The 122656-nt window shown below is 41.6% G+C and overlaps 2 protein-coding genes, 1 long non-coding RNA gene and 1 other non-coding gene across 4 annotated transcripts; 3 read left to right on the top strand and 1 right to left on the bottom strand.

Annotated features, from left to right (window-relative positions):
- Nucleotides 1-916: 916 nt before the first annotated feature.
- Nucleotides 917-53832, bottom strand: LOC108879766 (5-hydroxytryptamine receptor 2A). The gene is made up of 3 exons (XM_051069253.1): nt 52048-53832; nt 22841-23041; nt 917-5173 (listed from the first exon to the last, which is right to left on the bottom strand). Exons 1-3 carry the CDS (start codon nt 52490-52492, stop codon nt 4311-4313), a joined length of 1509 nt encoding a protein of 502 aa, XP_050925210.1. The 5' UTR covers nt 52493-53832; the 3' UTR covers nt 917-4310.
- Nucleotides 53833-59770: 5938 nt separating this feature from the next.
- On the top strand, nt 59771-93467 carry LOC108879764 (uncharacterized). Its single transcript, XR_001960390.2, has 3 exons — nt 59771-60125; nt 91639-91820; nt 92716-93467. It is a non-coding gene; the product is annotated as an uncharacterized LOC108879764 (long non-coding RNA).
- On the top strand, nt 65931-66072 carry LOC127142153 (U4 spliceosomal RNA). The gene has a single exon (XR_007812644.1). It is a non-coding gene; the product is annotated as a U4 spliceosomal RNA (small nuclear RNA).
- Nucleotides 93468-106947: 13480 nt separating the features above from the next.
- esd (esterase D/formylglutathione hydrolase) lies at nt 106948-112158 on the top strand. Its single transcript, XM_018671151.2, has 9 exons — nt 106948-107092; nt 108369-108443; nt 108566-108654; nt 109015-109113; nt 109656-109780; nt 109858-109977; nt 110789-110887; nt 110974-111141; nt 111939-112158. The coding sequence occupies exons 2-9, from the start codon at nt 108376-108378 to the stop codon at nt 112017-112019; spliced, it is 849 nt and encodes a 282-aa protein (XP_018526667.1). The 5' UTR covers nt 106948-107092; nt 108369-108375; the 3' UTR covers nt 112020-112158.
- Nucleotides 112159-122656: the final 10498 nt, after the last annotated feature.

The following is a 122656-nucleotide window of genomic DNA, read 5'->3' on the forward strand; positions in this document are numbered from 1 at the left end:
GTGAGGATAAAATGTAAATGACAGTAAGAATAAACCTGATGATCCACAGTGTTTGCCAGTAGCTTCTGACTGTGCACCAGTTTAGTCGACACCTGCTACACTGCCACGAAACCTAAGCAACAAATGTTGACCCATAAGGTTGTGTCTCTCACCTTATAATTATACCACCTATATCTGCCACATGAAAACTGTGTGTCTGCTGATCTGAGGTCTGCCTGTGGTGACGTGTTCTGCCCTCTATAAATACCAGTTTATGTGTGGGAGTGTGAAGTACTGTACGCATCCATGTAGTTTTTATACATACATATCCTTTATACAGTACCAGTCAAAAGTTTGGACACACCTTCTCATTCAGGTGACTACTTGATGAATCTGACTGAAAGAATGCCAAGAGTGCAAAGCTGTCATCAAAGCAGAAGGTGGCTACTGTGAAGAATCTATAATATAAAACATATTCTGGTTTTTTTTTTGTTTACCATATAATTCCATATGCGTTCCTTCATAGTTTGATGTCTTCAATATTAATCTACATTGTAGAAAATAAGCAAAAACAATAAAGAAAAACCATTGAATGAGAAGGTGTGTCCAGACATTACTGCAGAAATTAAGCTTTGTTCTATATCTACACACATTTATTCATCTACTGAAGAGGTGAATAAATAAAACTCTTTACTCACTTTATCTCCAGTTTTTTTTTTTTTTTTTACTTTCAAAACAAGGAAGCGAAAACTGTTTCATACAGTTGACATACAAAAGAAATGTGACTGTCACCATCAAACATCAAATTCCAAAACAGACACTACTGTAGTTTAAAAAAAACAGCTCCAGAGTTACGCTGTGGATCCAGAGTACTTCAGCAGGAAGGTGTTGATGGTCCTCACATCACTGCAACAGCAAACAGAACTACACACAGACAGCAGCTACGTCGTCTCAATTAATCCATTAAAAAACCCAAACTGGGCCTGGTAGCTACCAGAATGAGCAACACAACAAAGGCTAACAAGATGGTCGAACCACAGTCCTTCACCCACCACAGCTGCACTTACACAGATACAAAGATGGCCGATTCAGAAGCCTTCAAAATTCAGGGTTTCTTTTACACCATGGGTTTTAGTTTGGTGGGTTTCAGGCAGTATCATCATGACACGGTTTAAACAGAACAAACTATCAGATGACAGCATGGCCATTTGGCTTTGCGGATTTAGTTTCTATCTCATGAGCAGAGACAAAACTGTTTTAGAAAACCAAACTCAGTTTTCCGATGTTTCAGAAGTTAGATATTCAGATTTATTCCACTCTCACGTCTGTACAGTAATTGTCAAGCTACAGCTACAGCTGGTTGGCTTAGCTTAGCATAAAGCCTTGAAATGTTGTGTCATTGATCAAAACAGGATGTCCAAAGACAGAATATTTACCCCTGTAAGAAAATATCAAAATCAGGATCTAATATGACATCCATTCAGGTCCTGTTTACACAACAACAGTTTCTGTAAACCTTTGTGGTGGTTTGGCCTTTCATTCACACAACAGTGTTTTGGGACCTGAAAACACAAACTTCTGAAACCAGAGAAACCAAGTTTCCAGAGTGTAATCTTTATAAACGCCACCCTTACTGTCACTGTGAAAACAGCCATGTGGAAATAGAACAGCAACAACACTGGTGGACTATGTGTTTGTGCTGCAGACTCAATCAAATTACATATTAGTATACTACTGCATTTTCAATCATTTACATAGATCAGTGTGCATGAAGTGTGTAGCATTACGTGAATGCTGAACGTTTTAAAATGCAAAGGAAAAGCTTTTGAGTTTTTAACAAAACTGTTGTTGTGTAAACAGGGCATGAGTTGGCGGTTGATGACCTTGTTTGTGTTCCATGTGTAAGATTTGAGCAGCTTCCCAATTATTCGGAGCTGAAGAATCAGACTTTTCTGTTTCTATGTAAATGCAGGTTGTGACTCAGCAGGTAGAAGAAATTGCATCGCTGCTAAATGTTTCTGTAAAGCTAAAAGCAGACGCCTGCTGATTTTATATTTCTCTTGTATCATTACAGTTGCAGCATCGCTGTTCTGTGAGCCACATTTATCCGATAGTTCCTCACCTGCTGTTAACAGCAGCTGTAATGATAAATAACCTGGCTGCTGCCTGCTTTGACCGAAAAAACCTTTTACCAGTCACTCACACTTAGTGCAACATGCATCAAGTCCTTCTTTAACTTTTAATATACCCTGAGCTAGCTTTAGCCTTCTCATTACATGTGAAGAATTCTGGTCCAAGATGAAATAGCCACTACTTCAAAAAGTGACAGTGATATGATTTGTTGTAGAAAATTTTAACCAACTTCATTACATTTTAAAAAGGTTTTTGGCTAATAACATTATAAACCCTCCTGTGAATGGATATTTAGCATCTTGGAAATGAACTCTTCATTACATTCCACTTCCACCAAAGGAAAACTTATGTGCAAATTTGTTTTTTTGTCAATTTTTTTTCTTTACATTTAACTTTTACTCCACATTAATTTTCTTGTTGTTGTTGCCTTTTGGTTTTCAAGGCTTTTCTGAACATGGTAGTCATTGTGCAAGCCATGGATGTACTAACAGAGTGTTGGAGAGTTGCACATTTTTCACAGTGGCCAAATACGGTACTGCAACAAAAATAAATCCCAGGTCCCAAATTGCATTTCCCTGAAGATATAAAATATGTCTGTAAAACTGTTGTCATGACACCTCAAGGTCAATTATTACTATTTTGTATCATGAATGAGCTAAATATTCTGAACGTTAGTTTAGTGGCGAGATTCTGCGAGATATTGTCCTGTCTGAACTGTATTTTGGACCAAGTCTATATCTAATCTGAGGTCCATGGCTCAGGTCTGAACACACCTTGATAATACATCCATGGTACAAACCCACCATCATGAATTAATCTAGCTTCTGTCCTATGTCCAGATGATTCTCTCTTTAGTCTAATACAGCAGGTCTAAATTATTAAAATGATATTTAAACATGTGGCAACCAGATCATGTGTCACTATGTGTAAAGACTGCAGAAAACCCTTGATATTTTGTGCCAATGTGCACTGGTAGTTTATCAAGAACACAATAAAAAAGTGCGGCAATGGATACATTTGCATTTAAATCCTCATTTTACAATCTTCATACTGCATCGTAATCAGGAACGATAATTCTCCTTTCACTTGTGAAAAAATCTTTTTAACCTCAACAATCATGTACATTTATTCACATATATCTGCACAAAATACAAATATAGATTTATTTACGTTGTCTGTCTGTAACATCGTCACCCCCATCACCATCTGCTCTCAGACATACTATTTGTTCTTAGTGTTGTTATTTTCAACAGAAAACACAGAAGCAGCAGGAGCCTTTCCTGTCTGGAGTCCCGGTGCGTCAGGCTCATCCTGGATCTCCCTCTCCGACGCTAACATCTGATAAGGTGGCAGGAAATCCAGTCTAATCCCTGCTGATCCACCCAAAGGTATGATGGGAGGTAGAGGCCACCTGACTGAAGTCATGGAGCCAGTGAAATGAAGGGGGAGCTGAGGTCACTGCAGCTGAGCATCCATGGAAAATGAAATTATGGGAGGAATCTATGATTTTTTTTACCCCTTTGTCTGAAGGGTCATTTGCAAAATGGGCAAATTATGTCTTCTTTTGTAGTGGATATACCCGAGAGTGTCTCATATCATTTACATGGACTGTGCCTATTCCTGTCATCTGGCTCTCAGACTGGATGATACTGATAAATTCAATATCTAGTTGTTGTTGTTGTTGTTTTTTAAAGATTCTCAAGTGAAAAAAAAAAAACATTTTCTGGCAGTGAGAAAGCTCTGAAACAGCACTAAGACCAAAACCTTGTAAAGACTTTGAGGGATTTAAATACATGAAACAAAGCACTGACATTATTTTGGGGTAAATTGTTATCAAAAGGTGTTTTTGTTGTAATAAGGAAACTTTATGCAACTGATCCAGACCCTGATGATGAGGATCAGAGGCTGAATGAATCTGAGGACAAACCCTCTAAGGTTGCTTTGAAAGGAAAAAGTTTATATCATTTATAGCTCAATTTGCTTGAGGGATTGGGACGCACATAACCTCTGAAATCCTGACTGGGAGGCACTTTGTCTTTGGCACTTTGACATTAAACCTTGAATCCTTTGCTCCCAAGAAAGATGTGACCGCAGAGGTTAAATGTGACAGTTTAATCTCATCCACGACTTGCATGGGATCAAACCTTGAAGCAGGTTTTTACTTCTGTTTCTGTGTCAGTCTGTTCTGTCAGCCACTCTCACACACAGCTTTCATCTTTATCTCCATGGCTTTTGTCCGGCCTACACATCTCTGTTTCCTGCCTGGGTAAAGAGCAATCCCTCACCTCACCACAAGAATGCGCTGTTCCATTTCGTAACTTCCCGATGTCGCCCAGGGGCAGCTGGGTGGAGTTGTAAGCCAGCGGCGGGATGGTGTTCACCAGTATGAGCTGCAGAGGTTTCTTCTGCGGCTGGTACTGGCAGCGGATGTAGCGCAGGAAAGCTGCACGGTATGTTTTATTAAACAGTGTGTAGACCAGCGGATTGACTGCTGAGGACAAGTACCCGACCCAGACGAAAATGTTCAGCAGACCTCCCATGAGTCCTGCATCGCACACCGCCGGGTCACACACCACCACCAGCACATTGGTGATGAAAAATGGACACCACATGACCACGAATAGAAAAAACACCACCCCGAGGACCTTGGATGCCTTCTGCTCGTTGCTGATCGACTGCATGGTGCGGCGTCCAAACAGCGAGCCGGTGACGCTCCCGCGGGCGCCTCCCAGGCCGCCGCTGCTTCCTCTGCCACCTGCCTCACGGCTTATCGAGCGTCTGAACAGTTTTTCAGAGGACAGAGAGGTTTGCGGTAAGAAGCTCAGGGTGAATGTTGTGCTCCATTTGGGCCTCGGGACCAGCTGGTCCAAGCAGAGGGTGGCTTCATTCTGCAGGGCGTTGATGGTCAGAAAATAGGTGACGACCATGATGGTGAGGGGCACAAAGAAGGCCACGAAGGAGCCGACCAGCACAAAGTTGTTATCTGTCAGCAGGCAGCTGCCATCTTTGAACACCTTGGAGTGGTCTCTGAGTCCCAGCACAGGAATCGGCATGGAGATCCCTGCAGACAGGAAGGAAACAGCAGAGAGATGAGAGCAGAATTACAAACTGAAAACAGTTTCTGTGATTCATGTAAATATTTGTGGCTGTTTGTGTGTGAGAGCAGATTAGAGCAGACTGGTGAGAGGAAAGCTGCATAATTTTCCTCAGTGGTGGAGGAAGCATTCAGATCCCTCTAGCAACCCAACAAAGTAAAAATACTCAATTACAAATGTTCAAAACTTTATTTGAACACTATTTCATTATAACTTTATTTCACTGTATTATGAGCCATAGTTTCTTTTTATTGTTAGATGACCGCTAACTCTTGTAACCATGACGATGAAGGTCCCTGACACATGCCACCATAGGGACAAACAACCTATATGGCTGTGAAGGTTGGAGCACATGTTTTTTCCAGCAGACAGTCCAGGTACAGTCCTGTCTACTACAGCACAGTATTTTGACACCACCCATTCACTTATTAAATGTGTCAGATTAAGTCTGAGTCTAGAACTCTTTATTTTGTCTGTCTGTCAGCATGTGGGAGGAAAGTGCCTCTACCTCTTCTTGCCGGCAGCCTCTCCTCTGTGGGTTGAGTGTGACTGTTTCTCCTCTCTCTACAGCTGTTCCACTTGTATTTTTGTCCTCTGTATATCAACTCCTTATCTAAATTTCTCTGTTGTTTTCTCAGTGATGAAGGGAGGAAAGACGTCGCTTTGAGCTGCGATCTCTCTGCTGGTGATTAAATAAGGTTTCCTCTGCTTAAATTCTCATTTTTGTTGTTGATGTTCTGCTTTGTCTCATCCATATTTTTGTAACCTGCCTACAGCAGCATTTACAGTCTGACTTTAAAATAAATCTGGCCCCAAAAAAAGTTGTGGATGTTGGTAATACGCTGCATATCAACAGGACCGAGGTGGAAGGAGATAAACTGAGCAATCTCCCTCACGCCGTGTTCTCATTACCGGCTCATAACAAACAGGAGGAGGTGAGAGAAAGAGAGAGAGCGGGGGAGAGGAGGAGGGCACCAAGGTTGGAGACTGACAGACACAGCGAGGGCGGACAGAAATGGTTGCTGTGACGTCAAGAAGAAAAGTCAAAGATGGATAATTCTCATTAAGACTCGTGGTCTGACAGAAAACCAGATGGAGTGGGTTCAGTCTGAGGCGCTGTAGGCTTCACTGCTTCTGGACTCATAAACAGATATTTGTTTTCCATCCCACTCTGCCTCAGACCTGTTTCTCAGGTAATCATTTAGGTGTTAACAATGACTTAATCAAGTAAGCCATTCATAATGAAAAAGTGTCAAACATTGTCTGATTACGGTTTCTATGACGTGAATATTTATGTTTTTATATCATTGTGAACTGAACATGTTGTTTAGATTGAATGATTAATCAGTGGCAGCCTGAGGAAGCACACAACATCACAACGTAGGGCTTCTTCATCGAGTCGTACTGTCATGTCTCATCCATCGTTGAGTCCGTCCTCACCTTCTTGTATGTGCAAACTTGGCAATAAAGTCTGATTCTGATTCTCATTGTTTTCCAATACTAAAGTAGCAGAAAGGGTAGATAGCTGATAATAAACATGGACCCAGAAGACCAATAAATGAATTAGATCTGGTGGATCATTTGTGGACTCATGTATGACTGCCATGCAAATATATATATAATTTGTGACTGATTTGCAGGTGGTCTATTCAAAACTATAGCAGTCAGAGAGCCACTGGTGAACACAGTGCAGCATTTAGCAGCTGAAAGCCAGAGATTTCCCTCAGGAGGAGGAGGAGACCAAACACAGAGCTGAAACAGAGGAACACTGGACTGAGACTCATCATTAGTCTTGTTTGTTTGGGTTGAGAGCCTTTTGTCATGGGGCTGGATAGCAAACAGTGATCCAGCCTGTATCCAGTCATAATGATTTTTCATTTTCTGTTTTAAACAAAACAAGTTTGACATTTCAGGTTTGTTTGGAATTAACCTAAGAAGACTGAAGGTAGTTAAATTAGTATCTTTGACATTTGCAGAAACTAACATATTCACTCTCTTGTCAAGAGTTGTGATATCACTGTCATGTCTACATATGAAGCTACAACCAAAACCCAGTTAGCTTAGCTTAGTTTAGCATAGCATGAAGACTGGTAACAGAGGGAAACAGGCTCTGTCTAAAGGTAATGAAAGCCACTCTCTGTAAAGGTATTTTCAGTGTGACGCAGATAAAGAGCGGCTGGTTCTGGACATATTTTCAGGATGTTGGTGGAGGACAGTTTGAGGTCCTGTCCTGTAGCTTCATTTTTTATAGACAGACATGATATCAGTTTAACTCTCGGCAAGAAAATGTCAAATCTATTTTCCAAAATGTCAAAGTGTTTTCTTAAATAATCAGCCAAACGGACACCAAATCCTGCCACCTGCAGAAAATTCAGACCTCACATTCCCGCCCCCACACTGTATGATTGACAGGTGATGTCCGGGCAGAGCAGAGACACCATGGTGACAAGAGCCATCAGACCCTGAAACTCAAGGTCAAGCACTGTTTTGGCATCTGCTGTGCTGTTATTAAAACTCCTGGGTGATAATGTTCTAAATGTCGAGGTGCTATCAGGCTCCTCGTTACCAAATTAAATTAGGAGGGTGAACGCAGGCTGTCTGCTGTGGATGTGTGTGTTTGTGAGTGACTAGTTACCGTGGCCATTATATTCACCATTACAGTCTAACGGTACTGATGGACAGAGAGAGACAGAGAGAGAGAGAGAGGAAGAAGACAGGAAATATCATTATTAGCCTTAAACTGCTGTCTCCTTCACATCCAGCTGATCAAATGTTATTTGTCGAGGTGACATTGTTGATTTGTGCGCCTGGATTCGCTGTGTTCTTCAGATAAAGACCCCCGAGCATCCATCACACAGAAACCACAGAAATCAAAAGCTAGTTTTTGTCAGTTTTTGAGGTCTCCCCTGTCTCCCTGATGGCACCTCTCTGCTCTAAATACATGAAATAAGAGACGGAAAAAGAAAAAAAAGGACTTGACACAAGTGGGAGAGAAGATAAAAGAGGATCAACAGAGGGGAGGGAGACACTTTAGACAGAAAGGGGATGAAGGGGAAGAGAGAGGAGATGGAGAGTCTCTGGATCTGATGTCAGATTGCAGCAGAAGGATTTAAGAGAAACGCTGCAGCCTGAACACTGATCCCACACTGTTTCAATCAGTGACACTGACAACTCTTCAGTTTGAACCAGCCAACAATGACTCCTGTAAGTGCTCCTTATTACACTGCAGTCTGTACCCGGTGTAACTCTGAGGTGTTAATTCTTTATACATATTAGAAACTACACACTGGACAAGTCCTCCAAACTAAACGGCCATACAGGGCGCTTGTTCCTGTCCCGCAGATACGACCCACAAGAGCGTGTCAACGACAAGCGTTCCGGAGTCACGGTAACCGTGACGAATACGCGGTTAATGTGTCATCATGGTAACAATCATAAACACATGGTTGGTGTTGTGGAAAGGTTTCTGTTTGATTAGATTCAAGGCCTTTTTTGCCATGATACTTTAAGACAGGACGTGAATATTACGTAGCGAAAAAGCGATGTCATTTTTTTTTCCCGGAAGTTGATTTTTCTGAGCTCTCGCACTGTGAACAAAGGCATCGCAATCACACTGTCAGAGGCTGATCTGGGTTAAACGTTTTTCATCTTTATGACAGCTACTTCATAGATGTAATAATTACTACGGCCACTAGATGTCGCTTGACAAGAGGAGGTAACTGTGGGCTGCTGCACAGACGATGTATGTGGTCGTTTTTTCCAGGATATATTTATGTATATGTAGAAATGAAATAAATAAGTGAACTCACGCCTCAAATACGTCAGCAGTGATAAACAGGTGTGCTCCAGGACCAGTGACATCACTGCTGGGTGTGGTCAGAGGTGAAACAGTAAAACACAGCTTTAATATCCTCATGACAGGATCCTCTTTAAACTCACCGCCAATGAACTGAGGAAGGTTTCTGACCTTTACCTTTCATTAACGAGATCTTTATTAAATAAAGAGAAGAATAATCCAACCGATCACAACACCAGGACGCTACAAAGACATAATTAGTGCCAATTCTGATGTCTATAAAAAGGCTGTTTTGTTATTTACATTTAAATACATGAATAATGGACTGAAGATAAGGCCTCCTTCTTACTGCTGCCTTGTTTCGTCTCTAACTTGTGATTTCACAACTCACCACAGAGGTGTGTGAGTGTGTCATCCTCTTTCAAGCTCGTTGTGTCTGTCTGGTTTTGGGCTGCTGAGGCCTGAAGAGCTGCAGTGAGGTGATTCAGACGGAGGAAATCCAACTATTCAGCTCTGCCAAAGATGAAGTGATGGATGGTGGACGCGATGATTCAGCTGGAAGATCCAGACCCGAGGCGAAAACCAGTTTAACCCAAAACCACAGTTCAGCTCGTACCTGCTGTCGTGTCGGCAGTGATTCACTCTCTGTTTGCATCACTGGGATTGTGAGGACGACTACATTCATCACCTGTCTAACCTGAGAGGGAAACACATGAGGCAAAGCTACGAGCTGAGGTGAATGATACAGGTGCATGCTGCTGCTCTGAGACTCAGCTGCTGTTTGTAGTTGGAGCTGCAGCAGTAAGTGACTGAGGTACTTTAACACCTTTAGTGACCGGCTGCTGCAAAGTGTGAAAGAGCAATATGATTAATTAGAAATGTTAATGCCACATCTAACCCATTGTTCATGCTTAAAAAACAAACTGATGGTTTCTGATGATGCTTACAAACGTTTCTTTTATCTCTGTTAATATCCCCAACCTGATGTATTTACAGTGAAACAGATAGAGATGAAATGATTAGAAAATGGCTGAAATGGAAACAGAATCCAAACCAAAGTGGGAATGTGAACGGTGTTGTTTTCACTGCTGATGAAAAAAATGGAGTAATGTTCAAATCAAATGCACATAACAGGCTAAAACTACCAGACTCTGAATAATAGGTTGTGATTCTGACCAGTTATTCAGAGCTCTCAGTCCAGAACATGTCTCACGAGGTGTTTGTTAGATTTTACTCTGAGGTTTGGAGTCTAAAACTTCACCCCTAGCCGTCTGATAAACACCATCTCTCTGCCCTGATAACAAAGATTTATAAAAAGCATTTAAAACCTACACAAACAGCCAGGCGACAAATTTACAACACACACACACACACACACAACAGCCTTTTTCTCTCCTGGTGTAGTCCACGCCAACCTGCAGCTCCTGTGTTGTATCCTGCCAGGCTGTGGATATTAGACTGAGATCACGACAGCAGCTCTGGATGGATTAAAGCTTTAATTCGCTCTCAGTGCTGAAGGACACTTTGATCACAAGTGTCTACAGAGCGGGCAGATGTGGTGGTGACGGAGAGCCAGCCCTGCTCTTTGCTGTTATTGTTCCCGGTAGAAGAAGAAGAGCCAGCAGCCGACATTACATCTATTATTGACTGTGAAATCCACGTTAACGCAGACCTGTATGCAGATATGTTCCAACTCATCAGTCCAGATGTGAACAGCAGGTGTCATTATATCAACAACTACTTTGTTTTTCTTTCGTATGTGACCAAATATTGAAGCTGCAGCCAGCAGCCGGTTAGCTTAGCTTAGCAATAAAGACTGGAAACAGACGCAGTCTAACTGTGAACAAATTGTTCTCTGATTAACATGATATATATCATTTGTTTAATCTGCTCTAAAACTGAAGCGTACAAAGAAAAATTCACTGTTTCATGAGTTATGTTTATGTATCTATATCTCTGGACTGTTCTCTCTAAATAGGCCAATGTATAACCAACCTAAAACTACAGCCTAAAACCAGGAAGTAAGTTAGCATGTTAGCATGTTAGCTCTTCCTGTTGTCAGTGTGTTTCTGGTTAAATGTCTGAAATAAGGTCTGTGGTTTTAACACAAGCTCAAGACATTTTCAGGTTTGATTCTCCGACATAAAATGGGTCAGTAAATCCCCCACTCCTGATGTTTGAAGCTTTTACGTGTCTTAAAAAAGGCGGTTGCTAACGAGTGTCTAAATGAGATTACAGAGGTTGTCGGGGACGTTAACATGAAAACCCATCTACTCACCAGTCCACCTTTACAGCCTCGTTGTGTTTCTACTCACGCTTTCTACTCACTCCACCCAGCTTCAACCTGAACTCTTTCCAGCTCCACCCAGCTTCAACCTGAGCTTATATCTTATACCTGAGCTCCACCCAGCTCAAACCTAAATTAAACCTAGAACTCCACCCAGCTTCCAACCTGAACTCTACCCAGAGCTCCAGAACTCTGCCCACCTTCAACCTGAGTGTCCCTAAACTGCAACCTGAACTCCACCCATCTTCAATCTGAGCTCCACCACAGTCCAACCAGAATTTCACCCCAAAGCTCCACCCTGCTTCCAACCTGAGCTCCACTGTGCTCCAACCTGAATTTCACCTAGAGCTCCACCCACCTTCAACCTGAACTCTTTCCAGCTCCACCCAACTTTCAACCTAAGCTTCCCCAAACTGCAGCTCACTGAACTCCACCCACTTCAACCTGAGCTCATCTCCAGAGCTCACCACTTCACCTGAGCTTCACCCACCTCCAACCTGAGCTCCACCCAACTTTCACCTGACTCACCTCACCGAACTCCACCCACCTTCAACCTGAACTTTCCAGCTCCACCCAACTCACTGACTCTATCCAGAGCTCCACCCACCTTCAACCTGAGCTTTCCCCAAACTGCAACCTGAAGTCCACCCACCTTCAAACCTGAACTCCACCCAGCTTCAACCTGAAGTCCACCCAAGTTCAACCTGAGCTCCAACCAGAGCTCCACCCAGCTGACACCAGAGTTCACCCCAGAATCTGATGTGTTTCTAATCATTTTAATGAGAACAAAATATGAACCATCTGTGTGAGTCACAACAGACTGAGCTTGTGTGTGTGTTTTTGTCAAAGCAGGATTATACATGAGTGTGTGTGCGTGATTTATAAACACAAGCGAGTACAGTATATATCTCTGTGTGTGTGTGTGTGTGTGTGTGTGTGCAGGCAGACAGACGGCTCAGTGTTTCCCAGTGGGAGTGTTACTGTGGCACAACTGACACACCAGCCAAACACACACACACACACACACACACACACAGAGTCTGTTTTCCTGCCTCTACATTTAGCAGCACACACACACTGCAGCATGTGTATGTTTATTGAGCTGCTACGTGAACAGTTGGACTCAGTCAGAACCGGAGCTCTTCCCTCTGATCCAGGACCAGCAAACCCTGCATCACAGCTCTCAGTTAATACATTTATAAACTCTATCACTGGAAGGATGTTAGAAATACAGACTACAGTTTCCAACGAGTCCTCCAACATGATCCATCGTTTGTCCCTGTCCACTAATACGACCCATAGTGGTGCACCTGCACACCTGTACAGGTGTTGCCAGTTACTCTGATTAGGTTTCTGCTCAGGGTGGAGAAACACACCCTGTAAAACACTTAGCTTATATCAAGGTGTTAACCCGTGATAACCATGTTTTCGTGAGGACGTCATGACTTAACAAGTGGATAAGCTGCTGCACAGACGACCTATGGGCTCGTCTTTTTACTGGACAGTGTTGTTCATTTGGTCTACAGCAACTGGATTTCATACTTGGTGAGTAATTACAGTCAGTTTAGTGTGGCTTAAAACAGGATGCCTGACAGTGAGGTTTGGACTCCTTTAGTCCTGCACTGTGCCTGCAGTCTGGGAGTGATAAAAGTGAAAAGCTTTATTAATGTTTACAGTTGAATAAATGTGAGCATTAAGAAAAGGAAAAGCAGGTTGGTATTACATCTTTAGTCTTTAGTGTTTATCCCACAGTTTGTATTTTTCTTCCGTCTTCTCTCTTGTGATCATTTGTTCAAATAAACTCTGGTTAAATCTTCAGCAGGAGGTAAAATAAAATAAGACCTTAGCACTGAGTGATGCATGTGTCTTCACTGAGACTCACTGAGCGGAAAAGTGAAAACAAGCCTCGCAGGAAATGGTTTGTAATGAATGTGGTTTGTGTCAAAAGACGTTTCCACTTCAGTGAATCAATATTTGTCCTGTTCCGTGTTCGACGAGCGGCGCTGGAAATTCATAAATGTGTGTTCATCCTCAGCAGACGGCAGCTTCACACTCACACAGTTTCACACATCTTGACTCACAGTTTGTCAGTGGTCACTGGGAGCTTCCTGTTTTCTACACCTGACCCTCTCTAAACCATCGCTCTCCTCCTCTTCTTCCTCTGTCTTCATCCCTCTTTCAGCCCTTTCCTGTTCCATGACTTTCTCTCTCCTGAGACTGATTCTTTAACTCAGAGTCAACAGAGCAGTAGAAACACATCAGTGAAGAAACGTGCCAACATTTGGGTCTGGATTATGTAATTCTGGAGATGCAGTGTGTGCACAAACACCCCCTCTCCTCCTCTGTGCAACAATGTGTAAGCCCTGATGTTACGTCCAATCGGATCAGAGCGTGACCACGACTCACCGCGGGAACATTAGCAGGCTTGACTTCACGCCAGGCACCACACTCCCACGAGGAAACCACAGCGCTCCTTCCTCTTGACAAACCCGAGGTGAAAACCGAGGCGGTGCGCGTGAATAAAAATTAAAAATTAACCCTAATAAGTAAACCCCCTGCCATAATCTCATTTGGCTCGTGGGCGGCAGCGTGGCAGTGAGGCGTGTTCAGGCCCGCTGTGATGGCGCCCGAGGGCGGGACCTGCTGCTCGCCACACTGACATCACATTGTTGAACTCATCCTCCTGTCGACTCTGTGCAGCTTCAGCTCGGCTGCAACACAGCAGAAGATTTTTTTTAAAGCTTTGGCCTGAAGTTATTTACAGATACATGTTAAAAACTGCAAAACAGGAGAGAAAGAATCCTGGGTTTACTCTCCTGGACCAGAGAGGACTAAAGAACGTCAGAACTCCTCTAATCACAGACTGAAGCAGGAACCAGAGAGAGAACAAAGAATACCTTCAGCTTTCAGACACATGTCCTACAGTCCAGGCTTCACTGAGCTTCACAGAACCCTTTATTTTTCTTCAGGTATTTTATTGTAGCTTTACAGCTGGAGGAAGAATATCTGCACTGATTTTACACTTTAATGTGTGATGATGTCAAGGCACTGGTCAATTACTCCTGTTTGGGAGGGACGGTTTCACAGCTGTAAATATGGTGCATAGGAAATGAGGAAAACTAAGTGTGTTTTTAGGCTCCTGACTTCACATGCTCCCACTAAACCTAATCCCAATTATAGTTTTCTGCTGATTCTCTTTATAAGCTGCTCATAAATATCCCTACACGCATGAATTAACTGAGGAGGAAAAGTTCTCAGCTGAATGTTAAACAGTCTGATGTTGCGTCAATAAAACAGACTGGCCTCTCTCAGGACTGAAGAACAGAAAACCTGTTTCCTGTCAGAGCAAGCTGGTTCTTGAACTGGTTCTGTTCAGGATTCTCAGAACAGAGCCTCTGCTGTGGCTACAGTGTTGATTCTACTCAGAGGTATAAATTAAGCATGACTCTACGTTGTAAGGTTCCTCGAACCCTGCGACTCCATTACTGTCTGACTGAACCGTGCATCTTCACCCTCGCATTTATTCATTCATTCAAAATGTGACTATCGTGATTATTATTCCCGGTCCCGCCCACTCCTGTTGACTTTTATTCCCGTCCCAGTCACGTGATGAGCAGTGAAATTGATTCCCATCATGTGACTCCTCGCCTCTAGTTTCCACCAGTTTTGAGCAGAACCACTGTAATCAAGGATGCACCGTTAATGGATGTCATTGATCACCATTCCTCTCATCACTTCTCCATCCTCTCTGTCCAGCCTGTAGAGCAGGACATACCCACTGATGTTGTCACAGTTTGCACCTGAAAACCTGATATTTTTTGGTTGAATGGTTCAAATTTAGGTGGGTGAACTGGAACAGAACCCACCTCCACCCTCCTCTCCAGAGTCCCATCCTCTAGTCAAGACCTCTACGAATACCCAGCTCTGCCCCTGTCACCCTGTCACACTGTTCTACCTGTTCAGTCTGCGTTAAAACTGTTCAAAGATTTGTTTTACTCTTTGTCTGTGCACCCTGACTAATTGTGCTCCCTACACTATAAGACTATACTCATTAAATTGGGTTTAATTACTCTTTGATTGCTTTCTCCAGGCACGTCAATATCATTAGGTGTACAGCGGGATATATTGAAGCTTCCAAAAGAATCACATGCACAGTTTCCCAGTTGTAATTATAATTTGATTTATTCATGTTTCCTAAATCATGTTCATATACCAGAAATCTGCCACAGCAAATGTGTTTGAAAGAAAGTTAAAAGAGCAAATTACATTCTCTGTCTACATAAGTGAATGTGTTTTTAATGGACGTATCTGAAAAATACTCTCTGACATTGTCCTTTAGTTTCCCCACAATGTTTACTTGTACATGGCAACTGGAGCAGGAGTAATCTTTTTACAGCAACTCAAAACATTTTGGTTTTAGGTTATTAAATATTAATATCACAAGACAAGACGTGTTTACTTTTTCTCAACCATGACCTTTCTAATTTTAATCCAAGCAAAACATCCTGGTGCATTTCAGACCCAGCAACACCCTCAAACAGAAACTGGTTCATCCCAAGGACAGGACACTGAGGCACAAGCTGAACAACCTTGTATATGCTGTGCAATGCAGTGAGGAGCCCTTGGACCAAACAACCACTCCACAGGCACATGGCACAACACAGGAGAGCCAGCTCATCAGGACTCAGCTGGACATCTGCATCTGAAGGAGAAGGGTCACTCTCTGATGATACTAATGCCCACATCTTGGACAAAGAAGACAGATGGAGGAGTGAAGGAGGCCATCGATGTCCATCTGGAACGATCATTGTTAACCAGAGGTTGTGGCCTATGACAACAACTATCAGCCACCTGTAGAGCTCCAGGTGTCATGTGGTTTGCCTACATTGCCACCGTCAATCCATTGGCTGTGGGTTCCCATCACTCCATGTTGTTCTGCTCACTTGTAGCATGTTTTATGGCAGTAATCCATTTCTCTCGTCTTTCAGGATCTTTGGGAATCCAATAAAATGCTCTGCCTTTTGCTTGCTTTTCATAAATCCAGCAGGCGCAGGTAGCTGCTAGCAGTGATATGTCTGGCAGTAATTTGAACAGTGCACTTTCCTGATAATACGTCTGTGTTTTGATTCCGACTATCACATGTCAGGATTGAGTGACATAAACTACTGGAGCTCTATTCACACCTTGACCCATGTGATCCTAACTACTCACATGATGGCAGGGTGGGTCAGCGACTCTAAGGATCACCTCCAAGGTGATCACCCCACCAAGGGTTAAATATCTGGGACTCCACAACCAGCCTTTAGAACTAATGAAGCCTTTCAGATGAGGGTGAAATGTCCTCAAGGGACAAAAGAAGTTCCCTTGACTTTAACACTGAAGACGCGACCTCCATTGTTTCTTCTGTAAAATGAATGGCAGGACAGAGAGGCCATTTGGCTACTGATGAACTTTGCTGCTGCTTAATTTTACATTTGGACTCAGGCCCTTAAACACACAGGAGCCTCTTCAGAGAAAGCTCTTGTTCAGCTTTTATTTGTGATCTTCAAAATAAATCTGAACTACACAAACCTACTGAGTACAACCTGTTCTACTGAGCTCTGTGATGAGATTAGAGCAGGTGAACAGACATAGTGACTGTGTGTTGTTAGCAGCATCAGGTGTAGCCTCCAGGTGAGTTGTGACCTGCTGCCACCCAGACAAAACTCAGAACACCATTGTCCCTGGCGTCACCAGTCACCTTTAGTGTTGTTTAGTATTCTTTCTGCACGCTGCCTCAAATATCAGAGCTGAACACATGAGCTGTGGTGTCACTTATCTCTCTCTTTAGCTGGGATAAATATTATCCATCCATCTCAGTTTAATGCCACATTTGTTGAACTTTATTGTACCAGTGATGTTTTTTTCTGTCTGCTTCTGCTTTGCATGTTTCAATTAGTGCCTGTTATTTCAGCTCTGTGTTAACATTAATATTTCCTATTTCATTGTTTTGCATAGCTTCTGTTTTGTATATTTTAATTACTTCCTGAAGTATTATAATTACATCCTATATGGTCTTAATTTTCTAACATAAATAGCATCTTTTTTTTCTTTTATCGTTGCTCTGCAGCTTTACATAACTTCAGTAACTTTGCTGATTTTAAATAATCTGTCCCAGGATCAGAGACAAATTAATGTATTAATGTGCACTATCCCCGTTAAATCAATGAATAAATGTTTTTACCATTATAGTTGTTTTTCAGTTCCCAGTAGATAATTATATCTGCACTGCTTCCTCATCAGTTAAATGGCTGCAGAGGAGCTGGACGACACAGTTAAACAGTCTCTCCAGAAGTAACCAGATCTCAGAGAAATGACATAACTGCTCTTCCTTACTGGGAAGAGAAGATGACATGTAAATGATGAGCGAATCGCAGCTATCGTTGCTCTGGATCTGGAGTAGGAAGGAAGGCTAAATTATCTACGTGCTGCTCCAGCATGACTTGGTGATCAGTGGCCACGGTGCAGAATGACAGATAATGAAGTGGAGGCAACAGGAAGCAAACACAGAGCTCAGGGCCAAGGAGGATCTCAGAGGACAAACTCACTCCAAACAAATTAGTGCCTTTTGTTTTCGGTCAATACAGTTTGGAGAAAACATACTGAGTGCACAAAGGGTTACTCAGTTTAATGAAGGAAGGAGTTGTACGGAAGATGTTTACTGTTTGTCACTCCGAGCTGCTCCACCCCACCTCTGACTTTGAACATGTTAATTAGACTCATTATAATGGTCCTGTTCTATTGAAAGACTTCAGTGGATTCATTTTTAATTCCGCTACTCGACTGTGTATTACAATACTACCGGAGTGTGTTACGGTATTCATATGTTACTACCACTCTCAGCTCAAACTACCTACAGGCGAAGTTTCTTTCTTTCTAGTTTTGTTAGAAAGCTCAGGTCAGGTCAGGAACCATTTCTGTTGTGGGTCCATTTGACAAACAGAGAGGGAAGGGACCACCGATGTATTTTCAAAATGGCGGCTGAGAAAGGAGGGCACATTGTCGGCACCAATGACAACATAATTTCCACGTTGCATGAAACGGGCCACACACAAGAAAGTTTGTTTTTAAGTCAACCGAGCAAAACAACTGGTGGATATTTTGGTGGGAAACAGTCGTCTGTTGTCATCAAACAGAGACGCTGTGAAAGACTGGGGATAAGGGGAGGGAAAGAACAGTGCATGGCTGATTGGGAATGAGGAACAGGTGTGTGTTGATGAGAGGAAAATGTGGGGACATCTGGTGGCTGGATGAGAAAATTACAGGGCTAGAGCAGGAGTCTCAGTGCGCTCCTTTTACGTAGGTTGGAACTGGAAGTGGCGTCACCTCCAAGTTGTTCCAGTTGAGAAGAAGAAAAACATGGAAAAGAAAGCTTTTCTTGCTGTTGCTCTCTGGAGAATCAAAACAAATCCACACTCCTGAAGAACACCTCAGAGGAGGAGGAAGGGCACGAAGATATCTCTGTTTTTAAGAATATTTCATTGTGTAGAAAAACGTTTTGTCATTCTGTTACCAAAACACAAAACTGACTTAATATGAAACAAACAGGTATAAACAGTAAAATTAGAGTGTTCACTACTGTTGACGTGAGTAGCAGCCATCTTGAATTCTTATTTCAGGGTTGGTGGGGTTGCTCTGACTTTGAGTTGGAATTCCAGCTTCAGTTGAAACTTCCAATTAGGAACTGAGAAACTGCGACTTCTTAGTGCAACTGGAACGCACCATTAGGTCGCACTTGACCAATTACAGCGGCAGTTGGATCATAGAGATACATTAATGGAAAATATTACAAGATGAGGTCATTTTTTATTTCCATTTACGTGTTATTCTTTAAGTGGAAGACACCGTGACGAGCACCCGAAAGGCCGACATGTATAAACAGACCAGATTACAGAAGCAGGACAACACCCAACACCATTAATGTTCTTGGTGCAGAAAGGTTTTGTCCCGCGTCTTTTTCTTCCACCATTAGACTTATTCAGCTGTTAAACACAGTGAATTTCATGCTGATGCTTTTTCTCTGCTTGTTTCTGGTTGGGATGTTTTATTTAAAACTCATCAAGACAGTGTCCTCTCATGACCTCCCTGTTGGCAGAGGAGCGAGTGAGGTATATCTAGGTTTCTTTTTATTGTTGATGTTCACAGATGCTTTGTTGTTCACAAAAAAAGTTATGTGACACTTTATTCTCTGACAGCAGAATTATTGAGAAACCAATCAATCCTTCAGTCACTTGCATTGTCACATTTGTTGGTTGACTTGCAGCAGCTCTGGCCTGAAGGTCTGAATATTCTCTTAAGTTGTAGACAGTAAAAACAGTCTCTCATACAACAAACTCACACTTTTGTTGTTTCTGACAGTTTCTCTGGTTCATGATGAAGTATTGATCTCATCTAAACCTCTCTTTATCTAATCATTGCAGTTTTTGTAAGTCGTAATGTGTTAATCTGTTCGACTCAGTCACACCTGACTCACTTCTTCTGGCAAATGAGACGACAATATCACCCCTTCATTTTTATTTTAACTAATAACCAAAAAAAGCACTGGACGGACATTTTCTTCCTGTTCTTCCCTGTCTCTGACTTGTTGTGGATTCATTTTCATCACTGTGAATTCTGACCCACTCTGATACTCATTGAATTTAATGATTCAGTCAGTTCAGTCACTTTTGTGTGAGAGGAGGATTTGATTTTGAATGTGTCTTGACAGGACCCAGCAGTCTCATCTCTTTGTGGTTGTTTTGAGCCCAGCAGTGCTTCTTTTGTCTCTCTTTTGTGTTTTTGTGGTTTGTTTTGTGTCTCTTTGTAGTTTTGTGTCTGTCAGTGGTTCTTTTGTGTCTCTTTGAGGTCGTTCTGTGTCTCTTTCGGTCACCTGCTGAATGCCACTAAAAGAGACCCAGAAAGTTTGTAGGTGCTGCTGCTGGTTCAGCAACATTAGGCCCATTCAGTAATCTAATCATGCAAAGTGACGTGAAATTAATTCAAAGTGACATTTCTTAATAACTTTCCTCTGTAATTTATCCTGTAGGTTTGACATTTGCGTCACTCTGCTGAACAAACTGCTGCTTGTGTTGTCTCTTATCTTTTAAAATCAGAATAACTCAGTTACATCTGCTGTAAATCATTAAGGAAACCAAACAGCGCTGACGTCGAGCTATAATGTTCCTGCCATCCATTAATTTGATAAAATCTCAGGGCTGGGCGCACTGCCACCTGGAGAAAAGTCAGCTTTTCTTGCATTTCTCATCTTAATTAGCTTAGTGTGAAAGCATACCAACTAACAACGAGGAAAACAAATCAATTAGATGGGAAAGTGGAAAAGTTTTTGGATACAACAACATCAATCAAACAATAACAGATGGTTTGTTCTTGCAGATTGCTTACTGAAATGTTATCAGCTGAAAGTGTATGTATGATTTTCATGCTGTTCTTCATTTTCCTCCTTGTTTTCGACCAGTGAGTGTAAATAATGGCCTTGCAGAACTAATCTGCTCTGTACTCGTCTCCCCCACCACCTCCATCACTGTGCGGCTGCAGGCCTTCGTCTGCAGCCCCATCATTACATTTCCTGCTCATCTAGGTCCATTGACCTGAGCAGCTGGATTTCAGCCAGGCAGGCAAAAGCCAATTATCAGGAGCTGATTGTTCCCTCGCCTCCATAAAAATGATATGGAGTCATAAACGTCACTTGTGTCTTGAACACAGGAAAATTGCATCTCATGAGGACCTGACTGCCTCCTGCTCGCCTGGTTAGTGGGTCTGCTCTCTCCTCTACACTCATTCATTCAAATCACACAATGAAAACCTTGTTTCCAAGCTGAAACTCAAACTAACTTTCTTTTTTTAGGCATAGAAACACCTGACTTCTGTGGCTGTTTTTTCCCTTTGTTGGATCACTGTGATTTGCTCTCTATGAATACACCTGACCAGTGTTTGACAAAGTTGGACACCACTGTGCTTTACTGGCTGTGAAAATCTTATATACCAGTGCACTGTTTATGCTGCTGACTGAAGCTGGGTTCACACTAAAAGATGATCGGCCAATTTTTGCCCCCTCCCAATCAAAGTCAGCAAAAGCCTGATTATCCGATGGTTGTAAAGATGATCTTGTCAGATTCTCCTGTGGTGTGAGGTGTGTTCAGACTGATTTTACCCTCCCTGATCGGAGCAGCTCTGATAGATATTAAACATGATCAATATTTCTGATCAGAAATCCTGTTGTGTGGGGGAACACCGAGGAGAGCCGAGCATGCTCTCTGTGGATTGTCACGTGGAATGCAACGATAGCCAATCAGGAAGCAGCTGACTGAAGACGGAAACACAACAAACTCGAGACGTCGGCGTCCGCCATGTTTGTTTCCTCTGACGTGGTCAGATGTGGAGTCGTGAGAGTCCAGGCTCTGGTTGTTGGCGGTGAATCTGTTAGTGTGTGGTGTGGCTGTGTTGGTCTTCTCTCTGCACATCACACACTATAAGAACAGTGAAATCTGACATTATCTGTCGTCACGTGTGCGCTCTCTCACATCGTCATCGCCCCTGTATGTCTGCAGACTTTCACATTGGTTGGTGTTTATATATAAATCTCTCTTTGGGTTGGTTCTTTCTTCTCTGTTACATAAATGTGTGAAAACCAAACTTCTCGTCTATGGTGCCTTCCATGCAAAGTTACAATACAAAAGCGATGCAAAAGGAAATGATAATAATGAAAAATAAGGGACCTGGTAGAATAGAGAGACCAGTGAAGCATAGAGGAAGAGGGAGTAGAATAAAATAATATAACACAGAGACTAAGCTAAAATCTTTCGTTAGACCCATGGGAGGCAATCAGCAGGGTCGTGAACACAGTGGCAGTTCCCTGTGTGAGCCAATCTGTTTCCTCTGAGTCTTTAGCGGCGACCAACAATATCCGAGGTTTAATCTGAGCACAGCCTTCAGAGAGTATCAGCAGAGAGGCATGAATAGCTCATATCTACTGGCCTGCACTTGTGTATTGGAGTCTTTTCTTTTTAAATCTAAAAAAGCTAAGTTTATTAATTTATAAAACAGAAAAACAGCTTCATTTAAAGAGCAGGTATTCCTACAAACACGTGACTTCAGTCTTCACCATGAGGCCAGGCTTTAAAGAGCCGTTTTATTTGCCTGTTTGTATTGTTTGTTTTTGCTGCTCATGCTCACATCATACCTTCCTCCAATCTGAGGAATCTTAAACACAGTACGCAAACCTTAGCAGTAGCACATTAATCATGCTTTGGATGCAACAAGTGGACACTGTATTGTGAGAGCAGGTGTGTAGAAACACCTGATTTCTTTTCAGCACAGTCACAGAAGAAGCAGCTGCTGGACTATGAGGGGATACTTCCTGAAACTGAATAAAACTGCACTAAACTGTCAGGGCTAAGCCTGCCTGTAACAAGCTGTAAAACATGAACATGATACCTCAAATATCAGCTTAAACACAACATAACCCAACAACACCAGCGGAAACAAATGTTATCTGTGAGTGTGTGTCCTTACCCACTGAGATCGTCCACACTGCCATGATCTTGATGCGAGCCTTGGTGTGAGAGTTGAAGCGGCTGTGGTGGATCGGGTTTCGTATGGCAATGTATCGATCCAGAGAGATGGCGCAGAGGTGCATGATGGACGCCGTGGAGAACAGGACGTCCAGGTAGATCCAGATGGGACAGAGGTTAAGCGGCAGGGGCCACCCGTAATCTGCAGGAGATGGGGGTTGGGTGGAAAGATGAAGGGAAGTACATAAGTAAAATAGCTTTAAACAGAGAAGAACACTGCAGCCTGAGCCCTGGATCCTGATTGGAGAAGGCCCTGATCCAACCCTCCAAACAAATGGATGCAATTTGGGGACCAAGATTATAAAAGCTTGGCCAGTTTGTCATTTGGTGGGGTTGGTAACCACAGCTAGCATTGATTGATTATTTAACTCTGTAAACTCTGTGCATTAACACAGAATGGGCCACGTGGTGTGGCTTTAAAGAGGAACTGATAGTTCACAGTTTTAGAAACACTCGGAACAGGAGGACTGTTGTTGTTGTTTCCTTGTTTTAAGCAGCATCCATTTGCCTTGTTTTACATTTGTTTTATTGGTTACACTAATTTTCAAAACTCTTATCATAACACCTGTTTCAAAAAGCAGAAGATTTAAGACTTTAAGACTAAAACCTGGTCACATGAGTGAAATTTATCTTCATCGACTAGCACCAAGCTGCCAGAACTGAAGGATTCATGAAAATGTGAATTACAGTAGCTGGAGAACCAACCAGGGAACATGCTAATCAAATCAAAGTGGAATCACTGATGTATTATGACCTGAGCTTTTTCAAGCCCCGTTAATAATGTGATGCAACTATATATGAACATTATTAGTATAAGGTGTTCTTAGATTCTTTTTGTACTGTTCATCTGTATTCACCCCTCTCGCCCCTCTCCAAATCACCAGGCTCGACACAGATACAGAGACAGAGGTTAGACGATGACTGTGTATCACCTGTTTGCTCACTGAGTTGTGTTTGTTTTGATGAGGGTCTGACAGACACAAATAAAGTGAGAACACTGCATGGATCTAAGTGTGTGGAGAAATGTTTCTGTCACTGCTTCCAGCACATTAAGAAAGAAAAATTAGCAAAAATCATGAGCATGAATGGACACTAATGACATGCTGGAACAACATTTGTTCTCGTCTTTGACTGTGTTGGTTTCCATGTAACTGGAGTCTGTAATAAAAAGCATTAGCTGGGCACAGTGATGGTTTTCATGGACTCGCTGCCTGTTTCGTAGCCTCTAAAAAGCTAATTACACAGTGACCACACGGTGATAAATGGAATGAGTCATACAGATGGAACACGGCCAGCGGCTTTAAAACAGGCTTCCAACTGAGAGCACGCTCCAGATACATCCACACCACCTGAACTGCAGGTGAACAGGCTGGAACTACGCATCCACACACATGTTCACCTTACATATCACACACACACACACACACACACACACACACGGCCGTCATGCTGCTCCTACAGGAGCCATCTCTAAATATAGTTGGTCTTGAAACCACTCAGCTGCCGATGGAAATGGCATTACACAGCATCATGAGTATTAGCAAAACAGAGGCAGATAGGCTTTTTATGTTCAATATATCAAAGAGAGGCAGATTTATTTATAGAGGCCATTTCTTACACCAGGCAGTTCAAAAGGATTCACACAGGTGCAGGGTATTAAAAATCACAGATAGAATCAGAGGGGATGAAAGAAACATAAGGAAAAACTACATTTCTCTACAGAGAAAACCATGAAAACAGAAACAGCTGGAGGAATGAAAAATGGAGAGAGAACCTTTATACGGTCCAAAAATAGTAAAGTTTGTCCTGAGTGTGGCGCCAAACGGGTTCTTCTTCTGTGACCTTTAGACTCAGATCGTCCAGCTCATCTCTACGCCTGGTTCAATCTTCATCTGTCATCGCACACAAAAGACTAAAAACTTTAAAATGTCTAAAGAGGTTGCTGTTGAGGTTGAGTCTTGAGTAGAGGTTTTCATGGGTCCAATCAGCTCTGCAGACCTGAGACAGCATCCTGCTTTTTCATTTTACTGCTGTAGGTCTTGGGTCTTTGTGTCGATACGTCTGATACCTGAGAGGATCTGAATGAACCAAAGTGTTTTCAACCGTCTCCACGTCTTTTGAGCCTCGGGCTGTGTCCGTTGGGGCGTCTTCTTTGGTAACGCTGTCGCTCGGGTTCTCGCTTTCATTTTCGGTGGTTATTTTTTTCATTCTTTTATCTCGCTCTGACTCCTGACGTGCTGCTGTGCATGGCTGCAGGAGCCCAAACTTCAGCTCGTGTGCTGCTGCTCCTACTCTCTGTGCTGTGTGGGTCAACCTAACCACATGATTGGTTTGGCGCCACGTTCTTCTCTTTATCATTGGCTTCTTGTATTGTCTGTCAAAACATGGAAGGAATGAGTTCTGACATTGTACCAACCATGTCTTATATTTCTATCAAAGAAGAAGAAGTTATTTTGCAGCAGTTATCGTTATGGTTTTATCGTCCAGCTCTAGATGCAGTCTAATGATCCTCAGGTCTGTTCAGGTGGGATCTGGCTGAGCTCAGGTCCCCCTCAAATCAGATCTCTCTTTTTTGAAAATTGATTTAGAAACCTTGGGATCCAGTTGGTTTTTCCATGGGTCTGTTTTGGATTGGGTCCAGATTTTGGGATCTGTGACGACTTCCGAATGAAGCTGAATCAATGAGGGACAGTAAACCATGCTTATAGTCTCAGCACACGGCTCAGCTGTGGATCAGAGAGCTAACACAAGCTGATGTAAACATACAGGAATAATAGTGAATCGTCTGGTAATAGTGAATTCAGACTCTGTGTCGCTGGGAGATTTTTCAGGGCTGAGGTGTCGCCAAAAAATAGCAATGGAGCTGAGTGGATGAGAGACAGATCATCACGTCATATTCAGGGTCAGGATGAAGTATTTAAACCCCCCTCCTCCTTCCTCCTCCTCCTCCTCCATTCGACAGGTGAGGGACGACCTGATCCAGACTTTTATTATTTGGGAGGAGATGACTCATCCGTGTTGCTCGGTGTCACCATGGACACCAGACTCTGGGCCATCACCTCGTCCTCCTCCTCTGCTTTCCCCTTTTCCTTATTATTTCTCTTCTCATTGCTTTTCATTCCATCGTCCTCCTCTGATGGTCATCAGATTGGTTTTGTTCTTCCTCTCTCTCTCTGTCCTGCTCCATCTCTTTCACCATTTTTCATTCGCTGGTCTCTTATAGTCTCTCTCTCCCTTTCAGCCTCATTCAGCTCAGCCTCTCTTTCTGCTATTTTTGTGCCCTCTACTGTCGCCTGCATTTGAGTGTCCATTCAGTCCATGTTTAGTCTTTTGGAACCTGAAAGACTTCCTCCCTGATTCTCCTCAGATGTCTCTCCATCCAGTGGGCTGAAGAGAATCCGTTAGCTTCCTGAGCAGAGACAAATCAACTTTATGACTATTCTTAGAAATCATTAGTGTTCTCGCATTCTCAGTATATTGTATGTTGTAGGCCCCTGCAACAGTGAATTTGCTGGTACACAGTAAATTTCCTCAAGTGTGACTCAAAAGATGATGGGAAACTACATGAGGAAGGTTCCAGCCTCCTCATCGCTCCACACAGATCTAAAGCTGCGATGATAACACTTTTTGCAATGTACACGGTTTTGACTCATGTCGTTTCATCTGAAACCTACAAACACAGGAGGGGTGGTTAGATTCCTGTCTTGTTCTCACCACCATCAGTGAGGTTTTCTTCTGGATTCATTTTACTGTTTTTATTTGTCCCAACACGACTTCTGGCCTCATCTGTCATTAGCCGGTCTCACTCACTGTCACTGGGTTTATTTCTGAATCACCTGGTTTGTTTTGATGCAGCTGGAGTCCCTGATGAAAACGCTTGTCCCTACTCTCTGATATGACCCATAAGAGTGTTGGAGCCATTGGAACGTGGCTACCAGAGCATGCTAACAATAATAAACACAAGGTTAATGTTATGGAACAGTGTCTGTTTGGTTTGGTTTAGAGGAAAATTGTGGTTCTGGCTAAAATTGCTCGTGAAAGAAACAACAATAATCATCAGGTTCAAACAGGAACTGAACTCAGGTCTGTTGTGTGACAGTCCTGTGTTTGATTGACCCAGACAATTCACCACAACCTCCACCTAGCTCTGACTTGATCTATTCTATAGACCTCATAATTAGTACAGCCACTAGATGTCACTTAACAACAAGACGTAACTTTCTGCCGTTTTTCATTCAGGGTTTTTTTTTGTGAGCAAATTGAAACTGCACGTAGAAACAGGTGGATGGAAACACACGGTCTCTACATACATGGTTTCAAGCTTTTCTCGGCTGCAGCATCACTCACACAGAAAGTGAGAAGAGTTCACCTTTCTATCCATAAAAAAGCTTATAGTTAGGGCCTGAACTCTCCGGTAATTATGTTGCTGTAGGCCTACACTGCTTGGGGATTTCCCATGATGCACCTCTCCCCTGCTCCAGCTTTACATATTCATATTCCATTAACACATGTCACTAACTTGATATTTTCCAGCTCATGTAGTTTTGTGCTCTTTTCTCTCTTCTGTCGTGTTCTGCAGGTAGGAGCTGGTTATTGTTGTTATTGTTGTTGTTGTTGTTGTTGTTGTTGTCTCTCTCAGATAGCCATCCATCCTGAGTCTCCACTGTTGCCTTGTGCTGCTCATGCTGGGAACTGTTGGGTAAATCACATTATAAAGAGTGTGAGGAAGCACTTCCTCCATCCTTAAGTCTTTACTGATTCTTTTATTATCAGTTTGTGTTGATATTCTTTTGGAATTCAGTTTACTTCTTGATGTGTTGGTGCTGAAGGAGGACACATGCCTCAGCAGTGGGCTTTGTATGGGGAGTATGAGTGGGTTGGTTCTGAGCTGTGATTGGACGACTGCTGGGTGAAGGTCAGCTTTGTCCTGGAGCTCCGACCCTCCAGTTTGAACTGGAAAGGCAAACTCTCAGGTTTTATATTTATCTGAGTGGAGTGTGTTTTTGAAGAGCAGAACCAGAGCGGCTTTCAGTTAATTTTTCTCCTCATGTCAAAGGTGTGAACACCTCCCTGCCTGCACCAGAGTCCAGACCAGAGTCCAGAGTCCAGACCTGCTCTGTAAGAAAAGTACTCTGAGATGACTTGGCACTGTATAAGTAAAATCACATTTGACAAAGCCTCTACATGTAAACTTTCATGAGTTTAACTTAAATAATCGGCTGCACGGACATGAGGAAATCCATTTAAAGTTAGAGGTGATAACGTGCATTAACTGTGTTTGTGTGTTCTGCCCACAGACCGGCACAAAGAGAAAAGACATTTCCCCCTGAGGGACTGTGAAAGTATCACATTATTAACAACTGCACAACCTCTGATGGCAATGACCTGGAACCACAGCGAATTCCTCCTCACAGAGAAATTCTTTCCTCCACACACAGAAAAAGAGGAAACATGTGAGACCCTCCCACAGGAGCTGCTGAGCTGTGACACAGCCGTCTGTATTAAACTGCTGCTGCAGTTTCACTCTCAACACGTTCAGGCGTCGTCACCTCGGCCTTGTTCCTCTCAGAGAGCCGGGAGACCATGTTTCTGCCTCCTCACCTTCTAAAAACCTCAACAGCAGGAAACAGGCTGTGACATTATTTCTCGGTACCTGACACCAATTAGACCCAGTCATCTCGGCAGCAGGGTTCAGCTCAGAGGGAGGACTCACTCAATATCTGTCTCCTTCACAGCAGCTTCAACAAGTCGCTGTCTTACAGTAAACACTCTGATTCTAAAGAGCTTTGAATGCTGGTGATAATCACATGATAATCATCTTTGACTTTATCAACATTTATTTGGAAACTCTCAGCTGCAGGATTTATTATTAGGAATAAAATGAACAATTATTTTCATCATCTATTAATCTGACGATTCATTTCTCAGTTAATCCATAAAATGTTTAAAAAACATCAATTACTTTTTTAACAAACTTAAACATTAAGCCAATTGATTAATGGACAGAAAATCTACAGTTCTGAGAATCATTTCAATCATTTTCAAGCAAAAATCCCTAAAATCTTCCCTTCTCTCAAATGTGGAGATTGTCTTCTCATATTTGATGTTAAACTGAATCACACTGAATTTACACTGTTCTCTGATGTTTTACAGACTGAATGAATTCATTCACTGAGAAAAGAATCAGCAGAACAGTTAGAAATCCATCAATTAATTCATCAATAGTTCCCATCACAGGATTAGAGAGTCCGAGTCGACTCAAAGGTCTTGTTTGTTCCAACCAACAGTCCAGAACAAACCCAGAGATTCAACCGACCGATGGACAGAAGCAGTGAAGTCTCACGTTAGGAGCTGGAAGCAGAGAATATTTAACTGAGGATTTGTCAGCTGATTGAATCTGTATAAATCACCTCATGGCTGGAGTGTCTTCCTTCCTCTCCAGTTGTGATTTGGCTCTGGTTTGTAATCAAACTCTGGAGCGGTGGAGCCAGAGATGATTGTGGTGTGTTCTCTGTGTAAGTGTTGGGTTGAACAGTGGGTCAAAGCTTTTAAGTCTTCGCTGGTGTTTGATGTGGAGAGCTGCAGAGTATCGACTGACAGATGGAGGAGATTCGATCACTGCACTCGTCCCTCGGGGACGTTAGACGTGGGTGACTGCACCCGCTGAATGCTGCAGACTCTTAACCACAATGGAGGCTGTCATGTGACTTCACCTTCACTTTGGCTGCCGTGTCTGAGGTCTTCAGCTGTGACCGACAGCAACAAACAAAGCTGCAGGAGCTTTACACCTTCAGCTCCAGGCTGTGTGTGTTTTCTCTGATGTTCATGGTCTGAACTCATTGTCTGACTCAGTGGAAATGTGATGCAGGGAGGAGGCTGTAGTTCAACATCTGCCTCTTTTCTAGAAACTAAAACTGCTCTCATGCATTTTTAAACTCAACGTTCACACGTCTGTAACGAGACAGAGACGAGCTGCTCAGAGTAATCTGTGTGCGAGCGAATTCATCAAGAAGGAAATGCAAACACAGAAGATGAATTATTGAACGTTTTATAAAGGGAACCATGGTGAGGATCCAGGTTGATTTTAGTCTGAGCAATAAACAACCACATGAAGTGTGATTTTATTGAACGCTCTGCTGTCAACACGACACACACAGTGACCACGTCGTTACTGCAGCGACACAAACAGAAACTCTGTAAACTTCAGTCTGAGTAGAATTTCCTCTGGGTTCTTGCTCAGACTCAGTGTCCACAGCAACAAAAATGTGTTGTTACTTTAATGAGCTGGGTTAACAACACGTGAGTCCAGGTCCTGCAGGTCCTGCATCGCCTGTTACACTGTCAGCAAACTAAACTAATTACTTCCTCTTTGGATTGTCCCTGATGAGGTTTGGTCTGGATTGAAGAGGGGATGGACTGAGACGACACCAGTGAGGACGTCAAACTATCTGGAGCCAAGATGAACCAGAACCAGTTTTCTGTCTTTAAGAGAAGTAAAGCCAGAGGAGGAGGGGGGGGGGTTCTGTTTTTTTGATGAGTAAAGGATCATGAGTACAGATTAAGAAGAGAAAAAAAACTGCTACTCAACGGTGAGAGGAAGCTTCATGTTCATGGCCGAGTGCTCTGCATGCTTTCAAAAGCAAAGAAAATATGAAAATAATTGATAGAAGAAGAGTGAGTGGAAATAGAGAGCGGGAAAATGAGCTCCCGAGAGGACGAGATCAACACACAGGGAGGCTGGTCTGATGAAAGAGAAGCAGAGAGAAGACTGAAATCTGGAGAGAGAGAGAGAGGAGGAGAAAAGATGAAGACGAACACACACACTCTCTGCATGTAGTCCACATATTCTACAGTGACTCGCAGTAACACACACCTGAATCACTACAACACACTAGATCCACATCTCTACAGGCAGACCTGGCTCAGCTTGAAGCTCCCATCGTCCCCAAATCTGACGTGTTTACCTCGTCAGAAACTCTGCCAGATGTCAGGAGATGAAGCCAGCAACACACACACACACACACACACACACACTCCTCTGAATGTGTTTGTAGACAGCCAACATCAAAGCATTCCTCACACTCATTTATAATCCTGAAGAAAAGTCTGTTTAAGATGAAATGAGGCAGCTGATGCATTAATTTCATTATTTATAGTGAGGAAATGATACGATGCACTGATCTGACACGTGTTAAGTGGACTGAGGTTTGGCCAAATGTCAGCAATTAAATACACTTTCTTGTTCTGCTTCATTTATTTGCAGCCTTAAGAAAACGTTCTCAAAGCTCCAGCTGAGACTGACCTCCTGGTTAAAGGATAACTAACAAATATCTTTGGAATCAGTGCAGTGTTAGGCAAAAAACATCTCTATATATCTCTACCAGACTCCACTGACAAAGACAGGATTTAACACAGGAGCTGCTGGAATACCACTGCCTCCATCTGTTAGTGTGTCTGTGTACTGTGTGACTCTCAGTGGTGGAAGAATAATCAGATACTTACTGAAGTAAAGTACACACAGTAACACAGACACACTAACAGATGAGCAGTGGATCCAGCAGCTCCTGGTTAATCCATGTTTTGTCAGTGGAGTCTGTAGAGATATATAGAGATGTTCTGGTTAAACTAAGGATCTCCTCTTATAAAAGCTCTGTCTCTGTAGGAATCCTATCATCATGTTGTCAGACACTGAGAAGAACAATCTGAGTCTGTCAGAGACAAAACAAGAACTTTAGTGGACGTCCATTAAGTGGACAGTTGTCCGTTGGATTCACTGCAGCAGCTGTTCACTGTTGTTGAGCTGATTCCACAGATTGTCGTCTCTATCACTCGTCATCATAATCAGAGGAAACCAGCGCTGACTGTTGGTAGTAAACAGGAAGTGAGCAGTGCTCTCTCTTCTTATACTTGGATGTTTTATTGAGCCCTCCCTCCTGACAGAGCCATGACTACCACAGCTCCTAAACATCTTTGTCATTTTTGTGCACCTGATTTTCAGACAGCTGACTGTGACTTTCAGGATCAGACATCATATATTTCTTGTCTTGAAAAGTTGCATGAACAACACATTTCATTACGTCTGAAAACTTTACATCTTATTAACTACAAACTGTCAGCAGCTGGAGGTGGTGATCTTCCTTTACGGTGTTCTGGTTTTGGCCTTGGACACTTGCTGTTCCAGTCTGCTGACTCAGCCAAACAGCTTCACATGCAGGTGCCTCTCTCTCCAGAAATCATGGAGGAGGACGCTCAGCTGCAAACACATTTTCTAATTGTTCCGTCCCAGAGAGCCGCGGCACCCAGCGGAGCTGAAAGACAGTCTCGGCTGGGTGGGAAGTGCCTGTAATTACCGCCACGCTTCCATCCAAAGCATGTTTGTGGTGGTAAAATAAGTTGATTGTGTTAGTTTTTGAGAGCGCTCGGCCTCCTGAGGCGGCGGTGTGACAGCACTGGAGATGAGACGGGAGGAGGGGGAAGCCTGAACAATAGAGCCGGGCGTGAACAGAGAGGAGGCAGCCAGATTGCCAAAGTGCTATCTTCTCTGTGAGTCCTCATCCAGGCGTCAGGCTGAAGTCAAAATCAAAATAACAAAATGATGATGGCAGCCGCAGACTGAGGAAAACAATGCAGGTGATTGAAAAATAAAAGAGGAGTGAGGGATAAAGATATCGACAGAGAAAGAAAACAGCAGACAGATTAAGTGGAAAAAAACATTTCTTCTTTCCTGGGAACATCAGAGTAGACAGATGATGACTGATGAAATGGCCTCTTGTTAAAGAATTTGTTTTTCTATTTTCTCTTCTCTGCTTTAAAAACAGACTGATTAAAAGACTGATTCTGAAGAAAACTGTGCATTTCTTAGGGACTACTTTCAGCGGCGGATCCACACTCTGTCCTCGCTGACTCCGTTATCCCCACATGTGCAAACAAAACACTAAGATGTGAAACCCCCTCGAAATGAAAGTGCTGATGTGGGATTGCACCGTTCAGGAAATTGCTGATTCAAACGCTCTTCGAGGCGCTTTGGTGTGAAAGGCCGAGGCTCGACACAGTCATTTCACATCAAAGGCTGAGGAACAGGACGACTCCTCATCACCTGCGTCTGATAACACACGACGACCTGCAGCAGGTGGAGCTTTGAGGCCTGAAGCTGCCTGTGGATGAACCGACAGAGTAAAAACAGTTTGCCACAGTTTTTAAGTGTCTGTCAGTGGAAGTGAAGCAAAGAGCAGAAAGATGTTTGTGTTTAACGTGATTTTACATAATGAAATCAACACGTTCTTATTGTGATTAGGGTTCAAAAAAATCCAGGAAAACCTTCCATGGGAATTAACAGGAAATAACTGGAAATTTACAAAGTTGCAGGTATAACAGGGAACTTCAATGTAAAGACATCTTACAGCATAATGTTGATTAAAACAACCAGATTTAATGTAAATCTGAGCCCACACACTACATCCAGTCAACTAAGGTTTGATGATATTACAGAGGTAAATATATCTGATCTTTTTAAAGTTTCTATTAAAGTTTAACCAGCAAAAATGAATAAAAACATGTATATACAGTAGCTAGCTAGATGCTAAATCAGAGATGCTAAATGTAAGCTAGCTAACATCATGTTTATGTTTATTCAACATTCATGTTTTTGTTGTTGTTCAGTGAAAGAATGGATTGAAGTTCATCTCACAAATAAATCAAAGTCGAAAATGTCATTTTTAAATGTGTATTCGTTTGCAGCTTCTGACAAAACAACGTTTATGTTTGGATGTGATGTAGTTTGTATACATTTTTTATTTAATTCTCATTTCTAATTCAATGCTTCCAAAATTCCCTAACTGCGATACTGTGTGTTATTCATACAGTCGTAACATGACAGCAGAGGAAACAGGAAACGACCTGGAGATGATTGAACAGGTGTTTAAAGTAGTGTAACTGCAGCAGTGAGTCCAACAGGAAGCAGGAGCCAGGACTAATATCCACAGGCTAACAGGCTAACAGGCTAACAATAGTCATTATAGTCATTAGTTATTATATATATATTAGTCATTCTATTGTCTTTCAGGACAATAACGGGTTCATCAGGGAGTTACTCCTGAAGTTACTCTGATAACAAGTAACCTGGCTTCGTAGTACAGGCCTCAGGTGTGTCCTACTGAATGGTCTCACCTGTTGGGGACTGACTATCAGATTTTCAGACTGCAACTTGCCAGTTTCCATGGCGACGGTAAGGGTGGTGTTTTAAGAAGATCACACTCTGGGACCTGGTTCCAAAAGTTTCAAACGTTCAAACGACAACAAACTTTCGTGTTTTAAGCAGAAACCGTCGTCATGTAACCCGGCCCTGATCCACATCCAGATGAGTCTGTCAGGTTTCTGTCACTTGCTGGTTGTCCAACGTTTTCCTCCTGAAGCTGTTTGATAACTGACAAACACCAGGAGGACAGACCTGCTGACTGGTTTTTCCTCTTTCATCAATCCACTCTCTGCTCACCTGGCCGAGTGTAAATGAGACACAATCTGACTAAGACTGCTTTGTGTTTTACTGACAAAACCCCGAAATCTTCAACGAGTCTCAGCCCAACATCAAAACTAAACTGCATGAAATACAATCAGCCGCTGAGGAGAGCAGAGGGTGAAGCAGAGCAGGGACGGTGTGGTGAGGACAGATAAACGCTGAGCTGAAACTCACTATAACGCCGCGTAAAGCCGAGGGCAGCTGCAGATGTTCGGTGATAAAACAGGAGCTGACGTTATCGTGTCGGACCGGCGGCCTGTGTTTCAGAGTGAAGACAGGAGGCCAATGACAACAGAAAGTCAGAGAGAGGCGGAGGAGGTCGGTGGTCCGGTTCATTACAGCCACTGATCCAACCAGGTCCTGAATACTAAACACTGGTCTGACAGTCACAGAGATGAAGGACAGACTGAGCGCGATCATCACAGCTTTAATTAACCAAATTACACAGGGAGGTAATGAAGTGACTGACTGACGAGTCCAAAGGAACTGAGTGAAGAGTAAAGTACCTCCTTCAGGGATTTGATTCCATTACTGCCTCCCTCACTTATTGTTTTGAAGTATTTCTGGGACGACAGGTCATGAGGAGAGAGACTGAGACTAGAGTCCCAGACTTGACCCCAGCCCAGGCCACGAGGACGCCTTAGGTTCATAAAATCAATCTGATGGGAAACTTTTAAAAAAGCATCAAACACTGTTTCTATCAGCAGCGTACACACATCGTCCCTCCCTGTTTCTCTGAACTAAACCACAGCGTGGAGAAAGTTTGCTGCCCACTTTCTAAGTGTAAAGTGTAATGTCATTGCACAAATAACAGCTCTGATGACTGTAATCAGTACACAGTGAGCTGTGGCTGCAGCCACAACAAAGACCTGCTAACAACACCATGATGACAGCCGTGAGCTCCTCTGATTAATGTTTTCCACCCACACTGACCACTTAATGTACACATTCAGCAGGAAAACAAAAACCCTTCAGCGTCCTCCTCGGTTATTTCAACAGCATCTGCTTTATTAATCACTGAGAAATGTTTCGCTGATCAGGTCTGAGCTGAAATCAATCAACTTTTTGATCAAAACTAAAACGTGATGTCCTGTGAGTGGAGCATCATCAGACACAGATATTTAATGTGGCTGTGCTCGTTGTCTCAGTCTCTTTTCTCTTTTTATATATATTATCTACAGCCGTCCTAACAGCTCTGTGAGGCTGGATGTGTCACTATGGTGTGTTCCAGTTCTACTCAGAAGCTGGAATTTCTGAGTTCCCAGTCTGAAGTTTGAACCTGAACGCCTCCTGAAGTCGGAGTAACCCCACCAACCCCGACATCAGAATCCAAGATGGCTGCTCCTCATCAGCAGCAGTGAACTCTCTGCTAATGTTCCTGTTTATAGCAGCTCAGTCTCATTAGTTTCACATGAAGTCAGTCAGACACAGAGAACTGTTCAGGTTTTATCTGTGGACATGTTGCTACGCTGTTTGTAGAGCGCTGTTAGCAACTGTTGCTAACAACAGCTAGCCTGAGAAACGACTGAATCAGTTCACCTTCATGGTTTAATGTTCCAGGTTAGAAATGTGAACGTCTTTTTAACAACGATCTGAAGAGTTAGTGTTAAACTCTGACGTGAACAGCTCAGCTGTTCTTCAGATTTGTTCTGATACTCTGAAAGAGCGTCCATGTTTTTCAACGACTCCCAAATGAAACTATTATTTTTGTAGGTATTTGGACAAATTAAAATGTTGACCCAGTGGTGGTGCCAGAGGAAAAGTTAGAGGATGGAGTAATCCATCCAGAGTCAATGAGACTCTCAGTCTGGACTGCTAGCATGGATAAAAAAAAACCTACGACAGTTTGAGGACATTCGTATTCTGTCAGGTGTTCATTGTGCACAACTACAAGGTGCATCTGCTGATGCTCTGTAATGTTACAATAAATGATGCATGTGCACTTTCTCCTGACAGGACTGACTCTTTAAAGCAGCTATAATCAGTGTTTTTATGATGATGACTGTGTAATGTCAAAGGTGTTGCAGTGTTTTATAGCATGTTTCAGCTCAGCAGACAGACTCAGTCAGAGAGCAGATTGGTGAACACAGTGCAGCATTTAGCAGCTGAAGAGCCAGAGATTTCCCTCAGGAGGAGGAGGAGACCAAACACAGAGCTGAAAGAGAGGAACACTGGACTGATCCCAACTGCCCCCTTTGTTGCTACTCCTGATTTTGACCCTTCAGAACGGAGCTGCGATGGGCAGGGGGCAGTGTTCCCTCTAAGCTGCGCGCCTGCGCAATCGTGCACTGCTCCCGCTTTCTCCGCCCACAGCAAAGCTATGCAGCACATAAAATTACAGTGTGCGACAGTGTGCACGTCTGATGTTGGTCAGTTTGTGTGTATGCTCAGACACATGAAAAATTAGGGGGAACATTGGTAGGGGATTGAAATCTTTACCTAGGATGTAGAAAAGATGTAGCGCAAACATTCACACTGATCCTCACCTGAACCGTGAGGTTTTGTTTTCCCACCTTTTGTTTGTGTCTTTGGCGAAGACGAGACGATTTCAGAGGTCATTATTTCTGTAGTTTTAACATGACTTTCCTCTGCTGTTTCATAGACAGGTCTGATTCAGGAAATCAGGGTGAACACGTCCCTTTCCTTCATTCTCTCCTGGTTCTCTCTGATCTTGTCATTTTCAAGCCTGTAACATGGCGAGTCTCAGCGTGGCCCATGGTAACGTCATTCACTTCTGACATGCTCTCAGAAACCTTCATCCTCCGCCTCCGCTGAGTGACAGACACCAGCCCATGAGTCACAGTGACCATGTGACTTCTGCTCTCTGCTTCTCTAATAATGGATTCACTTGCTTTTATAATAACCTCACATATAATTCCTGCAGTGTCCCAACATGTGGGAGGTGAAAAGATGCAGTGATGTAATCTGAAGGAATATTTTGGGCAATGCTGCAGTTTCACCTCATTATTTGACCAGGATTCCTCTATGATGAGTGAAATCCAACAGTAGAGCTGGTCCAACACAGCTGCTGTCACAGACGTCCACAATGAACAGTTTGATAAGACTGAAACGTTTCCGAGGTGTTGTCAGTCAGTCAGTCCACCACCACAGTTCAGACTGAGTCATCTAAATAACTAGTAGATGGACTGTGATGAAATGTGGTTCAGACGTTCATGTTCCCCTCAGGATGAACTGTAAACACCTTGGTGATGCCAACTGGGGCTGAACGTGATGAAAAAACGATGGCGTTAGCAGCACTGAGGCCTCACAGAGAAAGGTTCTGGGTTTGAACCTTGGCTTTTCTGTGGTGAGTTTACATGTTCTCCCTGTGGTTTCCTCCCACAGTCCAAAGACCTGCAGGTTAACTGGTGACTCTGAATTTCCTGTAGGTGTGAATGGTTGTTTGTCTCTCGCCCAGTGTCAGCTGCGATTGTCTCTACCCTGCTCACAACCCCCAGAGGATAAGTAGTGTAGATAATGGATGGATAGATATTGCAATTACTTTGACAGAAGTTTCAATATGACTCAGGAACAATGACACCACGTTCACCTCCACAGCCTCGACTAAAGGTGGTGAACACAACATGATTAACAAATTACAGGTGTTGCTGAACTTGGTGTCTTTGTTAGCAGCAATCTACTTCCTGTTTACACTGCACATGACGTTAAACTGCAGCTGCTGTGATCTGGATTTCGATACTGCCTACATGATGGCCTCAGTCGTCCAGTAGAGAGTGGAACCGTCCTCATCATGATGTTTGTAGCTTCACTACTTTGAGAGTTAATTCTCTGTTAACTGTGTGTGTCTGCCTGTATCAGTGTTAATCATTCGTGTGTGTTTGAGTGTGTGCAGAGCTGCAGGGAAGTTTGTCATGGTGGAGGTCTTAATTGTCTTTGCTGTAGAACAGTTCAGAGAGAAACATAAAAGAATTAGAATTAAACAGACATTTAATTAGACAGGAGAGAATCTGTTTTGCACATGAAAAGCTTTGCTTTGTTCATGTGTCTGAGATCAGACAGAGCCCACACAGACGCACATAAACATGTAAACAAAGGTAAATAACAGAGACTGTCACGCCATAGGGATAATTCACCTTCAAACCAAACGCACTGATTAGATGTAATGAAACAGACACAGACTTTACTCTGATGTTTTCCAGTGAAACCTGAGGATCAGCTGTCCTGGTCTGCTTCCTCTTTTCCTCCTCACACAGATTGAGGTTTAAAGTCCATCCATCAGTTTTCCATAGTTTAACCAGGTCTGGTTCACAGCAGGATTAGCTGCTCCCTCTGTGGGATCCTGAGGCCAGATTGTGGGGCATATAATCCCTGCAGCGTGTTCTGGTTCTGCCCTGATGTCTCTGTCCAGATCAACATGCCCAGAACACGTCAACAGTTCATCGTCCAAGAGGCTGAACTGAACCTTAATTAGTTTTGCGCATATTTTCGTTTAAAAACCCATCACTGTTGCTATGGTTACGCCTGGTGGAAACACTGCTGACTCAGTTTTAGTTTGAAAACCGAGTTGTGTTTTAGTCTGGACGGACAGAAACAATGACGCAGACGCCAACGTCTACTTTCTGATTGGTTCTTATCAGTGATCATGCTCTGATCATGTGACCCATTTCAGCCTCGTATACCAGTGGTGAACACAACATGGATAATGAATTACAGGTGTCTTTGTTAGCAGCTGCTTAATCCTCACATTTCATGTTTCTGTTTCTTGTAGAATTTTCTGCAACTAATCAACCCGCTGCAGAGTTGACAGTCTACTTCCTGTTTACACCAGCAGGCACATGCTCAGTGTATGTGGATGGTCATGTGATATGCGTTCTCAGGCGTGTTAGCATGGATGGAGATTTCTGATACGGAGCTAAAAAACTCATCTGGACAGAGATCATTTCTGTTTGATAGCGTTGTTGTAAACATTTTAGTTTGGATGTAGCTGAGCACAACCACTCGTCACATTTGGCACCACCTTGTGTTGGGTGTAAGACAGCACTCTGTAATTTCGCTGTGCAATCTCACGTTGCGTAATGATAACGAAACTGATGGGACAGAGATGGTGTGGGTGTAGCTTTAGTCATCTGATAAATGTTGCATCGTGTTACCTCAGGCAGCAGTGAAGTTGCACACATACATAAACACAGCTCACCTGAATTAAAGAGCTTATTGTAAACCTGAAAACATTAAGTCTATGTCTGCTGTGGGTTTAAACAAACTCTACATAAAAGCAGCTCAGTGTTTCAACATCAGCTCTAATTAACCTGGATTAATGGCTCCTCACAGTCTGTAACGAGCTTAAAGATTCAGAAAGAGGAATCACAGGAAATACATCTACAGCATTTATGTTTTGCTCCTCTGAGTAGGTATGCTTCATTTAAATACACACTGGTTAATTAGGGTTAGCTTAGCAACAACAAGAGAAGCATCTTAATACAGAGGTCAGATTCAATGTTTTAGATAAAATGAGTGCCAGAAAAAGAAAGATGTTTCTTCAATGCATTTTCACACACAACAATAATTCTGATAATCATCACTGCAGGACTGTCCTGCAGGGATGATGTGTTTCTGTAGTCCAGTCCTGAAGTTAGCATCAGTCTGGTTCCTCCACAAAAAGCCAGTGGGATTTTTTCATTGGTTGTTGGATTATTCCAGAAAATAAACAGTGAGCAGCTAAAGTTTCTGATCCTTCAGGTTTAGTTGATCAGATCATCTTCACAGATGAACACCACTGTTCTGATGTTTGAAGTAAGAAGCTAATGTTAGGCTATAAACCAACTACACCACGGTCACATGACGTCAACGTCTCCACCACTAAGCTTCCAACTGGTCATTTCATTTAGCTCTGAGCTCTTCTACAAAAGCCTTTCTTCTTAGAAAGTTAGTGAGAGTTTGAAAGAGCGTGAGTAGAAACACAACGAGGCTGTAAAGGTGGACTGGTGAGTAGATGGGTTTTCATGTTAACGTCCCCGACAACCTCTGTAGTCTCATTTAGACACTCGTTAGCAACCGCCTTTTTTAAGACACGTAAAAGCTTCAAACATCAGGAGTGGGGGATTTACTGACCCATTTTATGTCGGAGAATAAAACCTGAAAATGTCTTGAGCTTGTGTTAAAACCACAGACCTTATTTCAGACATTTAACCAGAAACACACTGACTCTGGGACGAGGGAACAGGAAGAGCTAACATGCTAACATGCTAACTGGACTTCCTGGTTTTCAGATTCATTCAAGCAGCTCTCTATTCCGTCCTTTTTGATTTGATTTGTTTGTTTCTGGAAATGTGTGTTTCCTTATTGGAAGTAAAATGTTTCAGCTGTAATGAGTCAGTATTTGTAGCTCAGTCTGTCTCAGCTCTTTGTCTTCTCCCCGTCACTGTAAACAATGTGAATGAGATTCATTTCTATCAAGTTAAAGAACATGAGCTGCAGCATATCTAATGCAGCGTTATGAAACCCTGTAATAAAACAGTCTGCACAGTATATGAGCAGGATTTACATACGCATCCAACACAAATACTTTAAACACATTACATGAGTTCAGGTTCTTCACACAACGCGCTCTGCACTAATTAACTTGTTAATGAAGACCAATTAAAAAGGAAACAAACAGTATGACCTCAGTGTTCAGGCAAACAAGCAAAGTAAACACAACTGCTGAGTTAATCACCAATAATAAAGAACAAGTTGTTCAACGAAGGAGGAGATGGTGTAGAAGGAGAAGTACAAAAAGTCACTGTAATCGCTTTAGCAGGAGCTGCCTCACAATCACAATTAGAGGAGTAACAGCAGCAGAGGTAATTATAATGATTAAGTCGATATTTATTTATTGGAAAGAGAAGTGAAGCCAAAGAGGAGCTGAGGGGTGGCCAGCACACTGAAACTAAAATATAAACGATAAGCAAAGTCCAGTTATGTAAAATAGAAACAAAGGAAAATGGCAGCGCGAGGGCGGTCGCATTAAACGCTGAGATAAACACAAAACAAGGCTCAGCGAGCTGCTGCAGGCTGCAGACGTCTGCACGCATGTTCTATAACCCTGACACGTCTAAACACATGTGAGGAAGGTATCTGATGAGTTTGGTCTTCAGTGGACTTGGATAGAAAAGTGAGTTTCCTCCCCTGAGACTGAGCCAAAATGTGCTCGATCCAAATTACAGCGTGCCAGAACAGTGTGTCATCATAAGCCCTAATTATTCCACATTAATTATACACTGCGCTGAAGAAGAAAAGTTTTCATGAGTGAACGTCCACACATATCAACAGCCAGATATGACTCTGCTAAAGATCTCTCAGACTAAAGGGACAGTTCAGCACCTTCAAACATTTTCAAGTTTACTCTTTGTTTTAGAAGACAGATATCTGAAAACCAAACAAATAAAACCAAACCTATCTGCATGGTTAGAAGCCTCTACAGCAGTGGTTCCCAATGTCTGTGTCACAAGATACCGTATCATACTGTATAAAACACATGCATTTTTCTACACAATCACAATCTGCTCTGTCTGCATGAGGACGATGGATATCCATCACTGTGTGATAGTGTAGTCACTGTGGAACTGCAGGTTCCCAACAGCATGTATGTGATGAGGAACACATGGATGATCACTGTGATGGTTCAGTGTGAGAGGGAGAGTGGAGCCTCTGTCGTTCCCTCTCTGCTCCCTGAACACCTGCTGTTGCTCTGTGTACCTGAGCAGGTTCCATCTCCCTCTGACTGAGTGAGAGTCAGCAGCTCAAACTGCTGGAATCAGACCCAGAGAGTTCAGACTGATGCTGAACTGTAGATCAGTTAAAGAGACTTAGAGTCATTAAAACCAGAGTTCATCTCTGAGATCCAGGAAACTGACGCAGAGACCAAGAGTCAGAGACAGAGTTTGGAGTTTGTTACAGCCACAACACTTCCTGCTCCAGAAGGAGAAGGGCATCATGGGTAATATACCACTGTTGGACCGTGTTTCCAGTCAACAGATTGATAGGTTTTGTTGTTTTCTGTTCATGGAAACCACTGAACCGCTCAGACTCAGAGCTACAACAGAGTTAATGAGCACCTCTGGCAGCAGGGGGCGCTGCTGAAGTTACACTGTGTCACTTTAACTGTAAAGTTCATTTCTTAACTGCTGCTGTTTTTGTTGACTGAATGAGTTGTGGAGAAGGTGGAAGATATCTACGGTATGCCATGATGGTGATGCAGTCATGCAAGAGTTTTAAAGACAACTGATTCCCTCTGAATTATTATTAAGCTTTTAGTTCACTTAAATTTTCAGGTTAGGATATTCAGAGATTGAACAACCTGAAGAGTTCACGTTGCCCAGTTAGACTAAATTATACATGGTGGGTTTTTGAAGGCTGATTCAGGGTTTTACTTTTCCAGCCAAAAATGAGATAAAATGTCAGTTAAGTACGATAGGTTTATGATGCCTCTACCAGACTTAAGGTCTTTTCACATACAGCATGATGCAAATATAGAATGTGAGAGTGCAACATATTCGCCGTGAATAAACAGGAGCTGAAGATCCACCGTGACCGACATATTTTAGGGTTTCTGCGGGACAGTTTGAGGTCCTGCTAGCGCCACATCATGGGAGGCAGAGGACCAACTACCAGGAACCTGTGGCCCAGAGCAGCCTCTGACCAGTCTGTGTGATTGTGATGCCTTTATTCACCGCGGGAAAGCTCAGAAAAATCAACCTCCTTCTGCAAACCTCCTTTTTCGCTGCATAATATTTGTGTTTTTGTGTACACAAAACAAAAACAACAGTTACTTTCATGAAACAATGCCAGCGTTTCATGAAAGTAATTTCCAGTGTGAAAAGACCCTAACTGACGTTAACTCCCAGGGTGCATTTCAGCAGGAATCATCCAATCACTGAGCTTTGGGTTCTGTTACTGCTAACAGCTGAAGATTACGCTGTTGAGAAAAACAAACAAGAGTTTCGAGTTGACCACCGCTTCCATTTCACTCCTTCTTCATGGCAACAGCAGCTGAGGCTCATGGGTATTGTAGTTAAAAAGACTCCAGAATAACATTCACATCAGCCTAGCCTAGACAGTGACCAAGAGGAAAACGATCTGTATCATCCTGCGCACGTTGGCCTTGCACCATTGTCCATGTGTGAAAGTTCTCATAACAAAAACAGTTTGAAAAAATAAATTAATCGCACTAAGAAGAGAAAACCCTCCTCAGTGTGTAAAGACCTTTAGAGTGTATCAGAAGTGTGGAGAAGGCTCAGTATTGATTATGGCCCATTTCCATCCTGATAAAGGGTCAATTTCTTCTTAATGTCAGAGACTTCTCTTGTGTTCATTTCAATATGTGTCGTATGTGACTGGTCTTTGTTCATCAGGCTTGTTGAAATAAGATCTAACTGTGCTTTTATCAGCCTGCGTAAACACATGCACTCATCTCATCTCTCGTGTCTCTCTCCTCCTCTTCTTCCTTCTTGTATTTATCTGCTAATCTGCCCCCCCCACCACTCTTATTTTGGCATTTTCCTTTCACATCTTGACCTTCTGCCCTGCTGTCTCACATCTGGCCAGCAGAGCCTGATAATGGCTCTGCCCTTTTGTTTGCATCTGTTTCATTTTGTTCCGTCTGGTCATGCAAGAGAGGAGGATGAGGAAGAGGAGGAGGAGAAGGAAGGCTGATGATTTGAACGCCTGCTTGCCTGCTGCTGCTGCTCCTCGGTTTTTGTTCGTCCTGCTTTGTGCAGCTCAAAGACACACAAAAAGAAAAAAGAAAAATCTCCTCCATCTCATGCAGTTGAGCACAAATGGATGAGAGCACACAACACTGGCTATTTTCCACTTGGGAATCACTATCTCACTGCTCTTTCACTCACTTTTCTGCCCACATCCTTTCTTCTATCAAGAGAGGAATTAGAGGTTTATTTTTGCTCGCGGCGGTCAACTGGCTCATCAAGGCGACCAAGAAGCCGCCGTCTGAGCAGTTTTTCACTGTTGTATAAGACTGGTTCCACCCGCCCTACTTCTAAAATGCGAGTTCAGATTATTAAAGCCCTAAACTGTGTCCAGAGCCTGTCAGTGGTGTCTTTATCTCTGATGGAAAAAGACTCCGGAGCGACACACAACAGGCCATGTTTGATCTATTTAACCTTTTTCTGCCTTTGTTGTTTGTTTGATGTCATTTCTTGTCTGTTATTGATTCATCTGTTCCTTAATCATTTCATCATCTAATCACTTTATATAAAACCGCCCGGCCTCCAGTGGGGGGGCTTCAGAGAGAGTTATCAGTCTGGTCGAGCCGTCTGTTGGTCCGACACCATCCACACTCAGGTCAAGTCAGTTTTACTTATGCAACACATAATCACAAATTAGCCTCAGGTCAGTAATCAGTACGACATAGAAAACATACAACCCCCCCTTTACACATCATATAGACAGAAGTGTCTCACTAATTCAAATCTCAATTGTTGTATTGGCCCAAATACACAAGGCTTGAATAAGTGGGTAGTAGTCTTACATTTGAGGACAACTGTGTTCAAGACATCACATTCTTTTTGAATGGAGAGTACCAAGTCTTCTACATAGGGTGTTGGATTCTGGGTTGTTTGTAACCTTAAAGGATAAGTCAGATATTTTTGATCCTGGGCCTTATTTTCACACACTTCTGGGTGTTTGATAGATGAAAATCTTTGGAATCGGTTCAAAGTTCGTCCACTAAAGTTCTTGTTTTTGTCTCTGACAGACTCAGATTGTTGTTGACTCAGATACTTTACTGAAGTAAAAGTACGACATGATAATGCTGTTGATACAATAACAGTCTGAGCCTAAACTGAGCATGTGATTTGTATGTAAACCGTGATCTTCAAAGCAACTAGTAACTACAGCGACAAATAAACGTAGTGGAGAAAAACAACATAATTTTCCTCTGAACAAAACCTCAAAATTAAACTTAAGTTCAGCACTTAAGTGAATATACTTTATTTCACTGGATCTATGAGTCCAAGATCAGAACAGAAACCAAAAGGTGCAAATGGGAGTCAGTTTTTTTTGTCTCTCCCAAAGGTACAAAAATAGAAGTTGAACTAGGACCTCTTTAAAAAAAGTCTGAACATGAAGGAGGATTTACTGCAGGACTGTTGGTTTAGATGGCATTAGTTAAGTGTACCTATTGAACTGGTCGCCTCACAACAAGAAGGTCTTGGATTCAAAACCCTGGTTCAGGGTTTTTCTATGTGGAGTTTGCATCCAACTTCCTCCCACAGTCCAAACACATGCAGGTTAATTGGTGACTCTGTTGTTGTTGTTGTGTGTGTGTGTGTGTGTGTGTGTGTGTGTGTGTGTGTTTTTTTTTTTTTTTTGTTTTTTTTTGCAGTCAGCCAAGCGATGATGAGATGAGAAAGAAAAACAAATGTATTACGGAAGATTTTCTTCAGGGAACAAACGGTGTGACTTACATGTGAAGATTTTTCTCTTTTGAGAAACTAAAATGTAGATTTTTCAATTGTCATGTGTTTTTGTTGGTTTAGAGACGTGTCTAATTAGAGGGTTTACCGCCTCCTTAGCAACCTTTTTCCCAAAGAGGTGAGCCACTCTGGTCTGAGATCAATACATTGATATATAGATCAGAATCAGTATATTGTCATGCAGGACCAGTGATGGCCACAAAAGCTAAAAAAAGAAGCCGCCTGTCAATACAAAGTCCAAAGATGATGACGCCACAGTCACTTAAAAGCAGATCTACAGAGTAAATAACAGATTTCCTGTTTTTATATGAGATTGTTTCTGAATAACCTAAAAAAACAGGATTTAAAGAGAGTACTTGAAGAGATGTGGATTTAGTCTGAGAATGAATCAGAGAAGAATCCACAGAAGAAACAGAACCTAATCTTTTAAGTAAATCTCATCCTGCACAGCTGCCCGTCCACAGAAAGAGGAGAAAACCCTAGGGCTTTGAAACAGAAGTGTTTGTTTTCTGTCTGTCATACACCCTCTGAGAAGAAGGCTAACAGCGAGGCAGACAAAGGAGTGTTGGACGGATGGTGGGGTTAACGTCTTCAAAGGAAGAGAGAGGAAAGACATTAACCAGCTGACAGATATGAAACGCTCAGGGAGAGGAAGAGGAAGGAGAAAATGAGCATCTGAACCCAAAATTCACAAAAATCAATATGACATTAAGTCATCTCTGTGCCTCTGAGGTGGGACTGAAACAGGAACAGAGATCAGAGCTGGCAAAGCAGGGGCGACTCGGCAAGCTTCCACCGAACTCAGACCATAATAATCTGTTCCCATTGGTCCTCTGTTTTTCACTGTTGCCTCTAGTGATCAGAGGACCAAAGGCTGAGAGAGGCAACTGAATTACAAAAGCCCTTGTCCTGAGTGGAACTAGTGGGGGGGTGAGGGGGTGGACTGCTTCCATCTATGAGGCTGTTTCAGTGTGTAAAGAGGTTTACAAGTGCACATCAAACATACACTTATGTCCAGGTCACTTAAACCACTTAAAGGTACTGTATGGAAGAACTGGAAGCAATTTACATGTAATAATAGATTTTTTATTGCCAATCGCAGAAAGAGTTTTCAGGATGTTCATATCTGCAATAAATTAACCTCTTCACTTGACAGACTCGTTGATGTGGTAGTTGGTGCCATTTTGTCACCTGATGGCCACCGTAGACTCTCCAACACAGTTGGAAAGGGAGGTATGAGGGGACGGGTATTCAGTTGGCTGCAGTCTGAATTCTCACCACTAGAAGCCACTAAATCCTAACGCTGGTCCTTTAAATCTAACCCAAGTTATCCTTGTGACCAAACCTTCGTCATGGAAACAGACTTATTTTTTATGAGTGGTTCTTGACAGTTTTGGAAGGCAAAGACAAACAATGATGATGCCGTTTGTTCTGGAGGGCAGCTACAAGTGAGCTATTTTGTTGTGTAAGCTGATTCAGTGTTTTTTTGGTACAGAACTTTAAATACTGCTTAAAGCTTAAACACCTTCCCTGATTAATTGACTCTTCCTCTGTGGTGGGCTTCCATAAATCTCTTAATTTGTACTGTACCTGTGACATCGTATGGTCCTGTTGACAACAGCATTGACACCTTCTGGTTGTGTTCATGACAACAGCACAGACCGAAAGGGAAAAAGTCTGATTTCTAACTAACACACATGAGGTGTTGCTGACCTTCCAATACAATGAATAAAGAACATCACCACAGTTTCTATTTGTGAGTTCCCTCTTTACTATTCTAGTTTGCCAATTAACTAAGTCTCTCTGAGGGATTCTGCCAGTTCTCTGGTTCCTAAACTTCTCACATTGCAGTAAATTTAACTCCACTCGCTGAGATTATTTCTGCCTCCAAAGCAGTTCTGCCACTGACAATGTTGACATTTGCCAATAAAACATGTGATAAACCACCAGAATCAGCTTAACATTTGCATCTACATCTGCTGACCTGTGTCAGAGTCTAACAAAGTGCTGTCAATGTCTTTTGGGAAAATGAACAGTCTCTGAATCTCTTCAAAGAGAACTCAGAACCATCTGTTAAAGGAGGCAATGACATTCATTTTCTATGCTTTATGATGGTAGATAATTCAACTAGAGGCCCTTAACTGTTACATCCTCAACTATCAGGGGTGCAAATTCTAGTCAAGTGAAACCCCGAGTTATTCAAGCTCTTTAAAGCGGTGAGCCGAGTGTCAGGAGGATTGTGTAAGGTGAGAAAGCACATCAGTCTGTCAAGTTTATTTTGACAGCTCATCCCTGGGGAGCACGAGACGAAAACAAGGCAGGGACAAGGAGACAAAGCAGCAGAAGAGGAGGTATTTGCATCCTGTATTTTCATGCATAATAGACAGGAAACAAGCTTTTTGTCTACTGTGTCCACTCAGCTACAATGCTGGGTTAATCCCAAATTTCCCAAGACACTTTAAATGTTTGTTTTAGCCAAATAGATTTTGTGGAATAGAACAGGATCTCTAAATCATCGCTGGGCTGGCTGCCAAAGTGACCAGACAAGACAAATACATCAGCCAAAGTCTATCAGCATTTGGCTGGTGAGCTGATATGTATCCGCTCTGCTGACTGTTCCCCCGTCACTTCAGATGTACTGTATGACTTCATCACTGGGTAAAATAACAGGGAGTCAGAAGCGAGTAACCCTGAAAGCTTCAACACTGCTCATACTGAGAACATGATTATACCCCTCTTCAAGTTGCTTTAAAGAGATTTAAAAATTATAGAGGGTGTGTGGGGTCTTTGTTTTACAAGATACATCTTTTCTGTCTTTTTTTAAAATATTAATCTCAGGCAGAGAGAGTTTACAGCCAAGCTAGCAACTCTGTGAGCAACAGTAGTGCAAGGTCACTGTGCTCAGGATGATGCAGATGTTTTTTCCCATGGACACCATCTTAGTTTAGTGTGTTAGCATGCCAACATTTGTTAAATAGCTGAGGCTGATGTAAATGTTATTCAGGTGTCTTTCTAACTACAATACCCATGGGCCTCAACTGCTGTTGCTATGAAGGAGGAGATGTACATCATGTAAATTATGAGTGTAGTTAACAGCATAACCTTTAGCCGTTAGCATTGCACAGAACGTCTTTTCTAAACCAGTGTAACTTCAAGTCCCTATAAAACCATCAGCAACTAAAATTCTAAATTTAAAAAATCAAAATTCTCAAATATGTATCAGCTCTTTACTGAGTAAACAGAAACTGGTTTAAACAACAGTAAGAGCAAGAACTTCTCCTAATACATAATACATGATTACCAGTTATAGTAAATAAAGCACTGACCAACTCAACATGTGGGTGTGGTTTTCCAAGAACTGGCAGAAAATCAGAGCTAGGATGAGCAATAATCAAGTGTTGAAATTGGTGAAATTTGCAGTTGCTTGTCTTCCTGCTAAAATAACCTCATCTACTGATCATTAGGATTATCACTGGGGTCGTTAATGAGGTCAATAACGCTCATACATGGAATCACAGGTGATCATTTTAATAACATGGTCATATATTAGACTGGGTGAGATAATAATCCTCACAAACCAATCTATGACCTCATTAATAACCATCCACAACCTCAGCTCTCCATATCACCCATAATCTTCTTTTTGACATCAATAATAACCTCCTACGACCTCGCTCTCTCACTGTATAAGATCTCTCCACCGCTGTGATATTATCATTATAACCCCCTCACCCTGAAACAATGCTGTGTTTGCTCTCTGAGTCAGTAAATGAATCTGAAAACACCACGGCCGTGTAACAACATGAGAAAATAATTGCAGCGTGTGTGTGTGTTTATGTTTGGCGTCGGCGTGGCTAATGAGTTCTTTTGTCTTCTCATTAAAGACGGGGAAGGCGAGTAATAAGCACTGGAGGTCGTTCTTTTTTGGAAGCACTCTTCCCTTCTGACTAATTTACTGCACTTGTTCTCATGCAAATGAATTTGCTACTTAGGGCTTAAAGCTTCTTATGTGAGCAGCGGCTCGTGACATTTACAGAGGCGCAGAGGGAAGCTCAGGGAGGCAAAAGAGCAAGGATCAGCTGGAAATGGCCAGTGGTGAAGGACAGTGTTTGAAAGAGGTTATCAGAGGCCGTGATGGGACAGTGGCAGATAAACAGAGAAAAATAAGGGAGAGCAGAGGAAGCAGGAAACAGCTTCCTGAAGCTGACAAAGCACTAATCAGCAGCCACCTGAACCTCTGGGAGACTGACAGCAGTGTTCAGATACAGGAGGTGTATTCCTCCTCACTGTATTCATACTTTAAAGATTTATTACCACTGTTCCTGGCGTGGCTCTAGGGATGGCAGCTGGTAGGTCCACCTCTCTCTGGTCCAGACTCAGATATCTCAACTGCTGTTAGATGGATTACCACACAACTACATACACATATTCATGCTCCCCAGAGGACGAATACTACTGACTGTGGTTGGATTTCCTGACTTTTTATTTAGCACTTGACACATGTGGTGGAGTGCCACAGATGCTCTCTACAGCTGTTGAAAGGATGTTCTGGAATTTGTGACATTCATGTTCCCATCAGGATGAATTTAACTCTGGTGATCTCCTGTCTTTATAGCGCCATCATCAACTCAGAACTGTAATTAGTCTTTAGTTTCACAGGTATTTGGTCTGAAACCAGGATTAGTGATTATTGCTAATAAACACGTTAATGAATGAGGTTAAATACCTGGGTCTCCTCACCAGTCAATCAGACCTGGAGAAGCCTCTTGGACTTGGACAACAGCTGAAACATTTTGATTGGACCATGGTTGATGGCACCTACTTTAAACTGCTTCCTGGGGATGTTGGATTCCCTTCACCTTTTTCCTGACTCCCAAGGGGTGAGAGGCCTTTTTTGTTGCAAACCAATCTCTCCTGTTTATGTTAGGGAGTTATGTAAAATCCCTGTAATTTATTGAGTTTTGTTTCATTCTGCATGTAAGTTAGAGGACCCTTTAATAGATTGTTTTGTTTGCTATCTTGGCTGTGCTCACCCTGACGCTAATTTTACCTGAGTCAACAAATAAATCAGTTGTGTTTTTGGACTGCAGTCGGCTGTGGTATTGATCGTCCTTGGGAGTGGGGAAAGGGGAAGTCACCTTAATGCAACACTCAGTCTTCCCCCAGGCCAGGTGCAACACCTGACTTTTAGCTTGATATTAGCAAAGGACAGTCTTCAAGACCTGTTAGCGTTCCTATAGACTCTTGAAAGTACTGTTTCTGTTTTATCCTCAATCTTCCTCAACATCAAGACGTACACGACTCCTGGACACTCCGTCGGTGGTTTGAATCCAGGGACCGGCTGAGTCTGTAGGTACATTTCTCTTTGGGTCTTTGTTTCTTCCCACAGTTTACACACATGCTGGTTTAGGAATCTGGTTAATTTAACCCTGCGCATTGTTCAGAAAATAATTTCATTTTTAAACATTATAATATCTGACGTGTCTGATGATCATGAAATCTGCTGGCACACCAAATACCAAACTGCTCCTGATCAATGTTCCCTCTAAGCTGCGCCCCTGCGCAATCGCGCACTACTCCCGCTTTCTCTGCCCACAGCAAAACTACGTAGCACATAAAATTACAGTGTGTGACAGTGTGCACGTCTGATGTTGGTCACAGTGGTCCAAGGATTTCTCAGGGAGTTTGTGTGTATGCTCAGACACATGAAAAATTAGGGGGAACATTGCTCCTGATGATGTTTTACAGTCAAATCAAAAGGTTGAGACTTCAGTCCTGTATGTTTTAAACATCAGTGGGTTGTTGCACATTGAGGTTTATTTTATGGAGGGGGGCAGCTTTAAGGCTGTTGATTTTGCCCTGACAGCAGTCACATTGTTCTGTGAGCTCCTTTCATTCATCTCAGTACAAGCCACTTTCTTTTTTTCTTTTTGCACTGAAGCAGCACTCCAAATAAACACATCACTGTCAACAACACAGGACACCTCCATCACTGCTGCTCTCCATCTGTCCTCAACCACCAGTCATGCACGGATTCTGACGCGACTGACAAACCCCAGACATGAGAGGAGTTATCCCAAACCAGAAAGAGAGAGACTATCAGGTTTAATGAGATGAGAAGAAACAATTCCACTGCATTGACTCGAGTCAACAACACACCAAATGTCAACTTAATGAAGCCCTAGTATCATTGTCACTCACCGTACAGAATGGTCACCATGGAAACCGGCATGACCAAGATGCCAAGGAGCATGTCAGCGACCGCCAGCGACATCAAGAAGTAGTTTGTGGCGTTCTGCAGCTTCTTCTCCAGGGACACCGCCAGGATCACCAGGATGTTGCCCATGACTGTGACGGCGATGACAACCAGAATCAGCAGCGCCGCCCAGTTCTTCTCCGCCACCATCTCTCGGGGAGGACACTGGGACCCATAAATCCTGCCGCCCTCCTCGCCAGCATCACGGTAAGACCAGTTCCCCAGCTGTGCATCAATCCCATTGCCTTGACACCCTGAATTTGACACGTTATTGATTCGTAGGGTGCTCTCCTCTAGTCCACGTGGAGGCCCCGGGTTGGACTCCAGAGCAGTAATGGCTCTGACGGTGTTAGAGATCAACTCTGACATGTTGCCGCCGCGCAGGTTCATGGTGTCAGCTCGGTAGCGCCGTCACAGCCGGAGACAGAAACGTCTCAGGACTGCTGCCTGGAAAATGGGTCAGAGTAAAGAAATAAAGAAGAAAGTCTTGTCATCATTTACTGGCTTTCCCTTTCTTCTCTCCAGGTGAACACTGTACTGTAACACCAGTATGTCACTTATTCACTCCATCATCTCAGAGGAAACTCCTCAGCTTCGACTCGTCTGTCAAAGGATCAACAGATGATGATCCTCTCCAGACGGGGGAAAAACAAAAATAGACTGCTGAATTCAGCGCAACAAAAAGAGCAGCTGTTCAATCTCAAAGGACAATGCTGAATGGATAAAAATTAAATCGCTCTGTTAATACCGTCACTGTGTGAGTGCAGCCCTGGAAAAACAACACAACAAAATGCTCCAGTTCTGCTTGAAAAATACTCCAAACCAAATGTTAGACTGACTTACACTCACATGTTTTTTAAAACTTAAATCTTCTCATCTTCTGATCATAGAATCCATTTGAAGCTGCAGAAACGGCAGCTGAAGGTCCCTCATCCTTGATGTCCGGGCTCGTCAAAGCTGCGCTCATGTTAAAAATATTAGCTTCATCTGAAGTCTGGGATGTTACAAAGCAGAGTGGTCGTCCGTCATCTCCCACCGAGTCCTTCTTCAAACAGATGAATTATGACCTTTACTCTTTGATTTTCATGATGCAAACCACAAAACTTTTATCAGTTTGACGCAGATTTTCAGCATGGACGTTAGCAGAGTTACTTGAACTACATACCTGCACACATGTAATTAGAGTGTGTGTGTGCATCTTTGTGAATGAATGTGTGTGAAAATCCTCGAGTGTCCTTGCCGCCTCGTCTCATCCCTGCACCTGTGAGAGTGCAGCCGACAGAGATGGATGATGTACATGATGCTATTTGACGTGTGTGTTACCCTAACTTTCCCTTCCTTCACACACAGACACACACTCACATCAGTTTGAAGATAAGAAAGTCCTGAATCTTAACACAAACATTCCTCTGTGCTTCCCCGTGTCCAAAACCAATAAGATCTTTTACATTCCTTTAAATGTTTCCTCCTCCTCCTCCTTCCAATAAGCCCTCAGTGGAAAATGTCAGTCACCAAATTCTCCACGAATCAGCACAGATCTGGTTCAGTATTCCCTCAGTTCCATAAGTCTTCATCCTTTTCTCTTGCTTCCTATAAGAAGAGGAAGAAAAGCCATCATCAGGAGGTTTCATGTGGTTTTCAGGTTTCCAGAGAGTGTCAGTAAGTTGTTGAGTCGTCCTCAGTGATGATCAGGAACTGAATGATTTTCTGCTCCCTTCACATGCAGTCGCTCCTTCTCTCCTCTCTCTCTCTCTTTCTTTCTGCAGCTCTCTCCCCTGTGCTCTCTCTCTCTACTCCCCCTTGTAGCGTATTGGTGCTTTCTCTCTCGCTCTCCCTCTCTCCTATTCTCTGTGCCTTTTTTCTCTTTTCTTGCTGAATCTGTGAGTCTCGTTCTCTCTGGTTTTTCTCACTCTTTCCTAAACCTCCCTGTGTCTTTGCTGCCTCTCTCTCTCTCTCTCTCCATTCAGTCAAGTTTCCATCCAACAAATCTTAACAGAATATCCAGAAAATCAGCAACAGAAACTTGTGATTTAATGCATGTTTCCATCCAGCATATTAGCAGTTGGAGATAAGCAGGTGGTGGAGCTAATTCTCCAGTCTGTGCAGTCATTAAAGGAGCTCCAGTCGAAGCTCAGATGATTGAAAACCATGTGGAAAACATGATCTAGATCTGACATTTGTGTTTATTTCATGCATTAATGTGAGAGAGGATCCAGCTCCCTCATCGCTCTACACAGATCGGATGATTTCCTCTCCTGAGTCTGTTTCCATTGCATTTTGTAATATTTTGTTTTTTATCAATACATCAACTTTTCTACCTCAGCCAGGCATAAAAACATGATCTATGATTTCTGGCATGTTTCTGCTTCTCCTAATATAACTTACTCTCCTTTTGTTTTTGTCAGTCTGAATCAGCTGTTCCCGCCCTCTCCTCTGTTAAATCCTCTTATGACTCTTAAAGGATAGGTTCAAAATTTTCTGTGTATTCTAATGTGGCTAAGGTCAATTTTTTATTTGACAATGTGAAAGGATTCTCTGGTAAAAGGTCAGCTGAAGACAAAAAGGCTGTAAAAATCCACTGTCCTCCACCTGCTGAACAGCAAACAGCAGACAGACTCAGTCAGAGAGCAGCTGGTGATTCATTCAGCAGCTGGAGAGCCAGAGATTTCCCTCAGGAGGAGGAGGAGACCAAACACAGAGCTGAAAGAGAGGAACACTGGACTTACAGCTTACCTCTGCTGCCTCTAGTGCTAAAAAAATCTGCTAATGCATCTTAAATAGAGTACTCACATTTCGATTAACGTCTCACTCTGGTGGACCAAGTCAGAATGGGCTCATTACTGCTCCTGTGGCCAATGAGAGGAAAACACCCACTGCAATTACAAGTGGCAAGAACTGCAGTGTAGTGGGCAGTTTTTCCACCTTTGGCCACAGGGGGGAGCTGTAGGGCCATTATGACCACATTTAAAACAACAAACAAGCCATTTATGATGCTTTATCCTGTTTATGTCCGAGGTTGGAAGTCAGAACTGCGATTGATGTCACCTCTGAGTTAACAGCATACTAGTTGAGTTTTATAGGCAACTTCAAAACAAATTTGCACTCCACCTGAAAAACACCTCAGCTGTTAACATGAGATTTAATGCAAATACTTTGTTCTTAAAACGCTGTTCAGATCTAACTGTTTGAGAAAAAAATGTCCAACTTTGAAGAGACGTCACCTCTAAGTTGACTCTGCTCTAGTTGAGAAGTCAGATTAACAATGGATGCTCTTCTGTTGCTCTTTTGGAGAATCAAAACAAATCTGCTCCACCTGAAGAACCCCTCAGAGTATTTCATTTAATAAAAAAAACATTGTGATTACGTTTAAGTTGTCATTCTGTCACCAAAACACAAACCTGACTGAATGTGAGACAAAATGCCATAAACAGTAACATTAGCAGAGTGTTCACTACTATTGATGTGAGTAACAGCCATCTTGAATTCTTATGTCAGGGTTGACTTTCCGTGTTGGAAGTCTGACTTTAGGGAGCGTTGCGGTTGAAACTTTTGACTTGGAACTCGGACATTCCGACTTCTGAGTACAACTGGAACACATTGTGTTAGCCCAGTCATGATGATGTCTTTGTCGTGGTAATCATGTAGGTTTATTGTCTCTACATGTGAGTAACAGAATGTACAAATTCAATAATAACTTTATTTGTCTAGAAATTTTAACACAATCACAAAGAAGAGGAGGATGATTTGTAATTAATTTCTGACAGTCTGCTTTCACAGATAAATGAACCCAGCGGCTGCAGTAAAAACCTGATGAGGAGTTTGCAGGCTGACTCTACAGACACTCCACTGGGAGCTGGCATTCTCCATCATGTCATTAACTCGCTTAATTTGGGACCCACGTGGTCAAGCTGCTCTCACTGTTGTAACAATCACAGACGTGAATAACCAGATAAGTGCTATTGTTGGTTGGACACCTTGGTATTTTGTTCATATATACACAACAGATCTGACATCCTGGATTTACAGCAACTACCATGAGACAGAAGGAAAATGACAGCACAGATGATAAAACTCTCCTCATCCTGCTCATTTTCTTTCCTCTCTCACTCTGACTCACACTCTTAATGGATGTTATTTGTGTTTTCTGATGGAACAGAATCACTTTGGTTAATTTGACCTTTTTTATTTTTATCATGATGTATTTTTTTGTGTTAGTTTGGGAAAAGAACATTAGAGATAATTACAAACTAGACTTTGTGTTCATCATCATTCATTCCACTTTTTATCCTACAGAATTACAATAACTGAAATATTAATGGTGATGTTTTTATTCTCTCCCTCCTGCCACACTTACAAAGCTCATCATCATGCCAGGCCAAGAGTCATTACTGCTGCCCTTTGTGTGAGAGGACAGGGCCATTATAAAAAATCATTTACTGTTACGATGAGGGTCTTCAGTGATCCTCTGCACCTCCTCCATCAGTCTGAGAACGTTCACCTCCACAGAGGATATGTAGCAACAGCAGGTGACTGTTATCAGACAAAGGTCATTGATAAAATACAGTGTAACAATAACACAAGTAGAGAAGACTCAAAATCAGAAAACCAGATCAGTAATATTAGTTACAAAGCAATGAGATACCATAAGTAACTGGTCATATCAGACCAGGTAAAACTCAAAGGTTTCTTAGTAGAAACTTGTGTTTTGTGAAATGTTGACGCTGATATATTGAGTTTTCTAAAATATTGCCTTTTCTTAAAATGTTGTTTTCTGAAATGTTGTGTTATTTGGAATGTTGTGTTTTCTGAAATGTTGTTTTGTTTTCTGAAATGTTTAGTGAATGTGGACTTCTCTGCATAGGGTCAGCAAGCAGACGACAAGGGGTATGAAAAGAATAAGTCTGTGTATGCATCTGCAAGAGAGTATAATTAAGGCTTAGCATGTCAGTCTGTAGAAGAGACAACATCTTTGTGTTCTGGTTGCCAGTCCTTTTCTGTGCTGCTCAGAAACAACAAAAACAGCTAGCTATGGTCGTCTGTTTTCATCTTAGCTGGGTGGAGATAGCTAGCTAACACTAGTTTTATTCACCTCAGCTGAGCAGCACAGAAAAGGACTGACAACTGAAACATGAAGATGTCGACTCATAGCAAGAAACACTCTAAAACCAGAAGGGTACCTGCTTTTACTAGTGGGTGATAGTGGTGACTAGCATCAAAATTAGTTTTTCAGTTTATCTGTTCAAACAACACGGACACAGCACTGCAACATCTTGAAAACAGGAGCGACTCAGAGAAGCTGGACCAGGACACAGTACTTTCGTTGTTTGTGACGTCAGAAATTAACAAGCAGATATAAATCCACTATATGATCCCAATATTACCAGCTCCTGGAGGTTCATTTACACACAGAAATCACACGCAACAGCTTTTTTTTGTCACCATGGTAATCTGAACATTAAGGGGTTTTGCTCATCATGGATATAAATCTTGAAATGTCTGCTGCATATTCCACAGAGGAATCTGAATTTTCACTTTAAAGCTCCATCAGGGAGACTGAGTGTGCTCTGTGACTCAGACTGAATGAAATGGTCTGACCGAGCCTCTTCCTCACACCCCGTCTCTCTCTTTAACTCGGCCTCTCCTCCTTCTGCTCCCTCTCAGTCAGAAGGGTAATTACTGTCTCCCTCGTCCACTCACTGTGTCTCAGAGTGTCTCTTACGCTCTCCATCATTTACTCAGCCTCCTTCCCTCTCTAGCTGACGGTCTGTCCGCCTCTCTCCAGCTCCATTCTCTTATTTTCTTGTTTTGCAGCAACATCAGGAATTACACCATTAAAGAGTCTCTTAAAGCAGACTGTACTGATGAATCAATCAGCCAGGGTCTTGGCCAAGTCACGGCGTATACCAGCTGACTCCATGTTAGTGTATGTGTGTAACTGAACACAAAGTTTCACACACTCTTTATTGAAGAGGTACAACACACATAAATATGTTTTGAGCTGTAAACTAAATGATATGACTCTGTACTCTGATGAAGCACATCAGTGTAAATTTATAAAAATCAGCATTATGGGTTGAAAATGGCTCAACACGCCATCCGCTGTTCATCCTGCATTAGATTTTAATGCAGACACATTAGAACGTTCCTAAAAAGCCGTTCAAATTTAACTGTGTAACGTTAAACCATGAATGTCAAAACGTATCTTGGACCAGCTGTTGCCATTGCTAGCCATTGTTAGCAACACCAGTTGATAGCAACACTCTATGCGGTATTTATACAAATATCATAGCAACCTGTCCACAGATAAAAACTGAACAATACTATGTGTATGACTGACTTAACGTGAACCTAATAAGACAGAACTGTTATAAACAGTAACATTAGCAGAGTGTTCACTACTATTGATGCGAGTAGCAGCCATCTTGAATTCTTATGTCAGGGTTTGTGGGGTCGCTCTGACTTTGTGAGTTGGAAGTCTGACCTCTCAGGATGTTCAGGTGAAACTTCCAACAAAGAACTCAGAAATTCTGACTTCCAAGTACAACTGGAATGCACCATTAGCACGCTCTCAGTGGGGCTGCACGGCGGCTAGCTGCTAGTTAACGTGGCTAGCACTGTTAGCATAGCCACGCCCCCATCCTCTGTGGAACTCGGCTCTGACAGCTCCGGCTTCGGGCATCGCTGGGTTTTAAGGCGGCAGCATGAACTGGTACTGTGACCCTCCATCATGCTAATGTTTCAGCACCTTTTAGCAGTTTTCCAATTTCTGAAGCCTCCAAATTGGCTCAGAGCTAGGGGTAAAGTTACACTTTAAACAGGATATATATTTTCTATCAGTTACATACACATAATAAAATCACATATTAATATAGTCACATATGATAATAATTCATCACACCGAGTTTTTGATTATTAAAAAACCTACAAACTCTTAACCACAAGAGTAACCAACCAATTTGCTATTATTTTTACATTATTCAAATCAAATTAATGAATTGAGTGTGTGTTGAAATATACGAACAAAACTACTTTATTCACAAATGAAAATTACTATGATATTAGTTTGTCAGCTCATGATGATGACATATCAGATCAGGTCGTGTCTATCCAGTTTAGATGAATCCACACCCACTTCCCTATGAAGAAAGCTAAGATGGCTGCGTTCCTATGGAAACTGTACTCACAGATATCCAGAGAATTATGACAGCTACAGTAACTTGGATAACAGCGCTTTTCAAAGATGGCTGACGATCACAGTTACGCAGGCCTGAAGTAACTGATCTGTTTACATTCATTTGCCATGGTTTTAAATTAGACGACTACAGCATCACAAACACTGTAGCCTATAATAAGTTAATCTAATATTAATATTTGCTTATGTGTGTCTAACAATCACCTTTGATAAGCCGTTTTGACTCAGTCTTTAACAAATATTAGGTCACGATAAGCATAACACACTGATATGGAATGGGGCACTTAAATATGCATTATTAATATAACAGTTAGGAGGTACCACAGTCTAGCTAGCTAATTATTGTCCCGTTTGTAGTCTGCTAAACAGACTCGCTGAGCTACGGTAGCTGTCATACTCTGCGGAACCGCATGAGTGCGGTATCCATGGGAACGCGCAGCCGTTGAGGCTTGCGTATTACGGAAGTGGGCGTGGTGTAATCTAAACTAGTTTGGATAGACGCAGTCAGGTCATGGATATGTTATGAGTGCTCTTACAGTCTAATAACACGTCCATGGGTCCGGTGCTTGCAGTGGGAGCGGTGGAGCAGCAAAGGAAAAGACGAATGAAGGAAATGATCAGAGGGGAACTGGATTTTTTTTTCAAAAGTCGGCTCGCTAGCATTAGCTAAGAGCTAAGAGGACGATGCTAACGTCGAAGAGGAGGAGGAAAGTAACGCGGCAGCAGTAACGTTACCTTCACCTGAGCATCAACATGACCCTGCAACACGCACCTGTACAACTGCCCCACCCTCACCTCCACCTGTGCCCGACGCCGGGTGGCAGATGGCGGGTAAGTACCACGATTTATGTTATCACTTCTTACCTGTGTCAGCCATACGTTACTTTTAGCTTTTAACTGTTTATTATTCAGACAGAATCAGAATCAAAGTCTTTATTGTCCTTGAATAAGTACAGTGACATTTTAGAGAGCAGCTTCCACCACGCTGCAATATGGAAAAGATAAAGAGAAGTTAAAAAAACATAAAGACTATAAGTTTATCATTTAAATATTCAACTATACACTGTAACCCATTTACAACATAAATAAATGAAATATTTATTGCACATTTAGTGTGATAATGGTCCTGGGGTAGAAGCTGTTTTTCAACCTGTTGGTTTTTGACCTGATGGTCCTGAAACGCCTCCCAGAGGCTGGTGTCCCGGGTGGGACGAGTCCCTGAGGATGCTGTGGGCTCACCTGGGGCAGTAGATGTCCTCAAGGGAGAGAGGAGGGCATCCAGCCATGTTTTTGGCAGTGTTGATGACCCTCTGGGGGGCGGGACAACTCTGTGCTGCTGCGTTTGAGCGCGCCGCCATCTTGACACACCTGACAGCTCATAACCTGCATCCTGTTTAACCTTTCATAGACACAGCCGGCTATGTTTTATTATCAACGTTTTCTTCAGTTCTGTTTTATCAACATGATTATTATTATGTTGGATCTATATTTGCTGTGTGTCGTTGCTCCACGTTTATGCATGTATCTAAAGCTGGTTGTGGTCAGCTGCTGGCTGTGTTTTGTTGTTGTAGTTGACATTCAGCTGTTGTATTGTGTCTCCTGTATGATACAGGTTACATACACTCATCAGCCACAACATTAAAACCACCTGCTTAAAACTGTTTCCTCGAGAAGGACCGATGTTCCTCACTGAAAGTTTTAGGAGCTTAAATCAACATTCATTCATTGTATTTGTAAGGAAAAAGGTCTTACCCTTATTTAGCATACACACCGTAGGCTAATGCATTGATATTGTTGCTGCTGGCCCAGGAAAGTATTGTAAATCATGTGGTGTAAATCCTGTATGACAGAGCACATTGCAGGTGTGATCGTAGGTTGCAGGCTGTCAGTGTAAATCCTTTATAAGCTACAGGTGTTTCTAACATACTGGTTCTAAATCACTGGTTTTGTCCGGCTTCACAATTAAAGCCCCAGTGTGTTCTAGTCTTCTAATATGAAGCAGCAGCAGGAAAAGCTCAAACGATGGAAAATGTTGTGGCAATCTGACATTTGTGTTTGTTTCATGTGTTTATGTCTCTTCACCGGAGGCGATGAATCCAGGTTCAAGTCACATGATTCATGTACGTCAGAGTTTATTCACCAAGTCTAAATCTGAAAGCGTTTTTTGTGATATTTGTAGTTTTTTATGTGGACTGTGAAAATGTGATATAACAGATTTAACACAGGAGCTGCTGGAATACCACTGCCTCCATCTGTTAGTGTGTCTGTGTTACTGTGTGACTCTCAGTGGTGGAAGAAGTAACCAGATACTTTACTGAAGTAAAAGTACCACACAGTAACACAGACACACTAAACAGATGGAGGCAGTGGTATTCCAGCAGCTGCTCAGTAAGATCCCTGCTTTTGTTAATGGAGTCTGGTACTGATATATAGAGATATTTCTAGTTGAACTAAAAGGATCTCCCTCTTGTCCACAGGACAAATTTAAAAATCTTTTAAAGTCATGTTTTGAAAGCATGCCTCTGGGTTATTAAAATGTACATGTACATGTCATACAACATTTTTAACAAAAGGAAAGACTGAATACACCTGAAAATGTCAAATGGTGTAACCGTAACAAAATGAATATTGAATATTTTATACATCTAAAGTGTTTGTATGTGTACTTCTAAAAGTAATTATGTGATTTTAGAATACCACGTCAATGGATTTTATTGGGTTAATCAGTAAATTTAAATTTCAGGCGTTTTCACAGTATTGAGGTCAACACAATGACCTCGGTTTTCTCAATAATTTTTGACAAATTATTTAAAAATTGTGGAAAAACACATTATTACATTGCAATAGAGGGTAATATTCTTTCCACAATAACTGAGCTGCATATTTTTATATTTTTAAGAGAAATTCTGGTTACACCACTTGACAATACCACCCCTACAGCCAAAGGCCATTGTTTCTTGAAGAAATTGACCAAGAAAACCAAGAGTGACTTCTGAACTGTTTTAGTTCATTTATTGCAAAAAAAAAAAACAACTGAAATTGACAGTGTGCATTAATTTCATGTGAATTGGGATTTTAGTTATGAAAGACAATAACCCAGTAAAAACGTGTCATCAAAAAATGTGGAGTGTGTGTGTGTGTGTGTGTGTGTAAGTGAGAGAGCGGGTGTGGGGGACGTGGGAGAAACCTGACTGTCCAGAAAACTATTTCAATGCGAACAGCTCAGAATTTTCAAGCTGTGTTTGCGTGGAAATGTTTCCAATCCTCCTTCCTGAGTTTTGAATGACGTGAATTCAAAGGCTCTGGCTCTGAGATTATGTGCAGCACATCGGACTCAGAATATGAGGTCAGGTGGATGAGGCCAGGTGAAGACATTCTTCCCACCCAGCTGTTGCAAGCAGCTCACTTCCACTTCTTCTCCAATCACCTGCAGAACATGTCCCACGAAAGGCTTATTTTCATCTCTGACCAGAACAAACTTGCCTTTCAGATCCTGCTGACCGTCAGTAGACGTTGAGGGAAGGTTTTCTGTTGGGGTGCAGAAATCTACCACAGCTGGATCATAGCACTTGCAGATACCAGGTCTCGCACAGAAACAAGAAAGTTCCCTCCACTGAATCACAGATGGCTTTTCAGAGGTCACTTGGTGAACTTTCAGTGTACCCCTCACAGCAGGGACATCCGTTGGCACAGATTCATCACACTTTGCAAATGGCTTCCTCAGATATCCAGTAGCATTTTATGTTAGACGACTGAACTTTCAGGAAGTTGTAAAGTTCTTCTGCCGTTTGTAAATCAGTGCCTCTTCAGACAGCCCCACCCACTCCATCAGGAGCTCCTTGACCATGCGCTTTCTCACTGAAGTTCCAGGTGACCTTCTTGAAACCACAGATGAAACTTCCCTGGACCACTGCTGCCATGTTAAAACAGTCTCCTCCAGATGACCTACAAACTCAGTTTCATTATAACAGCACTTCACACAGCTGCAATACATGCATTGCATGCTGTTGGTATTGCATGCAATAACTGCTGCTTTCTGATGCAGTTTGTCCACAAGGAGTTTGACATTTTCATGGTCTCAGCAAGCACATGTATTTCTGTCAGTCTTCTGCTGGTGTTACATGAAAAGGACAGTATCTCACAAATCGTCCATATGACAATTTGAGGTGTTTCATGTCTGTTCCATTGTACTGTGCATATAGGTCTTTCAGAGAGTGAAGCAGTACCCTTCTTTGCTGCTTGATTTTATTTTTAGTCACAGTGTCTTTTTTGCCCAATAACATGCGACTATTCTCATTCCTACAAAGAAAGCTGGCTACTTCCTGTCTTCTCAGTTTTGAGGTTTTCTTTTTGTTTTTCACTTTGCTCTTTTTGCTAACCATTTTCTGTTGTTTCTCTTGCTTCCTCAGTTTCCTCTGTAACATTTGTGTCTTATTTTTTGCTGCTTGGAGTTCCCTTTTAAGTCCTCAGGCTTTCCCTTGCTTTCAATGATGAAACATAGTATTTGTTCATTCTTTCCTTTCCATTCCTTGGAGGGGTTGAGGATGCTTGAGGCTTCTCTACAATTGGCTGCTCATAACTATGATCATCAAGGCGATTGGGCTCAAGATTATTTGGATGTTGCATTTGCTCATCCACTGAAGTGTCCACAGATTGTGGAGTTAAGTCGAGAACATCAGCAAGCTCCTTTTTCTTTTTTCTATAGTTTCTCTGGTACTCTCTCCACTTTTCCCACATCTTCTCCTGCTTTTCTTTGGAAAGCTCAGCTACTGGAGTGCTTTTAGTCTTTCCCTCTTATTCCAAACCTTTCAAAACACCTAAATCTGACTTCAACCTGACCTTCACAAGAATGTGTTTCTGTGTCTGTTTGATTATTTGTGTGTATGAAAACTACCTTTCTCATCTTTTTGCAAGGTAATTGGCCCTCGCATCGGGATCTGAATTCACTCGTGCCAAATGTAAATTTTTTTTATCTTTATAACATTTCTCTTATAATTTATTGGAGTTTTAGGCCTTTTACAGTTATTTTCATGTTCAGCAATTGTGCATAAGTAACTTATTCATGTTATTCATGTTAATTAGCATAATAAACAGCTGATATTTAAAAGAACAGGCCTCAAGTCATGTCAAGTGGTGTAACCAGTTACACCACTTGACATTTCAACTTAAAATCAAATTTCTCAGGCATTATCATAGACACCTATGGAGGCACATGTCTTTAGTCTGAACAATTCAAAAATAGTTTTTAGTTTTTTACAAATATCATGAATTTTAAATATTTTTCTGAGGTCATACCATTTAACATGTACACCTGAGCGTATGTGACCACGCCCTACAAATGTCAAATGATCTCATCTTTAAAAGAGAGCAGTTAACCTTGTCCTGCAGCAGCTAGGCTTGTCAGGAGTCCTTCTGTGTAATAACACTTCCTGTCACATGATATGATGAACAATATTAACAAAATGGCTCATTGAATTTTGGTAATACCATGCTGACATTTCAGTAAATTGAGTTAGCGACATGATTTCCCCAAATTAATTTTAATACTCAATTTTGTAAACAATTTTGTTAGCTTACTTTTATTTACTATAAAACAGTGATAGTGTAAAATTATCTCAAACTACTTGATGGGATGTTCTATTTAAATTTAAACCTTTTTTAAGCACATTAAATTACTTGGTACAAGTTTTTGTGGTTACACCATGTAGACATTTTTGCTAAAAATCCCTCTAAAATCCTCTTATTGTTCATTAAAACCAGGAATGTAAGCAAGTGATTTATACATTTATTTTTAAAATTTTAGCTTTTTTTTTTTTTGAACTTTTAAACCTAAACCTTATGGACACACAAACACTGAGCGTCACGTCATTGACCTAAGAATGTGTCTCATCCAGGAGATTGTAAAAGATAAACATCCAGGACACGTGCTGACCTGCCTTTGTGACGTTAAGAGAAACAGGACAACAAAGATAAGACAGGTGGAGGTGAAGATAATTTGAGACTTAACGATCGATGGACAGCAGAGATATATATTTAGAGTCGGCAGGAGGGAGAGGAGATAAAGAGGGATGAAGAAGAGACAGCAGTGGTTTGTCTGTTATCCCTCAGACATAAACAACAAAATCCTCCAGACGAGCGTTTGTGCAGAGAAAAGGTAGGATGAAGAGAGGGAAAAGGAGATGGTGCAACACTGAAAAACTCATTGTTGAAGAAACTCTGCAGCCTTCGGGCACATGCGTTTCTCTTAAAGCCTCGGTGGATGAAGTGAAAAGTGCAATCTCCACCCTGTGTTTTCTTGGTTTTTGAAAACCTGATATTAGTTTCTTTTTTCACCTGATATATGATTGGTAGTAGAATAAAAAAATCACTGACAGCTGAGACGTCAAATTAAAGCTCCTCTGTGGTTTATTTATCAGCACAGATACATTTCTCTCATAAGCTGTTGTATTGTTACACTGTCAGGAAATAAATTGATATTTATTGCATCTGCAGGATGCAGCTGAATTCAGCACCAGTCCTCAAAATGACAAGTAAACATACAAAACTTTGTACTGTCTTTAGAAAAGATGATGTTAATTAATGATAAATCTTTTGGTAATAAATAGGTAACAGAAATAACAATGTGCTGTTTGTTTTGTCTTTGTGCAGTCGCAGTATTGTAGCCTGTGAAGTTTATCCGAGGCGTCATTATTGCTAGTTGAAAACTTTACCCAGTACCCCACTTTAACGACTTGAAATAGAGTCATCAATGGCAATTTTTGACGATCTCAAATTTTGACCATTTTTTCTTATTGTCTTTTGTTGTTTTTCAAACAATGACAATACATTTCTATTCTATATGTTAAAGTATTATCAAAATCTACATAAATATTTAAGTTGTCTGATGTGGGCCATAAAAAAAGTTTGTCTTAGCCCAAAGCCAAGTTTACAGGAATTTGCCAAATTTAAAGATTTATAGCAAACTAAGATAATGTATGGTGGCCCTCAGGTTCAAAGCACAGCAACAATTCACAAAACAAAACAATTCACAAAACAAAACAACATTTCACAAAACATACCAGAGACATTTCATGTTGTCGTCGTGTTTTCACCTTCAGGACCACCGTAATGATCAGTTAAACTTTAGCGGTGGGCAAGCTGACAGTAGTCTTACCATCATGAGGTAAATGTTGTTTTCACAGTGTAATGGCTGTAGAATAATGACCCCTTTGTACTTTAGACAGCTTCCCTATAGGGTGGCCTCCAAAAACTCTTTTTTATTCAGTTGCGATTTGACTCAAAATGTCAGTTAATGAGTCGTTACACCTTTTTTTGTTCAGCTGCCTCATAGTTGACACACAGAGCACCTGCAGGAGCATCAGTGTGACAGGCTGTAAACTTTACAACCAGATCTTGTCTTAAAAGCCGAACTGTGATGGTGGTAGACACTTGATGAAAACAGAGGGCAGAGTGACTCGTTTCTGTTGACTGCTCCAGTCCTTTCAGGTGTCAGGTGAGTTCTACCTGCTGAGAGCTGCATGCTCGTTGCAGGAATGCACACAGCTAACAGCTGAAATGGAAACTGTTGATGCTACGACGAGTTAAAAGGGGCTGACAGTGTCAGCAGCCCGGCAGGAGAGACACTCTATGGCCCATCAGGATTTGTCCCGGTAGTCCCTATGTCCAGTCCAACTATGGTCAGAGCTCTAGGACTTGAGAGGGTTCAGACCAACAGTCAGTTGGAACAGTCAGAAACTAAACTACTGAATACTTATTAAAACACCCAGGTGTTTCACTCTGCCTTCACTGCTCTGAGATCAGGGTTTCTAGTTCAAACTGGGATTTTTATGGTACGTTAAATGCCTAAACAAATGTAAACGAAACCTATAAGCTACAACACTCAACTCTTAAAAGTAACATTATAAGCAACAGTATGCAAAAACCTTTATATCCACATTGGAAAAAAAGAAAATCCATTTGAAGGAGTACTTATATCCACTCCTGTGATGTGAATATCAGGAGTTGGACACGTTGAGATAAACAGCTGTTGGAGACGAGACGAAGCCCTTGAAGGAGCTGCAGTCAAACCTCAAACGTACTAAAACATTTTCACTGAGGTACATCACTGAAGCACAATATGGTCTGATAAAAGACACTTCGTAGTGAAGTATGGTGGGACCAGAAGAATAATTACATTAAACAGGAAATATTTTATTATCACTCCTTCACTCCTGTCAACATCTGAAAGTTTAGCTCTGTTTCATGATGATTTATTTCTCTTAAAAAGGCAGAAATCACCAGTCAACACCATATTCTGTGTTGTTGATCAGCCCCTCACTTCATGAAAATACATGGCAGTCACTGAAACACCAGGTAGAAGATGATTAGCTGTTGATTTCCTCAACATCGTGCCCACGACCTACAGTGGAAAATTGCTTTTTGCAACATAAATGCGTCTGGATTTTATGACACAATCTGAATCTAAATGATGTTTGCAGCATAAATGCATCACCAATCAATGCTGTGTGAAGAGGCTGTTGTGCTGGTGACTTCCCCACAGATATGAAGTGACTGGAAAAAGATAATCTGTGTGACAATGATGAGAGGCAGGAGGAAATACATTTCTTATGTGACTGTAGCATGTTATCAGGTAAAGGTTATCGTGTGGAGACTGTGTTAGAAAAATGAAGGGAAATAAAGAAAACACAAGACATGCTGAATATGGCAGGACTGCAGGGTTATGACCAAAATGATAGTCAGGATTAATTTGATCAGGATTATTTTTCAGGATTATTCATTGATTTCAGAGACAAAATATTTTTCTTTTCTTCTTCTTTCACATTAAACAGACAGTTCTGCTTTTCACCTCCTGCTAACAGGACTCAGATGAAATGTGACTGCATTGATTATTTCAGTCTGTCTCAGGGCTTTTTGTTCTGACTACTTTCTCGCTGGATGAGGACATTTGTCCTTGGACATCTGCAGCTTAACAAATTAGAGAAACAAGTTGTCAGTCATTTTCTGTGCTGCCCAGCGAAGGCGCATAAAGCTGAAACATGAAGATGTCGACTCATAGAAAGAAACACCCTGTAAACCCGTAGCTTGTATCAGGGTAACAGGTGCTAGGTTAGCTAGCTAATGTTAGCACCCGCTGGCATTAACTCTTCAACTGCAGCCATTCCCTCTTCTCTCTCTCGTCACAGTGAAAGCAGTAGAATGACACTCAATAGTTTTTTGGACACTTTCATCGGTCGTGAAGTCACAACTTAACGAGCTGATAGGTCAAGCTGAGAGAGCGCCCCCTGCTGAATCACAAGGCAAACTACTTCAAATTCTCAGTTTTTGACACTGGCCATCACCTGTCGAAGGTTAAAGTGACAAACGTTGCTGTCACAACAGGGTTAAGTCATTCATGTCAGTTGTGTGGTGACAGGTTTAAGTGCTGTGTGCAGCCTCACTCATCCAGGACTGTCTGAGCAGGAGGAAGCTCCACTCAGAAACACCACTGTGCAGTCATGTTGGACTCATGTTGTGTCTGTTTGTGGACTCCCTCACTCACACCTAATATGTTGAGTGTATAAGTGCATTCACACTGTCAGGTATGGACATGTTGAGTGCAGGTGAGCTCCAGTACGGTGACTGAAAACAGTCAAAAAGTTGAGTGGCGAACGACAGAAACAACGGTCACCACCTTGGCTGCACAGCAAAACACAATGTGAAAATGGTGGCAGAGGGAGGAGGACACGTTGGTTACGGCACAATTAACATGTCACATTAAACAGGGAACACACACGAGAGCAAAACCCTCCTTCCTGTGTAAGTCAATTAAGCAAAGCAGGCGGAGGATAGGTGGCAACAACTGTGGCCACATGCTGTGAGCGTCATTTCTGGTGAGTGCATAACGGTCAAGTTTAATCTGAGACATTTAAGTGCTAAATGAAGTATCTGATTTGAGACATTAATATTAGTGTTTTGGTTTCAGTTTTTAAAAAAAGTCGAAGACTTCCTCTTGCTGCTTATCAAATGTGGGAGTCACATTCTCCCTTCTACTCTTTTATTCATATGATATAAATAATTTAAGTTTATAAACTTTAATAGTTTTGAACTAGGACTTTCAGTATTTGGATCAAGAAGCTTCAGCTGTTATTTCAGTGTCAGGTTCATATTTAATCAACATTAAGGTAAATGTAAGTATCAGATCAGACAATGTGAAAGGACTTCATTCAGGAGCCATGTTGAATATACATGACTGGCACGTCCCCAGTAAGAATATCGATCAGTGGAGTCTTAAAGATTCAATAACTGATGATTTACAGGGATTTGGGGAATAAGAGTCTGTCAGTCTTACCTTGACCTCAACATGAGTCCTCCAGTATAACTCCCCTTCTCATCTTTGGCTTCTCCACTGCATTTTCTTTTTTTCCATATACATACACTGTATGTGCAGAGTGTGTATTTACATTATTTTCTTCCTTCCTTCCGCTGCCTGAAGTTTCAGCCAATTAAAGCTGTCAGTCAGCTGAAATGCTGACGGCACATTTACCTCAGTGACGGGAACACGTTCATTTGAACTGTGCTGAACACACACAGACACACACATTTATATTTGGTCATTGTGTACATTATGTGTGCATTGGCAGATGTTTTTGACCAGTTAGCCTCATACTTCTCGATCTGATGCAGGTTTGAGAACAGTTTGGGAATACTGAGCCAACATTTTATTTTACGTACACTCCTTTTTCTCTGGGTTTCCTCTGCTGCTGAATAGGTGCAGTGTATCTCTGAGCTTTAATCACCTTCCATAGTTTATTTAATGAATTGTAATGATTTCTGCTGGAGAACAAACACCGCATGCAGCCTTATTTACATTATCTGAACACACTAGTTCAGCACACCAACTTATTAATAAATAACTCTATGTGAGGCAGAGAGAAACATTACTCAGATAATTTGCAGTAACCACAAGGTGCCTTACTTTAGAAATACACCCACAGATAGTTTGAAGGGTGTCGTAGTTTTCCAGCTAATTAAACAGCAGAAATATGGCATTGCTGCCAAATCATGAGTCATTTGAAAAAACAGCACAAAATACCAACAATGGCACCGTGTCCTGCACTAACATCCTGTTGATGAAGACATTTAGCTCTGCAGGACTGAGTCCTGGTAGAAATGCATATGAATAATATCTATGTTTGATGAAAATTCAGCCTCTCGTTCCAGTTAGATTTCCACCAGGGACCTTCAACACGTCTGTTGCTGTGTGTCAAAGCAGACTTCAGTTAGTACGCTTACATGTAGTACACTGTGTATACAGTATACTCATTGGTGGGGTGTAGTGTAAAGCATTGCAAGGATGATGTGTTTCTGGAGTCCAGTCCTGAAGTCAGCATCAGTCTGGTTCCTCCACAAAAAGCCAGTGGGATTTTTTCATTGTGTTTTGGATTATTCCAGAAAATAAACAGTGAGCAGCTAAAGTTTCTGATCCTTCAGGTTTAGTTGATCAGATCATCTTCACAGATGAACACCACTGTTCTGATGTTTGAAGTAAGAAGCTAATGTTAGGCTATAAACCAACTACACCACGGTCACATGACGTCAACGTCTCCACCACTAAGCTTCCAACTGGTCATTTCATTTAGCTCTGAGCTCTTCTACAAAAGCCTTTCTTCTTAGAAAGTTAGTGAGAGTTTGAAAGAGCGTGAGTAGAAACACAACGAGGCTGTAAAGGTGGACTGGTGAGTAGATGGGTTTTCATGTTAACGTCCCCGACAACCTCTGTAGTCTCATTTAGACACTCGTTAGCAACCGCCTTTTTTAAGACACGTAAAAGCTTCAAACATCAGGAGTGGGGGATTTACTGACCCATTTTATGTCGGAGAATAAAACCTGAAAATGTCTTGAGCTTGTGTTAAAACCACAGACCTTATTTCAGACATTTAACCAGAAACACACTGACTCTGGGACGAGGGAACAGGAAGTGCTAATATGCTAACATGCTAACGTACTTCCTCGTTTAAGACTCATTCCTGCACCACTCTGTTGTCTCAAACCAAACATGATTTGCTGTACAATGGCAAACGCAACATTTGACCATGATTGTTACCTGCCGAAATATCCTTTGGCTGCTTTGCTGATTTGACTCAACACCTTGCCCTCCTTGTTGTGTTCCTCCAGACATTTCTGAGCAGTTGTTGTGGCGTGGTGGGAGCACTGTCCTGCTGGGAGAGGCCCCTGCCATTGGGGAGTGCTGTTGCCATAACAACATGCTGTAACATCCAGATGAACGAAGGACCCAAGGTTTCCCAGCAGAACACTGTATTGTAACGAGATTGTCACTGTTGGCTGATCAGTGTATAAACCAAATGTAGGCAGACGAATTGCCCAGAAAAACAAACTCGTGTAAACACACTCACAGTGAGAAGATGAGTCAACAGTCTTACAGCTGGAAGTGTTAATACTGAGCTGACACCACCTAAATCCTTAATAATGCTGGAACACGTCAGCACCAGCGTCCCTGACACGACGTTAAACGTGACAGTGTTATCCAGTCGGCTGTCGACTGACTCAGACTGTCCACTAAAAGGAACAGATGAAGGTTGGCACTGAGGAAAAAAATCAAAGCGGGAGAGAGAAATATCAGCTGTAACTCCTACAGATTCTCAAGACCTGGTTCTTTGGGATGTTTTTGTTGTATTGTTTCTGCAGGGATCAATAGTTCAACCTCAGAACAAGCTGTTGCTCCATCAGTACATTAATCCTCATCACGTTCTGCTCATTTAACATGATGTGGTACTTCCATTGTCATGTTTCATATCAGTAATCAGCCCTCCATTACTCTGTGAGCAGGGAATTTAATTAAAGCAGAAATAAAAAGGAGCCACTGAAGAAATCTGGTGCAGTGAAGGGGAACACTTCAACTCTTTTATTGTTTCTTTCTGGTCGAGAGTGAAGCTGGACTTTAGTTCTCTCTTGTTCTTGTTCGTCTCCGTCTTCACGACGCCATATTTCATAATTATATTTGTGCCTGGGTGGTTTTATTGGGTGTTGTAATTAGGTTGGCATATTGATAGGGTGTCTGCACGAGCAGTGTTAAACCACAATAAATGCTAAATGAAACAAAATAGAAAATCAATAAGAAACAAATTAAAGTGTCTGAGGTATGAATGGAAATGAGCTGAGCCTCCTCACAAATGTCGTACTGTAAATCGGTGATTAGTGTCCTTCGAAGGAATGTGACTCTTAAGTTTTGAAAGTTTTAATGATTGGCATCACCTTCTTCAGTACTGAGCAGAGTTCATATTAAGTGTGGTTAAAGCCTCTATGATGCAGAATGAGTTGGCTGAAACAGACTGTACTGTTTTTGTTTGGGGGCATCTTGTTTTCCTGCAAATAAAAGAATATGTGATTAAAAATCATTTGAAAGATTCTGTAGTTAAAAGTCCAACACTCAGGTCAAGACTGGAACAAAACATATATTATAAAATATCAGCATGCATCCAAATGCAGCAACAGGTTTGTTGTAAAACACTTTTTGAGTCTTGAAACGTAGTGATCTAGTGCTAGCAATAATAGTATTGTAGATAAGATGATGGCGTTAGCTATGGTGCCACCTGGAGATCTGGAGTGGGAAATGGCAGCATAAGACCATAATGTTTCTGCTGCTGAATGGACGAGACTTAAAAAAAACAAAAAACGACCCTATAGTCGTGTGCAGCAGCTTATTATTACCGATGCTTGCATTTTATTGTTGGGGACCTCTTGTGGCCATAGTAATAATGACAGGAGCAAAGTAGAAGGTCTGGTGATGTAGTTTAAAGAGCAGAAAAGTTGGCACTGAGGGGTTGCTTCTTTTATCCATGATCGCTCCACCATCTTAATTGCGCTTTTATTATTGTAACCATGACAAGTGTCCTCTAATCTTATTCAAACCCAACCATGACCATCCCCTTAGGTTTATTTTATTGTTGTACCCCTGACAATGTAGGTCCTGTAATCTTGCTTTAACCCAAACCACGATCTTTTCCCTAATGTAACACAGTCAGACCGTTCCATAAGCTTTATCTGATCATTGTAACCATGACAACAAAGGTTCTCAAATCTTAATTTAACTCAGACCACGATCTTTTCTTAAACTTAACTCGATCATGACCATTCCAGCTTCATTTTATTGATGTAACCATGGTGACGGAGGTCCGATAACGTTGTACGCTGCACAAACGCGATATCTCGGTAATGCTGCAAGGGAACCTCTTCACAAAACACATAACGTAAGAATTCACACACTAGCTAGAGGCAGTCATTTAAAAAAAAATCTGGTATTCAGCAGTGGGTTGAACCTTCAAAGGTAATTTTGTGATCACAGTTACACAATTATACTCTTACTTAAATTACTCACATATTGTCACATACATGTCTTTAAAGGTGATTTAAATCCAGCAGATCTGATAATAACTAGATTTGAATCAATCTATTTAAATCCACTCATCGTCTACAGCATTCATTTGCCAGCTGTAATCAAAGTAAAATAAATTGAGATCGAAAATATGACTATTCTGCAAGTTTAATCTGTAATGTGGGTTTTAATTTAATGCAAATTTAGTAAGAGACAGGCAAATGTGAGGGCCACTGTGGCAGGAGGTCAGGTTGATTTAGCTGGAAAATGAAAATGAAAAGCATGATGCTGTGTTTTAAAGTATCGCATCACCAAACTCCTTTTTAAATTTTGATTAATCAATCCACTAATGCTACAGACTGCTGCTTTATGGATTCTGGATTCAGCGGGATAGAAACTGGACTCTTTGAAGTGCTGAAGTGAGAGTGAAGTGGTTTGACCTGCAGGGACTCTCTGCATCATTTTAATCAACATCTGAGTCTTCAGCTGAGGCAGAAAATAAGAAGTTGAGTGTTTCTCTGAATCCCAGAGTCATTACAACACACCAGAGCTCTCACCAGGAGAGGGAACAAGGAAGTACGAGTCGAACAACATTTCAGCCCCCCGAACAGACTTTCAAAATAAAGCATTTGGACGTACCCTGACACACACACACACACACACACACACACAGAGAGATAAACATGTTGCAAGGCTGTGATGCAGAAATCCTTCTGTTGTACTGTTACTCTTATGTAATAACTATATGAACATACTGTACACATTTGTTTGAGTGTTTTGCAAGACTCAGCCGCCCTCACTTCCCTGCAGGACCAATAACAGCTCACAGCTAACACACATCTGTCTCACAGCTCATATACATTATTCTGAAGTCTTCTTGTCCAGTTCACCTGCATCTCTGAAGTGTGACTGTTGTCCGACTGTGTCCACAGATTACAGCTCTGATCTGTCATTAGTTCTGCATCATAGACTCATGATGCAATGATGTGACTCATCTCTGTTTGCTTGTTTTGACAAAGTTATTGTCATGCTGTGCTCAAGATGAGAAGACTAATACAAAACTGGATTGCAAAAAAAGTGGAAAATAACATGTTTATATTTCCTGGTTAAATTACAGTTAAATAAAAGTACATCTATAACAGTACCACTGTTTGCTGACAAAAGATTTTGGTTTTTTTCACTCAGACATATGTGCAGTTTGTGGTGGTTGTTATCACTCCAGCTGTTCATACGGGGCCAAAAGATCCCTTGTAATATGATTATAATTTAAGTGATGTGGGACAAAAATCAAACAATCCTGAAAACATGAAAATATGTAGACAGGACACATTTATTTCCTGTCTGACAGAATGACCTACCCTATTTTTACCCACATTTATGGAGGTAGTAGGGAATAAACAGTTACATGTGGGACACGGGAGTGAATTAGATGTTTTACATGGACAGATGATGTTGGACGATTGGTTCTGGCAGGTCAGAAGAATTTGTAGGTTGCTATTGTGACGTAGCCAACGGAAGCATTAAGGCCTTTACAAACCAGAGGTGGCACGAATAGACAACAGGACAATTCGAATACTCAGGAGCTGAAGCTCCACCACTGCCGGTTCTGGACGTATTTTAGGATGTTGGTAGTTTGAGGTCTTGCTGGAGAGGCTAGCGCTGCATCTGAGGAGGCTGAGGACCAACTACAGGGATCCTTTGACCCAGAGCAGCCTCTGTGAGTCTGAGTGGTTAGTGTCTATTCACAGTGCTAAAGTTTGGAAAAAACTACCTCCTTCCATATAAAACCAGGTGGCTTTTTTCCTCTGTAATATCCACGCTCTGTGTTAAAGTACTCATGACAAAAACAACAGTTTGAAAATATACATTGATGTGCAAATTAATTGCAAGAAAAAATGCCCCCAGTGTGTAAAGACCTTAAACGGCAGTTTACTTTCTACTCTAGAAGAAATACTGTGAGTTCAACATCAAACTTCACTCCTTTACTCGCCAAGAGCCATCTCCAGTTGTGGAAGGCAACACCAATGTTTTGCTTCTAGTTCTAGTAACCAGCTAGTCCCAGCCTGGCTGGCCCGTCTCGACACTTCCTGATGGTAAGTCACTGTACCACACCGCTGCATGGATATAAACTGAGCCATGGCTGAACCTGACCGCCGACCCGTCCTGGAGAGTGAAACACTGAGCAGGATGATGATAGTAATCAGGTTAGACAATCCCTCAGGATAAATAAAAGATTACATAATGGATTAGTTCAAACTCCATCTGCTGGCTCCTTTTGCTTTTTAATACACAATTCAATTACTCAATTGAGCTTTGAAGACTTTAACAGTGAGTCAGTGGGAAAGCTCACAAATCCTCCTTAAGCCCTTCTGGTTCTAAAATATCTCATTCAATACTTTTAAAAACTCTTGGTACCATGTATACCCCCGTCCCAGAGAAGCAGTGTACAGTATTTTCATTTAAAATCTTTGTATTACTCAGACTTCTTGTACTCAGGACATTGTTGGGTTGCAGTAAACAGCAGTAAAAAGAAGCAGTAAAAGAACCATCATCCATTTGACTCCTGATCCCTCCTTAATGAGAAGCTTTGTAATCGATCCATTTCTATTCATCGCTGTTTTAAATCGTGTAGAGGGATTAAATAAAGGATCATGGTTGTAATGACTGACTGGTAAAGCAAAGCCTCAGGGGAATTTGGAGGCTAATAGAAATACCAAAGGACAAATGTATCAGAGTATGGGCTGCCCTCCATCAATACTCACCCACAACTAAGCTCAAGAAAGTCTCACTGAAAGTTTTTACCATGTAACTTCACTTGATATTTTAGCATTTTCCTCATGGCCACATGAATTGTTCTGAGCTGCATAACATGAATGGAAAAAAGTAAAGCTGATTTCCTATTAACAGTTAAACCTGATAGTTGTAGAGATCATAAATGAGAACCACTGACACAAGGCCAGTCAAGAGGTAAAAAAATAAATAAGATGTGAAAGGCAGAAAAATGTTTAATGAGGAGTTTCAGTCAGTAGATTTCTCCAGACTGACTTAATGTCTGTGCTGTCAGTCATGAGGGTTTGTGTTTATTGTTTAAAACTGGAGACTTGCACAGTAGTTATCTTACAGTAAATACACACAGTGGTTATGATTGCTGCCTTTCTTCTTGATTTCACTTGAAATTCTTACATATTATATAAAATCTGAATCAAAACTCACTTTATTGTATTACCTATTCTTCATTACAGTTTAATTAAAATGGTATCTCTTTATATGTGTAATTTTTACACCTTTACTTTTTGAAACCTCAGTATTTTCAGAATGTTGACATTTAACACAGCAAACATTGTTAAAATAATTTCATAACTCAGATTTTTTTTCTTGAAGGACAAAATAATCTTCTGAAAGTTTTCAGCTAAATCTTTGAATTTCCTCAGTCAGCCATGAAAGCCTGAAAGTAGCTCAGACTGCTCCTGTTGTGAACAAACTGAGCTTGGCACATGTGGCAGTTGCAAACAGTAACTTTGATCAGTTAGTATTCTGCGTTACGTCACACGATCAGCATCTGGGCCTGTGTCACACTCGTGGTGTTTGCGTTGGCAACTGTGCATATGCACATCATTTCTGGAGAATTATCATCACAAAAAGAACATATTAATATAAATATTTAGAAATTAGAAATGAGAAAAGTGTATACTAACTGATGAAGTGAGCGCTGTGTCCTAAAATAACACCAAATAACAAAATAACACTGTTACCCAAGAACATGTTACAGCAGCTTCTGAAACTTCTGCAGGTTAAACTGAACCAACCTTAAACATTTTCCAGCTGATTAAATCTGAAAAAGTCTCTGTAAACAGACTGAAAACACTTGATGCAACACTTCAAAACTTCAGTTACACTGGCACTTGTTCCATTCAAAAAGAATGTCTGTCGTAGTGAAGTAATGTCTGGAAATTAAAGAACGCCATCACTTTTTTAAAGCTTAGTTTCAGAGAAAAAGATATAGTCTTATATAAGGGTCCTTCCTCTTTAGAGTGTGTTTTTTCTGTTCTTTCAGTTCAGGCACTGCTCCTTAATCTCATTATGGTCAGAACCTGCTGGGGATGTTACAGGAAAAGAAAGTCTGTAGTCTCCTAATGCTGTTTTCCTTAACTACCAGACAGAAGTTACTCACAGTCACATCAGTTTCCATATGAAGGGGCAGAATATCTAAGTTGATTAATGCGCTGACTTCTCAACCTCTAAGCTCGTTGAAAATGCTCACACCAACAAAAAGTTTCTCTGGATGTTTTGCTCTGCATCAATGATTTGTGCTGGTTGTGTTGCTCACAGTGTGAACGCTCAGATAGTGGAACAACTATAAATCTCCTTACTATCAGCTGACTGAAATATCCCCCACAAGTTATCAGAATGTAGTGAAAAATGGTAAGGGTTGGAGAGAAACAGGAAGGAAGAACTCTTCTCTTTCAGTCACATCCAGTGAAGAACGGCTCAGTCCATTGTCTATGAGGTTTAGCATTACACCTCCACAAGGTCCCACCACTTTACTCTGCTAAAGAAGTGGACCGAACGTTCTCTGATTTAACTCCTTCCAATTTTTTGGGTCCAGAATTGATCTTTAGTACTTTGAAAATGTTTACTTTTGCTGTTCATTTCAGACAGACCATATGCATGTGCCAGAGGAAGTTACTCTTTTTAACAGCATATTTAGCTAACATTAGTAGCACGCTAACTGGCTGCATACCTGGCAGTGCATCTTAGTTTGTACAGATAATTTGCATGGCTAGTTTCCATTGTGATCATGAGCAGTGCAGCTTGTTTGGAAATGCACAGAAAAAGATGGAGAAAAATCTAGAAAAGAAAGGGAGCAATATATCTTTACACATCTATAAGGGGTGATTGATGAGTTGCTGTCCTAAGGTAGATGGGTTCAACAGCTCTGGTCATCTGCTCACACAGTTCAACTCTGATTCTGCAGAAAGTTTGAAGTTGTTAATTTTTGTGGTTTTTCTATTTCTAATCATTGAACGCTGAAAGTCAGCTCAGTCCAAATGGTCCAACAGCAACAATGGCTTCAGCATCACTGTCAAAATGGCAACCACTGAGCTCCTTCTTCATCTTGGAGAAGAGTCAGTAGTCTGAGGGTCCACATCAGGTGAACAGGGTGGGTGTTGGATGGGTTGCTGATGTTGTCCATTTTTGAACTCATCTTCTTTTACCTTTGGACACAAACTTATCAATCGTCCAACTTTAACACTGAAAACAGACCAGGGTATTTTTTCTCAGCTCTGTTAAAGAGAAGCTGGAATTGCTCAAAGCTACAAAATTCTGAAAGATTAGAACCAGAATAGATAACTTAGAAGAGAGTGAAGATGCTGAATGCCAATGTGAACTCATGGTGTTTAACTTTATCTGTCTTGCCCTCAGGGGAAGCAGGGCAGCTCTCTAAGGACCACAGGTTGTACAAGGTCGCTGTTACCATGAGTGAGGTGTTGCCACATGTGGCCGACTGACTCATACCTGCTGGCTGCGTGAGTCAGGGGAAGATTGGGGGGGTTAGTTGGACAGAGAGAACCACAAAGCTCATTCTGCACAGAGCAAGGCCATTCTTCCAAAGGATTACAGCCTGCACAAGACTTAAATGTTTATACCAGGTTTTGTGGCCAGAATTCAACTAAATTAAGCCTTTTACCTTTTAACCAAAATGACCTCTATAAGGTGTGGCATCTCAGCAGTGATAGGAGGCACCTCTGTGAGTAAGCAAAACCACTAGAGATATTTACTACAATTCAGTGCTTAAAGTTTAATGGTTAACGTTTGAAGAATGGCACAACCGGAAAGCCTATCACTTCTCAGTTACTGGACAAACTGGAGGATGATTTGGAACCAAAAACAAAGAACAAGAAGCCATGCCATCTCTGCAGTAACAAAGCTCCTTTCCACCCTGCTATTTCTACCACACACTGGGACCATCAGCTGGCATATCGTAGGCCTCCTCCTCACAAGTGCTGTCTCAGGCACTGAGAGCCAAGTACCAAATATATGACCAAATATATTACACTCCTGAGTGATCAGCAAACAGATAGAAGCCAGACTGACTTTTTTACTATAGACAGTTTCCAGATGCAGTTGACTACATTCAGATTCGAGTGGTGTCCTCAACAGCACATGAACACATTACGGGAACAGACAGTTCAACCATCTGCTGTGGTGGAGTCATAAGACCAGGTGGAAATCCTGAACCAAAAGGGTTGTGAGATGCACATGCAGAGCCCTTAAAGACGGGTGGAGACAGTTGGTGGAGACAGTTGGAGTCCTTTGTTCATTGTTGTGGTTTGTAGTAGGAGGATGCTGGTGGAACAGGTGAATCACAGAAATTGATTTTTTTCATGCACACCTTTGATTTTGATTTTCTTTATCTGTTGCATTTACTGTAGTGTGCTTTAAAGGATAATACTGGTATCTCTGGACCTTATTTTCCATGTTTTTGGGTGTAAATGATTGACAGGGACAAAAATCTTTGGAATCTGTGAAGTATTGATCAAGAACTCTTATACTAGGCCACAGCAAACAGCTACTGTCAAGAGTACATGTGCTAGTTTTTGTCACTGACAGGCTCAGATTGTTATTAGAAGTTTCAGCAGCTTTATCATGTGGTACTTTTACTTCGGTAAAGTATCTGAATACTTTTTCCACCACTGAAAGTCACACAATGACACTAACTAACAAATGGAGGCAGTGGTATTCCAGCAAAATCCCTGTTTTTGTCAATGGAGTCTGGTAGTGATACATAGAGATGTTTCTGGATCTTCTTCTTTAATAAAAAGCTCTGTCTCTGTAGGAATCCTATCATCATGTTGTCAGACACTGAGAAGAGCAATCTGAGTCTGTCAGAGACAAAAACAAGAACTTTAGTGGACGGACTTTGAACCGATTCCAAAGATTTTCATCTATCAAACACCCAGAAATGTGTGAAAATAAGGCCCAGGATCAAAAATATCTGACTTATCCTTTAAGGTTACAAACAACCCAGAATCCAACACCCTATGTAGAAGACTTGGTACTCTCCATTCAAAAAGAATGTGATGTCTTGAACACAGTTGTCCTCAAATATAAGACTACTACCACTTATTCAAGCCTTGTGTATTTGGGCCAATACAACAATTGAGATTTGAATTAGTGAGACACTTCTGTCTATATGATGTGTAAAGGGGGGGTTGTATGTTTTCTATGTCGTACTGATTACTGACCTGAGGCTAATTTGTGATTATGTGTTGCATAAGTAAAACTGACTTGACCTGAGTGTGGATGGTGTCGGACCAACAGACGGCTCGACCAGACTGATAACTCTCTCTGAAGCCCCCCCACTGGAGGCCGGGCGGTTTTATATAAAGTGATTAGATGATGAAATGATTAAGGAACAGATGAATCAATAACAGACAAGAAATGACATCAAACAAACAACAAAGGCAGAAAAAGGTTAAATAGATCAAACATGGCCTGTTGTGTGTCGCTCCGGAGTCTTTTTCCATCAGAGATAAAGACACCACTGACAGGCTCTGGACACAGTTTAGGGCTTTAATAATCTGAACTCGCATTTTAGAAGTAGGGCGGGTGGAACCAGTCTTATACAACAGTGAAAAACTGCTCAGACGGCGGCTTCTTTTGATTTTCATATGTTTTCGGGTGTAAAGGGTTAATAAGGACAAAAATCTTTGGAGTCCATGCTGTATTGATCTTCCTGACCACTGCAAACAACTGCTGCAATGTAATCCAATGGACAGTTGTCCATGTCAAAGTATGTCCACTGAAGTTCTTGTTTTAATCACTGACAGACTCAGATTGTTCTTCTCAGTGTCTGACAACATGATGATAGGATTCCTACAGAGACAGAGCTTTTTATTAAAGAGGAAGAATCTTTTTGCACAAGTGCATACGACGTCCAGCTGGGTTACAGACTTGATTTCATTGTTAAACAACTCACTGCATTTCATTGCTGGGTTAAGATTCCTTCAGTGTCGATGGTTTAGGAGGTTTTTACAGGGAGCTGAATTATCCTCAGGGGTTTCATCCTCTGAGGAAAAAAACACTGAATAAAGCAGAGTCATGTTAAAAATCAGTGTTTTTCCAGTGCTCTTGAGTGGACACACGACGTCCATAAGGGGCTGGAGGCTGTTAGGTTAGCTGCAGCTAATGTTAGCTCAGCTTGTTTTTAGGTGACGTGACTTCAAACAGTGAGAAAGTAGTCGACTGAAAATGCCAACACTTACAGAGAACCCTGCTACCGCACAACAGACATAGATGTTTAGCTTTGTAACTTGACTGATGAGAACTTTAGAGTCTTACAGTAAACGTCTTAAAGGAAACTCAAAAGCTCTGTCCTTGCATTTACACACAGTCATTAGATCTTAATCTAATGAAAAATCTACTACTTCTTGTCCACTCTCTAAGACAAACACAGTGACAGAAGGGAGAGTTTTAAGACTTTCATGCTTGTCATGAAAACTGAACAGTTAATGTGCTTTAAACCTCTCTCTTCCTCTCAGCAGTCTGTCCCTCCTCCTCCCTCCATCCATCCCTCTCTCCATCCTCACCTCCCTCCTCTCTCAGTCACCTCTCTCGCCCTTTGTCTCTCTTTTTCACCTTTATATCCCTCTTAACTCTACCTCTCTGCCTCCTCTTTGATCTAGGTCTTCATCTGTCTCTTCCTCTTTCCTCCTCTCCCTCTGTCTTTGCTTTCTAAGCCCTTTAGGCAGTTTGTTTCCTTCAGCAGTGGGTGAGACAGATTAAGCAGAATTAGTTCCTGCCAGACTTGCAGCACCTCCACAGAGTCATCTTTTCTCCTCTCACTGTATCTGCCGTCACAGTTGACTGCTTCTTTACCTCCATTTCTTTCCTTTTTACTGCCAAATACACTGTACCCCTCCATCCGTCATTTACTGTGTTTTCATTGTTTTCTTGTTTCTGTTCTGGAGTAATCTGGAGTTACAGGTTACTTATAGTCAGTCAACAGCAAAGTTGTAATCACAACTGAAAACTCTGATGTATCCAGTCTGGGGCTTATGAATGTAAAGTGGTGGACCGAGAGGATCCTCTTCAACAAAGACAGAGAGGAGATGCCTGTTCATGAATCTTCTAGGAGAACTTATACTGTTAGCTCTGATAATTCAGTGTACTCGCCCTACTCTCTTACTGTTTCCGATCACTGTAGTTTTTATAATCTTATAGCTCTAATCTTAAACTGGATTAATGATTTTTGTCAGTAGACGTCTGGATCTTGAGTAATCAGAGAAACAATCTGGACGTCCGGTGTCTGCCCAAGAACGTCACAGAGAAACACTGGTTTTTAACATGGAACTGCTTTATTCAGTGTTTTCACTGATCTGAATGACTCGGTCTGTTTGTTTTGCAGTGAAGGAGACGTCTGTGGAGAATTCAGCTCGCAGTAAAATCCTCCTGAATGACTGACACTGAACAAATCCTCACCTAAAAACGGGCTGAGCTAACGTTAGCGACAGCTCAGTCAACAGCCTGCAGCCCCTCACTGACGTCCTGTGTCCCCCAGAAAAACACTGATTTTGGAAGTGAAATGACTTTATTCCGTGTTTTTACCAGTTCTACTCATGTTAATGTTTGTTGTAGAGCGGAGGTGACATCTGAGGATAATACAGCTCCTGATAAAAACCATGTACTTGTGGAAAACCCTGGCCTGGAGTTCATGTAGCACATCTGGATATGGAAACTTCACAAACTGGAGCTTGTTTCCAGTGGTGGAAAGTAACTGCTTTGAACCTTTACTCCTTCCACTCTGAAATATTGTTAAAGATAAAACCAGTGGTTTCACTGGAGACACATTCTGGTGAACACGATATCTCAGAAACACCTCGAGGGAATTTCTTCAAACGTTCACTTGGACTTGAAGATAAACTGATTATATTTTGATGGTCAAAAGTCAAGGTCACAGTGACCTCGCAAACATGTTTTTGTCTGTAACTTGACTGGTTGCCTGAGACATAACAACTATGAGGTGGTAATTCTGGTTCGGTTTGTGACTCCTGGTCATGTTTCGGTGAGTTCACAGAAAGTCTTTAAATAACTGTGTGAGACCCAAAGCAGGAAAATGATCTGCTATTCTAAACTTGGTCTTAAAACAAGTTTAGTTTGGAGCCACTGTAGGTGGATCTTATCCTGTAAGATCTGACATCTGGGCAGAAAACAAACACGTCTGTGAACATTTTACTGATGCGTTCAGAATCAAGGTATTTGTGACTATAAATATATAAATATATTATATATATATATATATAGTATATAAAAATTATAATACATATTATATATATTTATATATAAATTAACAACATTGTCTCATTATGTTAATAGAGAACATGATGTGGTTGATTTCTAGGAGACAGGGCTGAATGACGTTTCGTTCTGTTTTTGCTCAAACAACATGTTTCAGATTCAGAAAAAAAGAGAAAAAATCATGAACCTGAGGCTGAAGTCAGAAGATATATTCATCTGAACCTCCTCCCTGTGGTCATGTGTCTGAGTGTGTACATGCAGCAGTGTGTGTCTGTGTGTTACTGCAGTGTTTTTCCTCTTGAATATTGGCTGCAGCCCCTCCCCCCGGCTCACCCGCTCCAAATACCACCTGCCAATCAAACTCTGTATTAGACAGTGCCCTTCAGGTGGCTCAGTGGGAGTCTGAGTGTGTGTCCATGTTTGTGTAAACACGTGACTGAAGAAGGAGAGTAATTAACCTCTTTTTTTTTGAGTGAGGACAGTGTTGGTAATGATCCAGCAGGACATAGACAGAGACATGGACGCAGAGGAGGCTGCACACATTGGCTTAAAACAGATCGTCGTGTCCGCCATCTGGCACGTCACAGCCGTGTCAGCAGGGTCACGTCATCTTCAGTTTGTTGGACCATCTCTTGAAGGTGTTTTTGACTTTTGGTGTCTGAAATTAAACCTTGTGCAGCACAGTTCCTCAACAGGATTCCTACAGAGACAGAGCTTTTTATTAAAGAGGAAGATCCTTTAGTTTAACCAGAAACAGCTCTATATATTAGTACCAGACTCCATTGACAAAAACAGGGATTTAACCAGGAGCTGCTGGAATACCACTGCCTCCATCTGTTAGTGTGTCTGTGTTACTGTGTGGTACTTTTACTTTAGTAAAGTATCTGATTACTTCTTCCACCACTGAAAGTCACACAGTAACACAGACACACTAACAGATGGAGGCAGTGGGATTCCAGCAGCTCCTGGTTAAATCCCTGTTTTTGTCAATGGAGTCTGGTACTGATATATATGGTGATGTCTGTAGTTAAACAATTGAAAAGTGTCTGCAGCGGTGTTGTCTTTTCATAGATGTACATACAAAATGTTCCAGTTTGTAAAACACTAAGGAGACAGAACCTACAGAACCTTTACAGGTTCTTTAGAGATGGAGTCAGTCCTCATGTGAACCTGATCTGCCTCCTGCTTTTATACAGTCTGTGATTAATGTGAAACTTACTCAGTCATGAGATAAGATTGATATTTTAAAATATTCAGCATTGAATAAATAAATAAGTACAGGAACTAATAAATGTTAACAAGCTAATTAAGTGAGGTAAATATTAAATGGTGGACAGTGTTGTAAGTCATCAGTCTGTGTGTACTGGCGTCGTCATCGTCAGAGCTGATGTGGATTAGGGACTGAACTTTACAGAACTACCTGAAAGTCTCAGTGGGCTCTTGGTCTGTTACCTGCAGGGTAGTACTGCAGACACAGGACTGATTCATATTGTATGAGCCTCAATGAGAGAGCTGTGCCTTCATCACCGGACTGTCAGTGTTGGTTTGACTGAGATCCTGCAGCTGCAGTGTCACACTGGTGGACACACAGATAGACTTCTTTTAGCCTGTCTGTCCACTGCTGTTTAATAGATTGTCATGTTCATTGTTTCATGTGTCAGAGTCACAATCTATTGACAGATTATTTAGAATGAAGCTGGTCTTAGCTAGTTATCTTCACCCAGCTAATGGACGATCATATCTGGATATTTCTGGGCAGCACAGAAAGCGACTGACAACTGGAACAGGAAGCTGTGGCTCAAAGACACCCTGTAAAACCAGCAGCTTATATCAGGGCTACCTGCTTTTACCAGCAGAATGACTCTGAATAGCACTGAATAGGTTTTTGGGCTCAGATCTGTTCAAACAACACGTGATGTCACAATTAAACAAGAGGATTCAATTTATCAAACATATAATTGAAGTAGGAATATAAGGAAATGTAAAGTGTTGATAGGCTGATCTACTTATGTATGAAAAAAAATCAAAGTGTGCATTTATTGTTAGACACTATGTTTTAAAAATGAATTTTAATGTAAAATGAGTAATTTGTCTTTAAGATAAAGGCTACAGTATGTTTGTAATTACACATTAATCAGGATATTGTCAGACAAAACAAAACTAATATAAACAATTCAAGTTCATAGCAATGTGTTACTTTAGTCCCGGCTGACAGGGTCGAAAGCAACGATGTGCAACTTCCTTTCAAAGCCAAATTATTCCAAAGCCGTTCCACATTTTGACAAAGTAACACCTGATGCTGACAGAGCACATACAGTATGTGTGACAATATCTTCTTATCTGAAGAGCGTAGAGGCTGATCGGTGTAAGCGTGTCTCGTCTGTCTCAGTTTGAAATAGTCTGTCTGAGTCATACGTAGATCCCTGCTGAACACCGACTCTCTCTCTGTATGGGAGGTATAAATGAAGTGTGACCACAGTGAGGCCCAAACCGTCGCTGAGGTTCTCTCACTCTGCCGCTGGAGCATTGAACTGATGTAGACTCTGGTTTTTGGAGCTGTCTGAGAGCCTCGTCCCTGAGTGGCACAAAATCAATGTGTCTTCACACACAAAGCACAGGAACATGCAGACACTCGCATTACTGTTGTTGGTTTAAACAGACGTACATATGCCACTCTTACCTGCTCAGCTGCTGCGTCAGTTCGATTCCCTGAGGCGCTGATTGATTTTTCTTTGTGTCCAGAGAGTGTAAAGACTGTGGGTTGAGAGGTTTTAAAATGTAGTGCGCTAACATATTTGTTGTTATTACAGTTCCTGAGACTGGTGTGAGCTCTCATTTCTGCACTGTAGTTTGTTTTTAGTTGACGAGAGCAGACAATGAAAGCAAGGCATCATGGGAGTCTTTAAACCAAACTAGACTGAGCTGATTGTTTTCAGCTGCTGCCGTTAAAGACACCTGACCTTTGGGTACGTCTGGCCAGCAGCATGTCCAGAGGGTCACATCTCCCCCTGTGGACACTGAGGGACATCGACAGATACAGACAGACATTGATGGACACTGAAAGGCATTGACAGACACTAACGGACACCCACAGACATTGACAGATGTTGACGGGCATTGGTAGACACCAGGAACATTGATGGACACCGACGGACACTGCCTCTGAACATTAGCATGCTGTACAGAATCACATGGGGTGGGGGTATGTGATTGGTTCAGTGTAAATAAGTGAAGCCAGCGTAATATGGTGCCTTCTTAAGTGTAGCTGGATCTAAAACAAAAATCTGTAAGACTTTTCTAGTGCACAGCTGAAAATGAAGGGAGACTCTTCTGTTGGTGTATTTGCCCTTTAAACCACTGGTTCCAGTATTTTTCCTCACAGGTTTTATGTAACTGAAGAACAGTGAGAGCCACAGAGAGACTCTTGGATTAGAGATTATGTTTTGAGCATCAGGTGTAATTATTTCAGTGTTGTTTCCTGATTTGCTGTGGTAAACGGCTCCAGATTACTACGCGAGCCTCAAGCCAGTTCAGGATGCAGTCTTACAGGGGTCAGCCACCAAACACTGGAGAGAGTGAACTACATTTTTACTTCAACAGCCCAAAACAACCAATGCTGATACCCAAACTTACCTTCACCAGTCGACTGCAGTCCCAGAGATCTTCTCTGCTGGGGAACCGAACAAGTAGGTGACTGGATGTATCAGATAAACCTGAGACAACTGTTACTGTTGCTGCAAAAGAAGAAGGCTGGAAGTTAGAGCTCATCTCAGAGAATCTGTCTCTGAGGAAACCAAATCTCAAGTCACAAATCTTGGTGTAATCTTAGACTGAGAGTTAAGAGTCGGAGGATTCATGTTCCAGGTAGAACTACCAATAGAATATATCCATGTTTTTATTCCAGCAGATTAAATGCCAAAATAACTGCCCATACTTAGCTGCTCTGTGCTTTTATTTAGGGAAGAGGTCTGTTCCTTCTTAACTGAGGACTGACCTATAAACAAAGAAAATAAGTAATGTTCTGTCTTTTAATGAAAATGCCCAGCAGTTGGTCGGTCAATCTGCTGCCAGAGACAAAATGTCTGAGTGATCTTCCACTTCACTGTCATTGAGCTTTTACCTCAAATGACAGTCTGCTGCTTCTGTGAATAACCTGACTGTTATTCTGACAAACATCTATATAAGGAGTGAAGCTGTTTCTGAGAAATACTATCAAACGTTTCAGTGTAAATACCCCTGCCAGTCTGACCAGGAACAGATGCATGTTTGGGATTAAAACACATAATGCAAAAGACTTGTCGAGAAAAAAACTTGGATTAAAAATTCAAAGTTGTCCAACTGGTGCTCTGTGTGATTTATTTATGTGCAGCACAAAATGTAAACCTGCAAACAGCCAACAACATGAAACACGAGGCGAAAACACACACACACACACACACACAGCAGATATCTCAGGTGTAGGACCATCGACGAGGTGGGAACTCAAAGCGTGAAACACCACAGGCTTCGTCTGCACGGCGAGATAAGAGTGAGCGATGCATCTCTCAGACTCCTTCAAGTTCTTTCAAGAGGTCTTACAGAGCCGCGGGGCTGTCTTCTTCACTGCCTGTCACATTTCTGGGACACCACACACACACACACACCCTCACACACTTACATTCGAACACTGTTTTAAGTGCTTATGTAACAGCAGAAACACTGGTCGCCTGTCAGCTCTCCTAAAAACCTCTCACATCTGCTGTTTTCTGGACAAAATTTGCTGAAGCACGTCTCTGCTGAATTAAAGCAAATATAGAAACGACTGTTTGACATCACTTTAATCTACACCAGCCCCGTTATTCTGGACTCAACGTGGGTGCAGGCAAAAAGATTTCATATTCCTCAAATGCCACAGATGTGCACTAGAGCACCAAATGTGGATTAATCTGCCACTGAAACATGAGTGCACCATTTCCTCCTGTTTGTTAAAAACTACAGTGAGCAGCTGTTTTAGGAAATTACTGGCCCTCCTTTAAAACGTTAATATTTATTTCTGAGCTGCTTTTAAAGCAACAGACTGTAACTTCACTGAGCAGCAGCGCCCCCTGCAGCCACCAGTCGTAGTTAACTCTGTTGTAGCTGGAGTCTGAGCTGTTCAGTGGTTTTCATGAACAGAAAACAAACTATCAATCTGTTGAGAGGAAACACGGTCCAACTGTGTATATTACCCATGATCCCCTTCTCCTTCTGGAGCAGGAAGTGTTGTCACTGTAACAAACACCAAACATATCAGAGATATCAGAGATGAACTCTGGTTTTAATGACTTCTGAGTTTTTTTATTCTAAGCTAAGCTAAGCTAAGCTAACCAGCTGCTGTCTGTAGCTTGTATTGATCTTCTCGTCTAAGTCTCGTCAAGAAAGAGCAAGCATCATTTCCCAAAACCATTCCTTTGTGAGGTGAGGCAGCATTGGTATAGCTGTTCTTCATCCTCCTCTTCCTGTCTCATTCTCTCAGTGACCTTCAAACACTGTAGTAACCAGCTGCTGTGTGGCAGATAGATCACTGTAATTGGACTAAATAGATCTTCAGCAGCAGCATCGGGAGAGAGAACTGAGCCCTTTATGTTAAAGCGTTGATATCAGTAGAGCAGAGATGTCAGGATTTTATTTTCATGAAACTTTGTAGTAACAATATTCAGGACTGTTTGAAAAAAATAAACTTTCAAAAACAATTTTTGGCCACACATCACCAGCTACAACAGATGGACACTGGTCTTCAATCAGCTTCTCAGAGTTTCATCATACTTGTGTCTGGTTTTGCTTCAGGTGATGAAACAAATTGGTTGATCTTTAGTTGTGACTGTTTTCTTGCAAACCTTGTATAAAATGTGTCTTGTTGGAGGCCTGACCTCTTAAAGCCAGACCACTTCCACACAACAGAGGTAGCTCCTCTTTTAGGAACCAATTTGTCATCAGAGGTCGAGTTTCCATAGAGTGGAGCAGGACTGATCCTAAAACCAGGAAGTAAGTTAGCATGTTAGCATGTTAGCACTTTCCTGTTCCCTTGTCCCAGAGTCAATGTGTTTTTGGTTAAATGTCTGAAATAAGGTCTATACACTACATCATGCTGCTATTTCATTTATATCCTGATATGGATCTTTTTATTTCGTGTAAAAATTGGTAAGGTATTATCGTGAACGACAGGATATGGCACAGCCCTAAGTTTATGTGCAGCTCCACAGATGTGATCTGCAGCCCTAAAACAGTAACAAAACTTCCCCTTCAGACTTTGCGTCCCAGGTGGAGACCTTCTTCTTCTTCACTGTTAATATTGTGACTGTAACATATGAGTCTCTGACAGCTGAATGAAAGCTGTGTGTGGCTGATCTGGATGTGAAATACATTTGTTATTTCTGTCCCTCCTGCAGCATTTTCCAGCCATAAATTCATCACGCTGTAAACACACAAACAGACTTTCATGTACAGTATGAACTTTTCCAAAGACATTTTGAACAACAAACAACAACAGTAAAATGGGGGAAGGAATGGTAGATATCATGTTTTCAAATCTTTGTAATGATAAAAAAATATAACCAGGTCATTCTCAGCACACAGTGAGTCGATGATAGACTCTATATAAACCCATAAATTCAAAAGAAATAAACACAATCTCTAAACTAGAAATCCTGAAAGTCAAAGTGTGACTGTACAGAGTTAACCTGCTAACACCGTTCATCGTGTTCAAGTTTAATCTGCAGTTTTGTGAGCAGTGGTTTTCTTGGATGCCATCTGTAGAGGTCAAGATCTGGTCTCTCAAACACCAGTTTCCACAGATAATCCTAGCTGAGAGTCAGGAGGTCTAATCTGTCTGTAAGTAAAATGTGTAACTGTGCATGGCATCAGTTCTCAAGGACGACCACTGCTCCTTCTGTTATTGGTAGAAAGGTTCCTCCTCTACGTCTTGACCAGGATGTATTTGTGAATTCTTTATTTATTTATTTAACTTCATTAAAGAACTGACAGCTAACCCTAAGCCTTAGAATTGGTTGTCTTTGGTTGTTATTTTAGCAAAAAGCTTCAACATAACAAAACGTTAAAAAAGAGAAGGGGTCTGAATACTTTTTGAATGGACTGTACACAGTAAAAGTAGTTTTTAATGTAGTGAGAGAGAGAATGAATGAGTATGAAATGTGGCTTTGTTCACCAGCAGGCATTAACATGCTGCTGAGCTGCAGATAAAATCATTATTTTATCACCACAATGTTGCACAGGTTAATGAAACACATGCCCCAGAGAGTTCGAAGCGAAAAATGCATCTGGTAGCATCTAACTCTGCTGTACACGTGCATTTATGCTCGTAAAAAAAAACACAAAAAATGTCAGCAAAACAATAGCTCAGTGCATTATGGGATGTTTACACTGGAGAGGATGTAAAGACCAAAGTAAGTTCCTGGCATTATAGGAGCTCTGGAGAGTAACTCTCACGTGAGTGTGCAGACAGGTCAGGATAACAGTTCCCAGCAATAAAGCCCATCACAATGAAATACCTTTTTATTCTCTCCTGCTGCTGAGACAGACGGAGCGCGCTCAGAGCCAGGGAACGAGCTGTCAATCAAACAAATAGTGTGTATGAGAGAGCAAATAAAACCATCTGACAACCCTCATAATAAACTGTGTTCATGTATCTCCCTATAGTGTGTCGTCTCAGCGCGGCGTATGGCTGGCTGCCACAGCAACAGCTGCTGTCGCTCGCCTTCTGACTGACATTGATTGGCTGCTCGAATCCTGTCAGACGAGCGAGGAAGCAGCTGTAATTGGCTGCGACATGAGAGCCGAGGGAGGCAGGTCGGGCTCTGTTCTCGGCGACCGGCACAAAGGTCAGCCTGCTTATTGGACGTGTGTGTGTTCTGCTGTACGTCTACCTTTGTGAGGACCGATCCGAGCTTTAGACTCAGAGCAAAATCTGATACAGACATTCATGGTCCACAGAGGACCAATCCTCCTGACTTTGGTGATCCACAGTTTTGTCATTTAGCGCCACCATGAGGTCCACATTTGTGGTTTTGATTGAAATCTCAAGAAGTACTGGATGGATTACCCTGAAATTTGATACAGACATTCATTGTCCACAGAAGATGAATCCTCCTGACTTTGGTGATCCACATTCTTTATCTAGCGCTACCATGATGTTGATGTTTGACCTTATGGAGGAATTGGCAGGAAATTTGATACAGACATTCATCGATCATATCAAACGTTATTAGAAAATGTTCATTAGAAAAATATCAAATATTAGGCCATTTAGTTCAGATAATTTTCCCTAAACTTCTCCTGCTCTCTTAATGTTTACCTTCGATTTCTACAACCGGCAGCTCAGTTTGACCTGTTAGATTTTAACAGCGCCTCCTGCTGGGCGCTTCCACCTAATTTTCATTTAGTTTCAGTCTTTTGATGAAGATGCATATTCATTTTAATAAGACATTTTAGTCTAGTTTTTGTCACTAACATGTTTGTCTCTTTTTTGTCGTACATTTTTAGCAGTCCAGTTAGCATTTCCAAACTCTCTAATCTGGTACAGTTGTTCCTGCTAGCTATTTTCATTTAGATTTTATTTGCTGACGGAAAATGTATTACGTTTTGTCATAGTAGTTTTTAAATGCTACCTCTTCTTTCTTTTTAGTCTCGTTTTCGTCATGGAAGCCAATGAATATTTTTCATATGGAGTGGTGTTTGTGTCCACCTGATGAATCACCAGTATTCCCTCTCTTGTAGCTCTGGTTTTGGTCTCCACCAACCTCCTCAGGTGGAGGTGGTACCGGGCTCTGATCTCTGTCTGCTGTTTGCTGGGACAACTGAGAGTGCTGACACTGATCCAGAACTGTAAAGTCATGGACCATACAACAAAAACTGCTCCACACAGTGAAGGAGGGGAACTGCAAAATGATATATCTCCATTAAACACGCTACATATGGCAAAATATTGTATTTATTTATTCCATATTTTTATGACTCTGACCCAGGATCATCATCATGTTTTTATGTTCAGCATGTACCTTGGCTGATTTCCTAATCCACATCCCTCCACCAGCTCCCAGGCTGAAGCCAAGTCGACCGTCTGGAGCCATTTTGTTGTCCTCTCCGACAGAATTCAGCCGAATACAGATGGAGGGCAGGAAAAGGTCGAGAAAGGTCAGAACTCTTATTGAGAATGTGTGGGGGTGCAGATGATGCCATTTGATGTCCCACTCTTACAGCATGTCAGTGGCATTCCTGCTTCAGATTTGTTTCTCAGAGACTGTCGGGAAGTTTAATGAAAACTCTGGAAACTGTTAGTTGACACGTTTAGAGGTGTTTCAGCCCAGTATTCATCTCCAGGCCCTGATCGCACCTGCTGTTAATCTGATCACAAGTGGAAGCCTCTGAGATTCGATCCCACACTCAGAAGTGGTCTGGGCCCCAGAGCACCACAGTCTGACCACTCAACTGACGTCCGCCACAGTTTCAGAATGAACCAGAAATATTCCTACTCAGTGTTTCCCATACATTGGTTTGTTATTTTTTACTGTTTTAAATTTCAAATAAGTAAAACCTTATTATTTATTATAATAAATAATAAATTATTATTTCATTGCTTTGATTTGCTCAGTCCCTCCTTACCCCCCCCTCGCTTTCTTTCACCCCTTCTTTCTTTGTCTGTCTTTCTCTTTCCCTCCACTTCTTCTTCCTCTTTATTTCTATCCCTCTTTTTCTCTCCCTTTCTTTTTCTGTCTCTTTCTTTCTCTTTCTTTCTCTTTTTCTCTCTTTCTCATTCTGTTTCTTTCACTTTTACTCTCCTTCTTTCTTTCTCTTTCTCTCACTTTCTCTTTCTTTCACTTTCTCTTTTGTTAATGCTCTTTCTTTCTCCCTCTTTCTTTCTCTCTCTCTACTTCTATTTCTCTTTTTCTTTCTCTCTTCCTCTCTCGCCCTCATTCCACAGGAAAGAAATGAGATAAGAAAGGAAGCAATCAGGAGAGGCAGAGAGGAAATCATAAAAAGAAAAATGGAAAAGGAAAAAGGATGGAGAGAAAGAAACCAGGGAAGAACACAGAAAAAAAACTTTAAAAAAAGACTGAAACGAAGGACAAAGCAGAAAAAAGTGTGACAGAAATATAGAAATAAAGATAGAGAAGATAAAAAAGTGAATCCATTTAACCTCCACTGACACATCTCTGAACACTGAGGATACTTTCATGCATGTTGTTGTGTTACATTTAAAGGACCAGTTCAACATTTTAACAGAAGAACTGGATCACAGGAGTCCTCCTCCCTACACCTCAGCACCTGCAGGAAATGGAGGATGTGTGTTGGTCATTTATCATGTCGTGATGTTTGGTCCCCATGTGAGATACTGCACCACATGTGCCAACTCTTAACTCTGAACCGTGAGACAAATTCAAGTTAAATTCAGTGTGTGTGTGTGTGTGTGTGTGTGTGTGTAAACAAATGACGGATACTGCAGCTTGTAATTCGTGCTGAATTCGTTTACGCTGACCTGAATCTTTTTCACATCCAAAACAGGTTTCTAGTTCTAGTTGTCTTGTCTAAGCTCTTCTGTTGAAGAAGCATGTGAATGTCTAGGGTTTATGGGAAATGGTGTTCTTTAAAGACCGCAATAAAACATAAATACTGAATAATCAACATTTTACTATTTTGTAAAATAAGCTACTGTCCTTATCTAAATCAGTGACTGTCCATTAAGATGGACGACTTGTGTCACTTCCTTCAGTGGAACAAAAATAATGCCAGAATATCCCAAATAGCTCAGGTTTGAAATCCTTCTGCACTGCAGAGCGTCTTTCCTGCCGGGCTGCTGATACTGTCAGTCGCTTTTAATTCACCAGAACACCAGTTTTTTCTCCTTTAGCTGGGTGCATTCCTGCAACAGTTATTCATCAGAAACTAATTGAACGAAACGAATATCAAAGAATAAGAATATAAGAATGTAAAACTGTAATTTTTTTATGCTTGTGTTTTATTTTTCAGTTCAGGATTTGAACTTTTCCCAATACAAACATTTCAATGCCAGTGTTTCCTTTTTCAGTTCAGGATTTGTTTTCAATGACAAATTTTAATGTCATTATTCTAGCTCCATAGTTTTCAGGGCAGACTTTCTAATCGAGCCTTCAGATTATCTTTCACTGGAAGGCATGAGGATTTTTGCAGTCGTACTTCAGATTGGTGTTAGGATACTTGGTGTTTCTCTCACAGCCCCGAAGACACTCCCCTCAGACAAACCCCAGCACTTTGCCTCCTGCCTCAGGACATCACTCCCATCATTTCTCAGTGAAATTCCTCTTAATAGTGCAGCAGCTGCAGCAGCCATTAATCACTGTAGTACAAGTGAAGACAGAAATGACTCCAACAGTAGCTGGGTGTATAGTTTAATGAGTCAAGGAGAGTGTGTTTGAATATAACAAGTCCCTGTGGACTGCAGTCGTCGTAGCCTCCACCATCCGGTTGATTAGGACCCTGTTAGTATCTTTTAGACAGTCTGAAGTGAATCAGAAGGAAGGCAAACCTCGGAGGAAATGAAAGGGAGGGTGAGGACAGAGGAAGGAGAAAAACGTAGTGGAAATGGACTGCTTTATTAACAGTTAGTGTTTCTCCTCAGAATCTCCCATACTTCCCAGAAACCAGTCACAGTGTGGCTGGTGGTCACATGTTTTCACACCTATGGCTCATTAACATCAGAAACAACCTGTCACAGCTGGTGAAAAAAAGGAATTTCCACTGAGCAGATGTTCAAAAATAAACATAGACGGGAAGTTTTTTATTTCATGAGTGGAAAAACCACAAGTCCTATAGCACAGTTTCCAGCCTGAACCTTTGTTTGTGTTACTGTGTGACTTTCAGTGGTGAAAGAAGTATTCAGATCTTTTACTGAAGTAAGAGCACCACACCTGTTTTGAAAACGCCACATACCACTACAGGACTCCATTGACAAAAACAGGAATTTCTTCTCTGGTAGTAATATATATTGGTGTATATATTGATGCAGGATTTCTATCCATAATGTTGCCAGACACTTATAATAAAATCTGAGTCTGTCAGTGGCAAAAACAAGAACTTTAGTGGACGTCCATTAAAGTGGACAATTGTCCATTGGATTACACTAAATTTCTTGACAAAGTCCACAAGACCTTTCCATTTTTGGTCACTCTACCAAGCTACTTCATGTAAATAAAACAGCTCTGGAGGGGGGCTGTTTGCTGAACCTGTTTCTGTACTGCTGGGGAAACTGAAAAAGTCAAACAAGCAGAAATAAGTGACACATGTTGTTCTCCTCCTGTACTCTTTAATCTCAGCAGATTCAACCCAAAAAGAGGAGGAGAGCAGCTCAGAGATCATTCTGTATTAGAGACACAAATGTGAACCAGGCTGGATGTGGGGAAAAAAACCCACAGTACTCACCTTTCCCTCCCAAATTAAATAAAGGTTTTTAAAAAAGTAAAAAGTACAGGACTAAGCGGGGGTTTTCAGTACACATACTTTTACAGTCTGAGCAGCCTGTGTGAGCATGTGGTCGCCCTGGTTCAGCTCCAGCTCTGAGCTCTGGTGAAACAAAACTCCAAACATAGAATATATCCACATGCTTTTCTTTTTCCACAGCCTGTAATACTGTATGCATGGGTAGTTTTTCTGCTTTTTTCAGGCAGTACAGACTGGGAACTTTGCCTGCAGTGAGATGTGAAATTGGAACGGTAGAATACAAATTAATTTGGAAAGCACAGCGTCATGAAACAAAATACTATTTGTAGTCGCTGCAGGGAAACTGCTCGCAGATCTCTGATTTATTTATTACAGAATAACAGCCTGAGAAGTGAAAATGATGCATAATATCCTTTACTATGGCACTGTAATGTAGAAGATGCAGATGCAACCACCCTCAAGCTCTGCTCTTTCATTGAATATTGCTAATAACCTAAGGGATTAGCACAAATTTTGTACAGAATTATGACAAAAAAACAAGCTGCAAAAACAGCCTCTCCTGTCTGCCCAAGAACGTCACGGAGAACCACTGAAGGAATCCTAACTCCTGCAGGGATGATGTGTTTCTGTAGTCCAGTCCTGAAGTTAGCATCAGTCTGGTTCCTCCACAAAAAGCCAGTGGGATTTTTTCATTGTGTTTTGGATTATTCCAGAAAATAAACAGTGAGCAGCTAAAGTTTCTGATCCTTCAGGTTTAGTTGATCAGATCATCTTCACAGATGAACACCACTGTTCTGATGTTTGAAGTAAGAAGCTAATGTTAGGCTATAAACCAACTACACCACGGTCACATGACGTCAACGTCTCCACCACTAAGCTTCCAACTGGTCATTTCATTTAGCTCTGAGCTCTTCTACAAAAGCCTTTCTTCTTAGAAAGTTAGTGAGAGTTTGAAAGAGCGTGAGTAGAAACACAACGAGGCTGTAAAGGTGGACTGGTGAGTAGATGGGTTTTCATGTTAACGTCCCCGACAACCTCTGTAGTCTCATTTAGACACTCGTTAGCAACCGCCTTTTTTAAGACACGTAAAAGCTTCAAACATCAGGAGTGGGGGATTTACTGACCCATTTTATGTCGGAGAATCAAACCTGAAAATGTCTTGAGCTTGTGTTAAAACCACAGACCTTATTTCAGACATTTAACCAGAAACACACTGACTCTGGGACGAGGGAACAGGAAGAGCTAACATGCTAACATGCTAATCTACTTCCTGGTTTTAGTCCTGCACTACTCTAAGGTCAGTAGACAAACTTTGATGTAGACAGTTGCCCAATGGATTACATTGCAGCAGCTGTTTGCAGTTGCCAGGTTCAATGTTCTTGATCAATGCTTCACAGATTCCAAAGATTTTTGTCCTTATCAATCATTTACACCCAAATACATGGAAAATAAGACCCAGGTTCAAATACACTGTAGTTGTCCTTTAACACCTGCCCTTTCTGTTCAGTAAATGTAGATTCTTAATAAAATGCTCATCGTGGCTGCCTGTTTCTGCTTTAAATTTATTACTATGAATCTGCGGTTTTGACTGATTTGGGTTTGAGGTAATTTGTTCGGCCAAATTAATGAAGCAATTTGAGATCAATGATGTTGGAGTTGCTCTCATTCGGCTTTGACTGAAAGTACATGTGGTGCATGCCGTGTGAGGCGGCTAAATCCTGCCAGAATTATTTATAAACTCATATATATTCATGTTCTGCCTCGTTGCAGATTCACTAGTGTGAGCTCAACCATTCACCCCAGCTGATCCCAGTGTGTGTGTGGCTTTACTATACTCTAACATCTTTGTACATGAATCGCACATTTTCTCCAGCTGAACAATTTCAAAGGCTCAAGTCATTCTGCTGTCTCCTCCATAAATGGAGAGTTTAACCTTTAGAATAACTGGGACCAACATCTAACAGATCCAGACATTTTTACGGTGCTGCTGGGAATAATAATTTCTGTCTGATGTGTCTTTTTCCACAAAAAGTTCAATTACCTTGTTAAAATTTTTAAATGACATTTAGTATTTTACATTTCTAAAGTTTAACTGAACACAAGAAGTCTCCTACATCCTATATATACATAAACATATATATGTGTTTGCGACCTGGAGGATTCAAGATCCCACATCACACTTGTGACCCTGATCCTGAATGGCTAGTTGTGATGTCATAAATCCTGAAGGTACATCTGTTGTGTTAAATAGAGACTCCTCATTAATTTTGCCACATAACTGTCCTAGCTGTAAAATATTAATGTACTGGCCTTAATATTTTATTTTATTTTATTTTATTTTTTTCTGGAAATCAGGTGTTAAAGTGGGGGTCATCTCATATTTTAGGACGAAACAATTACGTGTTCACAACGTCAGATATTCTTTTTGAACAGAGAAATTGCCGGTGCCAATCTTCTACAGAGTGTTGCATTATGGGTTGTTTGTAGCTTTAATGTTGCTAGGCCAGCAAGCATTTTCAATGTGTTTATAGTGAGTCTTTCAGAGTTAGTGTGTTCTGCTGCCACAGAGGAAGTAAATTCATCCATCCATCCATTTTCTTCCACTTATCTGGGGTCAGGTCGCAGTGGCAGAAGGCTAAGCAGGGTATTCCAGACTTCCCCTCCTCCAGCACATTTTCCAGTTACTCCTGGGGGATCCTGAGGCGTTCCCAGACCAGATGAGATATGTAATCCCTCCAGTGAGTTCTGGATCTACCCCAAGGTCTCCTCCTGGTTGGACGTGCTTGGAAAATCTCCAAAGGAGATGCCCGAACCACCTCAACTGGCTCCTGTCGATCCAAAAGAGTGGTGGCTCTACTACAAGCTCCTCTCACTGTCTCTAAGGCTGAGCCCTGACATCCTATGAAGAAAACTAATTTGTCTGCCTGTATCTGCAATCTCATTCTTTCGCTCACAACCCAAAGCTCACGATCACAGGCGAGGGTTGAAGCATAGATTGACTGGTAAATCAAAGGCTTCTCCCTCTGGCTCAACTCCCTCTTCCCCACAACAGTCCAGTACAATGTCCACATTACTGCTGATGCAGCACCAATCCATCTGTCAGTCTCCGGCTCCATCCGGCCCTAAGATACTTAAACTCCTCCTTAACTTAGGGCAGCAACTCGCCCCCATCCTGAGGAGAGCAATCTGTTGTTCTCCAGCTGAGAACCTCAGACTTGGAGGTACTGATCCTCATCGCGACTGCTTCACGCTCGGCTGCAAACCGCCCCACTGAGCACTGAAGGTCTCCATCTGATGAAGCCAACAGAAACACATCATCTGCAAAGAGTAGAGACACAATTCTCAGATCCCCAAACCAGATTCTCTCCTCACCTCAGCTGGGCCTTTGAGATCCTGCCCATGAAGATCACAAACAGGAGCAGAGACACCAACTGCATATCCAAACATAGGGAGCTGATTATTTAACACTGGATAGAGCGGTGGTAACTTCATTATTTAAAGCTCTCAACACGGCAGCAAGATCAGTCAAAGTCTTAAGGGTAATTAATATTCAACCTTAAAAAATGAATTGTACATGAAAGAAAAACATCACAGTGTGAATAATCGTTTAAAATGTGATTATCTGCAGTCTCGTGGTTAAAGTCAGGTTTCATTTTGAGCTGGAAAATCCTGGGAAGACTGACTTCCTGGGAAGTCACAGTTTAAAATCAAAAAAAAATTCTTCAACCCTAATCTCAACTGACAGTGAACTTCGGTGATTTGTTGAGGCTCGGTCAGTGTGTCAGCTCGCTCCCAGCATCAGTCTGGATGAGAAATACAGTATAAACAAAGACCGTTGTGGTGTTTGAAGGGCCACCGATCATCTACTGACAGCTCCAGCATCAGTCACATTAATCCTGCTTGTCAGGCTGTTGACAGAGCTGTAATCAATTCAAATGAGTTTTAGAGGGTCCTCCTCAGCTGCTAGACCCAAGCGACACACTCATGATGAATTATCGATGCCTCAACATTGATTAGCACAGACACATTTCACCCTTATGGGTCTTGGAGGATTAACCTCTTTTTCTTTGGTCTGATAATTCATTCTCGGTCTGCAGCATCAGGTGCGTCCATACTAAGAGTTTCAAGTGGTGATATTACAGTCTTTGTTTTTATCTTAGACTATGCACATTCTGTGCTCTACAGCAGAGAGATACTCTTTAATATTTGTGTGTAGGTTTTGTTTCTTGCATTGTGTTGAATTGTGTTTCCCCATCCCCATACAAAAATACATAATTTGTAACTGTTCTCCAGTTGTCCAAAGAAAAGTTAAAGCCTACAGTTATTTCAGCAAAGTTGTTCGAGTTACAGCGACCTCTAGTGGAGAGGTGACATTGTTATAGAACCACAAAGTCTGCTATTATAATCAAGTGGTTATTATTGTAACCATGATGACAAAGGTCCCCTAACCGCAACTTTAAAGCCAAACCCAATAAACAAGTTGAACCTGTGACAAATGGTGTTACCTTAAAAACACATGTATCATTCATACAAACAACGTATTTTTGTCTTTTAATTTGGAAGGTTTGTGAGTAGATCTGCGTTTTCTGATCTGATGGGACGGCGTCATTTGTCAAAACCTTTACAGATTGCTTTTATTTGCTTAAACCTGCAATAATTGATTGTTTTGGCCACTTGTGGGCAACAGAAGCATGTAGTGAACACAACAATGACATACATCAGCTGACAAAGTGAATTTATTATTGAACAGCAGCTTATTTCTCATTTATGTGGAGTGGTGTTTATATCCAGTGTTCCTCTCTTTCAGCTCTGTGTTTGGTCTCCTCCACCTCCTGAGGAAAATCTCTGTCTCTAGCTGCTAAATGCTGCACTACGTTCACCAGCTGGTCAGAAGGACACTGAGGTGAAGTTATTTCATCCACTCACCCTGATTCTTGTTTCGGGTGCGAGAGGTTCAGATCCAGGAATTCAGAGAATTTGTTGATTCATGAGTTTGTACCTTCCAAAACCATAACACTACTTGTCAAAACAAATTGTTGTTCCAAATATTAAACTCTTTTCTGATCTGACACTGCTGTGGTTAAGGTTTAGACATAAAATTGACCTGGCAACGATGAGGGAAAGATCCTGGTTTGAGTTAAAACTACCACTTGGTCATGATTAGGGAAAGGTTGTGGTCATATTGAAAGAAACCATTATCTAAGTCTGATGTTTTGTTTACCCACCCAACCACCTGGACCTTGTTTCTTTTGCAGACAAGAGTCTGGATTCTTACAGCCATTAGAGATCTTTGTCACTTGAATGCAAATAAACCATTTTTGGGCATTTGCTTAAATGACTAACAGGACAGTCTTTGTGTTTCCTGCTACCTCAACTTGAACTTAATCTTACTCCTATTCCCTCTCTGTTATGGTTAACCACAACCTGACCCTCAACCCCTACCCAAGGCAGCACTATGGGAACCAGTATTTCACTGGTTCCAAGTTCAACAGTGGACCGTTAACAGGCAAGTATCGGGAACTGTGTGGTTTCATGACTCCCTCCTTTGCAGAGCAAACAAAGATAATAGGAGAAAGCAAGAAAATAATACTGGTCTTCTGTTTCTAATGTCTGTATTTTACTGTAAACACATCACCCAAAATACAGAGGAATAAAAACATCAGGGCTGTCCAGGGACCCTGTGGTCCTCCGATCACCCAATGAACCAATGAACTATATCATGTGTTGCCTGTAACTGTCTTTCTTGTCTAGAGCATTACAGAGGAGGTTTTGTTATATATGTAGACACTTTCTTTACCTTCTAATGTCCTTCTCTTTCTGCATACTTTAATTCTACTCATCCATTTCCTGGTGGCAGCAGAATAAGCGGGTGTCAGCAACATCCTCCAGTTCCTCCTGGGGGGGACCTGAGGTGTTCCCTGATGAGATATATAATCTTTGCAGTGTACTCTGGGTCTGGCGTCTCCTTCCTGAGGAGTGGTGGAGGGGGTTTGTGCATCCCCTTGACCCTTGGAGTTGTGTTGTTGGGGGCACCAGGTAAGATCTGGTGGCCAGACCATGATGCCCACAGCCAAAGGAATACTTTTAGCATGTGAGGTCTGAATGTCCTCCTCATCACTGATCCATCACAGCAGACGAAATAATCTTTGTGTGTGTGTGGACAATAGAGACAAATTAGTTAACGAAAATATCATTATCAATATAAACAGATTTTGCACAAAGTTTAAAAGTGTTAACGAGACTGAGATCAAACAGGTGTGACTCGGTGGAGTAAACAGCCACGTTTGTCCACACCTTCTCTAAGAGGAGGAATAGGTATTTCAGAACCCTCTGTTGGGAATTTTCATGTGATTTAGCATCTTTAAAGTTAGTGAAAGTAGTTACTGTGGTGAAATTGTCTTTTTTTTTTAACTACCATAAGATGTTACAGCCTGATAATCAGACTGAATTCTGTCCAGTATCACGTTCATGTTAGTTGACGTCTGTTTGGGAGAGCGAGGCTTATTTTGCCTCAAGGAAAGGAATATGGCGACTTAACATTTGTTATTTCTGTAAGTCAACGACCTACACAATAAGATGATGCCCCGTGTTCTTGATTTGATTGGCTCGTTCTGTCTTCCCAATATCAGACGTCTTTGACTCTCTGGAAAACCAGAGGTGTGGGCAGTGATTTGGCCATCTGGAGTTTTCTTGTAAACAAACAAAAATATGTTTCTCACTAAAATACAATGAATGCAGCCTTGAGGTCTAACGAACATGCTGGATGCATTTCCTTCCTCAAAGCGCAGTCCAGTAGTGTTTACTTTCATGTTTTCTAGCTTGCAGCATGTTACAGCTGCCACTTGTTGATCAGCTGGAACCATATTGTTTCCACTCATACTGAGTTTTTAACTGTATCCACTAGGGATGGACATTTGAAGAAATTTCCTTCATCGATCATTGGGAAAAATAACAATCAATTATCAATTAATCATAATTTTTATACTGAAAATTCCTACAGCAGAAAATAGGCTGCTAAAGAAAGTGTGTCTCCTGAATGAAATCCATAGTAGTGTTGTGAAAAGACACAGCCTTGTTGATATGAACGTATGAATTAAATTCTACATGATCTACAAAATTTTTACTGAACAATAATCGATGATTGATTAATTCTGCCCATCCCTAGTATCCACATCAGGATCCTGGTCCAGTCTGAGGCTGGAGAACGCTGCTCGGTTGCTGCAGGCTCTGAAGTCTGGACGCCTCCTCCAGATGCCTCAGGGGAGGATGACTGACACTCAGGCTTCCCCGCAGCAGGAGGTCTTTGATGAAGCATGAAAACACAGAATGAGCTTCCAACTGAAATGTTACAGGGAAGTTTGAGGACGTGTGCAGAGAGGAGTTTTTATCATCTGCACAAAAGTCCAACAGGATGTATGACTAAACTCTGTGCTCTCAGCTACTTATTCAATTAATGCTCCATCCTCTGCCTCTTCAGAGAAAAAATATTCAGACCTACGGCGAGCCGAGTCACTGAACTGTCTGATAATAGCAGGTAAAGCCCCTCAGGACTTTTAACAGATGAGACAGGTGATCCCGTCATCCCGTTACAAGGACAGATGACCCCGCAAATGTAAAAACCCCCGATCCCCCCACATCCCCCTCCGGCTCCTGCTGGTAAAGTGATAGCTTGTTATTCAATTAACATGGTGGAACATATAATTAGCGGACTGAGCCGAGCGCTCAGACAGGAGCCCCCATCCATTTACTATTCACTCCAATCTGATTAGCTCTGCATGCTGCATCAAAGGCTTCATGACTCTGATAATGTGGCGACAGAACGCATCCTGTTCCACTGCAGTAACTCATGTCCTCTGACAGGTCTTCACTCGCTCTAATTACAGATTCATCTTGTGTTTTTCCCTCCTTTTCTTTCTCATGTCTTTCTTGGCAGGTCCAGGTGCAGAACATGCAGCTGTGCCAGGTCCAGATGTTCAGCCTGGCACCTCCTTACTTATAGAGTCTGGACTGAATAATTAAAAACCTTTACAGTGTTAAAATAAAACCAGTTTATAAATGGATCATTTTAAAGAAGCAATTAAATGAATTAAATTAGCATTTAAATGAGAACATTAAAAATGTCAAATGTCAGATTCAGATTCATTAATTCATCATTTAAAGACAGAAGAAGGAAATTGGCTAATTTAATTATATTGTTCATTTTTTATGAGTTTTAAATGCATCGTTTATATGCAAACATTTAAAGAGTCTGTCACAGTCCACAGTCCATACACCTAACAGACTGAATCATATTCATTCATTAATCATGTTCTCTGTCGGTTTAGATTTTGATTCTCTGTCGATCAGGTCCAGAGTCAGGTGTTGGATGGATTTCCATGAAGGTTTGTGCAGATGTTTATGATGCCCAGAGGATGAATCAGGCTGACTCTGGTGATCGTCTGACTTTTCAATCTAGCTCTTTGTGCCCCTGAAAGCACCAGACAGAAGAAACAACAGCTGCACTGACATTAGATTTAAATGATCCCGTCACACTCCTCAAGTTGCACTGAAGAAGGAAACCAAATTCCTCTCTGTAACTTGTTTCCTGTTTTAGCTAAGCCCAGGAAATCTGTGAGAGCTGCTCCAGCTCGTGCATGGTAAATCATCAGGTGTCCATTTATTATTCATGTGCTCATCAGACACCTGTGTCCAAAGACAAGGTGGTCAGTGAGTGTGAGATGCTGTTTCCTGAGCTGAACCTGCATGTTGTTGGTGTGAAATTCATCAGCTGTTAATTTTTAGAGGTATTTCATCGATGTAATGATTATATATAGATAATTATATAGAGATAATTTAAAGCAGGGAATCACTGTTTAAAATGACGTAGCAGCGACATGAAAACTCAGTGACTGGTGTCAGAAACCAGGAACAAGACCTCCACCGTGAACAGCCGTGAGGCTTTTTGTCCCCATGGCAACAGGAGTACCATGGATACAGTTCTAAAGGCCCGGTTAGGGTCGTGGGACATCACAGTTTGATTAGGTTTAAAATGAATGAATTCAGGATCTTTGTTAATATTAGGGAATATTCTTCATTCTTTAACTTTACTCTGAAAACGTTACATTTTGTTTGAGATTGTTCTCAAAACATTATTTTCTTAAGCAATTACAACTTTTTCTGAAAATATTCTGAGTTTGTTATCAGAGATTACAACTGAAATAGTCATTTTAATATCAAATTATTAATTTCTAAAAAATATTACAACTTTTTTCTGAAACTATTGCAACTTTTTCCTTCTAATATCATGACGTTTCTCAACATTAGGACCTTTTTCAAAATAACTGTGACTATTATCATTAGTTATTAACTTTGTTAAAAAGATCAGTTTGCGTCTGTCAGCCGTGTCAGTTGTCGTGGAGCTGGTGCACCGTGCTCATGGGCACTTCAGCGGGTTAGAGTTCAGTACCTGTGTCCAGGTGAGGGGCAGTGGAGGTTTGTCTCTGCTTTGGACTGTGCATGACAGAGGTGATGAACAGTAACGTGTGACCAATTCAGTTTTAAACAGGCTCGTGGCTGCAGGCTGAACCATAATCATGTTGAGAGTGGAGGATGCTGAGGGAATTTAATCTGTGGTTTTCTTTGGAGGGTGCAGGGGGAGGGGAGGTGGATGATTTGAAATGGTCTAATTTAGGAAGCACAGCAGCAGAGACAGACAGGACACGAGTATTAATGTACTGTGTGTGTGCATGAGTAAATTATTTACAGGCTGAAGTTCGCCGAGGAAACCGATGATATGGAGACCGAGGGTGGAGCAGATGGAGACGGATGGAGCTGCAGGGAAACAGAATTACACAGGCAGATAAAGACAGACAGGTTTTATGTGATGAAATGAGGCTTTCTCTCACAGTGCAGGGTTTTTGGGAAAGTGGTTACCAATGGTTACAGACGGCCACGTTAGAGGACGAGCAGGTAGATAAGAGAAGGTCAATGACGGATGTGGTAAAGTTTTATACACAACACAACAGCTCTCTAAGCAAACACACATGCCTCTACTGAAGCCAGACAACCCTCAACATGCAGCTCTTATGTCCAACCTCCTCCTGAATTAAATGAAATCCACCCAGATCCCCACCAGAATTCATTAATCCTGCTGACAAACAAATAAACAAACAGACAGGTGACAATATAACCTGCTTGGTAGTTAGCCTCTTTTCTTTCCCATGAATCATCTCATGACCCTTTGAAGGAGCCTGACCCCTAGGTTGGGAACCACTGGACTCTAAACCATCTATAAGGTAGTTACAGGTCCACCTGGAGAAGCTACAACAGTAAAATACTTATGTACTTTTACTGCAGTAGGGTTTTGAATGCAGGACTTTTCTGTGTAATGCAGTATTTTTAAACTGTGGTATTTGTACTTTTACTTAAAGGTTGTGAGTACTTCTTTATTTACTCTCTTAAGAACCAAAAATGAGTAAACAAACATTAGTTGTGTTTTCCTGAACACCAGCGCCATCTTGTGTCTGAGCGCGTACGTTACGTCTCAGACGTAAACTATGGAAGGGGGGAGGCTCCCGTGACGTCACCACGCTCTGTCCCCTGACGTTGTCAGAACTCTGGACCCTGTGGACTGCACCGGCGGGGAAGTTAGCAAACCAGTGATTCAAACACAGTTTTCCTCTAAATACCGCGGTTCAGTCAGGTATGAAGATGCAGTTATGACTTTATTTTGCTGATTTGCTTCGTCCACGAGCCGTAAAGCACTTTAGCTTCAAGTACATACTCGTAAATAGCAGCTAACGATTTTTGCTAACTTGATTTGCTAAAGCATGCACGCCCCCGGTGATGTGGTGTAGCCGAACTCTGTTCTAAATCTGACCACTTTGTATTTCCCGCGGTTATAAATCACAGTCAACGTTATGTGAGCTTCTAAAACATAATGTTTTCGGAGCTGACAGCGGTTTTGAGTAATTCGGCGTATGAATGATTAATCCTGCAGCACGGTGTTTGAATGAATAGTCATTTTTTGTGTGTGATTCAGGCAGTTGGTGGTGGTGTAATTGATTGACCGGGGCAGTGACAGCTGCTCGGATTGTTTCTGTCCGTGTCCAGGCTGAATGAGAACTGTGACTTTGTGAGTCATTTAGCTCCATTTATAAGTCAAAGTAGATGTTATTCAGCGCAGATTCTCCCCCTGTAAACTGCAGAGTTCACTGAAGTTAAATTACGTTCAGCTGATAAAGGCTCACTCAGCTACTGATTTACAGGAGGTCACACCAAGTTTACTATTTTTACATGCAGCTGTATCCACATGCATGTTTCTGTAAAGCTGTCAGTGTTGGAGAAACTGTATTTATCCACCAGTGGGAGCCAAGATTTCACCTGTTTACTGAGGTTTTATGAAATATAATCATAGAGGTTTGGTTTAAGAAGTTTTCCCACAGGACAATAAAACAAATCAACATATATTCACTGCTTTTTGGTAAAAGTTCGTCATTGCAGGGCTATGTTATGTGACACTTCTCAGCTTATTGGCAGATCTTCATGTTTTTTATTTATTTAAATTTTGTCAAACCCAAAGACAGAAAGCTGCGATTCATCCAAACCTACCCAGAACTTTTTTCAGACTGTTCCACTCCACACCAGCAGGTGGCAGCAACACAGAAACAATGAGACTATAGATAAAGGTGGACAGGCAGAGTTTTGTCCTCTGGATATCATCTTCAGTATGAAAACTCAGTAAGGCCTGGACTCTGTCTCAGATCAGACCCTAGCTCCTGAGGTTGAACACAGCTTCAGTTAACATGACTCAGAACAGCTGAATCTTAACAGGAGTCAGTGATAGTTCAGGCAGCTGCAGAGGACTCCACGTGTTTTCAGAGCAGAGTGGTTTAACAAGGCAACACTAACTCACACTAAGTTCATGATGTGTGTGTCACCAGTTTGACCAGTGAAATGTTGCTGCTGTGTGTCTACAGATCAGAGATGGCTCTCACTCAGGTGTCCTCCAACAAATGTGCCGGTGGTTTCCAGAAGGTTTTCGAGCACGACAGGTGAGAGCGACGACACACACACCTGTGGCCTCCACTTCAGAAAACACAGAGGACTTTAACACCTGTGGTCTGATGTGTTGGAAGAAGAAGAAGTTATAAAGTCGTTTGTGTCTGTGTTTCAGCACGGAGCTCAAGTGTAAGATGAAGTTTGCCGTCTACCTGCCTCCAAAGGCCGAAACCGACAAATGTCCCGTCATGTACTGGCTCTCAGGTGAGTCTGAGACAATCTGAGACAATCTGAGACAACCATTAGATGTTTTCACTGTGGACAACATGTCAGTTTGTCTCTGTCTGCTCCATCTGTGATGAGACATGAAGATAAATCTTCCAGATAACACAGCGGTCATCAGACATTATTTGTACAGCACTTTGTAACATACAAACATTGCTTTACGCAGTTAGAAACAATAATCCTCAAAACTAATAAACAATAAGTGATCATGTTGTAAATAAAGGAGGCAGTTTTCATCATTGTTTCCTGTTTGTATGTGAAGCAGCAGCTGTTGTTGTTGTTGATGATGTTGTTGTTGTTATTGTTGTTGATGATGATGTTGTTGTTGTGTGTCTGCAGGTCTGACCTGCACTGAGCAGAACTTCATCACTAAAGCTGGGAGTCAGCTCGCTGCTGCAGAGCACGGCATCATCATCGTCGCCCCTGACACCAGCCCACGTACGTCCACACACACACACACACAGAGGGTCACATGTTTTCAGGGCTAATATCACAGAACCTTTCTGACCTGCTGGCCCTCCATCTTACCTGTGTGGTAACCATGGTAACCAGGGTTAGGACCTTCAGACGGGACAAGCTTCTTGAACAACCTGTCCTGACTTTAATCCATACAGCTGCTGTGCTTCTCCAGCCAACAGCCTGTCTCCAGGTGGAGCTGATTCACTGACAGTCTGATGACACTAACGATGTGTCGCCACGCGATAGGTCGTCCTGAACTTCTCGTCTTAATCGACATCATTTTTATCGTGATCCCAGATCGTTTTATCGCCCAGCCCTTCACCAACACTGAGCAGAAAGTTTCAACCTGAAGCTGTGATCAGGTTTCGATCGTCTCGGTCTCGGCTGTAGAGCGTGTTGACACAGACTGACGCCATCTTGTTTTTACATTGTTGAGTGTCAGACTCAGGAACTCGTCACTTCTTCCTGCTGGAAGGTGTCTGATTGGCTGATAACAGCCCTCTGTGCTGTATCTGCCTCAGGTGGCTGTAACATCGAGGGGGAGGACGAGAGCTGGGATTTTGGGACCGGAGCTGGTTTCTACGTCGACTCCACCCAGGACCCCTGGAAGACCAACTACCGCATGTACTCGTACGTCACAGACGAGGTACGATCTCCGTCCTCTGCTTTAATTGAACAAACCTCATCTTTAAGCCCGGCTCATCATCGTCTGTCTTCTCTCAGCTCCCCAAACTGATCAACGCTAACTTCCCCACCGCCCCAGACAGGATGTCTGTCTGCGGTCACTCCATGGGCGGACACGGGGCGCTCATCTGTGCCCTGAAGAATCCTGGGAAATACAAGGTACTGCTGCATGTCACTGAGCGAGACGGTGGAGGGTCAGAGTTCAGTTTCCTGTAAGAGATCACTTCATCGTGTTTAGGTTGTTGTAGGAACGTGAAGGAATTTCTTTCATCTACTATTAGCGATAAATAGTTGGTTAAAAATCAATAACAGTGTCTGTAGGAATGGACACAATCAATGATTGATTATTGATCACTAAGAATATTGTTGATAATGTGTCGTGAGTCTTGGAGTAAAATGTGTGGCAGGAGGCAGTTAGTGTTGAAGGTTTGAAACCCACTGATGTTTTCTGTCGTTCTGCTCCGACAGCTGATTCTCCTTCACATTAAAAGTCAACGTTTGTTCAGTTTTTATAGGAAATAATTCAGCTCTTTATGATCTTAGATCGTTGACCTGCAGGTTTACGCTCACTGAAGGAACTGCATTTTTTAAACGTTTTTTAAAAAATCACTGATGCTCCCAATGCTCTGTGTTCTTTAAAGAGAAAACTGATTGTGTTCAGTGGAGGAGAAGGTTGTGTTCTCTCCCCAGGCATTTCAAAGTAAAGCAGTAATCGCAGTAATACTGTGATATTTCTACTGAAGGTCATCATACGGACTCACCGTCACTGAGCAGTCTGTGTTTGTGTCGAGCGTCGTAGCTGTGGTTTGTTAATGTGTTGGGTTTAAACTCTCTGTAGCAGCCTGTTTTAATGGATAATTGATCGTTAATTTTCCTGATGAACGATCGAGGAAGTGTCTTCAAATGTCCGTATGTAAAGTGCAGTGAGATGACGTCTTCTGTGTGAGTTGAGCTGGTGTTTGTGCTGCAGGCTGTGTCTGCCTTCGCTCCCATCTGTAACCCGATGCAGTGTCCGTGGGGACAGAAAGCCTTCTCGGGATACCTGGGCTCTGACAGATCCACGTGGGAGGTGAGAACACCGAGGTCCTGATGATGACAGCATTACACCCTGAGCTTCTCACCACGTCTGATCACGTGACTCTTGTCTGTTTTCAGGTGTACGATGCCACTGTGTTGGCGGGGTCGTACTCCGGACCTCAGCTCGACATCCTCATCGATCAAGGCCGTGACGACCAGTTCCTGTCGGCCAGCCAGCTGCTGCCCGACAACCTGATCGCCGTCTGCTCCGAGAAGAAGATCCCCGTTGTCTTCAGACTGCAGCCGGTCAGTTCCTTTAACCCTGTCAAAGTAAAAGCGCAGATTGTTTTATTTTTCAGATGAAAGATTAATTATAACATCAGATATGACAAGTGGCTGTAAGATGGTTCAAAAATGAACTTTTATGACAAGAAATGCACCAAACAGTTCAAACAGTCTGAGAAATATGAGTCTGCCTCTCATGTTAAATCAGATTTTAACAGCATGTTCGCTTATCGTGCTCAAACCCTGACCTCCAGCCTTTACAATTCAATCTAATTCAACTTTATTTATCCCTGTAAGAGTCCCTGTATGCAGCCACATCTGATACACTGTGAGTAGGAAAGAAAGAAAAACTGATTCATTAAACTAAAATAGGTAAGAAATAAGTAGAAATGTCTAAACAACAACTGAGGCCATACTAAAGCAGAAAAACAGAAACAATAAACTCATATGCAGAAATAATAATGTGATGTTAATTGTAATCCTTGTCACTGTAGAAGAGTGAATGAATTCATCATTAAAGCAGCAGCAGAAAATCAGGCTTTTATTTTCTCAGTGGAAAGGAAGTTTTTCTAACCATGTGCTGCCACCATGTGGCCTTATGAACAAAGTGCTTTATGTCCAGTCTGTTGAATGTAGAGAGTCTTCTGAGTCTGAGTCAGTTGTTGTTTCAATGTTCATGTGGTCACCAGAGTTTTGCGAAAACAAAATATTTTCAGACCTAACCTGGGAGTGGAGGTTGTAACAGGTATTTCTTGATGTTTCACTAACGCATTAACATTTACTTAGAACAACAGTTAACGTGGTGTTTCCTCCTGCAGGGCTACGACCACAGCTACTTCTTCATCTACTCCTTCATCAACGACCACATCAAGCACCACGCCAAGTACCTGAACGCCTGAACGACGCCAGACGCTCTGTCAGACACGCCTTCAGCCTCTACAGCACTTAACTGATTTTTTAAAAGCAAACGTCAGATATCTGAGGAAACTTCCATGTGAACATTACCCTTTCAGAATAAAATCCTCAGTTATTCATGTGCATGTTTTGTCCTTACTGATGATCTGATGGTTTCCTGGCAGAGGTTTGAGTCCTGAGGAGAAAAATCACAAACATCACCAACAGTTTTAACTCTCAAAATAAAAGCACAGAGGGTTTCTGGATGTTTATGTTTGATTTGTACACAAAGACAAAGCTGCTCTGACTGGATGGAAATGTGCATTCATCAGTTTAAATTTGAACTGAATTCGAGTTTCTCATGTGACACTGACTGAGCTGAACAGAGAATTCATTAACAAAGTTAATAAACCTGAACCTGATGTTGACCCTAGACCTCGAGGCAGCGCCGCCCCAAACAAATGTCTTGCCCCCTCAAATCCAACATGTAATCATTAAGAAAACACAGTTTAACCGCTTAAATAACAAAATGTATGTGTTTAAAGTTAATGCAACTATTCGCAGTAGTTTAAAAGTTCTCCATCTCATCTCTGTATCCCTCCGCGCTCTCTCCCTCTGTGTGCGTACCTGTGTAGCGTCACAGGCTGCACTTCCGCCCTCAGTAAATATCCAATCATCCATGATGATGTATTATAGGACCAATCAGAGGCGGTTGCTAGGGCAGAACAGAGTCAGCTGGCCAATCGGCGTTTTTTCTGCCGTTGTTGGCTTGCGTGTGTTGCCATTGGCTGCGTCGTGTGTCGTCATCGATCCTCTGGGAGCAGAGAGGCGGAGAAACGAAGCCGGAAATCAGTTTAAAAGCAGCGTTTGGACCGTTACCTCTGTTTGTCAGTGCTGTGAGAAAACTGAATCCCAGAGGAAGCCTGGATGTTAAAACAGACACTGGAGCTGCTTTTTATCAAATAAGAGTGAGACTGGACGCTGAACACACCTGCGGGGTGAAGGTAAGGCTAAGGAGCGAACTAGCTAGCGTTAGCATTAGCCTTCTGTTTTAAAGACGTATTTTGACTTGAATTCCTCTTTGGGTGGTTTTTATCTCGTGGGTCAGAGCGTGTTTGTGTCCGTGACATGAGCTGTGGTCTCCCAGCGTGGACGGAGAAAACAACAGCTCCTGATAGTCCGTTTAAATCCCTGTCGTATTTGTTTACAGACACTTTACCGACATTGTGAATCACTTTGTAACTTTGTGTTTCATCCTGGTCATTTTAATTCAGTTTATACGCTCTGTCGTGTTGTTGTCATCTGTTGTGTTTATTTGTGGTCATTTTGTTTCGTATTGCGTCTGTACCTGGCTGCTTTACACCTGGACGTCAGCGTTAACATTACCTGTGAGCGTTAGCATTAGCCTTCTCTGTAAGTGATGCATTTGCGGCCTTTCCCTTTTTGTCGTCGTTTTTATTTGCGTGGGTTAAAGTGTGTTTGTTTCTGTGACTGTAGCGGTCCTGACATGAGTTGCTATGGCAACTGTCTGTTTGTCTGATTGTCATGTCGTTGTGATCATTTTGTGTCTGTTTGTGTCTTTACTCGGTTGTTTTCCATCTGTTCCGCTGCTTCTTTGTCTCTTTGTGGTCGTTGTTACTGCGTCTCTGTAGTTCTGTCTCCTGATCATTTGACATTTCTCTGAGGTTATTTTTGGTTTCATTGTGGCAGTTCAGTTTCTCGTTGTGATTGTTCTGAGTCTCTGTTTTTTGTCTGTTGTTTTTGTTTGTAGATTTGTGGCGGTAATCTGTCTGTAGCTATCTGTTGACCCACAGTTGTGCATATTAGTGAGGAGGAATTAGTTTGTGGTGAGTTAATACTTGACTGAACTCAGTTATCTGTTAAAGTCAAGCTTGAAAATTAAACTTTAACTCTGAGCTCCTCCACAAGTTTGAGTCTCAAACATTTTAGTTCCTTTGTTGTTGGTTCTTCAGGACGTGAAGCTTTTTCTTGTCACGTGACAGGAAACAGCTCATTTTCTCAAACACTCCTCTAATGTTTGGAGAATGTTCTGGTTCAGCTGTAATGATTAATATCTGTTGGGGGTGTGAAGATACACTCAGATCATGAGACGAGATTTGAATTCTGTTTTAAAGAAAACTTTGTTGATGTAACTGGAAAGATTCTTTTATTCGACTGAAAGTCACCAAATGCAAAACAACGCAGGTGAATTTTGAAATGTCTCGTGTGTGTGTCAGTTTTAACTGTTGGTCAGAGGGTGATTTTAGAAATATCTTTACAGTATATAATGACCGGTTCTACACTTTTACACTTAAGCTGCTGTTAAAACCTTTGTAAGTTTGGTTGTTATTCATTCAATGAAAACAACACAAAACGAAAACATGTTAAATATGTGTTAATAAGAAATAATGATTGTGTATGAGACCGTCTGTAGTGGAAGAAATACTCAGACTTTACTGAAGTATAATAAACAGTACAAGTTAAAATCCTGTATTCACTTACTGTATATACTGTATTCACTGTATTTACTTAAATGATAGTGTTTATTGTACAGTTCACAGTAACATACATGATTGCTTCAATGATTAGTTGATTGACACACAAATAATCATTTGACTTTTTTCCAAATATTTGTTGTTGTTGGTTGTTCAGGAGGTGATGACAGTCAACTGTTGATTTTCTGAAACAACCTCTAATGTTTGTTAAATGTTGTGGATCAGCTGTAATGTTGAAGATTTCTCTGTGTTTTCATGGTTAAACTGTTGATGAGGAATAGGTAGCAGTGTATTGATCATTTTCCTTTGTATGTTTCTCTTTGGTTTCCTCCAGGTGTCACCACTTCATCCACGATCACAGAGACATGGTCCATGATCGGAGAGACGTTGTTGAGGATGAGGGAGACATCGTCCACGATCAGAGACATTGTCCATGATCGCAGAGACCTTGTCAAAGACGAGAGAGGCGTTGTCCTTGATCAGAGACATTGTCCCATGCTTCGTAGAGACCTTGCGATAGAATCGGCGGAGACGGGGGTCACCGATTTGACGGCACTGCCCGCGATCATGGAGACATTGTTAATGATCACAGAGACAGCGTCTATGATCTCAGAGACATCGTCCACGATCACAAAGACACTGTCCGCGATCACAGAGACTTTGTCCATAATCTCAGAGACATTGTCCGCGATCACAGAGACGTAGTCCACGATCACAGAGAGTGTCTGAACAATGAAGAAGTTCTTTGAGACCAGGACAGAGGCCTCCAGGTAATTCATAAACAGCTTTACATCAACTGTCCAACACAGATCACTGACATTGTGTTCAGTATATCAGAAAAGTGTAATAATAGAAGTAATCTGCAATATAAAAATAATGTATAATTAAACTGTATTAATAGATGTAATGTAAAAGTAACGTACATGATTGCTTCAATGATTAGTTGATTGACACACAAATAATCATTTGACTTTTTTCCAAATATTTGTTGTTGTTGGTTGTTCAGGAGGTGATGACAGTCAACTGTTGATTTTCTGAAACAACCTCTAATGTTTGTTAAATGTTGTGGTTCAGCTGTAATGTTGAATATTTCTCTGTGTTTTCATGGTTAAACTGTTGATGAGGAATAGGTAGCAGTGTATTGATCATTTTCCTTTGTATGTTTCTCTTTGGTTTCCTCCAGGTGTCACCACTTCGTCCTCGATCACAGAGACATGGTCCACGATCGCAGAGACATGGTCCATGATCGGAGAGACGTTGTTGAGGATGAGGGAGACATCGTCCACGATCAGAGACATTGTCCGTGATCGCAGAGACCTTGTCAAAGACGAGAGAGGCGTTGTCCTTGATCAGAGACATTGTCCCATGCTTCGTAGAGACCTTGCGATAGAATCGGCGGAGACGGGGGTCACCGATTTGACGGCACTGCCCGCGATCATGGAGACATTGTCGATGGTCACAGAGACAGCGTCTATGATCTCAGAGACATCGTCCACGATCACAAAGACACTGTCCATGATCAGAGACTTTGTCCATAATCTCAGAGACATTGTCCGCGATCACAGAGACGTAGTCCACGATCACAGAGAGTGTTTGAACAATGAAGAAGTTCTTTGAGACCAGAACTGAGGCCTCCAGGTAATTCACAAACAGCTTTACATCAACTGTCCAACACAGATCACTGTTTAGTAAGGCATCAAAAATGTTCAAAAAATGACATAGTATAGTAAGGCGTCAGAAACCATCATAAGATGTCATAGTATAGTAAGGTGTCAAAAATGGTCAGAAAATGTTAAATGTTGTGGTTCAGCTGTAATGTTGAATATTTCTCTGTGTTTTCATGGTTAAACTGTTGATGAGGAATAGGTAGCAGTGTATTGATCATTTTCCTTTGTATGTTTCTCTTTGGTTTCCTCCAGGTGTCACCACTTCGTCCACCACATCGTCCACGATCACAGAGACATGGTCCACGATCGCAGAGACATGGTCCATGATCGGAGAGACGTTGTTGAGGATGAGGGAGACATCGTCCACGATCAGAGACATTGTCCATGATCGCAGAGACCTTGTCAAAGACGAGAGAGGCGTTGTCCTTGATCAGAGACATTGTCCCATGCTTCGTAGAGACCTTGCGATAGAATCGGCGGAGACGGGGGTCACCGATTTGACGGCACTGCCCGCGATCATGGAGACATTGTTAATGATCACAGAGACAGCGTCTATGATCTCAGAGACATCGTCCACGATCACAAAGACACTGTCCGCGATCACAGAGACTTTGTCCATAATCTCAGAGACATTGTCCGCGATCACAGAGACGTAGTCCACGATCACAGAGAGTGTTTGAACAATGAAGAAGTTCTTTGAGACCAGGACAGAGGCCTCCAGGTAATTCACAAACAGCTTTACATCAACTGTCCAACACAGATCACTGACATTGTGTTCAGTATATCAGAAAAGTGTAATAATAGAAGTAATCTGCAATATAAAAATAATGTATAATTAAACTGTATTAATAGATGTAATGTAAAAGTAACGTACATGATTGCTTCAATGATTAGTTGATTGACACACAAATAATCATTTGACTTTTTTCCAAATATTTGTTGTTGTTGGTTGTTCAGGAGGTGATGACAGTCAACTGTTGATTTTCTGAAACAACCTCTAATGTTTGTTAAATGTTGTGGTTCAGCTGTAATGTTGAATATTTCTCTGTGTTTTCATGGTTAAACTGTTGATGAGGAATAGGTAGCAGTGTATTGATCATTTTCCTTTGTATGTTTCTCTTTGGTTTCCTCCAGGTGTCACCACTTCGTCCTCGATCACAGAGACATGGTCCACGATCGCAGAGACATGGTCCATGATCGGAGAGACGTTGTTGAGGATGAGGGAGACATCGTCCACGATCAGAGACATTGTCCATGATCGCAGAGACCTTGTCAAAGATGAGAGAGACGTTGTCCTTGATCAGAGACATTGTCCCATGCTTCGTAGAGACCTTGCGATAGAATCGGCGGAGACGGGGGTCACCGATTTGACGGCACTGCCCGCGATCATGGAGACATTGTCGATGGTCACAGAGACAGCGTCTATGATCTCAGAGACATCGTCCACGATCACAAAGACACTGTCCATGATCAGAGACTTTGTCCATAATCTCAGAGACATTGTCCGCGATCACAGAGACGTAGTCCACGATCACAGAGAGTGTTTGAACAATGAAGAAGTTCTTTGAGACCAGAACTGAGGCCTCCAGGTAATTCACAAACAGCTTTACATCAACTGTCCAACACAGATCACTGTTTAGTAAGGCATCAAAAATGTTCAAAAAATGACATAGTATAGTAAGGCGTCAGAAACCATCATAAGATGTCATAGTATAGTAAGGTGTCAAAAATGGTCAGAAAATGTTAAATGTTGTGGTTCAGCTGTAATGTTGAATATTTCTCTGTGTTTTCATGGTTAAACTGTTGATGAGGAATAGGTAGCAGTGTATTGATCATTTTCCTTTGTATGTTTCTCTTTGGTTTCCTCCAGGTGTCACCACTTCGTCCTCGATCACAGAGACATGGTCCACGATCGCAGAGACATGGTCCATGATCGGAGAGACGTTGTTGAGGATGAGGGAGACATCGTCCACGATCAGAGACATTGTCCGTGATCGCAGAGACCTTGTCAAAGATGAGAGAGACGTTGTCCTTGATCAGAGACATTGTCCCATGCTTCGTAGAGACCTTGCGATAGAATCGGCGGAGACGGGGGTCACCGATTTGACGGCACTGCCCGCGATCATGGAGACATTGTCGATGGTCACAGAGACAGCGTCTATGATCTCAGAGACATCGTCCACGATCACAAAGACACTGTCCATGATCAGAGACTTTGTCCATAATCTCAGAGACATTGTCCGCGATCACAGAGACGTAGTCCACGATCACAGAGAGTGTTTGAACAATGAAGAAGTTCTTTGAGACCAGAACTGAGGCCTCCAGGTAATTCACAAACAGCTTTACATCAACTGTCCAACACAGATCACTGTTTAGTAAGGCATCAAAAATGTTCAAAAAATGACATAGTATAGTAAGGCGTCAGAAACCATCATAAGATGTCATAGTATAGTAAGGTGTCAAAAATGGTCAGAAAATGTTAAATGTTGTGGTTCAGCTGTAATGTTGAATATTTCTCTGTGTTTTCATGGTTAAACTGTTGATGAGGAATAGGTAGCAGTGTATTGATCATTTTCCTTTGTATGTTTCTCTTTGGTTTCCTCCAGGTGTCACCACTTCGTCCACCACATCGTCCACGATCACAGAGACATGGTCCACGATCGCAGAGACATGGTCCATGATCGGAGAGACGTTGTTGAGGATGAGGGAGACATCGTCCACGATCAGAGACATTGTCCGTGATCGCAGAGACCTTGTCAAAGACGAGAGAGGCGTTGTCCTTGATCAGAGACATTGTCCCATGCTTCGTAGAGACCTTGCGATAGAATCGGCGGAGACGGGGGTCACCGATTTGACGGCACTGCCCGCGATCATGGAGACATTGTCGATGGTCACAGAGACAGCGTCTATGATCTCAGAGACATCGTCCACGATCACAAAGACACTGTCCATGATCAGAGACTTTGTCCATAATCTCAGAGACATTGTCCGCGATCACAGAGACGTAGTCCACGATCACAGAGAGTGTTTGAACAATGAAGAAGTTCTTTGAGACCAGAACTGAGGCCTCCAGGTAATTCACAAACAGCTTTACATCAACTGTCCAACACAGATCACTGTTTAGTAAGGCATCAAAAATGTTCAAAAAATGACATAGTATAGTAAGGCGTCAGAAACCATCATAAGATGTCATAGTATAGTAAGGTGTCAAAAATGGTCAGAAAATGTTAAATGTTGTGGTTCAGCTGTAATGTTGAATATTTCTCTGTGTTTTCATGGTTAAACTGTTGATGAGGAATAGGTAGCAGTGTATTGATCATTTTCCTTTGTATGTTTCTCTTTGGTTTCCTCCAGGTGTCACCACTTCGTCCACCACATCGTCCACGATCACAGAGACATGGTCCACGATCGCAGAGACATGGTCCATGATCGGAGAGACGTTGTTGAGGATGAGGGAGACATCGTCCACGATCAGAGACATTGTCCATGATCGCAGAGACCTTGTCAAAGACGAGAGAGGCGTTGTCCTTGATCAGAGACATTGTCCCATGCTTCGTAGAGACCTTGCGATAGAATCGGCGGAGACGGGGGTCACCGATTTGACGGCACTGCCCGCGATCATGGAGACATTGTTAATGATCACAGAGACAGCGTCTATGATCTCAGAGACATCGTCCACGATCACAAAGACACTGTCCGCGATCACAGAGACTTTGTCCATAATCTCAGAGACATTGTCCGCGATCACAGAGACGTAGTCCACGATCACAGAGAGTGTTTGAACAATGAAGAAGTTCTTTGAGACCAGGACAGAGGCCTCCAGGTAATTCACAAACAGCTTTACATCAACTGTCCAACACAGATCACTGACATTGTGTTCAGTATATCAGAAAAGTGTAATAATAGAAGTAATCTGCAATATAAAAATAATGTATAATTAAACTGTATTAATAGATGTAATGTAAAAGTAACGTACATGATTGCTTCAATGATTAGTTGATTGACACACAAATAATCATTTGACTTTTTTCCAAATATTTGTTGTTGTTGGTTGTTCAGGAGGTGATGACAGTCAACTGTTGATTTTCTGAAACAACCTCTAATGTTTGTTAAATGTTGTGGTTCAGCTGTAATGTTGAATATTTCTCTGTGTTTTCATGGTTAAACTGTTGATGAGGAATAGGTAGCAGTGTATTGATCATTTTCCTTTGTATGTTTCTCTTTGGTTTCCTCCAGGTGTCACCACTTCATCCATGACATCGTCCACGATCGCTGAAACGTCATCCACTATCACAGACAGTCTTCATATGATGAAGTTCTTTGGGACCAGGACAAAAGTCTCCAGGTAATTCACAAATAGTTTTCCATCAACTATCCAACACAAGCACTGACATTCAATTGTTTATGTTCAGATTTCAGTAAAATTGAAAAGGGTAATAATAGAAGTAATCTAGTGTATGAAAATAATCTTTTAGTAAACTGCATTAATAGAAATAATGTCAAAATAATTAGCAATGTCAGAAGTAAAATGTAATAGACAAAATAATCTGTTACTAGAAGTAGTTTGGAACAGTAAAAGTTATCTGTAAATTTAGAATTGATACGTATTAAGAAAACTATTATGTAATGGTAAAAGTTACAGAAAAACTAATCTGTGATATAATAGCCATTCAGAAGCAAGAGTAATCCAAAATAGAAGTAAAAATGTCACTTTATACAACAAAAACGCCACGGTATAGTAAAGCATTAAAACTGTAAAGAATGTCATAGAATATACTATACTGTGACATATTTGACCATTTTTGATAACATACTATAATGTGACATTTTTTAAACCATTTTTGATGCCTCACTATACTCTGACATTTTTGACGCCATACTCTACCTTGACATTTCTGGACCGTTTCTGAGACCTTACCATACTATGAAATATTTTAACCATTTTTGACATAGTATGGTGACAAAAATGTAGCATGGAGTCAAAAAACGTTCAAAAAATGTCATAGTATAATATGGCGTCAAAAAAAGTCATAGTTTAGTATGGCGTCAAAAACCATCAAAAACGGTCAAAAAAAGTAATAGTTTAGTATGGAGTCAAAAACATTCAAAAAAGTCATAGTTTAGTATGGAGTCAAAAATCACCAAAAAATGTGATAGTATAGTATGACGTCAAAAACGGGCAAAAAATGACATAGTATAGTATGGTGTCAAAAATCACCAAAAAAGTCGTAGTTTAGTATGGCATCAAAAACCACCCAAAAAAGTCATAGTATAGTATGGCATCAAAAACTCAAAAAAAGTCATAGTATGGCATCAAAAACCATCAAAAAAGTCATAGTATAGTGTGGCATCAAAAACCATCAAAAAAGTCATAGTATAGTATGGCATCAAAAACGGTCAAAAAATGTCATAGTATACTATATCGTCCAAAATCACCCATAGTAAAGGATTATGTCAAAAAAGGTCAAAAAAAGTTATAGTTTAGTATGGCGTCAAAAATCACCAAAAAAAGTCATAGTATAGTATGGTGTCAAAAAAATTCATAGTTTAGTATGGCGTCAGAAATCACCCAAAAAAGTCATAGTATAGTATGGCGTCAAAAAATGTCATAGTATACTATATCGTCCAAAATCACCAACAAAAGTCATAGTTTAGTATGGCATCAAAAACGGTCAAAAAATGTCATAGTATAGTATGAAATCAAAAATCACCAAAAAAAGTCATAGTATAGTATGGTGTCAAAAATGGTCAAAAAATGTCATAGTATACTATATCGTCAAAAAATCACCCAAAAAAGTGACACTATGGTGTCAAAAATGTCATAGTTTAGTATGGAGTCAAAAATCACCAAAAAGTCACAGTATAGTATGGCATCAAAAACCATCAAAAAATGACATAGTATAGTATGGTGTCAAAAATCACCCAAAAAAGTCATAGTTTAGTATGGAGTCAAAAATCACCAAAAAAAGTCATAGTAAAGGATTATGTCAAAAACGGTCAAAAAAAGTTATAGTTTAGTATGGCGTCAAAAATCACCAAAAAAAGTCATAGTTTAGTATGGCGTCAAAAACGGTCAAAAATGTCATAGTATACTATATCGTCAAAAATCACCCAAAAAAGTCATACTATAGTATGGTGTCAAAAATGGTCAAAAAATGTCATAGTATACTATTCGTCAAAAACCATCAAAAAAGTCATAGTATGGAATCAAAAACCATCAAAAAGTCATAGTATGGCATCAAAAAACATCCAAAAAGTCATAGTATTGTATGGCATCAAAAACCATCAAAAAAGTCATAGTATAGTGTGGCATCAAAAACCATCAAAAAAAGTCATAGTATAGTATGGCATCAAAACAGTCAAAAACTCAAAAAAAGTCATAGTATAGTATGGCGTCAAAAACCATCAAAAAAGTCATAGTATATGTGGCATCAAAAACCATCAAAAAAGTCATAGTATAGTATGGCATCAAAAACAGTC

Source organism: Lates calcarifer, unplaced genomic scaffold (assembly GCF_001640805.2).
Source record: "Lates calcarifer isolate ASB-BC8 unplaced genomic scaffold, TLL_Latcal_v3 _unitig_729_quiver_737, whole genome shotgun sequence".
Classification (NCBI taxonomy): Eukaryota; Metazoa; Chordata; class Actinopteri; family Centropomidae; genus Lates; species Lates calcarifer.

Coding starts and splice junctions, on each gene's coding strand:
- LOC108879766 (XM_051069253.1), bottom strand. CDS start 52,492: ATGAACCTGCGCGGCGGCAACATGTCAGAGTTGATCTCTAACACCGTC. Junction 23,042..52,047: donor CATGGTGACCATTCTGTACG/GTGAGTGACAAT, acceptor CATCTCCTGCAG/ATTACGGGTGGCCCCTGCCG. Junction 5,174..22,840: donor AGTGTGGACGATCTCAGTGG/GTAAGGACACAC, acceptor TCCTGTCTGCAG/GGATCTCCATGCCGATTCCT.
- esd (XM_018671151.2), top strand. CDS start 108,376: ATGGCTCTCACTCAGGTGTCCTCCAACAAATGTGCCGGTGGTTTCCAG. Junction 109,114..109,655: donor CGCCCCTGACACCAGCCCAC/GTACGTCCACAC, acceptor TATCTGCCTCAG/GTGGCTGTAACATCGAGGGG. Junction 110,888..110,973: donor CTGACAGATCCACGTGGGAG/GTGAGAACACCG, acceptor GTCTGTTTTCAG/GTGTACGATGCCACTGTGTT.